Raw genomic sequence first — 144,179 nt, forward strand, 5'->3', positions numbered from 1 at the left:
CCTGTGACTGGCAACATCACATTATAAGGGTTCCAGATTGTGGGGAGGCTTCTAAATGCATTCAGTCAAACATGCTTGAAAGCCCCCTCTAAATCTTCCTACTGTGGACTGTTGCGGGTAGAGCAAGTGAGGGTGTTGTGGGCATAGCTGTCAATGTTTCCCTTTTTTAAAGGGGAATTCTCTTATTCTGAATAGGATTCCTCGCAAGAAAAGGGAAAAGTTGACAGCTATGGTTGTGGGCAGTGCAGCACATGGCCTATATGTACTTCCTGGCTTGATACATTAGTTGAATGCCTGGACAGGTGTCCTGAGTTACTGGAAACTCTGGACTGAGCCTTAATACAGAAATCATCATCTGCAGCCCCTGTTATCGGGTAAAAGCAAAAGGAGTTTTGGCTCCTGGCTTTATATTACATTACCTTTCTATGGATAGCATCATGCACAGAGATTCAGTGAGCAAGCTAGTGGGTGATTCACCCTCATTACTTTTTCTTTTGGTGCTCTGACACTGATGTATTTGGATCAATTAAAAGATTCATCTTGCAAAATGGGATCTTAGTTTCCTACTGATTTTGCATTTTTCCATTTGGCAGAAGCCAAGATCAATAATTGACTGTGCTTCTAGGCTTGACAAGTGTTTACTTCTGTGGCACTGCAACTGGATCCCTTCGGCTTTTCCATCCCTCTCACTTCCCGAAAAGGATAGATACATCACTGTGATCAGAAACTTCTACTGCTACCGATACCTCTTTATTTAGAACCCCGTGTGCTGGGAAAAATAAGACAGCTGGGCTTTAGGACCAAAATAGCTGTGTGACACAATGGTCCGTGTCCCTTTCCCCCTTTTCCTCTAAAAGAAAAACAGCCTTGGGAGACTGCATATAGAAACAAAAAAGTGGCAGGGAGTTGTTTCTTAATCATTTCTCCTACTGCTATTCATCTGCTAAAAATGAACCCCCAACTCATTTTTCTCTCCCTGTGAGGATCTTTCCCCCCCTTGGTGAAGAAGCAGCTGGAGTGAGGCAATACTGAGCAACAATTGGCAGGAAGAAAAAGGGGTTAGCAGGCCCTCCTCCATGACACTTCTACTCCCAGTAGCATCTTTCCGACACAGCTTTTCATGAAAAGGGGGGGGGGAGCAGGTAACTCTAGGCTCATCCAGACCACACTTTCCAGTGCAACCCTACAGAAGTTTGTTCAGAAGTATGTCCATTTGATTTTATAGAATTGTAGAATTGCAGAGTTGGAAGGGACCACTAGGATCAACCCCCTGCAATGCAAGAAGCTTTTGCCCGATGTGGGGCTGGAACCCACAACCCTGAGATTAAGAGTCTCAGGCTCTACCAATTGAGTTACTAGGCACAGGATTGAATTCAGCAGGAAAGGTCCCAATTTAAGGTGTTAGTATTTGCATCAGGGTCCCTTCCAACTCTACAATTGCATGATTCTATGATTCTATAGAAAGCTCTGATTGGCTTGGGACCCAATTACCTGAAAGAGTGCAATTCCCAGTACCAGCTGTCTCAGTCCCTATGACAGGCAGGTGTGGTCTTACTGGCAGTGCTGCTACTGGGGCTGCCCAGTGGCGCTGACCCATTGCAGGGCCTTTTCAGTGGTGGTTCCCCAGTTGTGGAATGCCTTCCCTAGGGACATACACCTGTCTCCATAATTATTAACTTTCAGGAGGATTTGAAAACATTCCTGTTTACCCAGGCATTTGGTGGCTGAAGCATACGGATCCTGGCAACCCTCAGATCATTGGATGGAATAATATTTTGAACTGCTTCTAGAACATTTTTAACTGTAGCTGCTTTCAGATGGTTTCAATTGTAATTGTTTATTGAACGTTGTAACTATTTTAGAAAGTTTTTGCTTTGGTTTTTTATTGTCCATTTCTGTTTGCTGCCCTAGAAGTCCTTCAGGAGAAAAGGTGGGATATAAATTCAGTAATAAATAAATGTGTGCCAACTGTTTTAAAAACTGGTTCAAACTAACAGGCTGCTTTTACTTTTTTTTTTTAGCTTGTCTGGATTTCACTTTGCACTTTGCACATGGTGGGTGACATGCTGTCTGAACTGATTCCTATGAGCAGAAAGAGCAACACGATACCCCCTCCACTCCAACTATATATTTTTACAGTGGCATTTTGCACTTCCTGCAGCTTCTGTGGTTTAGCCCTGGTGCCTTTATCCTGGTCTTCTAGGAGCATTAAATTGCCACCCTTCTGAACTCCCAGGGCAACCTTTGACCCTTACCCTAAGACGGCTTTAACAGCCCGGCCAGCAATAGCCCCACATAGTCAACGTTAACAATGGCAGCAACAAAGGAAGATTAGCAAGAAAAACAATTGCATTTAGAAAGGATGGGGGAATATGCACAGAACTGCCACTCGCTTTAAAACACAGGAATGCCATTTACTGCCCTTTGAGCCTGGCTGTCATCTGAGTCCTGCTGCTTTGAAACGCAAACCTAGACACACAGATTCACTATAAAGTTAGGAGAGGACAACATGCTTATAGAGAGAGAGTGAAAGTTCCGCGTTTTTTCTTTTCTTTTCTTTCTTTAATGTGATTTGTTGAACAACACTCGCGGGGAGTTTTCTTGCCCCAGCAGAAGGAAATGTTATTACACATGAACCTTTCAGCAAGCCAGGCAGAAGGACATGCGTGTGGATTAGATGCCAGGAGTTTGGCTGCCAGAGAAAGACGTTATTGTTGTGCCTTTCTCCTCCGCCCCTCGCTCCCACCCACCCCTCTCCGAGAGAATCTCTGAGGAACGGAACCGGAGAAAACACACACGGCTTGCAGGAGGGTCATTTGCATCCGAACCGGACTGCAGTGAGGAGGGAGAGGAAGAGGGGGAGGAAGAGTCCTGGAAGTTAAAACACACACAGGCAGGAGGAAGGTCAGGTGGAAACAGGTAAGCCCTGGGCAGGTGTCCTCTATCTGGGGATGGCCTACCCTAAACAAGAGAAAGGAGGGACTTCTTTCTTAACCTGAAGTCAGGTGGGACTTTCCCCTGTCTTATGGATCAACAGGTATTTTCTTTCTGGGTCTTCAAAGGCTGCTTTTTGTTTCGGTTGGTCATGCAAAAGTTCTGTCAAACAAACAAAGGAAAAGTGAAATAAAGAGGTGTTTAAAAATTCTGAGACTGTTTCCATGGCAGCAAAACTTGGGGAACCCCCTTTTTTCTCATATGCTGCACACATCCACATACATCTGGTATGTTTATAGCCTTTGCCAAAGCAAGTTGAGTGTTTCAGAAGTCTCACTGTCTGTAAGCTTGATTCATAATTAGAATTTTGTAAGGTATGGGGAGATAGGAGGTGAGTTTTATTTTCAGAGAGGAATATTAGGTTGTGGTTTCGTTTTTTCCTTCTAAGTGGCTTCTGTTAATTCTGCTCGCACCGCATGTGCAATTTGTAAACGGTTTTGGATAGAAAGGAGTTAAGAGCCCCTAATTAGTTTAATAAAGCAGATTCAATTCCTCTTCGCACTCTGATAGCTGAGAAAATCGTACGATGTTTATTTTTTCCTTGAGGGAATGAATACAAATTCTTTGCATTTCTGAGAATTTAGGGCTCTAGTTCAGGGCTGCTTTCTGTTTTGTCACAAAGAGGTGAATTTTGGAAGACAGAATCATTCTCCCACACTCAAAGACTCCTGTGGCACAATGGGTCAGTGCATCTGGCTGTTAACCAGAAGGTTGGTGGTTTGAGCCCACTCAGGAACAACTGTGGGCAGAATTCCTGCATTTCAAGGGGGTTGGACTAGATGACCCTCAGGGTCCCTTCCAACTCTAGAATTCTTTGATTCTATGACTTAGTCCCTAGTTCAATTCCATAAAAGTTTCGATACCTAAAGCGGAGAACACTTTAAAATGAGTGATATGATTTAAGAGACACTAACTGCAATCCCATAGACACTGATTTAGGAGTAAGTGCCATTGAACTCAATGGGATTTATGCTGAGTAGGCATATATAGGGTTGTGCCATAAGGCTTTAATCCTATGCATATACTTACGAGAGAGTAACCCCTTTGGGCAGAGTGGGTCTGAGCAAGCGTGTAGGTTTGCTCTGGTACACACCAGTATTTACAAACTGCATTTACTTGGAACGTCCCATTGATTTCAATAGGATTTTCTTCTAAGTGGATGCATGCAATCTCTAATAAGGTTACTTGTAGCACCATCCTATATTTGACTACTCACAAGTAAGCCCCACTAAGTTAAATGGAGTTTTCTCCCAGGTAAATGGATATAGGATTGCAGCATGAGTGTTAAGGTTATTCAGTTTCATATATATATATATATATATATATATATATATATATATACACACTGCATTAATGTTTTCCTAGGAAGCAACACACACCCCTGGTTCCCAAACACATATACATGGTTGTTGTTTTTTTAGATGATTAGTTCTTGTCTTTCAGTCAAAGAAATCTATCTGGCAGCCCATTTCAGTTGCTTATGCTTCCACAGATTTTGAGACAAATTCCTAACTATCTGTTCTCATGGAAGTGTGGGAGTCAGGAGAGAGAGAATAACTACTCCTGGCTTATTGAATATATAAGTTAGAACCATTCTTTGAATAAATAGGTTTGCAGGTACCTGGGACATGGGCTGCATACAACCCACACATTTAAAGCACATACCCCTCACCTGTAAAGAATATTCAGAACTGTAGTTTACCCTTCAGAGCACTGCAATTCCCAGCACCCTCAACAAACTACAATTTCCAGGATTCTTTGTGTGTATGAGCCAGGGGTGCTTTAAATGTGTGGTGTGTATGCATTTTATGTATGCAGTCCATCTTGCTGAGCCCCAGAGATTTGCTTAGGAACTTCAGCAGCCAGTCCACATTTATCCAGCATTTACCCATGGAAAAAAAGCCCACTAAAGCAGGCTTGGGGGGCACTCTTTGCAATGCCCCTTTCTTAGCCAGTAGCACCTCCATTCCTGGTGGGTTTAGGAAGTCATGTGCCTGCTGGGGGAAGGGCTATTTTCATGCAGGATGTGTACTGCGCGCGCGCACACACACACACACACACACAGTCTTTCCCTCTTGGAACAGAATCCAACTCATGTGATTTTTACCAGAGATTAGATGTTCAGAAGAGGAGGTTGGGAGCCTTCTCCACCACTATGAAAAAAGGGGGTGGGGATAGATGAGGCTGATATAGGAGCAGAACTTAAGCAATCAGGAAAGGGGCTTGGAATTGCACAGGCACTTCGCCTCTGGGGGAGAAGGGAGCTTTCAAGCAGCCGGGCTGAATTACCATCAATGCAAGCAAATCAGAAGTGCAGGATTTGGACTGCACTTTTGTTAGCTCTTTGGAAAGTCTTCCCTGTTCCTTGTGACTGGCAAAGAGCAACTGGAAAGAACTGGAGGTTCCAGGGAGATCTGAGGTTGCAAACATCAACGGCAAGCACGAAGGCACAATACAGGGAAGGCAAAAGTGTCGCCAGTAGCTGGTGTTACCAACCATACTGGTTAAGGGTGTGAACTGTGATCTGGGATGCCCATGTTCCAGATCTCATCCCAGCTACATTAGGCAGCTGTTATTTAGGGGGCTGGGCAACCAGTTCCAGCACTACCAGTGCCTGAAATGAATAAATGGAGGATCACTGTAGAGTTGGAAGGGACCCTGAGGATCATCTAGTCCAACCCCCTGGAATGCAGGTGCATGTAGCTGTGTTAAGAGGATCTGCTTTGTATGCAGGTGGTCCCAGGTTCAGTTCCCAGCATCCCAGTAGGCCTGGGAGAGATCCCTGGAGAGCCACTGCCAGTCAGTGTGACTCAGGTCAACATAATGCCCTCTGGATGTTGTTGAACTCCAACTCCCATCAGCCCAACCAGCATGGTCAGTGGTTAGGAATGATGGGAGCTGTAGTCCAGTAATGACTACCCTTGGTGTAGATACTGAGCTTGATGGACTAAAGATCAGACTTGGTATGAAGCAGTTTCTGATGTTCCTATCCAAGCTGCTTCAACCAAGAAGTTGGTGAAGACTAGGGCAGGATCTGTGGAGTCTGTATTCAGCAATGAGTTACTGGGAATATTATCTGGGCCAAAGGGACCTGTGTTTTTTCAGGAGACTCCCTGCACTCTCAAGTTGTGTGTGCTGCAGTGCCAGCCCACGTGGGCAGGAAATTCCCATCCCAAGACATGTCCTCTGGGCAGGCCTGTTGCAAAGACTGGGAGGCACAGTTCGCTTGATTTTTTTCTCATTTTATGCTGTGCAGTTGAATGGGGGAAAGACAAAGGAGAGGCATTTCACCATATTTTTGCACTCCGTCTGGGAATTGTATATACACCAAATAAATGCATGATGTTTGCATTTTATTGTGCTGCTTTTGAAATGTGGACTCGGGCAGATGGAAACATAAAATGAGCCCTAAGGGATGTAAAAGAGTGCAGGCATTTAGCAATGGGGTTTTTCTTTTTCTGTGTTGCAATATCACAGGAATTATCCAGCCAGTTGATTCCAGATGCTTTCTGTATGAGGCACACCCCATCTGCATGCAGGCGCAGAAAGCCTTCCCTGCAGACAAATGGCTGGGGTGGTCGAGGCTCCGTCCTTTAACCAGCCCACAAATAATTTGGAATGGTTAATGGTATGAAGGCTCCAGCCCAATACAAACACTCTCTTGCCTGGCTTTTCAGTCATTCCAGAGTCTGCGGAGAGAGATGGTCTGCAGCTTCACCTCTCTGGTCTTCAATGTCTTTTGGAGACAGCAGAAGAAAAGACTATTTTACTGAGGGTAAAGTTTCCTGCTTCTGTTTTAAGTTCAGGTACACCCAGCTTGGACTTCAATGCAGCTTCCAAGAGGCAGAGAGAACCAACATCTCACTCTGATAGGGAGAGGGGTAGGAAAGCTACCCAAAATATCCACAGTTGTCTCAATGGAATGGAAATTGATTATACACATTCGACAAGCATATGTGAATCTTCATGCTTTACTTAGGCTTTACAGCATGCTTGGTTTGTGCTTGAGTTAAATTTTTTCATACAGAGTTTGAATGTTTTTGTCACGGACTGGAAAAGAAGGATAATGACTCATATAAACACTGGAAAGAGAAAGAGGTATGAACAGAGAGTCAAGGCCTGAATGTTATGGCAAAAGTTCAGAATCCATGCTGTCTGAGTGAAGAGCTCCAGTTCCTGACTGCACTCTGCCTTCTAAGGACCAAAGTACATATGACAGCAGCAAATCCATGTGCTTCTATCTGGGTCTTTTCCAGTTACAGTGGTACCTTGGAAGTCGAACGGAATCCGTTCCAGAAGTCTGTTCAACTTCCAAAACATTCAGAAACCAATGCACAGCTTCCAATTGGCTGCAGGAAGCTCCTGCAGCCAATCGGAACCCACAGAAGCCGTGATGGATGTTCGGGTTCCAAAGAACGTTTGCAAACCGGAACACTCACTTCCAGGTGTGCGGCATTTGGGAGCCAAAATGTTCGAATTGCAAGGCGTTCGCCAACCAAGGTACGACTGTATATATAAAGTGGGGTTGGGGTTTGCTATTCAGGGGGTGAATAGATGCTGAGGCTCAGAGGGGCAGTAGCTCAGTGGTGCATCCCATACTGTGCATTCACAAAGTCCTATGTTCAATCCCTGGTCTCTCCAGATAGGACTAGGAAGAACTGAGTGTGAAACTCTCAGAGTAGACAGTACTGAGGAATAATGGTCTGACTCGCTAGTCCCTTCTGCATTATACACTTAAAGCAGTATGAGACCACTTTAAACAGTCATGGCTTTCTCCAAAGAATTCTGGAAAGTGTAGCTTCTAATGGCTGCTGAGAGGTGTTAGGAAATCTTTATTCCCCTCACAGAGCTACAATTCCCAGAGTCCTCTGGGGAAATGTATTGACTGATAAACCACTCAAAAAATGTAGCCATGCATGTGTGGTGGTGGGGAATAGGGGCCTCCTAATGACTCTAAGCATCATTAACAAACTGCAATCCCCAGGATTCTTTGGGGGAAGCCATGACTGTTTAAAGAGTCCCGTTCAAGGGAAGTCATAGTACTGCTCTATTCTGCCTTGGTCAGACCACACCTGGAATACTGTGCCCAGTTCTGAGTACCGCAGTTTAAGAAGTATAAGGTCAAGTTGGAATGTGTGCAGAGGAGAATGACCAAGTGTCTGGAAACCAAGCCCTATGCGGAATGGTTGAGGGAGTTGGGTATGCTTAGCCTGGAAAAGAGGAGAGTTACAGGAGGTATGATAGCCAACTTCAAATATCTAAAGGGCTATCACATGGAAGATGGAGCAAGCTTGTTTTCTCCTGCACTGGAGGGCAGCACCCGGACCAATGGCTTCAAGTTACAAGAGAGGAGTAAACATCAGCAACTTTCTTTCATTTAGAGCTGTTTGACAGTGGAACATACTCCTTTGGGAGGTTATGGACCCTCCTTGCTTGGAGGTTTTTAAGCAGAGGTTGGATGGTCATCTGCCATGGATGCTTCAGTTGAGCTTCCTGCATTGCAGGGGGTTGGACGAGATAACCTTTCCAACTCTACAGTTCTAACTGGTGGCTCTTACCTGTGGCAAGTAATTACTTATAGCTGATGCTCTGGCACCAAAATATTCAAATTTTTTGGATAAGGAGAAGTGAAGCAGTTTTATGTGTTTGTGTTGACCTGCCCCATGTCTTTTACCATGGAGTCTGTTCCACAGCCACTTTTCTGCCAGCTAGGTTCATTTACATTATTGGATGCCGGCTTTGGCTGTCTCTCACCTTCTTCTGATGTAGCACAAACACAACTGGAAAAGGCCCTTGACTGAGTCAGCGTGCACATCTCATATTCTAGCAGCTATTGTGTGTGCAGATGCATAGCTCTGTTCAGGTGACACATGCTGGCCCACCACCGCTGCTTCACGGCAGCATATATTTGAGTGGGCAGCAAGTGGCAACACAGTGTTGGAGGACAGAAGAGTGTGTGTCACACGGCTCGCTGCCCTCAGGTGTGGCGGAGGACGCTGTCCTGTCGCCAGTGCTGAAGTTAAAATTCAGCTGCCAGTCTGGTTGGCTTCTTTATGTGGGGTGCATGTGTGCCATCCTATCCTTTGCCTCAGACAGCAAAATGTCTTTGGAGTAGGTAGGCCTCAGGCTGCGTAAGCACCATACACTTAAAGGACATTCCAAGCACATTTTTCCTCTCAGGGAATTATGGGCACTGTATTTTGTTAAGCGTTGCTGGTATTTGTAACTCTGTGAGGGGTAAACTATGCAGAATTCTTTAAGGGGTGTGTGTGCTTGGAATGTGCTTTAAGGATTTAGGTCCACACTTCTGCTTCCCCTGTGCCTAGAAAGCATGGGTTCAAGCAATTTTCCAGTCCGAGTGGTTTGGCTTTTGCCCTGTGGCTTCCCCGGGAAAACCCACTCTTCAGTGCTAAATCAGAACAAAGCAATGTGTGGATTGGCCCTTTGTGTATTCACAACCTCCATTAAATCGAAGACAATGCAGCAGGAGGTTTTTGCTCACTCCTCACAGGCAAAGGTGTACACATATTAGAATAAAGGGCCATCATATTCTATTATGACACAAGAATGCCCCCTGGAAAGTCAAAAGCAGCAACCGTACTTGAATTATAAGGAAGGCAGGACAGAGCCTGGTAGACAACAACAGCCTCCTTGTCTTTTGTGACGGCCCTGTGAAAGCCCTTGTTTTTAAATATTGATCACTCCATAGTGAATTGTTTTTGGAGTAATCAAACGACAGCTTCCCTGGCACGTTGCAAGTGTCCTAAATTCACTTGCCTCAGCAAATCTGCTTGAGTGTCTAGTCTGGCAAGAAAGAAAGGAGTTTCTGCCAATTCACCTTCTCACTATCTGCTCTTCTGATGTTTGAGAATCTGTCAGTTGCTCAAACCCCAGTGTTAAAAGTTGACATGCAAAACATGTTAGTGTTCTTCATCCTACACCACACCTATGAGATAGTTTCTATAGGCCAAGCCTTGGGAAATAGCTACACCCATTGGCTGGAGGGGAAAGCCCAGTCTCTGCCTCCTCAGTTGTGGTAAGTTCACTCATCTTCCTTATCCATTCTGCACTGTATATACACAGTTCAAAAGGAGAGTTTCTCTGCCTACAAACTGTCAGTCTTTGGGACTTCCAAGGAGCTTTTCCTCACACTAGGCTTGCCATACATCAGGAAAATTTCTGACATGTCCTGGTTTTGGGGTGTAAAAATGGTGTCAGGAGGGAATTTTGCCAAACTGGCAAAATGTCAGGAAAAACTGGGTGCATAGCAACGCGATGGAAAAAGCAGCAGAAACAGCTCCGAAAGCTTGAAATTGCAGGTTTCAGGATTTTTTCTTTTTGAAATATGGCAACCCTACCTCACATCTAACATGGTGAGTTCATCTGCCAGATTGCTATATGTATGGCAAGAGAAATTATTCTTTTGCTTTCTCTTGTGTTGTGCATTTTTGCCTAAATCAGTGTTGCTCACTTCAATTCGCATCTGGTATCTTACCTAAAATAAAACATTTTCAGTCATATATTCTGGAGTTTGCCAAATGGATCAGCTCTGGAGTTTTGCCCCTTGCACATCTTACCTGCTTGGTTCAAGAGAAAAAGAATTTGAACTGCCTCTTGCAAGCCCTGTCTTTCTAGCTGTTCCTCATTAGCCAACATGGTTCCCCCATCCCTGACCACAGGACATGCTGCCTTAGGTTGGTAACATGGCAACATGTTGGCAGCCCCTGCATTGCCCTATAGTACACCTATGTCCACTCAACCATAGAAAAATATATTCCAGTTAATTGGAGAGAAAAGTTCTGTCTCCACTAACACAGAGGTTGGGATTGGGACTTGGGTCAAAGGCAGGGCAGATTTGCTACAGCCCCCTAGGCGATTGCTTTTAGAAATCTATGTGGAAGCCAATAATTAATTAAATTTTGGGAAGTCAGGGAGGGAGTCTTGTGGACTTCATTAAGTGCCTCACTACATATTCCCCCCAATGAGCTAAGAACTTGTCAAAAACTGCCACAAGAAGGAGAGAGTTTGTATCTTTGATTTTCACAGTGACCCGTATACATTGGTTGGAAAACACACTGGGGTCACGTCCTGACTCTCTCAAGACACACACAAAATAGGTCAAAGGGTTGTTCACATTTTCCCTACATGGCTGGCTTCTCCTTGCATGTTTTTAAAAATGGGGACTTAGGGTGACGCTGAGTGCAGAATCTAACTAAAATGATTTAAGAACCTATTTGAATATTTAGGCCACTTTCAGAATTTGAACACATCAGACATGTCCAGGTCATACAAACCAGCATCTTCTGAGAAACTTTAGAAGTTAGCTACTTTTCATAACAGACAAATACATCAAGCTAGCCATATAATTTTCAATTAAAATTATATCCCATAGAGTTAGGCCACAGATTGCCCCTTTCTGTGTGTACTGAGGGCCACTGTTTTCCAGACAGGGGGCTGGAAAGGTATGTTGCTGAACAAACAGACCTCAGGTTCAATCACATATGGTACATGTTACATACAAAACCAAAAAAAATATTAAAGGTAGACTATCTGTTTCTTACAGCATTCCTTTTTATGCTTTTATTAAAAGATTTTCTTGGGCAACCAAAGTACATACAACACCTCTGTTTCCAAATCATAGAGTCCTTCCTACAGGTTGGTTACATTCGGTGCGAGACATTCTCTTTTTTAAGACTCAAAGTTGTGGCCAGAGTTCTTGTTATACCTCCATAACATGCACAGTACAATCAACAAGGCCAAATAAAGTTGCCTTGGGGGATGGATTCAGCCCAGACTATCTCTGATTTAAACAGTGGGATTTAAGTATGATTTTCGCTGGATTTTGCTTAAAAATTGCTTTGTAGTGTACTTAGTTTGTTTATTTGCGGCCAGCTCATTCTTAATTTCACCATCCATCCTTTATAATTTGTGAGCTCAGCTCACAAATGTTATTTCAGGGTTGAGCTAGTAAATAAATGTGTATTATATTGTTGAAAGCCCGGCTACATAAATATAGAAATAAATGACACACTTACAGATTGCATCATCAGAAACTAAAAAGTTCTATGCTAATTCAAAGCAGATTGGCACTTCTTTTATGACTTTATAGGAAGCTCCTGAAATGCAGTGTTCACATTTTGCATGCATGGAGGTTTGTTCGCCTCCAGTGCCTCCAGATCTGAATTCATTTTTAGTTCTCCTTACAAGAAGCTTACATTAGTTCTTGTATCATATAAAAAAAGAAACTTTTGGGATAAAATCCAGAGGAGCAAAAGGAGGGACGTTAGAGTGAAAAGGCTGTGTTCTTACTAGAGGGAACTAGACTTACAGAAAAGATCATTTTGCTGAAATAGTTTTCTGAGACATTCATTTTCTTCCCATAATTCATATGCTATGTCCCTGCTGAGTCCACCGTTTTGTGTTGGAGTTAATGATTCCAAGCCCCAACTCCATTATAATGATGGGAAAAAGCAGGAACCAAAGAATTCTAGGGTTAAGATGAGACATATGGCAGCAAATACAGGGGGAGGGGAGGAGGCACAGAATCTCTTTATGGAAAGTGTCTGTAACTTAGATGCCCAGGAATGTTTTGAGACAGCTCAGCCAAAATATGTTAAAGGCGGCCAAGCTTCCCACTAATCCGGTATGCCAACAGCCCTGTAGTGCATGTTCCTTCCCTTTGCCCAAGTATCTTCCTCAGCCTCAGACAGACCTTGTGGTGTTGTGTGCATTTGAGGAGGGGGTGTCAGGTAGCAGTATTATTTGATGATGCAAATAGGGTGGCCACTTATGCACCACCAAAAACATAAGAAATGCATCTCTGAGAAAGAAGGCAAAAGAGGACACAGAATTGCATAAACTTTCAATTTGCTGATTTATATTTTGTAGATGCAAATTTAGAAATAGATGTCTTTGCACTCCCTTCCTACATCTGTTTATCACTGAACTGGACAGCAAAGAGAAGATCCTTCCAAACAGAGGATTGACAGCCCTTCAAATAGAGGACATGTGTAAAGTAGGAGACATGCCCATTCTCCAAATGAAGACACTGCCAGGCCATCATATGTATGTAAGAGAGGTTCCTAGGAAAGCATCTGCAATCACTGGAAAAAGCGTATGCAGGCCTGCTTACTGGCAGATCTCGCCATTTCCCAAAATATTTTCAGACCGATCTTTTTGACTTCTGACTCTGTCTACTGTTGGTCCTCAGTGTTTTCTTGTTAGCATAACACTGTTGACATTTCCTCACCGCAGACCAATTGGGAACTTGACAGCCATACAGCGCTGTTTGTTAATGGGGCAAGAGCTGTCTGATGGAGCCTGGCTGGTTGGCTGGCTGCATACATGATGTCAGTGGCAGCTGGACTCCTAGCTGTATGATGGACGGTTGATGAAATGAAACATGCTGAGGTTAGTAGACTGTAGAGAATCACAGCACAGGCGCAAAATATTCCATTTCTTAAAAACCGCAAGCCATATTTGAATGTGGAAAGTCTAATTTTTAGAAGCTTCCAAATGCTTTTGACAATCTAAAACCATTGTCCACCAATGGCTAATGATGCTAACACTAAGTTGGTGAAGCACCTTAAATAGGGCGGAGATTAGCATAACCCACTGCATAAGAAGATGGGGCTCCTGAACCTTTGATTGTTATGTTAGAATGGCAATTCCTGCAGGGACAGTTTTCTCACCCTTTTTGCTGTTCTGTGCAACCCTCAAAGCAGAGATGGGAAGCCTGTGCACACACACCTGATGTTGCTGGACTATAACTCCCACCATGCCTGACCATTGGACCATCCTGGCTGGAGCTGATGGGAGTTGGAGTCCAGCACCACCTGGAGGTCACAGTTTCCCCATAAATATATAGTAGCCCTATCTTACTTTGCATGGGCAGTCAAAGCATTTATAAAGCTGCATACATGAGAAGGGGAGAATTGTACCAATTGCCCAATGTCCTTGTTGTATCTGACCATACGTGTTGGAACTCACATCTGCACAGGGGCCTTACACAGACAGTCCAATACACTATGACTATGTTTGTGTGATTTTTTTACCCTTGAAAAATAAAGGGTAGGAATCCTGTGTTCAGAGCCTACATTCACTGGATATAGGCAGTGGCCAAACCTACGTGGAAGCTTGGCATGGTTAAGGATTGAGTTAAGAAGACACTTCACGACCATCCACATTAGGGTTCTATCTGCTTACAATATGGGGATATGTTTGCAGAGATTTTTGAATTTTCATTAGTGAAGTATCTTTAAAAATACCCAGGTTGATCCCATTATTAAAGCCAGTGCTTTTTTTCTTAAAAAATGTTTAGGGGTACTCTCATTTTCCTACTCATATTGAAATACTGCCCCTTAATGAGGCCAAACTTAGATTCAAAAAATGTTTAGGTGTATGCGTACCCCTGAGTCCCCCCAGAAAAAAAGCACTGATTAAAGCATATTCAAGAGAAACTCATTTCATGGTGGGGCAGCAGTATTGGACATGCATACTCTGCCCAGCCTCCATGCATTTGAGGCAACATCTAGCTAGTTTATGATGGAATATAAGCTATTTTAGCCATTTGCCAAGGCTTGGTGGCAGCTGATTCAGAATATACGCGGATCTCAGATGCCCTGTCAGCTAATTATTTTTAATGTGGAACCACAGAGGGAATTTGACTTGATACACTGTTATTATTATGTCCCCAATTAAACATAGGTACAGTATTGTTTTCTTACTATGTCAGCATTGAATACCAGATTTGTCCATATATGGCCTTTAAATGTCTGTATGTGGTTTAACGTCACCTTCTTTGCTTTAATTTAAGACCTGACAACTTTGCTAACATCAGTGAAGTTTTGAACATTATAGTGCTGGTATAATATTAGTAGAGCATCCTGGAAAAATACATTAAAATATATTTTATGTATTTTAAGATTATATTTAACCCCACTTTCCCAATTCTTCAGGCAGCTTATAAATCAGTAAAAGGCAAGAAAAATAAAGCCCAATTAAAACTAAGCATACTGTTAACCACACTAAAGTGACAATAAATACTAATTCAGCTGCAGCAAAGCCATAAGCAGCCCCAAAAGGAAAGCAGTTTGGCTGTTGGGGACAGTACATTCCAAGACTGGGACATGGGGGTCAGAGAGGTGATCAGTTTCTTCGGTGAACATGCCGGGGGGGGGGGGAACTGTTGTGGGAATGGACCACTAATGGACTCCATGTTTTATTGTTTCATATATTAATTGAAATATTTATATCCTGCCTTTCCAACTCACAATGAAAGCAGCGCCATAATTGAAGAACAATCACACTGTGACCTTACAAAGCAACAAAAACAGTACAGCAGCTGGTAATCAGCAGTATACTTTTCAGCAGTGAGATTTAGGAATGAGCCAAACTATAAGCATGCCAGAATAAAAAATGTGTTGGCCTGAAGCCCACAAAGAAAGGGAACAATGTGATCTTGTGGACTAGGGAGTTGTACAGCCTGGCTTTCACAATTCTCCTGTGTCTTCACCAAGATTTTTATCTATTTATTTATTTTTGCTGGGTATGTTGTTTCCAAAGACAATTCAAATCGTTGGTATTAAGCTATGAGTCTGTCATGGCTTCGGAACCAGGTACCTTAAGGACTGCTTTATGAGTACCAAGCTATATGGAAGTTAAGATCCTCCACCGAGTCCCTTCTCAGAATGCCACCGCTGTTGGCAACAAAGCGGGTGAGTGCCCCGAGTGTATAATTCCCTCACGGAGGAGTTCATCTGGCTGTCTTTAAGACACTGACAGACAAAGGTGGAGGCAGGGGGAGTGGTCTACCCCAGGCGCAATATGGGGGGGTGACATTGTATTTGCTCCCGCCCCCTGGGACGCTCAGTGCTTGCCGCACACCACCGGGATGCTCGCCACTCACTGCACACTTCCCAGAACATGCGCTGCTTGCCGTGCACCCCCTCCGGTACACACCGCGCCCCCCAAGGGCAGCTTCCATGCCCCCTGGGACGCGTGCCAGCCACGTCCCCGGATGTACACCACTCCTGGTGCCGGAGCAGGTAGCTCCGCCACTGCTTGAAGATGCCAGGTTAAGATATTTTTAGTACCTTGGGCAGGGGTAGGCCGGATGCGGCCCAATCGCCTTCTCAATCCGGCCCGTGGACGGTCCAGGAATCAGCATGTTTTTACATGAGTAGAATGTGTCCTATATTTAAAATGCATCTCTGGGTTATTTGTGGAGCATAGGAATTCGTTCGTCCCCCCTCCAAAAAAAATATAGTCCGGCCCACCACACGGCTGAAAAAGGTTGCTGACCCCTGCCCTTGGGCGTTTAAAATGAGATGAATTTATCAGCACTGAAGGGAAATGAAGCTATATTTTAGACTCTGTAACTATTTTTGGGTTCCATTTCACTTGGTTCTGGCACTGTGGTGATTTTAAAATGTGTTTTTGTTTTAATGGTGGGTTTTTTGGATGGAGATATATATATATATATATATATGAATGAATAGGAGCAGCCCACCCATGAGGCAAGGTGTCATGACCGCCTCAGACAGCAGAATCCACAGGGGCAGCTGATATGGCCTCCAAGGAATGCATCACTTGCTGATACTGTGGTGGCAACAGAAGCAGAAGCAGCTGCAGCGTGCTCCTTGGAGGTTGAATCTGCCACCTCCTCACCTTCCTAATACCATGTCTCTTCCTAATGTCGCATCTACAGCAGCCACATGGTGGATAGGAGACACTGCTAGTCTCCTTCTCCCACACCTGTTCGAGATGTAAATCTTTATTCCCCCTGATGTAGATCTTCACTCACTCCTTCTTCCCTGGCATGGAGACTGAACATTTTGTGGTCTGCCTCAGGTGCCAAAATGTCTTGAGCCAGTCCTGTATATGACTGTAAAATGAGCAGTTAAGGTGCACGACAACTGGCCCTTGTACATTGAGGTTACCAGTTTTTTTTTCAATAAATCCGGGGACGGAAGAAGAAGAAGGAAGTGTGCACATTTCCCCAACACGCTTTAGAAAATGTGCATATATTGATGTTATTATGTACACTTTCTGGTCATTATGCATAATCCCCAATTAGCCATTATCTGGGCTGTTTCTGCCCCACAGACTAATCTTATATGGTCCTCAACATATCCTCAGTCCAGTCTACTTTTCACCATTCTCAGTAGTTCTCCAGTCAGCTGAGCAGCGAAACAGGGATGGAATTGCAGGAAGAGGAAAGCTTAATATCTTCCCTGCCCCTTCCACCATATTGACAGAAATTGCTCCCCTACACTGCTATTAAGCTCAGGAAAATGTTGAATAGCAGCATAGGGTCAGTAATCATTGGAATCACAGGGGAGGGAAAATTAACTAGTTGAGAAAGGCTTGCCATGCAAAGAAAAAAGAGCTGGGAGAGAAAGAATGTGAAGTACCAGGTTCTCATGGGAAGGAAAGTGGAGGCAACACTGAATTCTCTGAGGAATCAACAGAAGCTGCTGCCAAGTAATAGGAATTGTTAATATTGATTCTGCTAAGCAGGGATGCTTTCACAAGAGCACTTGAAAAAATAATCTTGCACTAAGTGTGATTGCCCCCTGAAAGAGAAAGCAGCTCATGATTGTGAACTCTTCTGTGGCATCAGCCTGTAACCTTTTTCATGTAATAGTTTCTCTATACTAGGTATGGGGAAGCTGTGGCCCTCCAGATGCCACTGGCCACCAGTTCCCATCAACCCCAGCCATACATGGCCAATAGTCAGAAATGATGGCAGTAGAAGTTCAACAATAGCTGGAGGACCACCGTTTCCCCACCCCTGTTGCAGGAGGAGATGGTCCTTCAAGTAACCTAATCCCAGACTATTTGGTTTATTGATTTAAAGGTACTAACAAGCACTTTGAACTGGGTTCAGAAATGAACTGGTAGCCCGTGCAAATGGAACAGCAATGGAGTCAAATGGTGGGTGTGACTGTGTTCTGCACTGATTGCTTGTTTGCTTCAGAGACGAATCCACTGCAGGGACCTATAACAAAGCTCCAGTGGCCTCATTTGTCTTGCAAAAACGCCATGAAAAGTGGTGATGGCTAACACACCAGCAGGTGTGGAAATGCGGCTGTCTGAGAGAATTTGGAGGGGCGGGGACGGGGAGGAAGCAACTGTCAAGGGAATATTTCTAACTTCTCCTGTCCCTTTTATTCCTTATCCTATTCTTTGAAAAGGAAAAGGCATTGTCCAGGCATGGCTATTCGTAGCTTTATCTGTAGTTTGTCCCACAGTATGCTAAACACATGATGGGTGTGTGTACACACACACAAACTCCGGGAACCTTTTGTGTACTGGGCTGAATATTTCCAGCACTATCCCCAACTTTTGATGTATCGCATGGAACATTTCTGCACCATCACATTACATTTGCAACAACAGCGGTAGGAAATAAAGTAACACACTTGGAACAGTGGTATGTGAGAGGCTTCTAGGCTTACAGTGCCAGGTTGCTCTGTAAATCATTTTGACCTATGTCACTCGAGCAAGTAAGAAAACACAGGGCAAGTCTGTGTACTACTTCTTTTTTTAAGCCAATGTAATCAAGACTACAAGCTCTGTGTCAATCTAATGGCTTGTCTAAGAGAGAAGCAAGATGCTTTGTACACATTTTCACACACCATCCTGTAATCTTATGGAAGTGTCTCTCTGCTGAATTGACTTTAGGTTAGCTTTGACTGGTAATCTTCCTTCTTGCAGAAGCCTATCTGCTTAGCAAGTCTGTTCAAAGGCGGGTCAACTGCTGTCAAAATTTCAAAAATCCATTGTCACAGTACCATGTCTGGGTATTAGCATAAATGTGGCTTGTGATTAAAGGCCTATAACCCACTTTAGCTAAGTAGTTATATTGTTAATTTTCAGGGCTTACCTCTGCTTAAAAACCTCTAATTAAGGAGAGCTCACCATCTTCAAATGGAGTCCATTCCACTGTTGAATGGTTCTTACTGCCAAAAGTTCTTCCTAATGATGAGTCGTGATCTCCTTTTGCAACTTGAATCTATTGGGTCCTAGCCTCAGATCAGGAGAAAACAAGCTTGCTCCATCTTCCATGTGAGAGCCCTTTAGATATTTGAAGATGATTATCATACCTCCTCTCAATCTCCATTTTTCCAGGCTAAATATACCCATCTCCTTCAACCATTCCTCATAAGGCTTGGTTTCCAGACCCTTGATCATCTTGGTTGAGCTACTCTGCGCATGTTCCAGTTTGTTCATATCCTTGTTAAATTTGGGGGCCCAGAACTGGACCCAGCACTCCAGATTTGGTCTGACCAAGGCAGAACAGAGTGGGACTATGATTTCATTTTTAAGCCATATAGCTCTCAAATAAGCATGGCCTATGTTTTTCAGGGCTTTTATCTTTGTGCTTTTCTTTCTTTCTTTCTTGTCATCCACACTTCTGTTTGCCCCAATGCTTTCCCTTGGGAAAAGCTGCAGTTTAGCACTGAATTGGAACAAACGGCAATAAGGTTTCCACTGATTGCTACTTGTTCCAGTTTAACACCAAAGACCAGATTTTCTTTGGGAAAATGGCAGAACAAAGGCCAAATTGCTCAGACCTGTACCTAGAAAGCATGGAACAAGCGGAAAACCACTTGGAATCGTGTTTTCTAAGCACGGGACAAACGAAAGCATCAATGAGCCCTTTCTTTCGCTACTAGTATGATAATTTCTGGACTTAACATCTGACTTGTTGCCACTTCTGTGGCCTTTCATACCTGGAAGGTTACTCTTTTGGTAGCAAGTGTCATCCAGTGGGCCATATATGAGCTGTAATTCCACATACATGGAAAAGAAGCTAATGATATCCAAGTTCACTAGCAGCATCTTAAGCAATAAGGAACTTGATTATACAGCATGAGGCTAGAGAACTGAAAAGAGTCAGCCTGTAAGCATTTCTTTAGTACACCCAATAAAACACGACTGCCGGGCCTCGGCAAAAACGGACTCTTGCGAGCACTATTATAAGATAGAGTTAAGCCACACAGCCTTCATGTATCCGATTCTTCAGAAATCCCCTACAGCTCAGAACATTTCTCATATCTTGCTTCACTTACAAAGGCCGTGTTCCCAGATGTGGAGAAATTGAACATATTGGTAGGCTGCACAGCACAGCAAGCAGAGCAACCAATATGTGCATTGCTCTGCCACAGTGAAATTAATAGGACAGAATAAGTCTGCCTGCCTGTGTGGCACAGAGATGCACAACTCTGTTTATCTCTGTGGTTGCTCATTGTGTGCGGGTGTTAGTACAAATAAGAGGGGGAGTGTGGCATATGGGTCAGAGCAGGACAATTTGGGCCAATTGCCATGACTGGAATAGGCTCTGAATAGGCCCTTTTAATGGGTTGAAAGGTGTATACTTTAAAAACTAGAAATCTCTCTCTGTGCATGTTCAGTTAGGTTTGGGCAGCACCACATTTAGGTGCTGAGCTGAGGGGGCACAAAATTATGATGATGATATCACCTATATTTGTACAGGTCATACTGAGAAGGTCCATAAAAAGCAGCTGTACCAAAAATAATTATTGTGAAAATAAGGAATATTGGGGGGCACCCAATTCCCCCCCCCCTCAGGGCACCATATTACCAGAGTCTGGTCCTGGTTTGTGATTTGTCAGTTGATCCAAAAGAGCTGCATGGGGAGAGAGAGAGAGAGAGAGAGAGAGAGAGAGAGAGAGAGAGAGAGAGAGGGAGCGCTACCTGTGCATTTTAATGGAGATATTTCAGTTCCTAGAGTTACACCAGCTTGACTCAGTGTTTCCAGCGTGACCAATTGCAGAATACATTCTAATAGACCACAGTTAGGAGCTGCTCTGTTAGGTGAAATAAGCAGAAGGAGCTGCAAAATGCAACATGGTCCCCTGACTTTAAATCTTGTGATTGGATTTGTTTTCAAAAGTCAACAACTGGAGGGCCATGGGTCTCCTGGACCAAGTTTTAATATGATTCTGCAAAGGGACTCTGGACAAGTTTCCAAAACAAGCACAATGACTTGTCTATGGTTGCAAAGGAAGTTTGTGACAGAGTATGGGCCTGAAACCATTTCTTTTCTGCCCAAGGGAGAAGCTTGCTCCTGTTTTGCTGGTTGCTGTAGTTGAGAGCCTGACAGCACCCTTAAGACTATTTGGTACTGATTCATTGTCTTGTGAGTCAGCTTCCATATTAAGCATAGATCACTAAGGCGATATTTCCATTGAACGTGTTCCAAAGCTGCAATAAACCATTTTGGCAGGACTTCTAATGGCTCCAGTGCCCCTTGGCACCATTTGAGGCTCCTAAGTTAATTAGGCCCTGCTTGTGCATTTTTACAACTGAGAGAAAAAGTGTGGTGCAGATTTCAGTGCAGACGCTTGGTGGCAGTGCTGTTAAAATATCCATTTGTGCTGAAGTGGAACACTGTGGTTCAAAGCTGTCAGGATTTTTCCACGCTCAGTAGGAGGATGCCAGGAAACGAAGAAAGTAACCTCGCCCACCTCATCACACCCCAGCTAAGCAACTTTCCCTTTCCTCTCCATATGTTCTGACAATTTGCATTCACGTTTGCCAGATACATTGTGTTGGTGTATTCGCAACCTTGGAACCTCGGCGGCGTTGCTCCTGCATTGCTAAGGATTTAATAAGTTGACGGTTGCAAAATCACTTGGACCCAGCCATTTCCCTAGCATGGCTTTAATGATGACAACCACTGTGCCTGTTTGGATCTAACTGCCTTGTGCTTCGGGTTTTAAAGACCAGATGTCCAAAGTACTTCTCCCTTCTCTGTGTGTGTCACATTCTTTTAAAAATCTGGCCATAATTGGAGCTGTGTTTGGTATGCTGAAAAATCTGCCACTTACTTTGATGCCTAATGAGAACCAAGTCCTTAGGAAGCCTGATGGATGGAGTGACGGAAAGCATGGGAAAACTTAATTCCATAATTTGAGTATTATTTTCTTTTTATTGATGACATCCTATGTTCTCTGGGTGGCACAGCTAAATATGGCTAGGATACAATATGGAAAATAAAATAAATCACAATTACCGTTTGAGACACAGCCCAGCAGAGATTAAGCAACACAATTAAGCATGAATAAGTCCTTAAAAATTTAAAGGATACACTAATAAAAGTAGGATGGTGGTGGGTGTGCAATTGAATTCCAATCTTCAGTGCTACCACACAAAATAATTTGGACCCAGAATTAGATAGATCCCCAAATACTTATTAGGATATATCACAAGCAGAGAACAGGAGCGAGTAAATGAAGTCATCATGAGAATAATAAAAAGAATCATTGTGTATGTTGGCACCCTTTCTTTTCTAGTTCAGCTTTCCCATGCAAACAATTAGCTTTGTGCAAGATGCATGTTTGGAAGGATCAAAAGCTGTTGTGTTATTTTGCACAGGATTCAGACAGGGCAGGATGGGAAGTTAAAATGCCTCCCATCAAATGCTGCAAGCAATTAAAAAAAATTTTTTTTTTGAAGGAGCCACAGTCCAAATACATAGGTATGGGTGCATGATTCTTGTTTCCCTTCCTCACATGAAAAACAAAGAGACGGTAGACATTAGCTTTTCAGTAAGAAGACAGTGGTTCTCTGCACCTTTCTCAGCTGCTATCACACCTACAGGTTCTTTACAGCTTTCAAGGACATTGTTGTACAGGCTACAATTTGCTCACATTTCCTTCACAGCTGTGACCATGAGAAGCCCTCTTATTCCTCTGACACTCTTGAGAATAAGGGCCTTTCCAGACGGTTGTTTAAGAAGAGGATGCTATTCTTCAGTAAGATATTTATGCTAGACCTACTCTAGAAGTGGCTGTGTGGTGTCCCAGCTTCCATGCAATGAAGGGAAGGGCAGCCTTGTTGCAGAAGTTAGCGATGCTTATGCTTGCAAACAAGGTCGATGTGCTCTTTGTTTTCAAGATGAAGGATACACACACAATTGAAAGGATGGTGCTGAAAAAAGAAATGAGGTATTCTGAAAATGGAACTGGCTAGCAGGTGCTCCTCAGTTTTTTTAAAACATATACTTAAAAAGCTGTCACCATCATCAATAAAACAGCCATTTTTAAAATGTACAGAATGCTGTGGGATTGGGAGGAAAAGATACAATGAAGAACGTTGTATGTTTTACAGCATTGGCTGTCCATCTATAGAATTCATTAAAAGAGATATATAAATGTTATGTACTGAGTTGAATAGGATCCAAACTGCAGCAGTCTGATTGGTCCTAGAACAATAGGATCCAAAAGGCAGCAGTCTGATTGGTCCTAGAACAATAGGATTCAGAATGCAGCAGTCTGATTGGTCCTAGAACAATGCAGCAGTATGATTGGTTGGCAGGAACCACCCAATCATGCTCCAGATAGAAGTGAATCCACAACCTGATTGGCTTACAGTAGAATTCCGGAATTAGCCAATCATGTGCAGCCCATTGTGTAAATAATGTATATAAAGCAGATACTTTGAGGGGACATTCATTCATTCCTCCTCACCACTATGAGCTGAATAAAGAGCATGAAATCACTTTGCGACTCTGAGTATATTTCAATAAATAAAACAGGCCTAAACAATTTTCAACTGCAGGGTTTGTTGTGCAAATTGCTTCCTTTTGGTATCGTAAAAAGGAGATGAGATGGCAAGCTGTAAGCACATGATTTATGAAAAAGAAAAAACCAAGTTTATGTACTGCAATACGTATTCATGAGCTTAGGCGATGCCCTTGGTAAAGGCAGGTGCTCTCCCTTTTCCAGGGAACCCTCCTGTACTCAAGGCTGGAAGCCAGCTGTGCTGATGGCACGAGAGGCACTGATCCAAGGTTAGGTTGCCAGGCTGCAAGATGGGGATCACATTTATCTCTTTCTCTAATCCACAGCTGTGAAAAGAAAGCTATGAAAATTGAAGATATTGAGTGTAGTATTCAACTAAGTTGACCGATTTAACTTAATGAACATGACTGTGTTTAGGACTACAGGTTTCACTAGGTCTGCTCTGAGTGCAACTTAGTTGACTACCACCATAAAGCAGTACATCTAGTTCCCTAAAGTATGAGTCAAGGAACCAGAAAATGGAGCAAAAGAACCCCACACCTTAGCATTCTCTTCTAGTTTTGATGGCAAATATTCCTTGTTTGTTTATTGGCTGTATGCATGTTCTCCAAACATTTACTGAATATCCTAGGCATCCACATTTGATGTACAAATATTTGCAAGGTTTGACAGTTCTCTGTTGGCTGATGTGATCAGCATTTGATAGCATATTTTTTATTAATAATTTTTATTAGTTTTCATTTATAAAAATCCAATAAAAGCCACATTAATACAACACCAAATTATAATACAATTAAAAAAGCCAGTTATCCAATACCAAATTAAACTATTTTGAATGACTTCCCGTGTTCTGGATTTCAGGTAATGATGTTCTTATTTCGTCCTGCTCCAATACTTTTAGTTAGTCCAAATACAACAGTTCCGATCTTGAGCCTTTATTTTAACAGCCACTGATCTGATCTGATGGCTTTCATTCACATTTGATAGAATCTTACATGCATGAATTTTTTTTATATTGGCTGAGTCGTTTTATAACTGATGTGCATTTATTGTACTGCTGTATTGTAATACTAATTTTTGAAAGCCAGTTTGCCAGGACCTTGTCCTAAAAGGTGGAATATAGATAGGTCCATTAATTTCACTAGGTCTACTCTGAGCAGAACTCATTTAGTGATGACCCTTGGCCTTTTTCTTTACCACTAACAGCCAACTCCTTACCAGTCTTACCCTTCCTGGGTCTTTGTCCCTGGCTGGAATGTGCACTTGAACCCTGATAATGCCTCTTCATTGCCTGGCTGGAGGACAGAGCAGGGTGTATGTGTGTGTGGAAACCAGCCTCCAGCACAAATATAAGATTTACATGCATTGCTTTGCCCACTTTTGCCTCTGGCCCTGGATGCCACTGGCACGTGGCCCCCAGAAGGTGGGCCAGAAGAGAATGTGACTTTTGAGCTGAAGAAGGTTCTCTACCCCCGGTATACAGGATTGCAGAGCCGTAGTTGGGGGGGGCATTGTGCACTGGGTGCCACATCATGGGGGGCGGCGCTTACCATGGGGCCTGCAGTGTGCTCAAGCCATGCGTCCCTCCTGGGTGTGATGTGGTGGTTCAGGTGCCTGCAGGCTCCACACTGACTGAAACAGCAGTATGGGGCTTGCGTCTGCCCACCGCCTCCCCCTCAGCCACCCTACAGCTGAAGGGGAGGCGGCAGGCGGACTCCTTGGAGGCTCCGTGGCGTGTCCTGCTCCATTGCACCCCACTCCGTGGGCGGCTTGCCCCACCCCTAGGGTGTGCACGCTGCTCCAGGCACCTTAACAGCTAGCTATGCCACTGCAGGATTGCTCTGCCTGACCATAAAAAGTTGTGCACCAAATAAGCTATGTACTACTGGCCATTAAAGCACACACACACACTTCACTTTTGCACCTAAAGGTACTCTGGTCGGGGAAATCCAGTGCTGGAGAAAAGGATAGCAACACTAAGTTAATGTCCAATATGTATGTGTCATGGTCCTATTTTCGATGGTTTCTTCTTGTCTTCTAACAGGTGACTGTCTAGACCATGAAGGGGCTTGCCAGACTGATTTTCCCACTCATTCTTGTGCTGATTTGTGAGGTGAATGGACAGAGGCGCAAGCCTGGAAGAAAGCGTGCTACTCCTCCACCCTCTGAACCAGTTGAACCTACAGAATTGCCTCCACCTCTGCCACCTGGACCTCCCTCAGTTTTCCCAGACTGCCCTAGAGAATGTTTCTGCCCTCCAGATTTCCCTTCAGCCATTTACTGTGATAGCCGCAACCTGAGAAAAGTGCCCATTTTCCCACCCAGGGCCCATTATATCTACCTGCAGAATAACTTCATTGATGAGCTTCCTGAGGAGTCCTTCAAGAATGCCACAGAGCTGAGGTGGATTAATCTGGATAACAACCGCATCGCAAAGGTGAACAAGAAGGTGCTGGAAAAGTTGGAAAGCCTTATGTTCCTGTACATGGAGAAGAATCATCTTAGGGAAGTACCCAACAGTTTGCCTCCCAATCTGGAACAACTTCGGCTGAGCAGGAACCGGATCTCTAAGATCCCTGCTGGTGTATTCAACCACCTGAATCACCTTATCCTCTTAGACCTTCATCACAATGAGCTGAATGATGGAAACTTCAACAAAAATACTTTCAAGGGGCTCAAGAACCTCATGCAGCTCAACTTAGCTCACAACAGGCTACACAAGATGCCACCTTCAGTTCCCAATGCAATCCACCAGCTCTTCCTAGACGAGAATCAAATCGAAGACATCCCCAACAACTACTTCAAAGATTTCCCTAACTTGGCTTTTATTAGGCTTAACTACAATAAGCTCTCCGACAAAGGACTGCCCAAGAATTCCTTCAACCTCACTAACTTGCTGGTGTTGCACTTGGCATACAACAACCTCACCAACATCCCCTACATCAACTCCAAGCTGGAGCACCTCTACTTGAATAACAATTCCATTGAAAGTGAGTCAGCAGAGATCTGCAGTTGGCTAGGCCTACAGGAGAGCATGTGGCAGAACCAAGCCACCTAAGAATGGTCATCAAGGCCAGTCCAAGACATTTTGCTTCCTGAGATGAAGCAGCAAATGGTGCCCAAGTCAAGATATATAGTGCCCATACTTTTTATCTGAGGCAGAAAATCTAGCCAATGCTTTTGGGCCATACACTTTTGGGCAAAGCCCATGTCAGTTCATAGGACAGGTGTCATCCCACAGAATGCGCAAGCACAGTCATGGGAATAACAAAGCCCTTACTACCCCCAGATGTTTGTGCTGCTGCAGCTCCCACCACCTGCTGCCTTGATTGAAAACATCTGCAGGAGAGCAGGAATGCAGAATCCTTTCCAGAAATTCTAAGCAAGCAAAGGAAACAATAAGCTATGAAACAACCGGCCCAAGTGCTATTCTCCCCCCCCCCCCACACACACTTTGCTTTAAACTTTTGGCACTCTGGAAGAGCAGTGGGTTAGGCCAATGAAGCCAACTTATACAATGGGCTCCAAAGAAAGAAAATGTAGTTAAATTCTGAGTAACTTTATTCACATCTGGCAGCTCAAGGCAAAAACATTTCATTTGAACCAGGCTAGCTCATTGATGCAACATTTATGACTCCCGTGCTCAACAGAACACAGGCAGGATCTAAGACTAATGATTCTTGTGTTAAAATTACAAGTTTTTGTTTTAAATTCATAACTTAGATTCACACGCCTTGGAGTCTCTAGTCTAAGGTTATCCTAAGGTCACACTTTACATCTTTTATTAGCAAGTACAAAGGCTAGAGACCTACTTTTAGAAGCAGGGAAATGTGGAGCTCAGATTTAGGGGCTTCTTCTTCTTAACCCCACAGCATTCAAGTTGACACTTAGCTTGGATATCACCTAGAAAATGCAATGGGACTTGCCCCGTTTCAGGAGGCACTCCCAAACCTCTTAATCCCTTGGGGAGTTTTCTCAGGATTAAGACCTAAAGGGTTTTAAAATTTCTTTTGAACAGATAAGCATGTGTTTCACAGCATCAGTTGTTCCATCTGTGCAGTAAGGATAAAAGCATTTTGCACAGCAGGGATGTGATACTTGTGGGTGCAGATATTTTACTAAATGGTAATGGGGTCTCATTAGTGCTTCAGTTTGAGGGTACTAATTACTTCATTAGTTACTTTCAGTTAGAGATGCACTCCAGCAAAAGACATCACCACCCTTGCCCTTTGCTCTGCCTAGGTTGCTACATGAGGGAAAATATAATATAAGGAGAATCAACCTTTTGGGGACTGTGTAGGTGGTGTTCAACTAAGTTTACTCAGAGTAGAACCACAGAAATTAATGACAGGAAATAAATTTAAATGGGTCTACTGTGACTAAAATGTTATTGACTATCACCCAGTGGGTACGTTTTGAACTTTAAGGAATGGCCATGGGTGCCAGTCACAAAATGGCTGCCATCAGGATGTGGCATAACAAGAAATGGCTGCCACTCCTCAAAGAGCAGAAAAAGAGAAGCACTTTGCACCTCTCCTCTGCTCAAATTGGATAGGAAGGTAGGTGTCCAAGCATGACAGATAATGAAATGTTGGCATGTTTAACTGGCAATGTAAGAAAGGCTAAGCCAGTGCAGACAGGAACTGATTAGGAAGAGCCAACATCTCTCTTATGTTGTGGGGTTTTTTTAATGGGTTAGGTACAAAGGCCTTTTGCAGACACCATAGGAGGTGCTGGTGGGCACACTGGTGACCATGGGCACCAAGTTGGTGACCCCATCCTAGCCCTGCCCCCTGATATTCTCAAGATGACTGAAACAATAAAAGAAGAAATGGCATGGATATAATCCTTAGCTGGTGCCATGGCATGAAATATAAACTGTTTGCACTGAGATTCAAGTGCACATATGGTTCATGATTTAGCAACAGGAAGCAAATTCTGATTCATGAACTCTTATAATTAAGATTGCTGTTAATCATAATTGCAGTACTTATAATGTGCAATGCCTTGGAGCCAAGCATGGCTTTTTACCAACCTCTTTGCCTTACATCCTCAGCTGGTTCCCTTAAAAAGGTTTCCCCCCCCCCCCTCTCTCTGTTAATAATAGCTGCCACCCCTACCCTGGCTTCTCTAGGAAGGTGGAAATATATCAGCTTGCTTCTGTTATATATTTTTAAAGCCCTGGTATCTGGCTTTCAGAAGCATAAGCACAGGAAAGCAATTGATCAAATGAAGGCTTTGTTGTGCTATGAACAAGTTCCAAATCTGATGCAAGGTTTGCCCCATTGTTCATGTTGCATAGCTTAAAAAAAAAATGCTGGCTCAGGATGGGAGTTGGATGGGGACTGTGGCTTTACTGGTCTCTGCCATAGTCCTAATGAGAATTGGACCCCCCCCCCTCTCTCTCTCTCTCTCTCTCTCTCTCTCACTCACACACACACACACACACACACACACCATGAGTCTGATACTTGCAATGCCAACAACCCCCTGATCCTTTGTCTAACAGGCTTGTTGAAATCCCCAAGTAGAGTCAAAGGTGGTTTGTTGATATCTAAATCCCATGCCATTGACACAGAGGAGGAAAGAAGCATATGTAAACATAATTTTACCAACCACCACTACTACTACTCCAGGTTGGCTTTGCCTAAACATGGTACAAAAGAGTATTAGACTTTACTCTTACTCAGTACTTTCACCAGTGATGTGTGCCTTTGGATAACTGATCAGACTTCAGGGAAATGATATAAGGATGGTGGGGGCAGAGCCAATCAGGGCTAGGGATGAATGATATTGTAACCTAAATACAAGCAAATGTCTGCTAAGCAACAGTTAAATTAGCACCTAAAAACTGAGCCTTTTTAGAAAGGGTGTAGTAGTTGGCTACTTGATAACCAGCCTTCTGTATAGCCCTCTGAGCACTAGGGATTCAGGTATGGCAACACTTTGGGCCTCCAGATATTGCTAGATTACCATTTCCATTAGTCTTGATTGTCACACTGGCTGAGGCTGATGGAGTCTGGGAACATTTGGAGGAGCATAGGTTAGCGATCCCTGAATTACAGAATACTTAAGATTCTTTGAAGAATAGATCAAAGGAAGAGGTTGGATGTTTTCCTGCTTAAATAATGGCCTACTTTGTTGGTTAGGTTTTTTTAAAAAAAACAACAACAACTGTTTTCCTCCTTTAAATAATGTTAGCCAGTATTTATAAATCACAATCAGCAAAGGCCCAGTAACTTGTTTATTTTATCTTCATAACATCCCCAGTGAGGGAGCCATTTGAATAGTTTCATTTTACAATAATAATACAGATGAGAGTCTTCATTAGCCTGAGGCCATCTAGTGTTATGTTTGAGCAGGTCTTTGGAACCTAGAAGTGGAACAACACTGTTCTGTTGATATAATGCTGCTGCTGCTTATCATCACCATCTCAGTGGCACTGAATGTCTCTTACCAAAACGAACTTGAAGGGTATGCAAGATCCCCTGTAGAAATACATGCCTGTGTTGTTGGTATGGTAGGACTCAGATGGCAGAGGTGCATAGGAGGGCAGTGGGGGCCTCGGAGCAGAGTTCTGGGTCTTCCTAAGCCTCTTCCTTCTCTCTCTCCGCCTCCCCCCTTTTGTCTGGAATCAGAGCTGCTCAGTGACAAATGCAGACTGATTCCAAGGCTTAACCTGCAGAGAGACCCAGTGGCCAATTTGTCTTCCATATGGGAAACTGAGTGCAAGTTTCTCAGTTCTCTCCGTGTGGTTCACAACAAGCAAAACTTGTATTGCTTACCTAAATGCATCCCACCACTTTAGCAGTCAATAGTTATACATGAATGAAGTCACATATCCGTACCAAGCATTTAGTTACATCTTTACATTGGATCTGCTTTAAGATTGGAATGTACAGATTGCAATATTGTGTACTAGTCTGAATAGTACAGGGATGGCATGGATATCCAATATGCTAAACACCAAGCTGTGTTACATTAATCCCTCTTCAAAGCAGCCTTGAAATGTGACATTCACCCTTTTCTAACATTTTATATCTATGTGCATTTAAAGCTATGCTCACAACAGCATTGTTGCCAACCTCTTTTGAAAGATGTCTGTATCATTTATAAACTAGATTATACAGGCCTATGAAATGGGGGGAAGGTGATATGGGACTTGAGAAATGAACTGGGAAAGCCCTTGTTCAAAGCAGACAAGGAGGATTTCTCCAGATATTTCACAATGATGAATGGAAACATAGGTCTTAAAGCCAAAAGGGACCACTGCATAACCTTGGATTTTGAATTGACGATTGGTGGGAGACCAGAGGGTGAAAAGAGAAGTGCAGAATCAATTATCTTGACTCTCCTAACTTATTGCTGTGCTTTCTTTTCTCTGTTTAGAAATCAACGGGACCCAGATTTGCCCCAATTCTATGGTCGCTTTCAACGATCCGTCCTCAGATTTCGAAAACGTGCCCCGTCTTCGCTATCTGCGCCTGGATGGCAACCATCTGAAGCCACCGATTCCCTTGGACCTGATGATGTGCTTCCGACTCTTGCAATCTGTCGTGTTCTAAGCCTCGCAGCAATCGCCACTCCTCTGGGACTTTGGCTTTGCACAGTGACTTGATTTCAGTCTATGTTAGACATGGGGAATATATGTTATCATCCCTACCCTGACCTTGCTGCCCCAGTGCCTTCTCTTTACTGCTCCATTCTGCTGCCTCCTCCTCCTTCTGTTGCAGGAAACTCTCTACAGGTCTTGTTTTACACAGCATCTTACGGAGTCTCCGAGGAGAGTTCCACAGATTTCTCTTTGATATGTGTATTATCCACAGAAGTGCTAGAAGTCACTTCTTAAATACCAACTCCTTAATTTGTCTCAAAATTAGAGAAGAGATGCAGCATTTGTGTTGTACTCTTGCTGTCTAACACTTCAGAGTGAGTTATTTGCACCCACCCACCCCTAGCCAACAACATCAAGCTTATAAAAGAAGTTGGATTTGTTATTATTATCGAGACCAAAAAGAAGAAGAAGAGGAAGCAATTTCATTTAAATAGGAAAAATTTCCAAGTGCCATTTGTCTAATAAGGATGCTGGATCAAAAGGAAAGGGATATTCAAATTTATTTATAGATGACGGGCACTCATAAATACCATGGTAATAGGAACACCATACTGTGGCATGTGCTAATCAATAGATAAAAGTGCATAGTGGATTGTATTCTGTGGAGCCATGTGAAGTGCATTGTGGGCACAATGAAGAGTAACAAAGAACATATATTCCCCCCGTTTATGCTCTTATGGGATGATACGAGTGATGGTAGCAACATACTGTCAGTATGTTACCTGAGTTGCCAAACATAATGTGATCACTGAGATTCGGATGGTGGTACTTTAACAGCGCCATTTTAAAATGAGAATAATTGCTTGATTAATTACTCATTCTCTTCCCCACAGTATAATTCCACTTCAGTTCGCTACTGTGACACAAATGCAGTACCAGAGAGAAATTGCCAAAGGATAGAACGGTGTACCTGGAAAGGACAATCCCATTGCCATGATGATTTGAAGGATATGGCCATACCTTCTGGGTCATGTGTATGTGTTTGTGTGTGGGAGTCTTTTTGCATAAGAGGCTGCATATCAGAATGCTCTGTTGCCTCACTAACTTTCACACAATTTCCCTTTGCAATGTCTATACAGGACAGATGTCACAAAGGAAATTGTGCCTCCCCATCCTTCAGGCAATGTCCCCTTGAAGCTCTCAGGCATAATGTTGCTTTCCTTTCAGTAAAATTACTCAAAGAGGAGGAGCAACGGCATGCCAAAATACAGTTGAGAAAAGCTGTGGGAATGTGGAACTGAGCTAGCATGGACTATTCTCTTGGACTAGGAACAATAAACATACGGTATATTGTTATGTTAGAAACAACTAACAGATATTAATAGAGTCCCATATAGGTGAGTAGATACCCCTCCATTGTGTGTGTGTGTGTGGTTGTGTGTGTGGGGGGGTGCAGCAGGGTACCAGCGGCGAACCTTAGGCTCTCAAATTCCAGCGGCACCCTGTGAGATGCTAAAATTTGGTGCCCCCACCTTTTGCACTTTGTTATACAGCATTATTGTGGTGCCCCCTACAGTGTGGTGCCCAGTGGGGCCTAACCAGTCATACTAGCCTGAAATAGCTAATGCCTTGCTTGTGGGTAAGGACAGACAGACCCATTAAAGCCTAGTCTGTCCTAGTTCCAGAGGGGGCAAAGTCTATCCCATTCCATTTCTGGCTAGATTTTTAACTGGAAACCTGTAAGAAAAAAAATTGACCTGAGAACACACGCTTAAAAAGAGAGAAGTACTTGTGAAATGATTTGAGGGTTGTGTGCTGCCTCCATTACTCTCCCCAGGTCTCCTTAAAAACTTCTAAAAACAGGGTATCAGGTTGTCAAAGCCTGAGTGGCTTGCATTCTGGGCATCTTGCCACTACGTGTCATGAATGCACATAGATCAAGCCCCCTTGGGAGTGACAGGACAATACCATCTCATTGTTTTCGGGAGGAATTCTGTGGAAAAAGCATGGCCTCCCCAGTCCTTTTTTTCTGCTGTGCTGCAGTCTTTTTATCTTAGCTTGTCGTCTGAACTGGGACTCATGGCTAAGCGCTCTCCTCACTAACCACAAGCTGTAGCCAAAGCCTGTTACCCACCCTACTTTCTGGAGTAAGAACTGAGACTGAGAAATAGGGGCAACACAAGGATTTAAATTTAAGCTGCCCATATGCAATATTCCACACACCAGGCCCTACCAATAAGGTGAAAATTTAGGTGCTGGCCTCCTGCAGCCTAGGGCAGCTTCTGGCTTAATAGCCTCCTGAGTTAAAAGATAGGCTTTTAAATGTGATTTTGCAAGCACTTCCCATATGACAGTGGTTTTCAACCAGTGTGCACACTGGGGTGCCTTGAACGATGGCCAAGGGTGCAACGGGCAACACTAACCTCTGTCCCTCTTTCTTCCACTCCCTCTTCTGATGCCCTCTCTCATCTCTGCCTCCCCAAGGCTTGCACAGCTGTTTATTGCAGTAGCCTACAAGCTCCACAGGCGAATGGTGCCTTTGGGAGACACCTCTCTTTGGGGCCGGGGGGGGGGGGCGGCAGTGGCTGACCAGAAGTCTCCCAAGGAGAGGGGAGAGGAGGCTGAGGGAACAAGGGAGGGTGTTCAAAAAAGGGTGAAAGGTTGTCAGCTCTGCAGGCAAGGGGTGACATAACTGGGTTCCTGAGCCCCACAGTGGTGCGACATAAAGAATGTATTTGGTCAAGGGAGCCGTGGACTCAATAACGTTGAAAACCTCTGCCACATGGAAACATTCAGGGGCGCCAACTATAGGTGGTAGAAGGGGCTTTGACCCCCTCAATATTTGTGCGCAGGGGGCCAAGTCCCCCAATATTGAAGGGGCCACCATCCCTCGCTGATGATGGGAGAGCGCTGGCGTGCTGGGCAGGGGCAGCAGAGGCAGAGGGGGAAGATCACCCTCTGTGCTTCCCATATGCCCCTGCTGCTGGGAGAGCACTGCCACGCTAGGTGGAGGTGGGATGCATCATGTGACTCCAGGCCCCCTCAATGTCAGCACCCCTGGAAACATTACATGAGGATTAGACATCTATGTGCCTTTGTCCAGGGCTGTGTCCACAAACACAACTTTACTTGAAAACCCTAGGATTCTGTTCAGAGATCCATTCAAGAAATGTCACAGTCCCCAGGTAAGATTCCCATGCAGAGGTGCTTGCGTAATAATTTTTAAATGTCAATTGGTGAACATAAACATTACATCAGAAGGGGACCCCAGTGGATAAACAGGGCACAAGACTTTCCTATTCTGCTGACCTATATGAGTCACTTCCAACCCATGGAGCAGTTCTCTTCTCCTAATCACTTGACACCGACTGAGCTATGTTTGCTCAACTCACTTCCATGACTCAGGCCCCTTTTGATCCTCATGATTTGCTCTGCCCCAAGAGCCAGGTTCCACTCTGCACGCTCTCTAAATCCTTCTTTATAGCCAATCAAGTCTTTTTACAGCTTAGTGAAATGAAACTCAGTGGGGGTTTCTTGAAAGAAAATTAGGCTTTGGACCCTTGCATAACTTCTCCAGTTGAGATTCTTCAGTACATTTTCATATTTCAACCTCAGTTCCAAGAGCGCTAATGACTCTCCGGTGACTCAGAAAAGCTGATGATTTAGTTCACTGGCCATTCTCATGTTCTCTTCTCCTTTCACATTGGATTTGAAGATTTTGTTATGTGCTTCCCACTTACCTAAGCTGAAAGGCAATGACACAGGGTCTAGCTTTCTTTGGATGAGAGAGCACTGGAGACATAGTGTCTTTATAATAATTGAAGTATAAATATGCAAGCAGAGCACAACAGAAATAGAGACTTCTAGAGAAGGCCCTGCACCCTAAGGTGTTTCACCTTCAACCATCAAACAACTCCAGATTCTTCCACCGCCTTCCTGATCCTCTCTTACAATTCAGACTGAAAGACTTGAACATTGAGAAATATCTCCTGTCGTGATTTTTCCTGTAGTCCCTTTATCACTTCTGTTATACTTCACAAACCAGTATGAAGTCAACCATGCTAAATGTAAATGAAGCTCTGCAATCAGCAAAATACACAACCTACCCCCTTCTTTCTTTCTATCATCTATCATCTATCTATCTATCTATCATCTATCTATCTATCATCTATCTATCTATCTATCTATCTATCTATCTATCTATCTATCTACCATCTACCATCTTATCTCATCAATCTCTGCTCTTTCCAAACCACTGCTTGGGTGGAGCCTTAATCCAAATCCCTTGAAAACAGAGGACTCTGGATTTTGTCCGTAATGACCAAACAACCTCAGTCCACCGGACATCCCTCCGGATAAAACTCAGCATATCCCACTGGTACCCATGTTGGGGTTGGGCATGCTTGGGATCATTTATTTTAATGGAAATGCAGGCATGAAACTTGCTTTTAATTTAATCTATCTATCTATCTATAGGGCCATACTTGGCCTTTTGTTACACCAGTGTAAGCTAGCGTAACCCCGTTGATATTTGTTGAGTTACTCTGGATTTATGCTTGTAACATTTGGAACATGATCTGCTGGTTTCTTTTTATATCATATTAAATATGTTGTGTAAGTTTCAACTCAATGCTGTGGTAAACTTCATCTGCTAATTGCTGTTAAAAGTACAAAAAAAGAAGATCAGGCCATTTCTCCCTGATCAATTGGTGATCCTATTTCATATGATATCAGCTACAATGGGTACACACTGATTTGTTTTCAGGGGTTAGATGGTGTTGGGTATCTAATGAGTATCCATAGCTGTCAACGTTTCCCTTTTTTTTAAGGGAAATTCCCTTATTCTGAATAGGATTCCTCGCAAGAAAAGGGAAAAGTTGACAGCTATATGAGTATCCATTCTGATTTGTTTGTGGGAAGGCTAGATGATGTTGCATCAAAGCAAGGGTTAGCCACACTTATCAGTATATTTCCCAAGATTTTCCTTCTAATAAAAAGTCTCATGTTTTGGGGAAGTCGGCCTGTTTGCAAGATCTCCCAATCAACTTACACCTGAAGCTGGTATCTGACTGAATCACACCTGAAAATGGCCACAATGTGGAAGTGCCCCCAATGGATGGGTTCAGCAATAAACTGGTAACGGAAGCTCCCCCACCCTCCCCCAGTCTCCATATAAGCAGAGAAGCTTCATTTCCTTGATTTTTACATCTTGGCATGCTATTAAAGATGCAGGGTTGTTTTTTTAAAGCTACTACAACAATGTCATATAATTCCCTTTTAATTGCTTGGAAAGCCTGTACAATCATCCATGGGCAGGCTATATGCATTGAAACTAATCAATCGATCTATTAATTACATTCAGATTCTTCTTTGCTTTCTTTGACAGCTATTTCCAATTGTTTGGTCCAGACAGAGCACAGAATATTTGTCACAAAACAAACAAATTAAATTTAATTAAAACTAAAAGAAAATTCCTAATAATGCTGTCAAACTGATTTCATTTCTTATTATGTCATGTTTCTGCCCTCCCCCCACATAAGAAAAATGACCACAGCTGCCATAGAAGGCCAAAACAGTACTGTAGTACTATTTCTGAGAGGTTTTTATGCCTAGTTTCTGAGGATATATCAGTTCCAGGCTCACGTGTGAAATGACACAAGTTATATACCCTTCTCTCAAAGATGGATCTGATTGGCTTCAAATTACTCCCAGGAACCCTGTGCAAGTAAGAATATATCTATCATCTATACCTATACCTACACCTACATCTATATCTATATCTATATCTATATCTATATCTATATCTATATCTATATCTATATCTATATCTATATCTATATCTATATATCTATCTATCTATCATCTATCTATCTATCAATCATCTATCTATTTATCTATCTAATCTATATATCACCTGCCTTGCTTGGGCAGCAGAGCAATTTAATCCACTTTGATTGAGCAAGCCAAAATTATGTACTTGAATCCCTCCCACCACCACACAGACATACAATACTAGCATTTTGGAGGTCACCATGACCCTAAAAATAATCCTAAGAAGCCATTATTGCAAGTAAGAGATATAGTATTATTATTGGTGATGGTGGTAGTAGTAGTAGTAGTAGTATGCTTTAGTCAGGCACTAATATAATTTGAAATACAGTGGTACCTCGGTCTACGAACAGCCCTGTTAACGAACTATTCGGTGAATGAACTCCGCAAAACCGGAAGTAAGTGTTCCAGTTAGCAAACTTTGTCCTGGAAAATGGATGGAAACCAAACAGTGGAAGGGCAGTGGGAAGCCTCAGTAGGAAAAGTACATCTCGGTTTAAGAATGCTTTGGTTTAAGAACAGACTTCCGGAAGGAATTAAGTTCGTAAACCGAGGTACCACTGTATTTAGGAAGGTTCCCAGAAGCAGTGTTTGTCCCCAGGGTGTTCTGTGTGAGTTGAAATCATCCCCACACTACAGACCAGCTGCTAACTTTCCAAACCTACACACAATTGCAACAGAGTCTGAAATGTCACTCCCAGGCCTCCAGCATTTCATCCCAACAAGAAGACCAGCTTCTTGAAGAAAAGGTTTAACTGAGCATGTTTGCTCTCTGGTGGACTTTGTTAAGGTAGCCATGGGGGGTAAAATGGGAGGGGGTAGCCTGGTGACAGATGGGCTGAATAATCATCACCCTGATTGGCTGCCCTTTCAGCCTGCCCCTGCCCACCCCTCACATCTGCACAGTTGTGTTCCCTCCTCACTGCCACCACTCTCATTAAAAGCTTTTCAGTCCCATCACACTTGGTGCTACAGGAACACAGAGCCTCTTCTCTCAAGGCAAGCAAGCAGCGAAAGTGGTATGTATGTCAATAATTTGCTCCTCTTCCCCTTCCCTCTTCGTTGCTAACAAGCAGAGCTCAAGATCTTTCAGGCTTGGTTCAGAGAAGTTACAGGCATGAAAACTACCCAGGGATTGGGACTATTACACAAAGCATGAGTTTTTCCTGCAGTATGAGGCTCAAAAGCTGGCCATGATAGTCCCAGTGCTGGATATGATCAATGGAAGATCTGTGGGGAGTAATGACCACAGTCCTCACTTAAAGGCACCTTACTAGAATGTTCTCTTTTAGGGTTAAATTTACATGTGTCCGTATGTATGCATGGGGGGGGGGCAGAAATGGATGTTACAAACAGATTTCTACTCAGATATGTACATCCACCTATCAATTAAAGACTGTGTGTGTGTGTGTGAGAGAGAGAGAGAGAGAGAGAGAGCGAGAGAGCGCACCTCTGATAATGTTTTCATATTCTGGCGAGCTCTTCCAGATCCTAAAGGCCGTGTGTGCACACAGATGTGTGAGTACACCTATGCTAGGGCGCGGGTGCCACTCTGGTCTAAACCACTGAGCCTCTTGGGCTTGCCAATTAGAAGTTTGGTGGTTTGAATCCCCACAACGGGGTGAGCTCCCGTTGCTTTGTCCCAGCTCCTGCCAGCCTAGCAGTTCAAAAGCATGCCAGTGCAAGTAGATAAATAGGTACCACTGCAGCAGGCAGGTAAACAGCATTTCCATGTGCTCTGGTTTCCGTCACGGTGTTCTGTTGCACCAGAAGCAGTTTACTCATGCTGGCCACATGACCTGAAAAGCTGTTTGTGGACAAACGCCAACTCCCTCGGCCTAAAAACGAGATGAGCACCTCAACCCCATAGTCGCCTTTGACTGGACTTAACCGTCCAGTGGTGCTTTATCCTTTTTTTACCTACACATATGCATTCCTGTAGAATAGTCATGTGTGTGCCTATTTTATTATTTAAATACATTTAAATATCTATATACCACTTTCCTGCCTGATGGTCTACAAGGTGGTTCACTGAAGTAAACACTGCATTGCAAAAGTCTAAAGAACCACTATCCACGCAACCGCAAAGGCGATACAATGTAAGAAAGACAGCAGAAATTAACCAATAAAGTAGAAACTGTATAACAAATGTATAACCACAGCATATAAAAAACCATACCTTAAACAAAACCATCAGAAGCTGTGGCATTTGAATGGCATAAATGTCATTCATATCTGACAAATCGAAAGGGGGGGCGCATTCCATAAGGTTGGGAGCATCATCACGAAGAATGACCTTTCCCCTGTTGCTATCAGCCAAATCTCCAAAGTCAAGGGTGCCTAAAAAACAAGTTAGCTCTTCCAGATCCTAAAGGTTAGATTCAAATATCTGGGTCCCAAACCATTTAGGGATCTGAAGGTTAAAACCAGCATTTATAATTGTGCCTGAAACAAGTTTAAGTAAATGTAATAATCGAGGCTTCTTGTATGCTTCTGTGGGCGAGCTTCTGTGTCTGTTTGCAAGTATTGGACATATGTGATGCATTGCTGTGGGAACATATTTGAATTTGTGTGTATGTGTGCATGCACCTAGGCTTGTGTAAACACCATGTACATTGATGGTTCTATATATATAATCATTATTATTATTAATCATAAATACACAAACAGATGGAATAAATGCGTTGGCAAACACATTACGATCCAAAAATGGCTGCTGTCCAAGCACTGGCATCTTCCGAACAAAACAGATTCTTATTCCAAGAGAAGTTAATCGGTTTTAAATTCTGTCACTCAGTCTCTGTCTCTTCGTCACATTGTTCAGAGGGGAAACTTTGTACCAGACTCAGAATGCCTCAACCACTGTGGACCTCTTCCTTGTAGGTGGCCAAGGCTATGGGTTCTATTCCTGTTCTCTTAAAGGTTTTGGATCCTTTTTGTTTTGTTTTGCCAATTGGGAAGGAAGGTGGTGGCAGCCTGGTACCCTGGTCCTGAATGGGGTAACTGTGCCCCTGAAGGACCAGGTGCACAGCTGGGAGTCATTTTGGACTTGCAGCTGTCCATGGAGGCGCAGGTCAATTCTGTGTCCAGGGCAGCTGTTTACCCACTCCATCTGGTGCACAGGCTGAGACCCTATCTGCCCACGGACTGTCTTGCCAGAGTGGTGCATGATCTAGTTATCTTTCGCTTGGACTACTGCAATGTGCTCTATGTGGGGCTACCTTTGAAGGTGACCTGGAAACTACAACTATAATCCAGAATGTGGCAGCTAGACTGGTGACTGGGAGCGAGAGCACATAACACACCGGTCTTGAAAGATCTACATTGGCTCCCAGTACGTTTCCGAGCACAATTCAAAGTGTTGGTGCTGACCTTTAGAGCCCTAAACGGCCTCGGCCCAGTATACCTGAAGGAGCGTCTCCACCCCCATCGTTCAGCCCGGACACTGAGGTCCAGTGCCGAGAGCCTTCTGGCAGTTCCCTCGCTGCGAGAAGCCAAGTTACAGAGAAGCCAAGGGCCTTCTCAGTAGTGGCACCCGCCCTGTGGAACACCTTCCCACCAGATGTCAAAGAGAACAACAACTACCAGACTTTTAGAAGACATCTGAAGGCAGCCCTGTTTAGGGAAGCTTTTAATGTTTGATGGACTATTGTATTTTAATATTCTGTTGGAAGCCACCCAGAGTGGCTGGGAAACCCAGCCATATGGGCAGGGTATAAATAATAAATTAATAATAATAATAATAATAATAATAATAATAATAATATTGATAAGTTATTGCATCTCCTAGTCATGCCTTCATTCCCTCGGCTGTGAACTGAACCAAAAATAGCTTTCAACAGGGTTCATGCACTTGGCAATTTGGGAGCAAAAATGCAGGTTAAGACCTAAGGAAGAAGTATCCTCTTTATTGTCTGCAACTCACCAAGTTGCTAATGATGCCTCAGCATTCCCACTGGTGGCAGCGGAAGCTTTAACTCCCTCTTTCTGAAGCTTTGCCACCCTGGGTCTGAGCGTCCTTTTCTGCTGCAGTCAAATCTGGCTTGTGAGTAAGAGGTGAAGTTGCTCTGGGCCTCTCCGGCACGGCAAAGCAGTCAGGCATGAAAATGACTGAAAGGGGAAGGAGATTAATAATCCCCTCAGGGCTGGAAGCTTCAGCCATTTGTTCCCTGGCGCTGTGAACCTCCACTGCTTGTCCCCCCCCCCCCCCACTCCCCGCCGCCTGCAAGCTCTTTATGAAGCTTGTAGTGGAGCTCCTTTTGAAAGTGCCGCAGGGCAAGGTCAGGCGGTCTCTGAAAGCACTGGAAGGTATAGTAATAAGGAGCTAAAGTGGAGGCTTTGATGAGGAGTTGGAGCAGGAAAAAGCAGCAGCCAGATTACTGAGAAGGCAGAGTTGGAAAGGTGGTGCTAGGAAGAAAGGTCTAGTGAGCAGAAAACAATATTGAGGCTCCTTAGGATCTGACTCTGTTGCAGACAGTAGAGGCTGTTCCAGAAGGGCAAACCAACCTCAGTCTGCCCTCAGCCAACCCCTGCCTCAGAACATAAGAAGAGCCTACTAGATCAGCTCAATGACCCATGGTTTCATTTCTTTATCTTATTTTATTACACATATATCCCATATTTTTCTCCAAGGAGCTCAGTGTGGTGTACGTGGCTCCCTCACTCTCCATTTTATTTTTCCTCACTCTCCATTTTATTTTTCTCCAAGGAGCTCAGTGTGGTGTACGTGGCTCCCTCACTCTCCATTTTATCCCCACAACAGCCCTGTGAGGTAGGTTAAGCTGAGAGGAAGCGACTAGCCCAAGGTAGCCAGGCAGATTTGCCCTCCATTCTCAAAAAGGGACTCTGTAAGGGGAACCCAGTGTGAGGGTTTCACTGCAAACCTGAATTCTAGATTCATGGGGAACTAGGGTCTTGGTGGTGTTTTCTCAGTGGTGGAAGGAAAGCACTCAGTTTATGTTCAAAAGCTAGCTCCTTTCAATTTAATTTAGGTAGACCAACATGCCAAAGGGCATGGCAAAGAGTCTGTGTCAGAACAAGGAATGGTACTCGCCTCGTGCTGGCTTTCTTATGGTGCTCCTGCTCTTCTTGCTCCCCACTCAGGCACAGGATGCAGACTGCAGCCTTGGTGGGCATAATATCTGCCCTGGCTCTGGCTCTGGCTGTTCCACTGAAGGAAGATGGAAAGAAGAAGGAGAAGCACAGATCTGCCACTTATGACAGCCTGGATTTAGGCAACTATGACCTCAACCTGGACAACTATGGAGAGGTCATCGATCTCAGTAACTATGAAGAGAACTACGATTACGGGGACCTGGCATCAAAGGTACTATAGAATTGCCACTGAAATGTGAGATCTGTTATTCAGCAGATTGTTTGTCCTGCTCAGAATCACAGCTTTAAGTGCCTCCCAATAATTTAGCTGTCCCCAATATTCATACTCTGCCTTTCTAACAACCCACTAACTCTTGCCAGATGGTTGTGTATGTAGTGTACACATGCAAACTGGTGTATTCCGCTTGCAGAATTTGGATTACCCTTCGGCCAAATCACAATTCTGGGTGTACAGTGTGTCCACACTTATATGTAGACATAGTCACCCTGTGCAGAGGCATCAGCTTCTCAGGTTTTACCACCTTACCCCAGGAGCTCAACTGTCGGCAGCAATTTCAATTAGCTGTGCACCTGTCTTCTACTGTCTACCCAGTCAGAATTTGTTTTCTTCTCCCATACTTACATTGTTAGCTGCAATAGATTGTACTCTCTATAAATCCTTCACCAACGCAGTTCACCAACTGTTGGGGCAGTTCATAGGCAGCCATAAATATGCTTAAGGAGACCAAAGTCTTAAAGAGCAACTGCATGCCACTGCAATAGGAGTGGGGAGATCCAGATCAGGACCATAGTATGCTGGGAGGGGGACCTTCTCCTCCCCTGCCATGGCTCCAACCAAAGGGAGATTCCCTCCAATTGCAACCAAAAGCGGGATTCGGAGACTGCAGGAGAGGAGGGTTAAGATTTCAAATTCTCCACATGCCACTGTTCTGTTCCGATTCTGTCACCCTCTCCCCCTCTCATAACCACCTACGTTTACTAGTTAAAGCAACATATTAATGTAACTTATGATTTAGCCCTCAGAACCAAACTAAATGAGATGCCGTTTCTGCAATTAATTGAATGATTTGATTTTTTCATATAAAAAGGTACCCGATCCAGATTGAGGCCCCCGTATATGCAGGTAGGAGGTTTTAACCCTTTGTCCACCAACGCAACCTTAGTCTGGATTCCCCCCCCCCCAAATGCTATTTGCATTGGAAGAAAAATGTCCAGTCATGCAAATGAGAGCTTTTCTTCCCAATGCAAGTAGCAGACACAAATCTTGGTCAGAACTTCAGCAGGTGACAAAACGTTAAAGGCTCCCTCTCTGCCTACCCACTGCAACCAGGGTCCTGATCCAGATCAAGACCCCTGCATCCATACATAAAGAAATGTATTGCGATAATCAACTGGCCTCTAATATGGTGAACTGCAATTCCACAAGAAGGGTGACATTTCCTTTCAGCTGCTGGGAACATTAGACTATGTAACATTACCCCAGCAAGGGACACCTGAAGTGTTTGTGTGCAGAAGAAAAACATCATTATGTATGAATCGCCCCTAGAAGACCAACCTGGAAACTTCTGCCCTATGTATGACTCGGTTTCCCCCTCTGTAAAATGGACTCTGAGCATCTTAACTAATGCAATCACAAGACCCTTGCTTTACTTACAGATTGAGGTTGGCACCCTGCCTCCTCCTACCAAGAGCTTGGTGGGTCCTCTGAGCACAACAACTGGGGCAACTGAAATTCCACAAAAGAGCCCACCAACATCCACGGCTGCCAGGCCTCAGGGACCAGGCCTGTTTGGGTCCATAACAGATCAGGGTGAGTAAAACACCGGCACTCAAAACCATTAGTCTTTCTGCATGGAACAAAAACTAAGGATAAGGGTGGCATATGCTGCGCAGGAAATTTCAGCGTGAAGCAGCTGGTGAAATATTGCCCCAGTTGTAATGCTGGGGTCTCTTGAGGAATGTGAAGCATCTGTGTGTTTCTTCATATCTGTACAGGATGGGTTCCTCAATAGCTACAATTCATGACTGTTTGGAGTGCCATGTTAGGCTTAAGGCATCACACAATACCTGAAGGCCCAAGGAAGGGATGTTTTGTCACATCTGGGAATGAATGGCTCCTTTAATCTTTTGGGTCCTCACTGTGATGATAGCTTCCTTGTCTTTAGCTCAAAGGGGAGAAGTGATGGTTAAATAAGAAACAGTCTAAAAGCAACAGATCACTAAATATTAAAAGCTTATTGAAGTTGAACATCTAGTAATAAATAAATCACTAAACACCTGATCAGCTTTGCCTGCAAAGCCCTAAACAATCTGCATATATTCGGCAGCATCTTCTTCAGACTTGCTATTTAGCATCTACACGAAAACATCGAGTTGGGTTATCAGGAGTTTTGGAGTGCAGCTCTACTTCTCCTTCACATCTGCAGGTGTGGCAGTAGATGGGCTGGACCACTGTGTTGCCTCAGTGATTAACTAGATGAGAACCAGCAAACTGAAGCTCAATCCAGATAAGGCTGAGGCACTGTTATTGGGTGGTTCCCCAGACTGTTATTGGGTGGTTCCCCTTCCTCTTGATGGGGTTACATTCCCTCTGAAGGAGCAGGAACTCAGCTTGGGGGTCCTTCTGGGTCCTTTGCTGTTACTTGAAGCTCAAGTGGCCTTAGTGGCATGGAACACATTCTATCAATTTGGGCTGGTGGCTCAGCTGTGCCCCTATCTAGACAGGGATAGCCTAACATCTGTTATCTATGCTCTGGTAACCTTTAGGTTAGACTACTGCAACACATTATACATAGGGTTGCCTCTGAAGACAGTTCAGAAACTTCAGCTGGTGCAGAATTCAGCAGCCAGGTTGCTCACCGGGGCAAGATGGTTCAAGCATATTATACCAATTCTGGCCCAACTGCACTGTCTGCCAATTAGTTTCTGGGCCGAATTCAAAGTGTCAGTTTTTACCTAAGCCTTAAATGTCTCAGGGCCTCAATACTTCAAGGACTGCCTCTTCCCATAGGAATCTACCTGGGCCTTGTGGTCATCCTCTGAGGTCCTTCTTCATGTGCCTCCTCCATGAGAGGTCTGGAGGAGGCACACAAATGGACACAAGAATGGGCCTTTTCTGTGGTGGCTCCCCATTTGTGAAATGTTCTCCCCAGGGAGGCTCACCTGACTCCTTCATAACTGTGGGTGCTAGGCGAAAACTTTTCATTATAACCAAGTCTTTGGCTGATTAATATTCTGTGGCCTTTTAAATGTGTTTGTGGGACTATTGATTAGTTTTTGTTTTATTGTGTATTTTATTATGTATTTTGTGTTCTCATTTTGTATTTTTCTGTTGTGAACCTCCCTGTGATCTTCAGATGAAGGGTGCTATACCAATTTAATGAATAATATATTATGGTAATAAGCATCCTTCTTCCACCATAAAACAAAAAATTCTGTTCAAGTAAAGCTTGCTTTTTTCTTTTTTTCTTTTTAAGGGAATGGTGCTGCTAGTGTTGTATTTATCTCTGCTGCCAGCTTTTATATCTTGCCTGGTTTATTTTTGCATTCCTTTGTTGTCCTTATGTTGTTTTTTCAAACTGCATGCCTGTTTTGAGTATTTTAATTGATGAGAAAAGCAGCTCCCATTTCTTTTGATAAACAAACACACACTGTTGAACATTTAAAAGAGGCGCCTGATTCTTTTCACCTCATCCCCTCTCTGCCCTATGCCCATCCATCTAACAGATGGAAAGAAAGCAAAATTTGCTCTGCTTGTACATTCAAAAAGCAAGCAGGCTTGGGCTCCTTGTTTGAGACAAGAAAGAAGCTTGATAAAGGAGCTGCTCAGAAACAAACAGAAACGCCAGCAAAGCACCAAGACTTTAATGAGCAGCGACGCAGCGAAAATCGGACAGAGTAGCAATTAGATTAGTGACAATTAAAATCCTGTAGCGAGGGATAAATATCTTTATTCATTTTCTGCCACTCTGAACTGGGACAAATTAAGTAGTAGGCTGAGCGAAATTGTTGGCTTTCTGCTTTGAACTCCTCCACTAATAGATTTGGAGTCTGTTTAGTCCTCCGAATAGGAGGTTTTTTTTATTTTAAATACTCAAGCAGTTTTAATTGGTGCCTGGAATCTTGTCACTTTGACTCCGCAATGGGCTGTTGGCTCCAGACGTAACAGCAGCAATGATTTCCCAGCGCAAAAATAACTCCCATTTCCTTTCGGTTGGGTTTCTCTGAATATGAAAGGCCAAACAAAATTCCTGGGGTAACACCATAAGGTTAATAAGGCAATGTTGCACCCTTTGTATTGGATTTGGCCCAGGCTGATTCATTGCTAAGCAGCTATTTGGACTAGTGGTTTGTGATTCGTCTCTTTAATTGGAATTGACTCATTTGTTCCTCTTTTTTGCCTTTTAAAAGAACTTAGCACTCACTTGTGAACAGAGCCAACCTGATACCCCACATTTTCCATATCAGGACATCACAAAAACTCGGCCTGCTGTTTGGTCATCCTCTCACCTGATAGCAAAATGAGAATGGCAATTCCTTCTATCCCATGCCCACAGTTTTCAGAAAATATTTGAGTCTAGGAGAAATAGCAGATCTATCATTTATCTCTTACATTTCAATCTTACCCTTTCCTCAGGGAGCTCAATGCAGAATACAAGGTTCTGCCCCCTGTATTATCCTTACAACATACCTCTGAGGCAGCCTAGGTTGAGTAAGTGTGACTGAGCTCAAGGTTACCGGGTGAGGTGCATAGCAGAAACATGTATGCCAGCCTGAGCTCCTTTGGGGAAAGGTGGGGTATAAATATATACCAGTATACCTGAAGGAGCATCTCCACCTCCAGCATCTCCACCTCCGCCCAGACACTGAGGTCTAGCTCCAAGAGCCTTTTGGCAGTTCCCTCACTGTGAGAAGTGAGGTTACAAGGAACCAGGCAGAGGGCCTTCTCAGTGGTAGCGGTGAAATGCCCTCCCATCAGATGTTAAGGGAATGAACAGCTCTCTGACTTTATTGAAGACATCTGAAGGCAGCCCTGTATCAGGAAATTTTCAATGTGTGATGTTTTGCTGTGTTTTTATTATGTTGGAAGCCACTCAGAGTGGCTGGGGCAACCTAGTCAAATGGGGTGTAAGTAAGTAATAAGTTGTTGCTGCTGCTGCTGTTGCTGCTGTTGTTGTTTTTGTTGTAATAATACAAATATACATTTTGTTTGTTTTATTGCTATGGATGATGCAAATAAAGATTCATTCATTCATTCAATATACATAAATAATAAAATGAATGTCCAGCTATGTTATGGCTTTCAAAAGAGACAAATGTTTAACAAGGTTTTTCAAGTCATGGGTAGTCATGGACATACTGGAGAATTCTCAGGATCGGTTTAGCAAACAAAGGAACACAGTAAAATGCAACATCATTTCAATTAAAAAAGTAATACCAGAAACAATGCATGATGGGAAAGTATGATGTACAAATAGAAAAATGGAAAATGCATTTTTTTAAAAAAGTAACAATTCTGTCTCCAATTTCGATTTTTCCACTTGGAAACCAACTTTTTTATCCAATTTAAAAACCTCTTGAATTTGAGCATAGTGTAACCAATCTCGCACCTTATTTTTTAGTTTATCCTTACTCTGCAGTTTCCAGTTGTCTCCAATTTTTTCGATTATTTCCCAATATTTCGGCCAATAGGCCTCCATATTGGGTCTTTTTCGAGCCTTGGCCTCCACTGGTGATAGCCACCTCGGGGTTTTACTCTCTAATAAGTCCTTATATTTCATCCAGACTGCAAAAATTGATTTTCTGACAATATGATTTTTGAACAGTTTATGAACCTTAACCTTGTCGTACCATAGATATGCATGCCAACCAAAAGCATTATCAAACCCTTCCAGATCCAGGACATCAGTGTTTTCTAACAAAAACCAATCTTTCAACCAGCAGAAGGCTGCAGATTCATAATATAACCTCAAGTCCGGCAGGGCAAACCCTCCTCTTTCTTTCGAGTCAGTTAGTATTTTAAACTTTATTCGAGGCTTTTTGCCCTGCCAGACAAACCCAGATATATCCTTCTGCCATTTTTCAAAACATTCCACTCTGTCCACGATCTGTAGGGTCTGAAACAAAAATAACATTTTCGGCAATACATTCATCTTTATAGCTGCTATTCGACCCAACAAGGAAAGTTTCAATCTTGACCAAATTTCTAAGTCCTTCTTAATTTCCGACCAACATTTTTCATAATTGTCTTTAAATAAGTTCAAATTTTTGGAAGACAAATAGATCCCTAGGTATTTCACCTTTTTAACCACATTTAATTCTGTTTCTCTCTGAAACCCCTCTGTTTCTGTAGATGTCAAGTTTTTGGCCAAAACCTTAGTCTTTTGTTTGTTCAACTTAAATCCTGCAACCCGACCAAACTCATGAATAAGTTCTAAAACTCTTTTTGTACTGGGTTCTGGCTCCTGTAATGTCAAAACTAAGTCATCTGCAAAAGCTTTCAGTTTATATTGTTTCACTCCGACCTCTATCCCTTGTACCAACCGGTCCTCCCTAATCATGTTCAATAGCACCTCCAGGACTGAAATGAATAAAAGAGGGGATAGAGGGCACCCTTGTCGTGTCCCTTTTTCAATTTTAAATTCCTCCGTCACCACATTGTTCACTATTAATTTAGCTTTCTGTTCTGAATAGATTGCTTCTATTCCATTTTCAAACCCCCGTCCCACTCCCATCCCTTCCAAATTTTTCTTCATAAACTTCCAAGATATATTATCAAATGCTTTCTCCGCATCAATGAAGATTAAAACCGCCCTTGTGTTCCTATTGGTTTGCAATAGTTCCAAAATGTCAATGATGTTTCTGGTATTTCCATATAAATGTCTACCAGGGAGAAAGCCAGCTTGGTCCTTGTGAATTACTTCATTTAAGACCTTTTTAAGTCTGCTTGCTAAAATGTCTGCAAATATTTTGTAATCCACATTCAGGAGTGAGATGGGACGGTAGTTCTTAAGCTGGGTCTTTTCAGATTCTAGCTTGGGTATCAATGTGATGAATGCTTCTTTCCACGTTTCCGGTGCCCTCTTCCCCTCCATGATCTGGTTGCATACCTCCATCAAAGGCTGTGTCAAGTAGTCCTTCAAAGTCTTGTAGTATTTGGAGGTAAGCCCATCCGGGCCTGGAGATTTGCCAAGTTGCATATTCTGAATGGCACCTTCAATTTCCTGTTGAGTTATTTTACAATTCAAGATTGATCTTTTATCTTGGGTTATTTTTGGTAGTCCATTTATCCTTAAAAATTGATCTATCTCCAACTCTTTCTGAGGCCCTTGTGCATAAAGTTCTTTGAAGTATCTGTGGAAGCACTTCCTGATTTCTTCTGGTTTCTGAACCATTCTTCCTTCAATCTCTAGATTTGTCACTGTATTTAACTTTTGTCTTTTTTTCAGCTGCCAAGCTAGCAGCTTTCCACATTTGTTTGCTGATTCAAACGATCTTTGCTTCATCTGTTTGATTTTCCATTCGATCTCTTGATTTATCAGTTTAGAGTATTGTGCTTGATGGAATTTGATTTCTCTCAGCACTTCCTTTGACTTGGGATTGGTTCTCAGTTTCTTCTCACCTTGATATATTTTCTCCAATATTTTATCCTTCTTTCCATTCCAGAGCTTTTTCTTGATTGTATTTTGTTGTATCAGAAACCCTCTCATAACGGCTTTACTTGCGTCCCAGATCATTCTTTTTTCAACTGTAGTGTTCAGGTTGATTTCAAAATAGTCCTTTAACGTTTTTTGGGCCTTTTTCACAATCTCTTGATCTCTTAATAAGGTGTCATTCATTCTCCATCTGAAGGAACCGGTTTGGGTAAGTCTAAGTTCTAGTTTCAAAGCATTGTGGTCGGAGCATGTTTTTGGGCAGATTTCCACCTTTCTAGTCTTGGGTGCCAGCCCTCTAGATGTCCAGATTTGGTCGATCCTTGTCCATGACAGGTGGGCCTCAGAGAAGAAAGTTCCTTCTTTACCTAGGGGGTCTTTTGTCCTCCATATATCAATCAGATCCAAATTGTCAATCAGTTCAAAGAATGTTTTAGGCAGTCTGCCATCTGATGTTAAGTTTTGATTTTGAGACTTATCCATATGTGTAGATACCACTCCATTCATGTCTCCCATCATTATGATGTTGTTGTAGTCCATATAGTCCAACATGGTCTCATGCAGCTTCTTAAAAAATTCTGATTTCCCGTCATTTGGCGCATATATTCCTAATATCAAAATTTTTTCTCCTTGTGTCTGGATTTCAATCGCCAAGATTCTTCCTTGCTCATCTTTAAATACAAATTTTGGTGCCAGGCTCTCCTTGGCATATATCACCACGCCTCTTTTCTTAACCTTGTCTGATGAAATAAATTCTTGGCCTAGTCTTTTGTTAACTAAGACTTTTCTGTGAAGCCTGGTCACATGGGTTTCTTGTAAACAAATAATGTCCAATTGTTCTTTCTTCAATATGTGAAATATTTTCCTTCTTTTTTCCGGAGAATTTCCGCCATTTATATTCCAACTAAGTAGCTGCAGAGACATCCTGTACTGTTTTGTTACACCTAGAGTGGTGTATCTTCTGGTCCCGAGGGTGTAGGGCCTGCTCCGCCTCCAGGCGGAATCCCAGCTTGTGGTAGAGGACAAAGTGCTGCTGCTTCTTTTTGGAGATCTTCACCGTGATCGTGCAGGAACTTTTGTAAATCCTCTGGTGTTTTTATCTTTACCTTCTTCTGCTTGTAAGTAAATGATAACCCTTGTGGAAACTCCCACCTATAACGAATTGTGTTGATTCTCAGCAGTCTTGCCAGTTCTGAATAAGTGGTTCTCAAGTCCAATAACTGTTTTGGGATGTCTCGGTAAATTTCCACCCTTTTATCTTGTATCACCAATGTATTTGCGAAATGTAGGCCTAATATTTTGTCTCTCTCTTCCCTTGATCTCAAAATTATCAAACAATCTCTGGGTCTGTCCTTCCTTACCAATCTTCCCAGCCGAAAAGCTGACACTATTTTAAAGTCAGTTTCTTCCTTAATGCCCCAGAATTTTGAAAATTCTGTTGTCAAAAATCCAATTAAATCTTCTTGTTCAATTTCTGGGATTGCTCTTAATCTGAGGTTATTCTCACGATTTTTCAATTCCACCATCGAGAGGTAGGCTTGTTGTTCACCAATTTGTTTATGCAAAGGTTTAACTTCACCTCTAACTTCCTCGACCTCTTTTCTAGCTGCCGTTGCAATTTGAACAGCTTCCCCAGCCAAATTACGGTTTTCTTGTGTAGCTCCTTGCAATTTTTCAATTGCTTGTGTATGCTGGGAAACCTGATCTGTCAATTTCTGGATCGAAGATGTAGCTTGGTCAATTTTTGATGATTGGTTGTCAACCTTTTGATTTAAAGCTGCCAACTGCTCCAAGATTTGTTTCAGAACTCCCTCAGATGCTCCTGCTGCCATATCTTCCTCTGCTGGAATTTTAGACTTTTCGGCTTCTGCCTTTTGTACGCCCAGCACCGCTGGAACTGATGATCTGCGTCCCTGAGTCAAAGTTGTTTGTACAAGCTGTGCCTGCTTTTTTTCCTTTTCCTTCTCCTTAGCTTCCTTGGCTTTGGCTGCTCTTGTCTTTCCTGTACCACTCATCAGTCAATGTTCAAGGTCAAATTGTTATTGTCCCATGGGAAAGACAGATCCAATTTAAAAACAATCCAGTGAGAGAGAGTAAACATAAAAAGCTGTTCCCAGGCCTTATATTCCCAAAATCCTCTAGGGGGAGTACCACCAAAATTTCAAAAAGAAGAAGGCAACTTTTCCGCCATTAAAGTCCCCTGTATGTTAAAAAACAGAAATGCAATAGTCCCAAATGGTAATAAACAAGTCCTGCAGAGTACTTTAAACTTTTAACAAAGTTTCAAAAAGGTGCCTACAATTTGTATCCAGTCCAGCTTGTTAAAGCTCAAAAGCTCAAGGGTATCCATACGTCTGTAAAAGTTTGTAACAATTTGTAACAGTTCCGCAGTTAAACAGTTTCCCCTCCAGCAGCCCGACGATTTGGAATTTAGCTTTGAATGATCTTACTGGGGAGGATCGCTCCAATTTTCCTTTTAAAAAATTGCTCACAAATAAGTCTATCTTTTCTCGTTAACAGTCACTTCTGAAAGTGCATGAAAGTCCCTCTTTAAAACATCCCTTTTCAGCCGTTTTTCGCTTCTCTGATCCCTTGCTTTGATCTTGTAAGCAGCTCCGGGAGGCGGACTTCCTTTTTAACGTCTCCCGGTTACAGCCAAAATTTTTTTTCAAGAATTTACTGCCGAATTTAACGTCCTTACTCACGGGTTTGTTGTTTCAGTCGAATCTTTAAAGGAAGAAAGGTCGGCGCTCATCTGCAACAGCTGCGCGGCTTCACTCCCGCAGAAAGAGCGATGAACTCACAGCACCGCTACCCCTCTTTCACTCCGGAGCCCCTTACGGGGTTCCTTTCGCGATTTCGGGGTCGCTCCAGGTGCCCGCCGAGTCCCACGGCCACGAGTTCACTCTGCTCGTGGTTTTTCTTGATGGGTCGTCGCTGTGCCGCAGCGAAACGACCCTTTCCTGCGGAGCCCCTCTTCAGACTAGAAGAGGACCGCCATTACAGTTTCGCGCCGCCTCCGGAAGTCGTCGTGGCCTTCCAGATGTTATTGAACTCCATCTCCCTCTGAGCCCTTGCCATTATGGCCAATGCTTAGGAATGGTGGAAACTGTAGCTCAACCACTAGCAGCCCAAATGGCAAGGCAGAGCTACAGAGCCAGCCTCTTGACAATGGAGTAGCTCAGCTTACCTGGGCAGTGCTGGGGTGAGGCAGGGTGGCCAGGATGTGGATACCCCAGCTAGAGCACCCAACTTCCTCTACTAGTGTGTTTGTGCATCCACAATCACACCACCACCCTGGCCCATCCCAGTGTAATCCAGGTTAAACTGTAGCAGTGCTGGCCTCAGGAGAGCAGTTCTGTGGCTTTGTCCCACCACATATATCATTACTGGGTTCAGCAATGATTTCTCCATCTCTGTGAAGGGCCACTCCTAAACTCTTTCACTGATCAGGCCCACATTAACTAGCACTCTCTACCCTGTCTCTAGGTCTTCCCACCTGTTTGGTCTGTGTGTGCATCAGCACCTCTGTGTACTGTGATGACTCTGATCTAGAACACATCCCAACTCTGCCCTTGGAGACCACATATTTCTATGCCCGCTTCAACCACATCAGCAAGATTCAGGCCAGTGACTTCACCGGACTTGGTATGCTATGTTCCTTAGGGCTTCTGGTTACAGTTCTCACACTTGGGAGCTGCTTCACCCTGTCTAGGCAGCCTTATCTGTTACAAGAAAAGTCACCTGTGCAACTCTCTGCTCTTCCTCTCTACTCTCCTGAGGGTGAAATGGGAAATGTGTTTGCCATATGGTTGTCTCGGAAGTGGGTATCTGAATACCAGAGTCTGTTTTCACACTGGCTCTTATTTCATAATGCAGACTGAAAGAAGATTGGGTCCTTGCCAGATTGCAAGCCAAGAATCTGACCCAATCAGGCCCTGTTTTCATGACCACAAGGTGCATGGAAGCAGCAGTGGGAAAGGAATTTGGTTTTGGGTATGTGACCACAAATTCTGCAACGTGGTGAAAGACACATAGAGCTGGCACAGCATAGGCTAGATTTCTACAGGCTTTCCCTGTGGCTATCAAATGCTAAATGGATGTGTGAACAGGCTGAAAGTGTGCTGGAAAATGTGAATGGGATGAATCTGGGGAAAATCTGGGTTGCAGTGAACATGACATAATTGCTGCACTACTTGGAACGATATCCACCTTTATTATATGCTATCACAATGGATTCTGCAGTGATAACCATGAGTTGAGTTACTAGTCTGGGCATGTGATGAAGCAATCACACAAAGCCAGTTTCACTGTTCATCTGGACATAACCTGGTTACATTCATCCCAGCCTGGTGGGATTTGGGTGAACTCACCCTTTGATCCCCAAGTCCATTAACAACTGGGCAACCATTTTGAGTTCCGACCATACGTAAAACAAATAAAGATCTGGAATAGGATTCATATGAGCACCAAACTATTCTCTCTTGCACAGCCTGATGTTAATTTGACTCCTGTTGTATGTGATCTTTAGTGCACAAATTATGTGTATATGCGAAAGAAAACCTCAGGACTTTTGCTTGTTCTGCAGCCAGGTGCCAGAATATGTAAGGCACAAAGGCTTCCTCGTGTTCGTGGTTGCAGAGCATTAACCCCAAATAACTGTGGTCTAAAAGATTCTTTTTCTTAACAAATAAATATGCCAGGATCTGGAGATGGAAAAGACTGACCAATTTCTGCCAGGCACATACATTTGAGACCTTGTAATGCACTATTCTCAGCCAGTGGAAAGCCTCAAGAGGAATGTGGTTTTCACCTTTGAAGGTTTTGAGCCAGTACCAAAAGAAAAGGCTGGCATTTTGCTAGCATCTCACACTGTTTAATACCAGGGGAAACTGGTGGAAGAGAACATCACAAAGCCTGTCAGTTGTGCAGTTCCTGGGCTGTGCGTTGAAAGCAAGTTGTTTTGTGAGAAATCAGTGTCAGAACAGCTAATTTCATTTTGATTCTTTAAAAAAAGGAGAGGTCATATTCAATTCTGGTGCAACAGAACTTCCTCTTCTTCTCATGCCTTTTCCAGCCCCTTGTCTGTCCCCCCCCCCCCAATCAGCTTAGGGGAAATAGGGGTACTCTTAAGAGCAGATTTGTGGGGAGGAGAGGAAAAGAAGGCCTCATTGCACCAGTGGAAACTTGTTGGCATAGCACTGGATACAATCCTGTTACAATACCAGAGGGCTCAATATTTCAGTCCACCCCCATCAAAGCCCTAGAGAAAGACAAATACAGGCAGATGATGCAGAAATGGGCTCGCACAGGGGCTATCATCAATCATCGCATCACCAATGCGAAAGGGCATCCCAGTCTACTCTCACTCTCTTGGAAGGGATGTGTGGGCTCATTTAAAATAAGAAACACTATGGTAGTGATGCACATGAACTGATTTCCAAGTGATCACCTGTGATTGGGCTCCCAAAACTTTTTTTTTTCCACAGCAAAATTGAAACGAATTGACCTCACGAGCAACTTTATTTCCTGGGTGGATGAAGACGCTTTCAGGATGCTGCCTTCCTTGCAAGAGCTTGTCCTCCCTGAAAACCAATTGACTTCCCTGCCCGAGTTGCCCAGTTCCATTGTGCAGCTGGACGCCCGCTTTAATGCAATCCAGAGTGCAGGCATTCAACCGGAAGCCTTCAAGGTGAGCATCTCTCAAATGCTGCAAGGCCTAGATTAAGACCCCTTCCACTATTTGCTGGTCCTTTTTTGATTGTTCTCATTCCGTATTGGTAAGAGAAGGTTGTTCTACATGGATGTTCTGCATCATTTCACAAGTGTTTTGGGGTGGGGAGTGGGGACAGACAACGTGAGTGAAGCATTCACATGATCTAGGGTACAAAGTGATTGCCCCTGGTGTTGTGGACCTCTTAACGGACCTGAGCTATAGAGGCTGATCAATCTCGTTGATTGCAGCTACTTGCCATGTCACTGAGTCACTACAGCCCTACCTGGGATTCCGGAGAATTATCACCAGGTTTGAGCCCTGTCCTTGTGGTTTCTTGATTTGCTTTAGAACAGGAGTAAGCAACGTGGGGTCCTCCAGATGTTGTCCCAACTCCCATCAGCCCAAGACACCATAGCTGATTATTGGAGGTGATGTCTATCAATATCTGGAGAGCATCACTTTGGCTGCTCTTGCTTTAGACATTAACCATTGGTGATGAACCCAGCAGTGGAATTCTGGAAGGTCTGGGGATGGGGGCTCCCTTATTATTACCTTGAGGTCTCTGCATTTAACCTTTTGTCTATGTTTTATGTGAACAAACAAAAAAACACAATATAAAGCTGTAGAAAATCAATGCTCATTTGTACTACATCCTATGTAACAGATGTTTAGCAGGCTCCAAAGCACCCAAGACTTTTTGCCATCTGTTTGTTGAGCTTGTCTCTTGGCCTGGGTGCTTAAAGGTAAGAAGGCAGTCATTTCTATTCCAACCTGTATGGATTCATAAAAAATTATTCATAATTTTATTCATAAGAGTTTATTCATAAAAATCAGCATCATTTCTTTTCTGCTGCAGTTCATTCCCAGCATCTTGCTGTCTGTCTGCTTTTTTTTATAAGTTCTGTCATAATTATTGTTGCTATTATTGATTCCACACCTGAACTTGCTGATTGAGGCAGAGGTGGGACAGTGGTTAAATCCTATTAGGTTGGCTGGGTGCTTAGAGGTCTGCCAGAGAAAGCAGGATTTGAACACACACACACACACACCACCACAGCTCCTGAACAGGTAGATATGCAAACTGTAGCAATATCTGCTCCAATGGCTGCTTAGGATGGAATTCTCTGACATCCTTATGAGGAACCACAATTTGATGTAATATGTTGGGTTCCTCCTAACATCTGTGGAGGCCCAGCTTCCTGTTGGGTTAGATTTTTACCTCTGCACGAACCCTTAGCTGCTTTGTCCTGGATTTGAATCTGCTAGGGCCTACCTAGCCAAGCTGACTTCTTTTGAAATTTCACATTTCCATTGAAAATCCAGGGATGCCTCACTTGAACACTCAAGGAGGCAAAGGGCTGATGGGCCTTCTTCCTTCTCCTTTCAGGATCTGAAGAAGCTGGAGTTCCTTCATCTGTCTGACAACAAACTGGACTACATTCCCATGCTGCTGCCTGAGAGACTGAGGTCTTTGCATCTACAGGTGAGAGAGTGACGATGAACTCTTTAAATGAGAGAGAGAGAGAGAGGACACCAACAGCCAAAGCACAAGCCTCTGAGAGACTCAGTCATTTACCTTTCATTTCCTTTTGGATTACTGCTAAAAAGAAAGGAGCAGTTATAATGTGGGCTCATGCATTATCTTTGTCATTATTTCTCTAATTGCATGTGATCTGTACGTACTGATATTCTTTCCCTGTCTTGCAATTGCAATTGAACCCTAAATGGGGTCTCTTGCCAACCTCCATGACCAACGCCATGCCCCGCAAGAGACCTGGATGCATTCAATCAGACCCTAAGTGTTTTGAAGTCCAGGTTATAGTCCACCCTGGACTATACTGGTGAAGGTCCTTTCCAGTTAGCTATCATGCCCCCAAGGCTTGCTGATTGGTCTGTTTTGCCCATGGAGTCTCGGAATTCAGAACAAGGGAAAACTCTAATAACTTCAAGCCTCTTCTTGATCTCTGAGTGTTAGTGATTCCACCCCCCTCCTCCACCAGCCCCACCTGGTGATCGTCTTCCCTTCTCAATTTCCTTCCCTAGAACAACAACATCCAGACCATGCATGTGGACACATTCTGCGACAGCAGGGACCACAGCCACATCCGCCGGGCTCTGGAGGACATCCGCTTGGACGGCAACCCCATCAACCTGAGCCTCTTCCCCAGTGCTTATTTCTGCCTGCCTCGCCTGCCCACAGGCCGCTTCTACTGAATGGAGCAGCAACCATTCACCTCCAGCTGGCACCATAAGCCTAAGGGGAACAGATTTCAGGAGAAAGTGACCCTGGTATTAATTTCCCTGCCAGGCAGAAGTGATGCTGCTGGACTGCTCCCTTGGACTGCCTCCTCTTTCTCCCTTTTTCAACTTAGTCCTTCTCATTTACTTGAGTATATCTGGTGCTGGGCTGCATAAGCACCATTAATCCTTGATCTGCCAGTGCTGGGAAGAAGAATCAATGACTCTAGTGCTATTTTTAAAAAATTAAGCATTCACTCAGTACATCTCCTTCTCCTTTAATCCTAATGTGCAACTGTCAAGATACTTGCTAGAAAAGATTGACAGATCAATTGAGGTTCCTTTTCTGAGACTCCACCTTGCAATTTCCTTCCATGAAGCAGCTGCTCTATGCAGCTTTTTGACTTGGCATCCTATTCTAAAGCATCTTCTTCAAGATTCACAACTAGTCCAGTTCTGGATCCCTGGGTTGCTCTGTAGCTGACCTTCCATTCTAGATTCCCCACCACCACCACCAAACTCCCCCAGCCTGACACCACCACCTGCTGCTATTGTAGTTTGGGGACTTTTTGCACTTTTGCAGATGCCCCCTCTGGGTCCTGACCTTTCGACCCTCTTTATTCTGGCAGAGTATCTGCTGCATATTCATTGTGCTGCACAATAACACAGTCTTCTGTGCAAATCAGGGCCTCTCGTGGAGGATGCAGCTGGTGTGCTTCCAAGCCCACATGTAGGCTTGGACCAACACACAGGAGAATTTGTCTAAGGCTCAGATATTACAGAATCAGAATCAGGGTGTCTTTGTTGGTCTCAGGCACACCATCCTTCCCTTCTGGATTTGGGCCTGAAGGACCAAGGAAAAGGGGGGGGGATGCATGAAGGGTAAGTTGTAAGAAAGCACAGTTTGTAACATTGCACAACATTGTGGTTGATGGAGGGGCCCAGCTGTTAAGGTGTCGACCTTGACTTCTAATTTCCTGGTTTTGTTGAGTTTGAGTCAACTCAGAACTTAAACCAGCATATATATTTTTAATCCTTTAATTTTCCTGGTTTTTGAAAAGCAAATGTATTAAAATATTAGAGTCTCTTAAACATGAAAGTAGCTTTTTTGCAGGAATGATTTTTTTGAATGTAATTGTTAGTTCTCATTGTATGGCCGAAAAGGGTGTCTGTGGCTGTGGGAGTAGGAGGAGTTCTGTGGTTACATGAGGTGTGTGGTAGTAGAGCATGTATTGTACGGTTGTGTTGCGTTGCATGGTTGCAGGGCTGTGTGCTTGAGGGCTGTGTGAGTGATTGCTGTGGAGGATGATTGCAAGGAATGTGATTGTGTGGAATTGTGTCTTATCAGAAGGTTGCATTGTTGCAGTGGTGGGTGGGGCTACATGGTATGTCATTGATTGGTCAGTTGCAAAGTGTGTGTGGTTGTGTGATGTGTGTGAGTGTGTGTGGTGCTCACAACAGTTTCTCAAGTTTCCAAAAGTGCCCTGGGCCCCCAAAACATTGGTGCCTCCTTGTCACTATTATATTCCAAAACTAAAGAAATACTTACTGCACATGGAATCCATTAGGTGGCTCCCTCTTCAAACACTGTAATCCTGGCAAAATTCATGCTTCAAAATTCAATTTGTACAAACACCACCTTATTTCTCCAGTAGTTGCTGCCATAGATTTTAATGCGGGAGGAAAATATTAGTAGCTTTTGAACCCCTGTTGCATGCACGAACACACACTCAATCTGGATCAGGACCACAATGTGCCTAAAAGGTTAAAGCTGCATCTAAGCCATCTCCAGCTTTAAAAAACAACAGCTGCTTTTAAAGACACATATATGTTGTTCACATAACATGCAATTTGGCCCTAAATGTTTGATAATGGAGCAGGTCATAATTGCTTAGTGCTGTGAAGAAAACACTTGGCATGTGCTCAGATGCACTATGTGGTTGTGGCAGGCTACAGTGGAGGGAGAGTTAAGATCTGGTCCCATTGTGGTCAGGCAAAGTGATCAGGTCCATTGGCTCCTCTTCTCCCTGAACTGCTTCTATTCCAGCTGGATTATTGCAGGACTTCAAGAATGGGTGCCTGAATCTGCTTCTTTTCTGCCTCCTTTTACCCATTTTTATTGTGTCATGTAGACTGAAAGCTTCTTAGCTTGTTTTTAATTATGTTATCAACGTTGCTGTGGGAGGTTTTAATATGTTCTGGAGCCGTCTAAGTAATGGTATACGTGTGCAATCGTTTGATTAAAATAAAATACAAACTAAAGTGAAAATTAATTTTCTAAATACTTCTGATAGATTTCTGTTAACCTAATGAAAGTTAAAGGTTAAATCCTGGAGGGGTTGTAGCCAGGCCCATGCAAAGCAGGGAAGGGGGAGGGGGCATTGTGTACACTTGCCCCGGACCTCGGAGGGATAAGCTGGGTGGTGGGGGCCACCAGAGACTGCCAGCTTTTTTGTTTGAGTTTATAATTTTATTCTAACAAGACTCCTGCCCCCGGCCTCAGACAAGTTCTGCATGGCGTTGGTTTTAGCACTAAGTAAATGGTCCCATTAGTGCAAGGATTTCTGCCTGGCAAATGGAACTCCCCCCTCCCCCACCATAAATTTGTTTTTGGGGTTCCTAGGAACAAATTTGGGATGATAGGGCACACACAGGTGGAGGCAATCCTTGTGCTGATGGGACAATTGAGGTGAGGTCCCAAGATAATAAGTAGGTAGGCTGGGTCTACTCTTTAAAATAAAAAGGTGGTCCAATCCCTCAATTTCAAACCTGCATTGCAAAGTTTGCATTGCTATGAAACAGAATAAAAGTGGAAGCTCCAACACAATTTGAATGGTTTAGGTCAGAGGATCTGCGATACAGCATCCTGCTCCAGAAGCTACATTAAAATCCAGCCTGATAGATCTGTGGAGAAGTCATCTATTTCTTTAAAATTATGTATTAGAAGAATAAATTCAAAGATCACATTTGCCCATATGTTTGTGTGTTTTTTGTAACTTCTTCCTTAAGATCTTGTTCTTAAAGTTGAATAAATACATGGAAAGTCTGTTTCAAATAGACAGAAGCCTGAAGAAACATCAAGAAGCATTTGATTCGGCACCAACCTTCTGCTAAATTCAATTAGATGGAAATGATGTGGAGGAGAATATAATCCCTTTGCTTAAGTGCGCAGTCTCTAGGAAGCAAAAGAAGGAAGGGAAGGGGGGAACATTTCACTTTGTTTTTTCTTCTTCTCCTGCAGTGATTCTGCTCAACCAAAATCACACACTTCTCTGCCCCGAAAGCCCACAAGATCTGTTGGGTTTCTATGCAATTCTCATGCACAAAACACTGTTTAGTGTCTACAGCAGAGTGATAAGAAGTGCACATGGCTGTGTCATAATGCACATAGAAGGTGGGTCACCAGTGATTGTCTAAATCCATTTTATGTGAAGCAGCCAAACCTCATTAGTGAAATCTCCATTTAGCAGTCCCATTGTTTGGGCTGGAGAGGAGAGAGAGGTTAAGGATGCTGGAGGAGGAGGAGGAGGAAGAGGAGGAGGGGAGAGAGAGAAAGAGAGAGAGAGAGAGAGAGAGAGAGAGAGAGAGAGAACATTAAGGGGGTATTTAGAAGAACTGGCATGTATTCTGTTACTGGCATGGATTTACAGGGTGAGGGGTATCAGAGCTTGCCTTAAATCCCCAACTCCTCACTTTAAATTTCTTTCTACTCTCTCCTAGAAAAAAAAAAGCAATAGAAAGCAACAAATTCCCCAAGAATTTTTGTTTAATCTCCAGTGAAATAATTTTAAACACCTATTTCAGCACCATTCTTTGGACAGCGACACCCATCACTGTTGTCATTGTTAAAAAGTTTTATGGGGTCTCCCCCACCTCACTGCAATATTTGGGCCTACAAAGAAATGGAAAGTATTGCTCGCACAATGCAAGACAGAATTGAGTGCCTTTAAGAGAATCAGTATGCACTTTTCTTCCTTGAGCCACTAGATGGGGCAACAGAATGTTGTCAAAATACCCACCTCTGTAAACTGCTTTCTTAATCTCTGCTGTTAAGGGTTTTTATCTCCCTTCTGCTGCTGTTTTAATATTTAAACTGATTATCTAAATCAATGGGAATCGTGAGCTCCTGCCCTTCAGTTAACAGCATCGTCTATATCCTACTGGCTGGTTGCTGGGAAACACACACTTTGAATGGAACTTGTGCTAAAGGAAAAATAAAGAGGACGGACGGCCCCCGCCCCCAAGAAACCTAAAGCAAAATTGCTAGGAAGAAGCATTTCTGTAACAGTGGAGTTTCTCTCTTATTGGGAAAACCGTTTCTGTTGGGTGTTGGCGAAACTGGGTATTATGACTGAGGAGGCCTCCAGACTGTCACTCTCTTGTGGGAGGGATTCACCAATTAAAGTGAATTGATGGTCTCTGTCATCCTAGTGTAATATATCACTTTTTAAAAATAGACTTTTTAGGGCTGGGAAAGTGACAGGGAAATGCATTGAACAGTGCAGGATGAACAAATGTTGAACCAGATGATACACCCCACAATTTGTTCCCTATTCCTAATAACAATCCACTGGCCTTCAAAGTTTGCCCTTTCTAGAGGGGGAGCGGCAAGGCAGCAGGAGGTTGGCAGGGTGCAGATATACTGGACACCTGTGCAGAGCCTGAACATACAAGGAAGTACTTGTGTGCTGGATTTTCTCTGCAGACGACCACACACTCCATTCCTGCAGTTGTTGCAGGAATGGAGAAACTTTGGCTGCTGGACTACAACTCCCATCATTCACTGGCCATGGTGCCTGGGGCTGGTGGAAGTTGGAGTCCTACGCTATTCAGAGCGTTACAGCTTCCTCCATCCCTAACGTTACAGTCTGGTGCCTAAAGGGCTGTGTTTATGGAGCAACATTAGGAGAACTGAAACTCTAGAGCTTGGCCTAGTTTCTGGTGAGGGTGTGGCCCGGCTGAGCTGGTGCAGATATGTGCTTGGATATGGAAAAGAATCCAGGAGCAAAAAAGCAGCAGGTGATGAGAAGGAAAGGAATTGGCCTTGAGCATATGCAAGGGAACGGTAGCCATTTGCTGACTTGCCATGAGAGCAATTAGTCTACCAAATGGCCTCTCCCATGGGAAGGGAGAGAGGCTGACTCATGTGAGAAATTGCAAATTGAACTGGACAGAGCTCTGAGGAGACTCAGGGGAGCAATGCAGCATCAGCAAGGGATGGATGGGCACACTGTGTATTTGCATGGGGAAAGGAAGTACTTGCAAGGAAGAACACACATGGACACCCACGTCTCTCTCATACATATCTGCATGTATTCCTGCACTCAGAAGCAACGGATACAGAATGTAGACGAAGCAAACGATGCCCAAGCCCAGATCTATATATATATACAAAGGGGGATTTCTACATGGGTCTGGCTCTTTCTCCTGGTTTAATGCATAGCTGTCAATGTTTCCCTTTTTTAAAGGGAAATTCCCTTATTCCGAATAGGATCCCTCGCAAGAAAAGGGAAAAGTTGACAGCTATGGTTTAATGGCCGACTTCCAAAGCAGAGATTCAGAAATATTTTCTGGGTGGTGGGGAAGGGACAGGTATGAAATAGCAGGGGAGAAACCCATTCTAGTGCATCACTTATTATGGCCTTGTGGGTATAGCGGGAGGTGGGAGTGTGGATTTAAGGAGGTGAGAGGCATCTTTGCTGTGTTTCAGCCATGTCTGATCATTCCAGGATTTACCTTTGATTATCACGGGGCATAAAGAGAAACCAATGTTCTTTCTTGATGTTTAATATTGAATGTATCAAGACCTGAGATGAATCTCTGCTCACCTACAGTGAACACACCTTGCCCAGCATTTCAAATGGCACCCCTGACCAGGTGCCAGAGGGTGGTGCTGGTGATGCTGAAAGCTGGTGATGCTGGTGTTGAGCTGAAAGCATCCATTCCAAGAAACCCTGCACCCCAATATATCACAGCAGCTTTCCCTGACAAATGTCTGCACAAACATAGCCCCTCTGCGAATACCAAACAGAAAACAACCTCTGGCTCTTGGATAGATCCACAGAGTCTTCTTTGCTCTGTCCAGTGACGCTGCTCTTCTTTCTGCTTGAACAGCCCTGTGCTGCCTTCTTCCTGCCTGTGAGCTCCCTCCCCACTCCCCTCGTACTGCTCCGTATGCAGCGAGCACAGAGGCAGATGCACAGAGGACACGGGTTCTGCCTCGCTCACTCTTTCCATCCCAGGTGCTCTCTGTGTGCCCATAAACCATTCCTCCTCTCACATTCCATGCAACTCTCCTCTCCCTCGCTTTCTCTCAAGGTCACCTTCTGTGCCTGGGCTGGATTTTCATGTATCGATTGCTTGGCTCGCACAGCCACCATCGCAGTGAGCTTCCAGGGTCACGCCAGCTTGGCAGCCTGCTGCTCTCACAGAGAGATAATGACGTTCTCCATTCATGTGCCCCACACTGCCTGCCCCACTGCCTTCTCCCCCGCCCCCTGCTTCAAATATCAGAAAGCTCACAACATTGAGGGAGCCAAGGAGGAGCACCATTAATTTATTTTAGCTCCCCAGTCAGTCGACTTTTCTCTCCTGCACCCCACCACAAATTTATTTTCCTTACTGTATAGCCTGAAGAATTCTGGAAAGCTTGAAAGCTTGAACACCACTTTGAAACATTTTTGTTTGCCCAATGGGTGTTTTGGAATTATGTTAGAGTTGATGAGTAATGGGGGTTAGGAAAGTCCTTTTAGGCTGGACTATTTGGCAGTAGGCCATATTCAATCTTCAACAGACAGGAGAGTGGATTGTTTTAATACAACCTTCCCCAAGGGCAGTGGCTCAGTAGGAAAACCTCTGCTTTGCAGGCAGAAGGTCCCACTTTTGATCCCTGGCATCTCCAGGTAAAGCTGGGAAAAGATCCGCCTCTGAAATTCTGGGAAGCTGCTGCCAGTCAGAATCCTGAGCGAGGTGGACCAATGATCTGACTCAGTAGAAGGCAGCTTCCTATGACAGTGGATGGGTGTCCCATACTGCGTGCAGATGGCTGGCAGCTTTCCAAAGCTTTGGCAGACCTCAAGATTTCTATTTCTAACTCAGTGCCCTCCAGGGTGTTTTAGATCCCAACAACTCCCATCAGCCCCAGACATCATGGCCAATTGCCAAGGCTTGATAGGTACCAGGCTGGAGAAGGCTGCTTTAATGGGTAGCAGAGCACGAGTCAACAATGGGATGCTGTAGCCGAAAGGGTTGCTGCCATTTTTGGCTTCTGTTGCATAAAGACAATTCACTCATCCAACCAGCTTGCGTCTTTAAAAAACCCTACACCTGGAGAAAACAGCATGGAGATGAGGGTGGGGGGCGGGGAGACATCTACCTGCTCTCTGCCAAAAGGAGACGTCTGAAAGCACAGCAGTCAATAATCAGCCCCATCCACTCCTTTCTCTCCCAGTCTGAGCCTGGGTGAAACCAGCTAGAAATACTGACAAAATGAAAATCAGGAGAAAAGCTCTGCAGACTATAAGGTGCTTTTAAATCAAACACTGTGGCTGAGAAAGTCCAGGGCTGCCTATCTCCCTACTTGGTGGTGAGTTGAATAAAGCACTATTGACAACATTATTTACAGCCTTGACTGGCTGGTGGCTTATGGCAGCTATTTATATTTATGTGACAATGTGTGGAGTGTTATTACTGATGTCGATTGTGCAGCAAATGAGCAAAGAGTGTCTCACGTGCAAAGCAATGTAAGTACCTGTGTATATAAACTGAACAGGGTTTTGGTTTACCTCTGAAGAAAGTGTGGCTTTAACCTAATTATGTGTGTTCATATTCAGGGCATTTAATGCACCAGGCTTAAACTGATTCTTGCTTCAGTCACTTTCTAGTGCAAATGTAAAGAACAGAATTGGCCAGAAGGTTCATTTGCATTAGAAATGCCTCTCATCACTTCACCTTCTACAATGATTTTAAAATGAATAATGTCAAAAGGGGATCAGAAGTGATTTAAGCCTCACTTATGAAAAATGCTCGGTTTACATTTAAAGTTGAATTTATCAAATTTGCGTTTTCTGAAACAATACGAGAAACAAAATGCAGCCATCCCTCAACATTTGCACTTTTCCATATTTTGCAATTATCCAACCACTGCATGTTAGATAAAAGCATGCATAAAAAGGAATATATCCATGAACATAACACACAAAAATACATTATATTTGGAAAACTTGCGTGCAGAAATGTGTGCATTATTAGAAGAAATTACGGTAATGCTAAAATTCTGAGGAATTTTCATGAGGATTTTAAAAAAGAAAATCCACAAAATGCTGCAGAAATGTGGAGAAACGAACTTAAGAGTGGGAAAATGAGAGAGCTGAAACTGACAGATCCTTCCATCCCTACTCAAAGTTCTTCAGAATTAGAGCAACCATCTTGAATTGAGCCTCCTTTATCTGTGATCGTTTGAACCTTGAGGGTGTTCAGCTATTGTGAAACTCTGTGCAGAAGAATGAGACTTGTTTTACCAGTGCATGTGTCTAACACAGGTGAATGGACAAATCATGCACAGCTCATGCAACCCTTGGCATGATGTGTCCCCAAGGATGCAGTCAAAAGGGATGCAGTATGCAATCTAATACATCCATAGTTTCCCATAGTGAGGGAAGCAGCTGCAAACACACACACACACACACACACACACAGAGATCTTCAAGGAGACTTTACATGTTATATCGTCTGCAAAACTCTTAGTGGCAGAAGGAGCACCACATGGAAGTGGTTTTGGTCCTGTGGACATTGCATTCTAAAGGCCAAATCACAAACAAAACAATTTTCTTTTAGGAAACATAATGTGTGTGTCCCCAGGGGTGGGGAATGTAGGGGTGGGTCTAACATTTATGTCCTGCGCTTTGACCCCAATCCGTTGCACAGGCTGGAGATGATAGAGAGAAAATTTTGCAGAATCAGTTTTGGCCCACAAACTTCTTAAATTATCTGCATGTGTCAGGGGCTCAGGAGCAGGAGCACAGGGGAGAGAGGAAATGGAGAGCGAAGGGGAAGAATCCGAGGGCAGCGTAGGGGAGTATGACAGTGGCCCGAGAGATTCCATGAGCTTCTCCAGCGAATCAGAAGATTCCCAGAAGGGGGCGCCGATGGTCAGGGCAAGGGGGGTCCCAGGGGGAACGCACCAGAAACAAGGAGCCAGCGGGGAACCCCGAAGCAGCAGCGGGGGATCAGGACCAGTTTCCCCACCAGAGCGTAGTGGGGGGGAAGAGTCACATGTGTCAGGGCCAGCGTCTCCTCCAGCGGGGAGAGAAGGTGAGTCAGGGCTGACCACGCCTCCAACGGAGGGGAGGTCAGTTGCAGCTAGCCCCCCCAGAGGGGGAAGCAGTGACAGCAGCAGGACCGTTTCCTCCTGAAACGGTCAGGAGGAAAGTTGCTGGCTGGGCGCGCGTGCCAAGTTCAAATGTACAGGCGCGGGGGACAGCAGGAGACCCGGATGGGGAACCAGCTCCTAAAGCCCGCCGGAGGGAGGGGGAAGGCTCAGGGGATTCAGCGTCAGAAGAGTCTAGAAAGGGCGAGACCCCAACGGACAGGCGGAACCAGAGGCGGAAAGAACAGAGGAAGAGGTGGAGTAAGGCTAGAGTCTTAAACTGGTGTATGGGGGGAGGAGACTCAGACGGAGCATCAGCGGTCTAAAAGTTGAGACGTAGAGCTGCGCGCTGCGGCTCTGGAAGTGAAACTGAACTTCAATAAAGACTTTCGTATTTAACAACGAAGTGGCGTTGGTCCTTTGTGAGCTGGGACCTCGGGCAGCTCTGACAGCATGCATTACCTTAATTTACAGAAACAGTGTGGCATAGCAGTGAGAGTGTCAGATCAGGCCTGGTGAGACATGAGTTCAGGACGCTGTTCAGCCATGAAACTCACAGGACCCATCTCCATCTCTATGTGTTCTACTGCTCTTTTCCCCTTGTTAATTGGTTCATAGCTACTACAGCACCTTCTAGTACAGAAAACCGCTGTACAGTGGTACTTCAGGTTACAGACGCTTCCGGTTACGGACGCTTCAGGTTACAGACTCCACTAACCCATAAATAGCACTTCGGGTTAAGAACTTTACTTCAGGACGAGAACAGAAATTGCACAGCGGCAGTGCAGCAGCAGTGGGAGGCCCCATTAGCTCAGGTTAAAAAGTTTCAAGTTTCAGGTTAAGAACGGACCTCTAGAATGAATTAAGTTCTTAACCTGAGGTACCACTGTATATGTGCTCTCCAAACATGCTCCACTCTTACCTGTGGCACAGTTTTGCTGCATGTGGGTTGGCAGTCCTCCTCCAAACCATGAGGAAGGAGTGCCTTGAGTTAACTTCCTTCACAGGGTACTAAAGGTAGCACCATATTGCACTGAGTGATGTGGGAATGAAAACCATGGAGAGGGAGACCCCTTGTGTCAGAGAGCAGGGACTTTACAGTTTGCCAGGAAATGAGCTGACATGACCTCTGCAGAGTATAGAGGAAGGTTCTGCTTTTATTTTATGTAATGGAATTTGTATATCACTTTGCTGTAAATAAAACCTCTAAGTTCTTTACAAAAAATATAAAATATATGTTAGATTCGTCCAAGATAAAAACAATTTTTAAAAAATCAAAATATAGATAAAAATCAACAGATTGAAGAAATACACATTACAAACCAGAAGTGTGGATTAAAATGCATGTTAACTTCACATATCTGAATAAGCTTGCTTAAGCAGAAAAGCTTTTAGCAGGTGCCAAAAAGAGTACAGCAAAGGCCTGGGAGTTCAAGAGTGTAGGAGCTACCACTCTTACAAGCTACCACATCCTTACAAGCAAGGATCAAACTTTATGTGTCACCTGTAAAAGCGCCTGGGCCACAGATCAAAGTGGTGAAGTTAAAGTGTAAGCTGATTCTCCAAGTAAACTGGACAAATATATGAAAGATGGACCCCTCGTGTTTGGTTACTTCTAATATAAGTGTCAGGCTTCAGAGGACCCTACGGTAGGTTGCCAGGAATGAATAATGAATGAATAAGAAAGTACTTACCAATGTTGTTTGCAGGTGCTTTGAGGGTTGAAAGACAGGGATCAATAAATAAGTAAAATGCGGAACACATACCCCTGCAAAATGAATAACAAATGAATTTTGACTCCTGCTAAAGGTATATTGCTTTTTGGCAGAGTAACACCTGGGAAAGTGACTTCAGCTTAAGTCCCCTAAATATCTAAGATGAAAAGATCCAAACTCAACCCCCAAGGCTTTATCTTAAAAAACAACAACACCCCAAACTTCTTGTCCCAGTCTCCTGGTGTTCTCTGTTACCTTCTGGGTTTTTCGTCTCATGCACAGCCCTTGAAATGCAAAGGAAATAAATACCCGGTTGTCTCATTATGTTGTCCTCTCAAACCAGAAAAACCGGCCTGGCAGAGACCCCCTGGGATTCTTGCAGCAAAAGCGTGACTTGCAGCTGAGCCTGTAAATGGGAGAGGAGCACAGAGCATGTGTCAACAACATAGCTTGCTCTGGCTTCATCACTTTGTGTTTTTCCATGTTGCTTTGCAACCCACAGTGCCCAATAATCAATGCAATGGAGGTAGCAGCTGTAAGGGGCATTTTTCTGACTTGGACCCCAGAGGGCTCTCCTGGAGATCAGGCAGGGTTTCAGTTTATAGCACCTGCAACCTTCAAATAATCCATAAAGCCTCTGCTGAGAAGCAGAGAAATAAGCCGGAGAGGCAAACACAAGCAGCTATTGCGTGTGGCAATAGACAGGAGTCTGGCAGGTCGGTTTACATCACAAATCCCTGGGTACCACGAGATCTCATGGTTGTCATATCACTGGCTTCTCAAAATGTGCACCATCTTTCCTTAAAAATCCCCTGCTTGAGCTAAAATAGAACCTTAAGTTTCAACGTGCTTAAGCACCACACAAACAAGGAAGGTGGCATTGGATGCAGATTTCAACATCCGGAAATTTCATCTAAGATTTTTACTCTTAGATTTTTTAAAAAGCCAACCATTATACTAGTCTTTAAGAATGCACAAACATGCTTTAATCTTTATATGAAATGCACTGCATAGCACACAGCCTGTCCTTCTTGATGATTGCTCAAACAAAAATAAACTATATAAAAAGATGTATACAGATCACATAATTCTGTTTTTCTCAATGTTGAATTGTTATTTTTAGTGTGGGGGAATACACAAGCGACCAAAATATCACAATTACAAAACGGTTGTATGTGCTTGTCAAGTCCACATGAGGAAAGTGTGGCTGAATAGCAAATTTGATGGTTAGCCAGTTTTGTGTTTTTTTAAATGCTATTTCTTGGCTATTTCTGCCTCATGAAACACAGCAGTTTCTGCGTCACTCCCGAGAAAGGAACAGAAAGGATGATATGTTACAGTTTCTTCTGAATGTGGCCTCACAGAGTGTTGGTCTTAGAAACGAGAAACTGAGGAATGATGAGTGATCCTCAGTTGCCTCATTCACCTCAATGGGAGTTTGTATCAGCAGCAACAAGCAGCAGCACCACATCTCTTACACACGCTCATCCTTGCCCATATCTGCATGGGCAACTGTATTTTGTGTTTTTATATTGCAATTTTATGTTGTGAGCCACCCCAAGATCTACAGATGAAGAATGGCATACAAATTTAATAAATAATAATAATAGCTGTAAGCATTTCTTTTTTAAAACACTATATTAATTACAGCAGCCACGCGTAAGTGGAATTCTGGTTTATGTGCTGCTTTCTTCAAAATAACATGGCCAATTGGAGCCTGAGTACGATAGCATACAGTAGTACCTCGAGTTACCAACGATTCAGGTTACAAACTCTGCTAACCTGGAAGAGTTACCTCAAGTTGAGAACTTTGCCCCAGGAATAGAATGGAAATTGTGTGCCGGTGGTGCAGCAGCAGCAAGAGGCCCCATTAGCGAAAGCACGCCTCTAGTTAAGAACAGTTTCAGGTTAAGAACAGACCTCTGGGATGAATTAAGTTCATAACTAGAGGTGCCACTGTATAGGAAATGCAGCAAGAGGGCCTTGTAAAATGTACAAGATGGCCCTCGATGTTCTTTCTAGTCTGCCCCCAACAGATTAACCTCTGGGACAGAAATGCTGATTGGCTAAAACATATGGTTATTGCTACCTCTTGAGGATCTATTTGTTAAGGCAGGGATTTGATTTTCTAAGCTAGTTGCCTAGAGGCTCTGTTTTCTGATGGCTCGGTGCTTTCTTTTATTGTTGAGTTTTAAATGGATTGTGGAGCATCACTGGCACCCCCAACAAAATAACAGATGTAGAAACTGCACCCAGACTTTCCCACACAGTAACCTCTCCCCAATAAATTCATAGCAATCATCCACATACAAACCTGACTCTCCTGACTTCCCCCCAACCACACAGATAACACAGCTAATCCCCCGCCAACCATTTATTATTACAAAGCAAGTGTCTTCTTAGAGGTGAGGCTGAGGCAGCTCTCTGGATTCAGTCTGTGGGTTGGGGGCAAGTCAATTCACCACAGCTCTTTTTAGTCTGGTGGGGTGGGATCCATCCTTTTGAAAACATTGCAGCGTGGGCACCTTTAGTATATCCTGTGGCTTTATTCTTTTGATGTTGGTTTGAAACTTTTATATCTGAAAGTTTCTTTGAGACTTTTTTGTAGGAAGGGGTGAAAATGCAAGAACCGAAACATAGCCATCATTTTTTAATTCACACTTCTACAGATTTTACAATACAGTTCTCCAGCCCAGTAGTTCTGCATACCCTCCAACATTTCTCTGATGAAAATAGGGAAGAATAATAATAATAGCTTCCCGTCTGACTGGGTGGCCCCAGCAACTCTGGGCTGCTTCCAATATATATGAAAACATAATAAAACATTCAACATAAAAACCTTCCCTATACAGGGATGTCCTCTAAAGGTTGTATAGTTACTTATCTCCTTGGCTCGAGGGTCGCATAACTCCATACCCTCCAACATTTCTCCAATCAAAACAGGGATGTCCAAAGGAAAAGCAGGACATTCTATAACCAAATAAGAAACTGGGGCAGCTTCTGTAAATCCTGGACTGTCTCTACAAAATAGAGACACTGGGTCTGGTAATGTGTACAATAATGCATATACAGCACCAGGGGTCTGTGTTGGTGCATAAAAATGCAGATATTTGTGAAAATAACATATAAAAACATGCCAGGAGAAAATGTGTATATCACGAGAGATTTGCACTCAAATACTTCTGAATGTTAATAAAGACTTTTTTTTAAATGTGGAGACTGGAAAATCTTCTGATTTTGTTGACAAATTAAGAGAATGGATAAGGGGATTCTTTTGTCATTTCTAATATTTTTGCGTTTTTGCACTTGTAGTACGGTATTTGATTGTATTCGTGTTTTATCTATGATGTAATAAAACCAGTTAAAATTTAAAAATTAGAAAGACTGGGGAAATGAGAAAATGAAATAAACAGAAATTGATAGACTCACCCATTCCTACCCCACAGTGAGCTAATTTGGGTGACAATAACGCAGGGAATTCTATGTGTTTTTACTTGAAAACAAATATAAACCTTTCAGTGGGACAACTGACTTCCAGGAATGCATGCTGCCCACGACATTGCCCGTGACATTTGGTGCCTGCTTAGGCGTCTGCTTAAATCTCTCCTATCAAGATCAGTGGGACTTAAAAAGTGCTCAGCTTTGATTGGATTGTGCCTTTCCTTCTTTTCTTAATAGGATTAATTCTGCCTCTCTTGCAAGCTGTAGAAAAAAGATCAAACGTGGCTGCACTTTCATTAGTTAATGAATGAGAATTGCAGCCAGAACATGGCAGGGAACCGTTGAGCTCTGCCCCTGCCTTTTCCCACTTGCTGATGTGTATTAGGACATACCAACCTGCAAAGTGACAAGGTTTAGAGGCTTTCAGTCACTGCTGCTTATCACCATGACATCTTTTTGCTGCATAGGCATCAGGGCTGCAGCAATCCATCTCAGCGAGGCACATTGATAGTAATGCTGCCACCAAACTATGACATGGTCACAAAGGAGCCACATCCCCCTGCAGTTTCACAGTGCTGCTGGACAGGTTTAGTGACACGGTCATACATCAGGCCTTACACTTGAGGATCCCTGCAGGGTGAAATAGAGGGACAGGGAAGCAAATGATGGCTCCACCATTTCTCAGTCAGATGCAGTTCCATTCTTCGGTGCCAACCAGGCTAAATTGCACTCTGCTTGTGGCCAAGTACAGTCGTACCTTGGAAGTTGAATGGAATCCGTTCCGGAAGTCTGTTTGACTTCCAAAGCATTTGAAAACCAAAGCACGGCTTCTGATTGGCTGATTGGAAGAAAGATGTCATGTGGCTCCAGACTTGGGCTCACTAAGCTCTGGAAAGCTTCTAAACCAAACTATGGACTCAGCTATAGAGCTGCAAATAAAACATCTTAAATGTGTTATAAAGTACAATATACAACTGTGACACCAGATGGACATGGTGAGCTATGGTAAATTCAATATATTTTTCAAAACGTTTTTTAGAAAGCATTTTCACAGCATTTTTTGTATGTGTGTAGATTCCACCTATGGCATAAGGAAAGGCTTTTATTGCTATGTCTGCTCACTATCCTGCTAGTCCAGACTTCCCCAGCCTGGTGAAGTCACTCAACCACACTTTCAGGCATCCCATAGTTGCCTTAGAGGGTTGTTGTGAAGAATCTAGTTAGATAATGCATATAAAATTCTTGGAACCCTTGAAAGTATTGCATGAATGTTCAGTAGCAGTACAGCAAAATCAGACTTAAGTTAAAAGCAACCCTCTGTTTATGTTTATTCCACTCCAAGCCATTGAAGAACTTGGAGGGGAATAATGCTTAATTGGTATTTCTTCTGAGCAAATCAGACCAACAAAATTGCATTTGCAGCTAGGGAATTTTATGTGTTTCAGTGGCATCACTTGCCTGCAACAGCCACAGATTTCAACTCATTTTTTACTGTATGCATGCGACTCTTACTATCATGCTACAGCTTTAAGGATTTCTTATACTACTTAAAGGTTTGAGACTAAGCAAGTCTTTATGATCCCCCCCCGCCCCATCCTAGATGTCTGCTTTGACTAATGTAGAATTACGGGGACAGGCCCAGTGTTCTCTGTGGGTAGATCTAGTTGATATGAATTTTATGAAAAGGGTTCCCCAAAGGAGGGACAGTATGTAGGCTTTGAATAATTATCCCAAGTTCCAATTTGTGTAATTACCTTCCACCCACCTAATGTTCCTCAGGTGCTGTCAGCTGAAGCTAGCATGCTTGGCATCATTTATTCAAATCAGCATTGAATAATGGCTATATGCCACCCCAGAGATGTTTGCACTTCTGTAGGGACTAGGTAATTTATAAGAAGTATATTGGGAGAAATTCTAATTCTGAATTGCCATCACATGTCATATAATTGCATTTAAAATATTGAGAACCTGGCAATACTATGACTAATGGGTGGCCTGGGAGAAAGAGAGAGGCTCCCTCATCGCCCATTTTAATTCCTCTCTTCCATTATCCTCTCTTCGTACTTGGGATAAGATCCTTCATTTTTGAAAAATCAAGGAATTGTTATCTAAACCTTCATATCAGGCTGGGAGGAACCTTGGACAAAGGTCCCCATATCTTCCCATATCAGGCTGGGAGGAACCTTAATGACTTGAGTTCTTGGCACTATAGGGAACCAAAATAACGGGTTCCCCATTTCCTACCAAATCACTTTTACCGGTTTCTTTCCACAGCAGCAGATTGCACTATGTTTCTTTTCCATAGTTGGCATCCATGGAGAAATAGAAATTTAGAGGCCTGCCAAAGCTCTGAAAAACTGCCAGCCATGTGCCTGCAATATGGGACACCAGCCCATTGTCATAAGAAGCTGTTTTCAGTTGAGTCAGGCCATTGTTCCATCTAGCTCGGTATTGTCTACAGGAGCCTTGCTCAACCTACAGTCCTTGGATGTTGTTGGACTACAACTCCCATAATCCCTGAACACTGTTCCTGCTAGCTAGGAATGATGTGAATTGTAGCCCCACAACATCTGGAGAGAAAGGCTGGTCTACAATGTAAGGGTGAGGAGCCTCCTGCCCACAAGCCTAATAAGGCCAATTTGGCCTGCATAGGCATTTCCCCCCCAAACCATGCCCACCTGTTCCACACCTGATATTGTATGTGATATCAGGTGTGAGACCAGTAAGGACACAGCTCCAAGAGAATAATCTGAAGTTTAAAGTGAACTCCAGATTATTCCTCTGTTGGTGGGGTTTTCTGACAGTAAGGCCCAATTGAACTGGCTGTATGTCAGTGGCCCTGCAGCACTGTCAAGATCAGGTTTGGATCGGCAGGTTCTGATGCAGTGGGAGGGGGGAATGCATGACTGAATGGGGGGAACCTGGGTTGGAGGAGGGTCTTCCCTTTCCACCCTAACATTGGCTGCTTTGGAAGAGGAAGCAGAGATGGCAGTTCTCCCCTGCCCTGCATGCAGAAGGAAGAGCCTCAATGGAGGCTGTGGAGGGTTTGACCAACTATGGGGGAAGGTGAAGCCAGAGGTGGCAGTGACTAAACTGGAGCCCCACCAGGAGGGTGCAGTCTTGTTGCCTAAAACAAGACAATGCCTTCTCAGACTCACCCACCCTGAAGGAGTGCACATTTGCAATCCTGGCATTCCCTCAAGGTAAGCAAGCGTGTGCGCACCATGACTCATCTTTAAAGGTTTGGCAGGCAGGGTGTGGACACTTGTTGGGATATCTTTGTTGCTTCCATACAGTTATTGCCCTGCTCTTGAACTCCTGAACCGTACTCTTGAGCTTTGTTTCTGCTGCTGAGTCTGTAACATTATTTGCCTGAATAAAAGTCTCCATCTTACTTACAAGTCTCTGCTTCTGTGTTATGTGGTGTGAGCTCCCACCAGGAACATCTGAAATGGGACAGTGCTTTGTGAGCACTGACAGCCAGCTGATCGACAGTGCCTTGGCAAGCACCACCCATCACAACAATGCTTCGAAGTGCTGTTTCTTTTTGCCTGCAGTGATTTGATTTCAAATCATGCCAGCAAAGGGAAAGAGATCACCTGATGTCATTGTGATGTCAGGTGATTGACAGGTGGTTGTGAGCATGCTAGGTCTGTATATGCTATACTGACTGGCTCTCCAGGATTTCAGACAGAGGTCTCTCTCAGCCCTCAGTGGAGATGCCAGGAACCTTTTCTGTGTTTGCTCTGCCACTGAGGTACAATCCTGTCATCTCTGGCTTGAGAGAAAATGTTAGCAGGCACAACTTTTCAGCCCCCTCCAGAACTGTGATGTTACAAGCTGCTCTATCCATAATTCCTTGTTCTACATCTACCAAAAGTACAGGAACCCTAGTGTTGAACACTTAGCCATCCTTGATATAGTCCAAGCCTCCATCGTAGGCTGGGCTCCTGTCCCAGGACATGGTGTTCTTCAGCTGAGGCATCTCTGATAGGAGTTTGTCTAGCTTTCTTTGGCAAATGTCTTCGGAAAGAGAATCAATTAATTCCTGGCCAATTTGTTTCACTTCTGAATTACACTTAGAGTTTGGAAGTTCTTCTTAATGTTTCAGGGGGGCTTGGAATTGTGTGGAGACCAGTGCAAATGTTCCTCCACCCCACCCCCACAAACAACCCAGATTCCTTAGGCCTGTCTACTTCTGTTCACTGTGGATTCGTCATGATTCCAGACAAAGAGCCATATGCTGAAAAGGAAGCTCTTCTCGAATATTTGTCAAGGATTTTCAGGGACACCCATTACTATGAATTACACGTCTCCCCTTTGATCATAGCTGTTCGGTTAAGTTGGTGCTGAGAAGTCAGGAGTCCTTTGTCTTGTCCTCCTCCCTCCTCCCCATCCTTGGCAGTTGGAGAAATCAAGGGTTTTATGCCGCACGCTATGGACAGCTTTTCTAAACGTTGTCTCCGCCTGGTGCATGAGCTTACTCAAAGAGCCGATGAGTCTCTCCAGCACATTAGTAAACCCCCCACTCACACCCCAATGTCTTCTTCTTCTCCCCACACCCTCCTTTCATTCTCTTTGGTCTGATATGAATATTCATAGTGAGGTCCAATTCACAGATTTGCATCACGACACAAAAGCAGAGCGGCGTTTTTAGCCAACTAAATGAGTATTCCAATTTAATTTTCTAAAATTCATCTAAACCTTTCTCTGCCCCTTCCCCATTTCACCCTCGGGTGGTTGCTTGGCGCATATTTTTTTTGGTCACCCTTCCTCGGCATCAAAAAACATGAATTTTTGCTGACTCCCCCAGCTGACCCCTTCCTCTTTGGGGTTAATATGCCTGTCCGCAGTGCCCACATCAAAGCTCTCTCCCTGCCCTTGACCCCCTTGCTCATCATTCCCATTCCTAACAGAAAACGTCTCTCCACCATGGGAGATTCGAGTTAACGTGAAAGGCAAATGGATGCCTGCCAACCAAGAGTGTTTTATGGCAGAGCCTTGCTGGAGTCAGCACTAAATTCAAAGGATTCGTGGCCAACGTATCCCAGGGGAACCACTGCAGTGCCCTCCATTCTATGCCCTGCCAGAAGATCTCTCCCCCCCCCCGCCCCCCCAGACCAAAAGACAGATAGTTGGCTGGGAATGAAAAGCTCATTCTGGAGATGGGCTCATTGTGTTCGGAAGCACCCAGGAGAGGCAGGTGAATGGAGAGGGGCTGCAGATGGAGCAAGTGATAAAACACCTCTGCTGGACCAAGCGAGAAGTGGAGGAAATAGCTCCCAGGAGAGAAGAGGCAAGCTCTGCATCCAAATTACAGGATGTTGACTTCATCCAAAGAGAACAACCTGCCGCTGCAGGCATAAAGGGGCCATTCTGCATGAACAGAGCCAGATGCACTTACAAAATGACATAAATGCTATAAAATCCCAGGAAGAACCAGGAGGGTTATTACGGCTATAGGTTATGCAGCATCCCACCACCCAGTATTGAAAAACAGTCACTGAGGAGAGCTGGTGAGAAGAAGCTAGTGTGGCAAAGGTATATATGTCCCTTTCTGGGGCAAGCAATTATATATGAATATTGAGAATTAGAAGAACCAAATAGAGTATAATATTTCTGTCCCACTATAGAGAAACATAACAGAACAAGGAGTATAAGATGCTGCCTTATGCCATGGCACACTATTTGTCAATCAGTCCAGTATTGCCTACTCTGACAGTGGCTCTCCAGAGTCTTAGGCTCATGTCTTTCACCTGCAATGCCAAAGACTTACTTTTGTACCGGCATTTCTATGCACAAGTCCAAGCATTAAAGCTGACCATGGGTGGATTTTGCTTGTTTGTTTGCTTTTTGACCTGGTGCTCTCCCCAGGAAGACCCTTATTTTACCGCTGAATCAGAGCAAATAGCAATCAGATTTGGAGCAGGTTGCCATTTGCTCTGATTCAGCAGTAAAACATGGGTTTCCCTGGGGAAAGCACTGGGACAAAAAAATCACTCAGATACAGAGCTTTAAAGCCTCTTTAGGGAAGGTTTTTTTAATGTTTGAAGTTTTATTCTGTTTTTAGTATTCTGTTGGGAGCTGCCAGTGTGGTGTAGTGGTTAAGAGCGGTAGTCTCGTAATCTGGGGAACCGGGTTCGCGTCTCCGCTCCTCCACATGCAGCTGCTGGGTGACCTTGGGCCAGTCACACTTCTCTGAAGTCTCTCAGCCCCACTCACCTCACAGAGTGTTTGTTGTGGGGGAGGAAGGGAAAGGAGAATGTTAGCCGCTTTGAGACTCCTTAAAGGGAGTGAAAAGCGGGATATCAAATCCAAACTCTTCTTCTTCTTCTTCTGCCCAGAGTGGCTGGGGAAACCCAACCAGATGGGCGGTATATAAATAATAAAATTCTTCTTCTTCTTCTTCTTCTTCTTCTTCTTCTTCTTCTTCTTCTTCTTCTCCTCCTCCTCCTCCTCCTCCTCCTCCTCCTCCTCCTCCTCCTCCTCCTCCTTCTTCTTCTTCTTCTTCTTCTTCTTCTTCCTCTTCTTCTTACCTGGTAATGGGTAATGGGTTATCAGTGCTCTAAGTTAGCCACCCATACAGTAGACCATATCATCAGCCCCCACCCCCACAAAAAGGCTAGGGGGCTTGGGTCTGCCAGCCAGTCACATGCTTAAACGGCCACATCAATAAAACATGCATGAGAACATGTGCACACACACACAGATCCATTATTGTGCTTATGAATTAATGATCACTCAGAGGATCAATCCTGGCCAAACTGTGCACATGCTGTACTTATAATGAGCATTACCAGTGGGAGTGCAACAGATGCCGAGGATACATCGTGCAACAAAGATTCCATCCCCTTCTTTGCATTCGTTATTAGGGCTGCTTTCCCTCTGATGGCTGGTGCTGTCAAACAGGCTAAAGCGGTGCATGGGGAAGGAGGGGGAGGGAGCAATGTATATTATTGCTCTCCTGATTGTTCTCTGCCTCTTGGTTGCATCCCTGCTGCTGGAGAAGGCTTTCTCTCCCCAATCTGGGGTGCAAGCTATAAATACACACATGGGTAATTCTAACTGAATGCAGCAGCTCTCGAAACTGGCATGTGTCATTCTCCCTGCATTATCTCTGCAGTTAGATTGTTTCCTACAATTGCATAATAGCCTCTCGGTGACTCAGCAGTAAATGGGAAAGATGGAAAAAGCAGGGAAGGGGGGAGGTAGAAGGGGGAAAGAATGGCATCTCAAAGATGGAGGTGTGTGCACCAGTGTCAGATTCCTAGGCCTCCTTTTTATAGGAGTATTGTACTTCTCTGCTTACAGGCACGAACACACCTTGGCCATGGACATGTCAGCCTGCACCTGCCAGGGTGAAGTATTGCTCTGGAGGGCATGAGATATTGGTGTCTCTGAACCCTGGGCCCTTGCAATGCCCTGAGGAAGATATAAATGATGTGGAAATACAGACTGACCCACTAAAGCGGGACGCTCAGCACCTCTCTTCTCAACCTGGCTGTGTAGCACTTCCACCTTCCTCGGAGTCAGAAGATGAGCACCAAACAACATGTCCAGCTCATAAAAGTTGCCTCCTCATAAAACTCACCAACAGCAGAATCAGGAGAGAGCCTTTAAGACAACCCAGCCAGCTCTTCCAAAGAGGTGCAGTCAGCTACAATAGAGGCTTTGCCAGCCTCCTTAAGTTTCCAGCTGGCTTCACTTCTCTCTGTTAGGACAGTACAGGCACTATTGGCCTGATTCCTGTATAAAATGCCTTGCTTTTGTGGCAGCTTCCTCTCCCCAATAAGCCCGGCAGCCAGGTGGAAAAGGAGATTGAGGAGGGTTTGAACCGATAGGTGGGCAGTAGGCTCTTTGCACCCAGAGTTGCTACTATTCCTGTTCAGTAGGAAATAGTCTGCTATCTCACAAATAGTCTGGAAATAGTCTGTTATCTCACAAATGGTAAAGAAAAGTCCAGCACTGATTATGCTTTTGCAGAAAAATATTTCAGACATCCTAAGAACTTCAGATACTTCTTCATGAAAGAGATTTAGCATCAACCATCTAGATTTTAGTCAATAAATATGAATCCTAGGTTAGTTAGTTATTATTTAAAACATTCCTATACTCCTTTGGCTTTTTTAAAAAATAAAATACTTCCTAATACTATATTAGGTGTCTGCACCTAAAAATTTTATCCCTTCTTTTTTTAAAAAAGTTATACTATATTTTCCATAACTTATTATTATTTATTTATTATCGTTATTGAAATGTTATTGAAATGCTAGCAATATGTCATGAATTGAACTGTTATTTATAGATTGTTAATAAAATACCAGTGTGGATGCTATGTTACGTATCCCTGATTGCTGTTTTCATTTTGTATATTGTGGGCTACTTGTCTTGTGAGGAAGCGGCATATAAATTAAAGCCTAACAAGCTAATCAACAACAACAACAACAACAACATGTATCACAATAAACAGTAAGGATAAAAGCGATAAAAGAGCCTGACCAGCCATTTAAGAATTCAGCAGCAATAAATAACAAAACAGCAAGATCGTTGTTATAGTATCCTTTGAAGAATAAAATTAGCAAGACAGTGGTGAGAGCTGGTGGGGTGAGCTCCCTCCACCCCCACTCCCCTGCCATGTGCCCCCCACTGCATTAGCAAACGCTATGCCCCTGGCATGTGGCCCCCAGAAGTTTACCTAGAAGGGAAAGTGGCCCTTGGATTGAACAGCTTCCCCATCCCTGGCAGAGAAGAGGATGGTGAAGAAGAAGCAGTAGCTGAAGAAACAAAAAGCACAACACAATATACTGGAGAGAGAGAGAGAGAGAGAGAGAGAGAGAGAGAGAGAGAGAGGGACTATGTTTCTAGCAAGTGTTAAATATCATTAAAACTGCAATAGATATGAAACTAGGTGAATGGGTTTTTTTGGCTCAAGCCTAACAAAACAATGCCTACTGAATTCAAGCTAGCTTAGTGGTGTCGCCATGACAGATTATATTTAATAATAAAATGAGCGGAGGCAAGAACTAGATAAAGCATCCATCCACTGGGGCCGAGCAAAGCTTTTCCATTCAGGAGGGAAGCCGCAAAATGCTGTTCCCTTTTAGTCCAAACGATAGAATTTAGATCTTCCTGCTAAACCAAATAAGAAAAATTGGTGGTGATGTTCAAGTTGTTGGAGTTTTCTTTCCCTCCTATCTCAGGCTCTTTCTGATTTCCAGGCAAAGTGGAAAAACTGACTGAAATATCAGTCTCTCCAGAGGGTTAAATTTCCAGCAGCTCTACAGAAGGCTGTGACTTGGGGTCTGGTTCCTGCCCTTCGTATAGCATGGAGGTTAGCTGCATTTCACAGCAGGCTGTGGAATAAGTGGCTCTTTTCATTGCTCGGTTTTCCTGCTGGCATTTTATTTTTGATCTCTTTATTGTTCTTTTGTTCTGCCTCTCATTTGCTCAATGGTGACCCCCCTGGAACCAATAATAGCATGTTTCGGATGCCTGATTAAAAACACTGCAATGGAGTGCAATCAATAAGCATTGCAGGCTGAGGACATAATAAGTATAATAATCACCATTAGGGTAACGAGTAGGGAAAGTGAGAACGAGGCTGGTAATATTGTAATTATATTAATCTGCTTCGATCAGCTTCCACATCCGAGCTTTGTCTCTCCTTCCCCTCTGCTCTCCATGGAATACAATGGAAAGAGCATGGCATATAGATAGGTGGGGGGAAGAACAGGCTTCTCTCCTACACAATCCCTGTCACTCAGGACTGCACACAAGCACACTCACACATACACTCAAGTCACAGAATGTGCAAGCATAGTTCACCTGCAGCTCCATCCTCAACCCCTGGTCTAGAGACAGTTTGCATTACTCCCACACGACCAAAGGAACGCACGCACCAAGCACAATCCATACAGCCAAACACTCCCACGGAAAGCATATGCACATATACGTCTCCTGCTGAGCAAAGCAGACTGTCAGATAGAGCCTTGGAGAAACAAGCCCTGCCTGATGAGGCTGGGATGCCTAGAGGGTAGTATAGAAACATGCACACATAGACACAATATGGCCCACTCCCTCTAGTGCGCCAGCAGATAAGAAGCATCAAAGTCAACCTCTTTCCTCTCAAACGACGGTGCAGAGAAGCAAGAATTCAGGTGAGAGTGGCTCCGGTACATTTTTTTCGCAGCAGGAGCAACAATATCATGTTCCAGGGCACTGGTCTTCAACTGGTGGGCTGTGACCCACTACAGTGGTACCTCTGGTTAAGAACTTAATTCGTTCCAGAGGTCCATTCGTAACCTGAAACTGTTCTTAACCTGAGGTACCACTTTAGCAAACAGGGCCTCCCGCTGCCGCCGCGTGATTTCTGTTCTCATCCTGAGGTAAAGTTCTTAACCTGAGGTACTATTTCCGGGCTAGCGGAGTCTGTAAACTGAAGTGTTTGTAACCCGAAGCATTTGTAACCTGAGGTACCACTGTAATGGGTCATGGCCTGATCTAAGGTGGGTCTCAGCAGGAGCACCATAACCACGCACATCACCATGGACCTGTGTCTGGAAAGAGCAGGGCACGAGGGAAGTGTGGATGAGCCCCAAATTTTGACTAAGAAACAGTAAGAAGGGAAAACAGGGGCCTTGAAGTTTCCCATCAACAGTCAGCAACTTGACAGCAGCCTAAGCAGGCATACAGGTGATTTGGTCACTGCCTTCCCTGCCGTGGTATTATATATAGCACTTAAAAGTATTGCAAGTATTTCTAAAATTTGCATCATTGCATACACTTCAGCACATGCAAATCTGTTTCCTCTTTTTTTTTGTCAGTACCTAAGGGCAGTGCTCTTTTTCTGGGGGTACCTGCATCTTCCCACCCCCCATGTTGAAAGTGTGACACTTACTGTTACAACTTCATGGTGAGTACAGGCACCATTTTTCTTTTCTTTTCTTTTTTAAAAAAGCGCTGCCTAAGGGCCTGGCCCACCCTAAATGTATTGAGCTTCTGGGAGAGGACCGGTTCAAAAATTCAAATGATAAACAGACCCTTAAGGGCTGAACCTTGTCATTCATTTTTTAAAAGCCCACAGCTTCAGCAATGGCCGTAATCAAACCCCCGGTCACTTACCCTTGGCTTTGGAGGGTAGAACAAAACAAGCAAAATTGCTTTGGGCTTGGTGGCTGATTTCTTCTCTGTGGCCTGGATTTGAAATTTGGCCTTTAAGCATTACTCATCCCTCCCTGGATATTGGATCAATATCTCACTACCCTTCCATACAGTGAGTGCAGGGGGTAGGGCCAGGCCATTTTGATGGACCCAGAAGGAAGCCCATCCCCCTCTATGCTGTCTAAAATTAATGCACTTCAAGCATGTTTAAGCACAGAGAAATGTGGGGGCTTGGTTGGAGAACAGCGGGATTCCTGCCCTGTATATTAGCTTTCTAAAAGGGATTGTTTTTGGGATTATAGAGGGTGGGATGTAGACTACATGGACTAGCTGCCCAGGAAAAAATAGAATCAATATTTAATTCTGGCCACATTGATTTGCAGTTTGCACACTCCATCCATTTGCTTTGTTTCATGGCCTTAGATTAGAGAGTTCTGGCTCTTGGAGCAGCTGGCTGTTGGCATTAAATGACATCAAATGCACTGAAGGCAGAAGAATAGAGAAGCTGTCCTTAAATAGAAATAAAATGTAGGGTTGGGAAAGGAGAATAGACTATTAGAGGAAAGTACTTATACCTCTGGGATGGGATTGCTTTTAGGAACATAAATCTCACACATTCACCATGCTTACACTCCAGCTACTTCCCGGCCTCCACAAGACAAGGTTTCACTTGATGAACTTTCCGCTATGAAGCTGCAAGGTAAGCCTTTCACCAAGGAGAATTCAGCAAGAGGTTGGTGGATTAAGACCACCCACAGATCCATATGCCTGCTTCTAGATTTGATGGGTTTTTAAAAATACACTATAGATTTACCAACAGGGCAAATTTTAGGAGCATTGCATGAATAAATAAAAGTTCAGCATGAACTTTGAGGGCGAGGGTAGGTCTTTTGTCTGCAGTAATAGCTACTGCTGTAGTTACACACCCTGATTCATAAAACAAGAACCTTTGTTTCCAGGCAATGTTTTTTAAAATAATAAATAAATAAATAGCAAATGTAAAATACATATTACTTTTTTTGTATGCAGCCTGGGTGAACAAGGTTGTGGAGGCCAGGGATGTTTCAGCTTCCAAGAGCTAAGTTTCCCAGTAAGAAATAAGAAAGAAACTCTATATTTATTTGACCAACTAGTTTTTCAAACACCAGAAGAGAGCTTTCGGGCAATGAATTCTTTGTTCAGATTGTGGTGTTCAGAGCAGAAAAAGGGGGGAAATCATAGAAAGAATGAAGAGCAGAGCCAGCCTATTTTCTGGAAAGGGACCCAATAAGGGGCCCTCTTTGTGCCAGTCTGGAGGTCATTGGTGTCTTAAGGCATTCTGTAATATTTGTGTTTATTCACAAATATGCAGGTTGCACATAGTTGGAGGTTTGCAGCATTAATGCCTCACAAGACAGCCTAAAATCTTCCACAACTGCATCTGTCTCTGAGACGTGCTGCCTGCAGTATTGAGCCAGTCTGATGTCAGGGTTTGCCCACACTTTCTCTTGTCCCATGCCTAGGAAGCACGGGTCTGAGCAGTTTTCCACTTGACCCAGGGAAAACCCACTCTTTAGTGCTAAAGCAAATGTCATTCCGGAGAAAACCCAAATTGCTGTTTGCTCCTCTTAAGTTCTAAAGAGTGACTTTCCCTGAGGAAAACAACGGGACAAGAAGAAGTGTAGATAAGTTCTCAGGTGCCCTTCTGTTATAGCTGCACTTACTTGGACAAGTATGGACACATTGCTTAGGATAAATCATTGGTTTACAGCAATGTTTCCCACACTTGGGTCTTCAACTGTTTTTGGACCACAGATCCCATCATCCCTGACCACTGGTCCTGCTAGCTAGGGATGATGGGACTTGTAGTCCAAAAACAGCTGGAGACCCAAGTTTGGGAAACTGGTTTACAGGTATTGGCTGTAGACTTCCTCTAGGAATTCCAAATCTTTGGTTGGAGACTGGGTGGAGAGCATAATGGAATGGTCATTTCATCCCAACCAACCATTCATCTACAGAGGTTATCCTCTGTTCTCTGACCAAAAAGCAAGTGGAGCAGATCCTGTCTGTCTGTCTGTTTTTTAAAAAACAAGAGTTCTAAAAATCTCATGAGTAGTCACAACAGAATAAAATATGCAAAGGGCAGATTTATTCTGTTTATTAGTTCAAGTACTTCGCACAAAAGGAGGATGGAAGGGATTCATACATTTTTTTCTGAGGGTTAATAGTGCTGGTGATGAACTGCTCACTTTTACAGGTTGGAGCTGAGAATAACAAATGATATATGTCGGGTGAGAGAGAGATAATCAAGAAGGAACAGACCCAGATAATAGATCACAGAGGAAGCTTGCTGAGATCAATGACATAGCGGAGCACCAAAACGATATTGCAACAGCCCTGGAGAGAGCCATGTGTTGAGTCATCTGACAGTTCTCTTTTGTTTATTATTCAATATAGTTGTTGATTATCTCCACATGCCTGCAGAATCTCAGACGCTTGTTATGGAGAATATCATGAGATAATAGTGTATCCTCATACCAAAACCAAGAGAGTAACCAAACAGTCACGGTCTCTTAATGCCCTTGGGGAGAAAATTATTGGTGTATGTTGTTGGGGTGGGGTTGTTGTACTTACAAAGGTTAAATAAGATCAAATGGCTAGAAAATATAAGAAGCTACAATATGCTGAGTGAGACCATTGCTCCATCTAGCTCATAGCTCCATCTTGCCTGCTAGTTTTTCTCCAACATCTCAGGTAAGGGCATTTCCCAGCCCTGCCAGCTGAGGTCTTTTTAGCTCGAGGTTGAGCCCAGACTATGATCAGTCTAAAGCATATACAGTGGTACCTCGGGTTAAGAATGTAATTCATTCTGGAGGTCTGTTCTTAACCTGAAACTATTCTTAACCTGAGGTACCACTTTAGCTAATAGGGCCTCCCACTGCTGCCGCGCTGCCGCTGCATGATTTCTGTTCTCATCCTGAAGCAAAGTTCTTAACCTGAGGTACTATTTCTGGGTTAGCAGAGTCTGCAACCTGAAGTGTATGTAACCTGAGGTACCACTGTACTTTCTCTCCAAACTATGGGCCTGTCCCTAAACTGGACAAATCCAAATGAGAAACAACAACAACAAAAGATAGAATTCATCACATATGAAAGAAAATGGAAACATTCTCTCAAGAATCAAAGTGAATTCTATCTAGGGCTGGGATCAGTAACCTCCCAGCAGCAGCATCACTCCAATTTACTGGGAAGGAGAAGGAGGAGGCGGGTGGTTGTGGTGAGTTTGGGGCACCGGAGCCAATCCAGCACAACCCCCCATGCATATGCACAGCCCCGCCCTCACCACCACCTCACCCCTCCCACTAAGTGGCACCATCACTGTTGCTGGCAGGTGGTTGTTGGAGTTGCTCCCTATTGAGGGAGCTTCTCTTGTCTGGAATGCCACAGGTTCCTCATCCCTCCTCTAGAGCACACTGAAGGATCTTGGTCTACCTGTGCATATTCAAATGTTGGCAGGTGTACATACCCCTCTGTATGGGGTATGTACTCCATACAGTAACGATGTTTTAAGCGATGCAGTAACAGACGGAAGCAATTGGAGTTTGTTTTCCTCCTCCTGATCTTTCCTGCTTTTTTTTCCTTCTTCCTCTGGATTTTATTAAATTAACTCCCCCCCACACACACACACAATCTAAGGAGACCAGAGCAGCAAAAGTAATAACTCCAAAATGAGCTCTAAGTTTAAAAGCCTCATCTCACAAAACAGCAAGCCATATGTGACAGCCTCGGTGTGGAAATGGAGAAATATGACTTGACATATGGGCATCGGCTTGGGCTATTCAATTTCTCCAAGAAAAGCTCTTAGTTGTTTACTGAAACAACTTGGACGCTCCAAACTGAACTACAACCAGAACGGAAGGAAAGGAGTGGAGACAAAGCAAAAACATCTTGGTTATGCATTTCCTGTAGGGCAGCTCCTGCATCTTCATAATAAAATCCATTTCCACATCTGTCAGGAACTGAAAGATCCATTTTAGGAAAGCTTTGCAGTAGTAGCAATGGAGGGGAAACAGTACAAAAACATTACATTTCCCCCACCTTTTTGAACACTGGGTTCCCCAAGTGGCAGGTGGGATGCCTCTGGGGCTTCCCATTCAAAATGTACTTAAATCTCTTCCACTGAAATCAGCGTGATTGAACAGCTGGCTTGTACATAATGGCAATGACAAGTGTGAACCAGCACTCTGGGAAACGATGTGTAGGGAAGGAGGTTCCTGGTCTAAAGAGCAATAGATAACAATGGGCCTTGATTCAGGGTAAGCATAAAACCAGTTTTGCGGGGCAAACCTCTATTGAGATTAACTTTCTTTCTGCCCGAAACTACTATCTGATTTAAATGTCATGATAACTAAAAGTTATGTCAAAATGTGAGCATAGTTGTTGTTGCTGCTGTTTTAAAAAAACGAACCTGTTATGCTCATGGCTAGACATACTGAACCTAAAGAGAAGGCAGCAATCTTGGGAGGAGCGCCAAATGACCCAATTTCCTTTATATTGTTACAAATCCTAAATAATTCTTTAATTAAATGCTTCATTGCCCTTGCACGTGCCCAAGTGCTTAGGAGACAGAGCAGACAAGGAGAAAGAGAATGAGGATGGGGCAGAGGGGAGAAGAGAAGTCTGATCCACAGAGGGCCCTTTTCAAATCCTGGCGTTTCATAAAAGCCAGCTTGTCAGCTCTTCTAAATGGAAGGCTACAGTCACCAGCTGCTCTGTGAAGGAATGTAAGCTATAGCTCTATGCACACTTGGGGAACCTGTGGTCCTCCAGACATCATCCCTCACCCATTGACCATGCTGGCTGGGACTGATGGGGCAGAATCCCACAACATCTGGTGGACCACAAGTTCCCCATATCTCACTTAGAAGGAAGATCTACTGAATACAGTGGGACTCTGGCTGCAGGCACACCATGCTTTGAAAGCACATTATTTCCTCCAAAGAATCCTGGGAACTGTAATTTGTCAAGGGAGCTGGGAATCATAGCTCTGTGAAGGAGTAAACTACTTCCAATGTGTGTTGTGTACACAGCCTTACTCCCAAGTAAGTGTATAAGAGTCCAGCCTTAAATAATTAGAAAATAGAGTGCATGGCGCAAAATTGCAACTAGTCATGGTGGCTGTCCAACCTCCTTCAGGGCCATCCGAAGGTGTGTGTAAAGTAGGGCATTGACCCAGGGCCTCTGACCAGTTCTGCCACTTCCCACCTCCATCTCCATCCTTCCTAGGGGAAGGCAAGCAGGGAAGAGGAGGAGGAGGAAAACCTCACTGGCATGGCAGCCACTACTGCAGTGGCAAAGGGGGATGGAGGCAAGCTGAGAGTGAGGGAATGGCAGGAAAACCACAAGTAAGCTGGGGGGTGGGAGGAGTAGGGCCTCCATTGCCACCACCATCACCATGAAAAGAAGGAGGGGCAGCAGAGACAGGGAAGGAGATGGAGGCAGTTGGGAGACCCCACCCCCCAGGAACATGCCTGACCTCCTTTATGAGAGTCTGTTTACGTTGAGTACTTGGTACTGGGGAACACAAGTGGTAAGGGGTCATTATGGGCTTCCCATTAGTATCTAGTTGACCACTGTGAAAGCAAAGGACTAGATAGACTTTTGGTCTGATCTATCAAGGCCCTTCTTCTGTTCTTAATATCCTCCAGTTTATTCATTGATTTTTGAGCTCTTCATGTTCTGATCACTCAGTTCATTATACAGTGGTACCTCGGGTTACATATGCTTCAGGTTACATACGCTTTGGGTTACAGACTTCGCTTCAGGTTAAGAACAGTTTCAGGTTAAGAACAGACCTCCAGAACAAATTAAGTTCTTAGCCCAAGGTACCACTGTATAGTATCCGCCCTGTGTTTGTAGCATGCAGTCCTCACCTTTTCCCATTGAACTCAGAAGGAGATGGCATGCAGACTCAACCTCTGTACCTTGGCAGAATTTGGATAAATTTAACATTTCCTAGAATTGAGATAAGCAGTGGGGGGAGATTCACTTCCTAACTTTGTGAGTGTCTGGATGCTGTCAAAGGAGCATGGGCAGTTTTCTAAAAGTGGAAGGAATGGAAGCACTCAAAACTGTCTTTTATATTTGGGAAATACAATCAATGCCGTATTAAATATCTGGTACCATATTAAATATTGCGTCTCCTGGAGACCATATTAAATATCATGTCTCACTTGTCATGGCCATCTATTGAATATATGTGTAATTTAATTAGGGCAATACATCCATACTCAGAAACACAAGCACACTTCCTCGCATGCCCTGATTGTTGTTGTTGTTGCAGAATAATACTTTGGAGACCCTTGCTGCACCACTCCAATGCAAGATTGCTCATCTGGCCGTAAGGGCAAAGACCAGAAATGATACCATCCCTTCCTGCAGCAACAGTCAGTCTTTGTCCACTGCACACTCCTCCACTCCTGGGCAGCTGGTGTATGTAGCAGGATTATTTTTTTTTTCCTCTTTAGTGTAGAAGCAAACAGCACAACTGTCCCTCCTGCATATCTTTGTCCTGTTTCAACCAGGCTGTGGAAACTCACAAGGTCTGGAGAGAACCAGCTTGGAGCAAAACCAGCAGGAGTTTGGCTCAGCAGAGATCAGCTCCATTCTCATATCTCCAAGTAAGACCTAGTGATAGCCAGAGATCCACCCACAGCTGAAGTTTTAAGGGGGCAATATTCTGGAGCCATGGAGCTTTTGCCTTCTCTGATGGGATTTGGATTTGATATCCCACTTTATCACTACCCCAAGGAGTCTCAAAGCGGCTAACACTCTCCTTTCCCTTCCTCCCCCACAACAAACACTCTGTGAGGTGAGTGGGGCTGAGAGACTTCAGAGAAGTGTGACTGGCCCAAGGACACCCAGCAGCTGCATGTGGAGGAGCGGAGACGCGAACCCGGTTCACCAGATTACGAGTCTATCGCTCTTAACCACTACAGCACACACACAATGGGAACCTTGAGGATAGAAGAGGATGCTACTTAAGAGGGGTGATTCAGATCTCTGTTTCAAAATAAGTGAGCTGCTGTTCCCAGGTTTTAGATCTGGGTACTCATAGTTTTTTTCCCTCCGTGGAGGACAGGTCTGGGGTCAGTTTCTCCTTTTAGTTTGTGTCTGATTGATTCAGGACCTTCTGGGCTAATGCACCTGGCACAAGGCGGTGCTCAGATGGGTCAGAGTCATCATTAAAGAGTCCTGATGGCTAGGTTACAACATCCATTGCATGAGGTTGACGAAACACGGCACACATGGGGATATGATGCAAGGATACAAAGGGAGAAGGGTAGCAATATTTAAAAGGGAAATGTGCACAGTATAAAGCAGATGGAGGCATATCTCTTATTGCTGAGATGTCTAGCCTTTGCAAACTAGCCAGTCTTTCACAGTCCAATTATACTTTTGGAGCAGGATTCACCTGATGAGTCTTGTCAGTAGAAACAGTGCAAAATGACATCTGCTAGGGCAATGGGCTTCCCCCCCGCCATCTTCTCCGCTTGTGTGCCCCCAGCACACAAACACAAATTGGTTCTAGGGGTATCAAGAGAACACCCAGAACAGTGTGCAGGGAGGCAGATGGGGAACCATTTCATCTGAAATACTTGTGGAACCATCAGAAGATGCTGAATTCTTCTCTCTCTCTCTCTCTCTCTCTCTCTCTCCCCCCCCTAAATGTGCATATTTAGATGCTACTAAATACAAACAACTATTGGAAAGGGTCACTGTCACAACTTCTGTCCTCCTAAAATGGAACACACCAGTCCATGTTGCTGTAGATTGAAGGGGTTTAACTGTAGAGCATACCATTTCCTACTCACTTTAAAACAACAACAACCTTTTAAATCCCCCCTAAAGCATTTCCCTTTGAGTGAATGAGCAGTGAGATTGCTCAGTGGTAGAGCATGCAGAAGGTCCCAGGTTCAATCCCTGGTATCTCCAGTTAAAAAGATAAAAGTGATGGGAAAGATCCTGAGATCCTGGAGAGGTGCTGCTTATAGACAATGTTGGGCTGGACAGGCAGATAACCTGTCCTGGTATAAAGTGGTTTTCTTTGTTCCTCGAGGGAGTGAAGTCAGTATGCATTCCAAAGCAGCATGCAGCATCACAGCTGTCCAGTAGAGGGAGCAGAGGCACTACCTCCAGGTAGTTTTCAAAGGGATTTCCACATGTGTCAAAACACACCCTCAGGCAAAAGGTCTGTTTCTTGATTCCTCTTTAACATATATATTTTGATTCATCCAAAGCCCTGTTTTTCTCAACAAAAACAAGCCTTGGAAAATCCTGTTAAGCAACCTAATGCAGGAGTTAGAGTGAAGGGGAACCAAGGACCATTTTACCAACACCATTCCTGTAGAGAACAATCTCCTGTTTAAGTCGCTGAACACTGAAGGACTAATGGACTTGACCTGGAGTTCAAAGGCCCATTAGTCCCTAGTTTTCGAATCCTGAGGATCAATTTTGTTTTTTGTTAAGCCAAAATGGCTCCAAAACAGCTCCCTTAGACAGGTTGTCTCTGGACCTAAATTGTCTGAAAACCAGTAAGGCCCCTATGTCACTGGCAGATCTAGATATCTCTCCAGTCACATCAATACAATTCCTCTGGAGTAAGTAGTTTGAACACTGCCACTGAAACAACTTGGCTATCGTTCAATAAGATGTTTTAGGACAGTGTTCACAATGCAGTTAAGATATCCTTGATTTCCCTAAAGAGAACCCTTGAAAGAATCTGGTTAATCAACCCACTCTGGGATCTTCAAATATGTTACCTTTTTGCAGGTGAGAGGGAAATTACTGTGAGCACATAGAATCATAGAATTGTAGAGACTGAATTTTGTGGATTATTGAAAACGCTAGTGAATGACAATAACTAACAATGTTGACCCAGACGAACAATAAACTAGAGGATAACTGAGAAATGTTCAGTGATTAGGGCTGCAATCATACAAGGGTAAAATACAACGGGTGTTTTAGTTTGTGATGTTTATGAATGGTAACATCTTATTCCAGCATACAATGCACACGATACCTTGACCAATATTTGCAAAGAAAGAAAGAAAGAAAGAAAGAAAGAAAGAAAGAAAGAAGAGTGGAAAAGAAGTATAAAGCCATCAATGTCTATCACATTTTACAGAGTACAAGAGAGCAGGTCCCTGTCCCAAGGCACATGCAATCTAAAATTTGGTAAGAGGGGAAACAGCAGAGAAAGAGAGGAAGGGAAAGCTCTTTGTGCTTAGGCAGAGTTATAAATAAAAAGGCACTGCTATGTAGAGCTTTAAACTTTAAAGATCAGAATATAATAATTTAAAAAGAGCCCCGCTGGATCAGGCCAAAGGCCCATCAAGTCCAGCATCCTCTTGTCACAGTGGCCGACCAGTGACAAGCCCCTAAGCAGGACCTGAGTGCAACAGTCTTATCTTCACGTGATTCCGAGCAATGGGCGTTCAGTAACGTATTGCCTCCAACATCTTTTTTGAGGTGAGGCAACCAGAGCCGTGCACAGTATTGCAGATGCCTTCAAAGCATAGATTTGTATAATGGCATTATGATATGGCCAGCTTTACTTTCAGTCCCTTTCCTAAAGATTCCTAGTGTAGAATTCACCTTTTTTAACAGCTGCTGCACCCTGGGTCAATATGGCCATCAAGCTACCCACTGCAACGCCAAAATCTTGCTAAGAGTTATTCTCTGCCAGTTCACATCCTATGAGTGAATATGTGAAATTAGGATCCCCCACGCCCAATGTGCATCACTTTACATTTGCTTACGTTGATTTGTATTTGCCATTCTACTGCCCATCCACTCAGTTTGACGAGATTCTTTTGGAACTCCTCAAATCCAGTTTTTCTGTTTTTAACCAGCCAAAATTATTTGACATTGTCAGCAAACTTGTCTACCTCACTGCTCACCCCTATCTTTAGATGATCAATGAACAAGTTGAAGAGCACTGGTCCCGAGACTGATGCTTGGGGAACTCCAATTTCTGAACCCCTCCACTGAGAGAACTGTCCATTTATCCTTTCTCTCTGCTGCCTATTTCCTAACCAGCTGCTGGTCCATAAGAGGGTCTCTTCTCTTGTTCTGTGGCTGCTAAGCTCACACAGGAGTCTCGGGTGAGGTACTTTGTCAAGAATGTTTTAAAAGCCTATGTACACAATGTCAACTGGATCACTGCTATCCATTTGCTGAATATACATGTTTTCTTAAGCACTTTATTAACTGGAGATGAAGACAAGATGCAACATTTCAAAGCGTTTACTACAGTCCTCCAGCTATAACATGGAAGCCCAGCTTGTTTCTGCCTTTGCAACTGAAAATGACAGGTTCACACACTTGCTAATTGAATACTGGCTCAGCTGCTTATCTTGCTTCAAGGAGAACTGCTGCCCTTTTTTATTTTTTATTTTTTTAAAGTGCCACTTGATCATTAATGTTTTTATCTGGTCATTCATATTCATTTTGAAAGAAAGCATCCGTGGAAAACTGCTCCAGTGATGATCGCAAGTGGCCAGCCAATCTGCTTCACAAACTTGCAGTGGCTGTTGCTGTTGTTTTCAGACCTCCACCCTGGAAAGGGAAAAATGCATTCAGACATTGAATGAGTGCTTCCAGAGTGGCTCCGCTGCTTTGAAAACGTTACACCTGTCTTCACCATAAGTTTCAAACATATAACGAAGGTGCAGAGATGTTTTAATATTCCTGATTCTAGCTGTTGATATAGCATCATATTCAACTCTATTTTGCATTCCTTCCCCACAGCATGAAAAATGTCATCTTCAAAGACACTGTGTGCCAAAACATTTGCATTTTCTTGTCTGTGTGAGGCATCTTGGGAGTTTTCCAATGCATGTTTATGAAAATATTTGCAGCTGTATGACTTGCGATGCAGTCCACATTTTTCATCTCTTTCGAAGGCAGAAGAACCTCCACCTCTGGACTCCAGCATTACCAGTGTTAGGGATGATAAGAACTGTAGTCCTGCAGCTTGTGAAGGACTACAGGTTCTTTGCCCTGATACAGATAGATGTGCCCACTCAACCACATCGATCTGCAGAACTGGCACCATTACAGGTACCACGTCATGCTCATTCCATACTTGTAAGAAACCTTTTGGTGTGGCAGCACCTACACTTTAGAACTCCCTGCCTATTGACATCAGGCAGGCTCCCGTGTTGCACTCTTTTCACCACCTGCTTAAACGCAGACATTGGACTTCACCCCCAGAGGCACACTCCATTGTCTCTCAAGACAGACAGATGCCAACAACGGGCAATCCTATTCAGACATGTAGAAGCCGAGATTTAAAAACACCAGTCTCTTTAGCCTATTGTTGATTTCAAATGTCTTTTGACTGTTTTTAATCCCTGTTTTTACAGTCTTTGGTTGACATTATGTTTGCTGACTGGGAACAGTTGTGGACCACCGGTATGAAATTTACGGCATGTAATGCCTTAAGAGAGAATATTATGAAAATGATATACAGGTGGTACATGACACCAGTCAAGCTTGCAAAAATATATCATTTGCCCAATAATAAATGTTGGAAATGTAAAGAAAATGAAGGTACATTCTTTCACCTTTGGTGGACGTGCCCAAGGATTAAGGCTTTCTGGGAGATGATCTATAATGAAATGAAAAAGGTATTTAAATATACCTTTCTGAAGAAACCAGAGGCCTTTCTCCTGGGCATAGTCGGCCAATTGGTGCCAAAGAAGGACAGAACTTTCTTCATGTATGCAACAACAGCAGCAAGAATACTTATTGCAAAGTATTGGAAGACACAAGATTTACCCACCCTGGAAGAGTGGCAGATGAAGGTGTTGGACTATATGGAATTGGCGGAAATGACTGGCAGAATCCAAGACCTGGGAGAAGAGTTGGTGGAAGAAGATTGGAAGAAATTTAAAGACTATCTGCAGAAATACTGTAAAATCAATGAATGTTAAAATGATGTTGGATTGAAAATAAGTGGCATTAGCAACAAAGTTAATAAGAATATGCAAAAATGAATTGATAATGGATGAAAATATACAGTTAAAAAATGTTAAGATACAGAGTTAAGATAAATGAAAGAGGGTAAGGATTTGCTGACTTGATTATGTAAATGGGAATACAAAAAGGGGAGGTGTGAGGAGGTCAAAGAAACAAGCAAAGGAGTTTAAAGTTATGAAAAACGGATTTGTTTTTAAATTTTCCTTTTTTTGTCTTTTGTATGTTGTTTTTTTATTTTTATTTTTTCTTCTTTCATGTATTTTTGTATTCATGCTTTTGTAAAACTTTAATAAATATTTCTTTTAAAAAAAATACAGTTTGGTTGATAAGTTAAATACTTTATTTTTATATTTTTGTAAACTGCCTAGAGGTTTTGTTATGATCCAGTGTTAAATAAATAAAAATAAGAGTTCTAAAGAATTTTACAACTAATTAATTCTACATGTCCACAGGATCTTGGGGTTTGTTTCTCAAATAGTAATCTGGTATCTGCGCATCTCATGGCAAACTGCTTTTGAGACTGTGCAGACTATGAAAAGCAGTTTGCAAATATTTCATAGCTATCTATTGCTCAAAATGTTGAAAATCTAGGGATGGGTGAATCTGTTGATTTCAGTTCCTCTTAGTCACTCATTTTTCCACTCTTCAGGTCTCCATATTTCTACTTCAAATAAGTCCTAATGAAAATTCAGTAGCTTTTTAGCATGATTTGTAATATGCACACACCTGTGTATGAAATGTTGACTGATGCACACATTTTTGCAAAGCAGGTTTCCCTTATGTAATGCATTTTTGTATGCTGTTTCCACTAATATGTGGCATTTGATACACACTCAACCCTAGTATATGTGTTTTATACACATTACTTTGTTGGAGAACAACAAATATGTGTATATTATACACATTACTTTGTTGTTTCAGAAAGTTCAAACTGGGTAGGTTTCCTCGTAAATGCAAACTGAATCAAATTTATCCCTCATTTCTGTTAGAATCCCACTGGGCATGCTCAAACCTAAAGCAATTCTTTGGATCCCACATTTTCAATTATTCAAGCAACCCTATTTTAATATCCAAGTGATTTTTGATCTGTCAGCAGAATGGAGAGGGGAGAATTCTTGGCAATTTCCCACTTTGGAGCAGATTTGGGGAGTGGGGGCTGCACTGCCAATAATTCCTCAGGAATTTCTCAAGAATCGAGAGTCAGTGTTGTGTAGGGTTAAGGCATAGGACTAGGATCTGGGAGACCAGGGTTCAAATCCCTACTTGGCCATGAAGCTCACTATGTGACCTTCGGCCAGTCACTGCCTCTCAGCCTAACTTACCTCACAGGGTTATTGTGGTGGTTAAATGAAGAGGGGGAGAACCATATACACCACCTCAAGCTTCTTAGAGAAAAGGTGGGATATAAATTGCCTCCCTTCTCACTCCACCAATAGAGTCCTTCGATCAGAGAAGGGACACCAATTGTCCCACTCTAAACTCTGAATTAAGGGTGTGATCCAGTTTCCTTTTTGAAATCAAAAGTCAAATCACATTACCATTTGAGGATTTATTTTCACCTGCAGGAATTGTTTGCTTCATTTGAATTGATTGAATATGTGTAAAGCAGCAGTTGAATGTGTTCATGAGAAGCACAAATATAGGTGCAAGGAAGGGGTATATGAATCCACACTGAATCCATTGGTTTTGTGCTTATATTGGCTTCTTCACATAGCCTCCCCACCATCTGAACATTTAAGCTCTACACAGATTGAAAAAAAGAGGCTCCAGGACGGGAAACGTGAATTAGTGCTTAAGAAACTTGCCTGCCTAGGAAGTCTTAAATGGGACACACAACTGAACAGGAACCTCTGGGAACTGCGGAAGTTGTCTTCTAAACAACAGGCCGCCCTCCCTCATTTCCGAAGCATGTACCCATAAGTCTTTGGATTATCCGGCAGTCTGGCAAGCTCTCTCAATATTTGCATAGGTGACTATATAACTCATTAGCATTTTAATTAGGAGACTCAATAGAGCATTTTACTCCAAGTCCAAAAGTCACTCTGCCTTTGTGCAATAGTCCATCCAAAGGAAAACCTTTCCTTTAAAAGCCAAGTTGCACTCTATCATCTGTCACAGCAGGAAATGCCAGTGGGCAGAGCAATGAAACCCAGTTACAAGGAGCCCCAGGGTGCAGTCAGCCAGAATGTTCTGCTTCCATTGGATGGGAAAAAAAATGACCTCACAAAGAAGAATCCCCAGATTTCTCAATGAAGATAGTGAGTTATTGAGTGGAAATGATTTTCTCAGCAATGTTGGATTCAGAAGCTCCTTCCTTTGCACCCATTACATGCTTGAGTAGATATGCTACCACCAGCCAGAAAAAAATGGCATCCTGCTAGGAGAATAACTCAAGCTCACACATTCTCTTCCCATCTTCAACTATTTTTTGCTCGTGGAGAAACAGGGTTTTACTCAGATTGGTTAACTATGGTTTAAGAAAAAGTTAGGATCTGAAACCATAATTTGTTCCTTGCTTTCTCAGATTAGCCAGTTTAATCAACCACAGTTCCATGAGGTTGGGTGTCATGGGGAACTGTAGCTAGTTTCCAACAAGATGAAAAAGCTTTCAATCTCCTTCTCATAGATGTGAAAACGCAGGGGAAGGAGACACATTCAAGCCTCAGGCTTGCTATGACTTATTGTCACAGTGGGAAACCACCATTTTCTCTTGTTCTTGATTGGATAAATGTTGTGTTCAGGTGCAGTATGGCAAGACTGGATAGCTGAGGGCCAGGACCATGGAGAGCTCCTTTGTGAGGAAGATTAGCCAGGATACTAGACCCCTGGGCATTAGGGAACCTAGAAGTGTTGCTTCCTTACTGGTCTGGAGATAATCAAAGGTCTAAGGAGTCCTGATGTGTGGGTATAGCTTGGGGTTCTTCATTCAGAAATGTAGGTGGGTGCTTCAGAAAGGCTGTTGCAATTATTTACACCCCACCTTTCGAGATGCTAAACTTTCCAAGACAGCTTACAAGGAACATTAAAATACATTTGGAGAAAAAGACTATAATACGCAATGATCGACATATAAAAATTAATTAGGATCCTTCCTTTGGAGAAGTTGATGGTAGATGGCAGAGAGGAGGGTCCAGTTCCTAAAGCCTGCTGCATGCCTCATGTAGCCCCTGGGTGTGGCATAGTGGCAGAACAAAGCCCTCTGGGGCTGCAGGCAAGTGAGTGGAAGAGGCTGAGGGAGGGCTGAGTTCAAGAAAGGGGCTTCACTGCCACCTGAGGCTCCTCCTCCGTGGGTTTCTGATGGGGTTTCTGCTTCCAGTGTGATGTAGTGGTTGAGAGCGGTAGACTCGTAATCTGGTGAACCGGGTTCGCCTCCCCACTCCTCCACATGCAGCTGCTGGGTGACCTTGGGCTAGTCACACTTCTCTGAAGTCTCTCAGCCCCACTCACCTCACAGAGTGTTTGTTGTGGGGGAGGAAGGGAAAGGAGAATGTTAGCCGCTTTGAGACTCCTTGGGTAGTGATAAAGCAGGATATCAAATCCAAACTCCTCTTCTTCTACTCTTCTCCTGAGCTTCCCAAGTGTCTCCACCCTTGCAGATTTCACAGCTCTCTCTTGCTAAGAGGAATCTGGGTCCTGAGCTATGTCAGGTTTTGCACCGCACACAAACTGAATCAAAATCCTGTGGGCTTGGTCACTGTACTTTCCTGGAACTGTTACCTGACAGTTTTACCATTTAGAGCAAGAATTTTGGAGTCCTTCGTCTAATCCTATCAGAGGCAAGGTTATTGCTGACAGTTCCCGCATAGATTGCTCAGCGAGGAAGGGCAAAAGAGAAGTCGGGGAAAGGGTAGACAAAGAGAGGGAGAGGGAGACTGCAAATGAGCCACAGGGCTGCACTTACTATGTCTGAATGATTACGAGGGAAAAAAGCCTGCCCAGGATGACCCTCACCATCTGCTGGCAATCACAGCACAGGAGAGTAGGGCTGGAAAACCTGTGATTAATGACATCCCTGGGAGAGAACATTGCCCCCTGCGCACTCCGGAGGCTGGAAACATCTGCAGCCATGCCAGCAACTGGTTCTCTCATTGCAACACCCACTTCTGAAGGACGCTGGGGCGAGCTTGTTTGTGTGTACACACACATACAAAGGCTCACCTCTGAAAACTGGCAGCAAGCATGGTTGCTACTGCTGCTGCAGCTCTGAAGAAAGCGCTGTTCCTGGCAAGGATATGATTGCTGCTGTAAGAGGTCTTAGATATGTCACACCATTTTAGGCTGGCCCAGGCAGGCTAATTCTGGTCAAAGAAACCTAAAGGTGCTTAAATTATGAGGGGCTACACAGGTCACAGGTCAGGGACGCGGGTGGCGCTGTGGGTTAAACCACAGAGCCTAGGACTTGCCAATCAGAAGGTCGGCGGTTCAAATCCCCGGGTGAGCTCCCGTTCCTCGGTCCCAGTTCCAGCCAACCTAGCAGTTCGGAAGCATGTCAAAGTGCAAGTAGATAAATAGGTACCGCTCCGGTGGGAAGGTAAACGGCATTTCTGTGCACTGCTCTGGTTCACCAGAAGCGGCTTAGTTCATGCTGGCCACATGACCCGGAAGCTGTGCGCCAGCTCCCTCGGCCAGTAAAGCGAGATGAGCGCCGCAACCCCAGAGTCATCCGCGACTGGATCTAACAGTCAGGGGGCCCTTTACCTTTACACAGGTCATAAGCCAGCAAAGCAGGACTGTAGATATAGAAAAGGGATAGAGAAAATGGGTGCCTGCCAAATGTTGTTGGGTTCCAACGCCCATCAGCCCCAGAGAAATGGCTAGTTATTATGGGAGTTGTAGCCCAGCAATATCTGGAGGGCACCAAGTATCCCAGGCCTCAAAGTCTCCATTGCTTGAGTGAAGGAGTTAATTTTAAACAAAGTAAGAGCCAGGCGTCAAAACCTATACGGTAGGTGCATCTTCTCACCTGGTAAACTCAACTCAGATGGGTCTGGGCTGGCTGATGTTGATTAAAGCTGATTCAAGCACACATTCCATATCACATTTATAATGGGTTTTATTTCATTTATATCACATATTTCATAAGGAATTCAAGGTGGTGTACAAATTTAAAGGGCCCCCCAACCCATTTAAATTAAGCACCTTTTTAGCAGTCAACACTTCTGGGTCAAAAGGAAGCCTGATAACTTTCTCACTGCTAGTTCATACAAAGCTACAGAGAAGAAATACACCTACATTGGCCAGCAACCATCTAATTTCAAAATCATCTAGAAATCATCAGAAGTTCCAGAAAATTCTGAAAAGACTGAGGGAATCTATCCCTAAGTGAGTTGTATAAAGTGCAAAACAGAACACAGTACATTGTCTTCAATCTGTCCTGATCCTCATATACAAAAAGGTCATTTATTTTCCTGTTTAGAACTTTCCAGTCATTAGACTATGGAAACACAGCATCAGAATAATCATTAGTATTTATGTAGTTCCTTTTTCAAGGGCTCAGAGCATTTCACTTACATTATCTAAGCAATCATTGGTATAGTTGGAAGAGAAGTATACTGAAGTCAGTAATTCAGATTGTGTGTCATTCAAACATTAAAAAAAACATCTCTGTGAAGCAAACAGGGTATGACATCAGACTGGCTACATGAGAGAGGCACAAGCATGAAAATGATGGGGGTCATTGAAATTCTAACAGTGGGAGCCAGTGCTGCTGATAGGAATTACAGGCCGCAGAAGGCATGCAAGTAAATTAGTTAGGCCTCAGGTCTCCAGAATTGAAGAACTGATTCTGGATCCCAGAGATAAGGAGCAGGTTACAAAGGGCATCTGTCACTGGAGTAGAATTAGTATACATACATACCATGTTACCAGTCAGGCTATGAATACAAATCAGGCAGCCAGAAATATAAGGTGCTTAAACAAAGTGAACTACAAAAAGCTCAAGAAAACCAACAGCTTTTCCAAGCTGACAAGGAATTAGAGGTTATGGTAGGGTTACCAGATGTCCCCGGTTCCTGGGGACAGTCCCTGGCTTGCAAATCTGTCCCCGAACAAATTCCATCCCCAGAATGTCCCCAGATTTGCAGATCTGTCCCTGGGAAATGTGGCAGTGGCAGCCTCAGCAGTCTGGAGCTAGCCTGGTAGCACAGTTGGCTCTGGCTGGCTTCAGGAGCTACTCGCTGCTCGCTGCCGTGGCGCCCACCATTTTCCCTCACCTGAAGTCCCCATATGATGGGGGGGAATGGCGGGTGCCACAGCAGTGAGCAGCTCCTGAAGCCAGCCAGAGCCAACTGCACTACCAGGCTGGCTCTGGGCTGCTGACTGCCGCCGCCACTGCTGAAGGGGAACCGGGGACATCTGGCGGTACAGATCTCCTTCCCCCTTCCCCATTTGTTTTGACTGATTGGGGGAGGCTCGGGAGTCACGGGGGGGGGGCGTTGCCCAGTTTTTAAAAAACTCTGCACATTTATGTTTCACAGGGTGTGAAAGAAGGGCTTTGCACCTTTATACAATATGCATGTGTGCTTGGGTCCAGGGTCTTTTGCCTCACCATCCCCACTACTGACTCCCTGTTGCTACTCAGCTTCCAAAAAACAAAAAGTGTCCCCGGATTCATTGGAAAAAATCTGGTAACCATAGGTTATGGGGAGGGGGTGGATGTCACAAATTAACTCAGGATCTTGAGATGATGATTGGCCACTGGCTCCAGGTAACCAGTTTAGGAAATGTATCAGCCTATGACTTGTCCAACACTACAGAGTAAATCATCGTAGGCTCAGAGCCACAGTAACCAGAACAAAAGCCATCACTGAATCCCTGCTTTCTCCCTTTCAATACTTGCCTTCTGCTTAAATGTAGCCAGCTCCTTGAGAAAACACGTTCTTCATTAACTCTGCATGACTGGGAAATAAACCCACTGTGGGTGGGACCAAGATCAGAAGAGCTGAAGAGCCAAGAGGGAGAAGTGGGCTTCGTTCTCTCATTTATAGAAATCTGCCTACACGTTTTTCCCTCGGCATTTGTTTCCGACGTGGGCAACATTGGTGGTGTTCCTGCTATCTCACTGCTTGGCCTACACCCAGCTCAGCCTCAGATAGACTTGAATCTTTGTCTGTTTCTTGAGTTCAGAGCCAGTCCCTAAGGCTCACTCCAGCTTGTCTGCTGGCAGTAAAATTACTAGGTCCGCTTGGCCTGTTGAGCTCCTTATGTTCTGACTTCAAACAGTGCAGCATTAAATTGGAAGCAGGGTGTGGTGTGGGGGGTGTGTGGGTGTGTGTAAGGACAACATTATCATCCTCAAGCCAATGTGATGGAAATAAGGATTGCATCACACTATTCCCATGAGACTTGGCTAAGGACCAAGAAGCCTCTTGCACTTTTCCATCCACAAAGCTCCTGCTGCATGTTGTTCTCCTTTCCCAGCCAGATCCAGCTGCAACAACAATATCCTTTGTCAGAGATGGCAGCAGCCATTGGCAGTGAAAGGGCTTCTCCATAGCTCCATTAGACAAGAATGATCACATAGTAGGGCCAGTCACGTGCCTGTCATTACGATGGGTGGAGTGTGTACAAAGGGAGAGTTTGTGTTTTGTAAAGTCCCCTGGAGGATGCAGGGGACCTCCATGTGCTCTGCACATAGGCATAGCTTGCAGTTCTCCCTGTAGGGTTTCTGTTAGAAAGGGTCAGACTACCAAGCAATGGGGTAGAGGGCATGTCTTGTTCTCATCACTACAGTGCTCCTCAAACACTGTATTTTATTTTCTTCCTTGTTGGATTGAATGGCAACCAATCATTTATATGGAAGAACAAAGGGTGGGGGGAAATACGCCAATAAAGTGTGAACTGAACATGGCCACTGCTTCCACAGCTCTACCATGGAGCAGTTGTCTGAGTTGGAGGCACTGCTCACCAGGCAATCCAGTTCTACTTGGGTGGTTTTTCCCAGAGGGTGATGCTGGTGGAGTGCCCTTTGACTCCATGGTACCTTCAGTGTGGGGTTCCTCATGGTTCGATTTTATCCCCCCTGCTGTTTAACATGAAACCACTGAGTGGGGTCATCCAGAGTTTTGGAGTACTTTGTCGGCAATATGCTGATGACACACAGCTCTACTTCTCCTTAGCATCTGCAGGTGAGGCTGTGCACTTATTGCATTGCCTTGGAAATGGACAGGATGAGAGCCAACAAACTGAAGCTCAATCCAGATAAGACTGAGACATCATCATGATCATCATCATTATTCATTGAATTTATATACCACCCTATACCCGGAGGTCTCAGGGTGGTTCACAGAAAAGATCACAATATATAAAATCAAAATAAGAACAATAACAACACACACACACACCCCAAAAAAAACACCAGCCACATTTTAAAAGGGTATAGGATGTCAATCAGGTCAACGAAAGGCCTGGTTAAAAAAGGAATGTTTTTGCCTGGCGCCTGAAGGTGTATAATGAAGGGGCCAGGCAAACTACCCTGGGGAGAGAGCATTCCACAGACAGGGAGCCACTGCAGAGAAGGCCTGTTCTCGTGTTGCCACCTTCCGGACCTCTCGAGGAGGAGGCACACGAAGGAGGGCCTCAGAAGATGATCTCAGAGTCTGGGTAGGTTCATATGGAAAGAGACGGCCCTTGAGGTATTGCTAGTTAGTGGGCAGTTCACTAACATTGTTAGGGGGCAGTTCCCTAGACCAGATGGATGGGCGGTGGCTTGCTCTCGATGGCATTGTACTTCCTCTGAAGGAGCAGGTATGTAGTTTGTGGGTACTCCTGGATCCTTTGCTGTCACTTGAGCAGCTTCCATCCCACTGAATCAAAAGGGATATAAGCAAAGGAAATTGCACGTTTGCAGCCTAAGCCATCTTGCCTTCCTTCAGGAGGATGTTTAAGTTCAAATAATTGAACCCAGAAATGGCAAAGCCCCCACCCAAGCCAAGCTAATTTTCCAGTGCTTAAAGCAGAAGGCATTGTATTCTGCTTGAAATGAACCCTTTGCCCTTCATTTGCTCTCTAAGAAGAAGCAGATTTGTGACATGGAAAGCAGATAGTCACTGGAGCATTTTTTTGCTACTGTGGGAGGGGCTGTTTGGTGGGCAAAGAGCCCATTCTGTTTTGTCATGCGTGGCGCAAAGATGTCACCAATCCCCGACATCCCCCAGGGTCTCTGTATAACAGCTTGCGCCTGAAGCAGTCTCCATCCACTAGCATCTCATATTCTCTACAAGTTGGGACCTGGGGCAGTAGCATCTGTCTTTGCAGGAGAAAACTGCTGACACATGAACAGACACACACTGCAGGGAGGGAGAGGGGGAGGGGGAAGAGAGTGGAAAACTCAAGACAGAAATAAACAGCAATCGAGGAGCAGGAAATGCAAGGAAATATGTCCTGGAGGTTGTACAGACAATCGTGTATTCAGAGGAACAAATGTGCCCTTGTTTTCTTGTTGTTGCATGTGATACACAGGTTTGTTTGTTTTCTGTTACAACGTCATGTGCAGCAAACCAGTTTTGTGGGGGGGGGGGGGTTCGTGGCATTTCAGGATGTACCTGTTAAAATCTGATCCCACTCTCAAGAATTACATCTCAGGGGCATGTGCACACTACGTAATTATGTGCATTTAGTGTGGGATGAAGGTGCCTTTTTCGGGCACTGTACACATGACATCTTCCCTGTGTCATCCCTGTCCCACGCTATTTGTCGATTGAAAGTGCATTCTGCTAGAAAGTTATAATTTACAGTAATTCTCAAGCGCTCTCTGCACACATGTGTATACAGAGACCCTTCTTCCGGTCACCTGCTTCTTAGGACAGACTGTAACCTTCCCATGTTTACCTTGTCTAGGAATAAAAAAGCAAAAATAGGAAGCAGGACAGTAACTCAGCTGCCTATGTATACCAGTTTAAATCCTCTGTATATCAGTATATCAACACACCAATTTCTGACCCCTTCTTCTGAAAACCTGAAAAATATCTTTTTTGGGGGGGGTGTTGTTGGAAATATTATTTGAAGGGATGGGAATAGACAATACCGTTGCACACTAGTCTGAAAACATGCATACATGTGTGTACAGAAAACTTGCATGGGAGCTGCAACTGTGGATGATGTCATCGTGCAGAGGTACCGGTATATACAGTTGCAAACCTCTGTGTACTGTGGGGAAATGACCTCTGTGTATTTCAGAGGAGGCTACACGTGTACATGTGTACACGTGTACACGTGTTTTGTGCAACTAGAGAGGGACCACAGCTTAATGGTAGAGCAATGCTTTGCATTCCGAATATCCTTAGTTCAATCCCTGACATCTCCATTTTTAAAAAAGGAACAAGGAGCAGGTGGTGGGAAAGACCTCTGCCTTTAGGACCTGGGAGAGCTGCTGCAAGTCAATAGGGCTAGAGATGGACATTTGCCTGACCCGACAGAAGGCAGCTTCCTAGGTATCCTTTGAAAATTGACTGTGACATCACTGGTGATGAGATACAGTGGCTCTCCATGGCTCTGCAGAATGTGTGTGCATAAAATGCTTGTAATGTGCAAACATATTCCTTGCTCTGTAGCAGTGGCCCACTGTTCAAATAAATCTTTTGCTTAATTCCCGCCCCTCTCAAAGGATATATTCTTTCCTCTCTACTCTCCAGCACTAGAAAGCACATCCTGTGAGCATCCATCCAAAAAAAGGGGGGATTTTAAAAAGTCACTTCCAGGGAAGAAGGAAGAATCTTATGACTATCTTGCATGGGATAAAGCAATCATTCTGGAGAGGCGAAATAAGCCCACGCTGTGTCAAAAAAACCCAGTATCTTTGCGGATGCTTATCTTTATACTTCGGATTTTGCATTCGAGTCTGAAAAATTCAAGACCGTTTTCAAAAGTTGCTACTTGTTGTTTGGTCTTGAGCAAGCTGTAAAGTCAGGATATGCCCCTTATATTATTTGCAACCTCTTAGCATGATTGCGAATTTAAAAAACAAAACAAAACCAGAGTCCCAGGCTTTGGCACCAAAAAGCAAAAACCAGAGCCTGTGTTTGTGATTGCAAAAGGCCATTGCCCATGAATACCATCACCTGATCTGCATGCAGACAATGGCCTCTGAATGATATGCACATTTATTCTCACAGCTGGGGCTCTGTCTTCTGGAGGGGGAGGGGAGAGGAAACTACAGTGACCTTTAAGGCCCACACATTTAGTTTGTTTTTGAAAGCCTTGTCTGAAGGACAGAAAGGAAGGATGCTGCTGCCTTAGAAGAAGGTTCATGCAATTGCTTGGCAGGCAAGTTCCTTTAAGCTCAGCCTGGAGGGGGAAAAACAGCATTTTGAAGCTGAACCATAAACTTTTATTATATCATTCATTAGGGTATGGGCCTCAATGTCACAGGGAGTAGGTATAGAAAATCATCCCCCCCCAAAAAAAAATGTTATATAATTTATGGGCAGCTCCTTTCTGAGCTCACAAAAGGGGCTAGATGCTTCAAGGCTGACATTCTAGGATAGAATGCACAAGCGAATGGTGAGTAAAGTGCAGTCATCCCTGTACATGAGCCGAAAATCCCTGATGTACCCATTGCCTAGTTTTCTGAACCAAGCCTTCCACAAAAGAATTAAGAGGGGAGATATTTCAGTGGTTAGAAGAAAGAATTCCCTTTGGACATCAAGAAAGTCAAAGAAAAGATCAATAAGGCAGAGGGCTGTGTGCTTCTGGTATTACATTTTCCTCAGTTGCATTTTGAAAATATGTAAAGGGTTGCTAAAAAGGCTTAAGTCCTGTTATCAGAAGAGTTAATCTGGGGTTAACTAAGTGGGAGTAAGGGGTGGGTTGACACTTTCTGGCCATGTGCTCAAACTTCACCAATTTATCTGGCCCATCCTTACAGAGGTTTGCATACATGAGCTGAACCCATGTAGGGTAAAAGCAGGACTGAGTCAAGGTTTTGGGGGACATTGGACAAAGTGCCCTCTGGTGAGCCTTCTCCTCCATTGGTAGGCCCCAGTGGGTGTGCAACAGTGCACCAGGGCACACACCTGGGTCTAACTGCCATTTTAATTTCCCTTGATGCAGCAGCTCTCAGTGAATTATGGGAAATTAAAATGGCAATTAGATCTAGTCAGCTGACACTGCTTAGGGTGTGGCAATGTGATTTGGTTCTTTTAAAGAAGTGGGATCTAAGTCAAGCAGTGGGCCTATCGAGGCACTGGAGTCATTAGGTAAGTTCACTGGGTCTTGGGTTTCTGGTGAGCAGATCCACATCATCAAGATCCATATTAATACATATTAATACTAGCATCCTGGTTAAAGAAGACAAGACAAACTTTGTTAACGGTTCCTACATAGCAGGGGTTTATTCCACAGTAAAGCAGGACAGCCTGGGTTGGGTTAATGATATTTTCTGCTTCCTAACTCACTTTTTCTCTCATGGTTCTGAATTCTGCCTTCGGCTATGCAGAGGTGGACTGATTACCTTGCTTCTGTTTCATCTGAGCTTTCCACTCAACATCTTGTTGCACACCACCAGTCTTGGTTCCTGCAGTCCTTAGCTTCATGAAGTCTTTATGATATATGGTTTTAATTGCACATAAATACAGGCACAGCATAAGATGGAAGTGCTCACAGGATTAGCACTACAACAGGTGTCAAGACATAGCTTTGGATTCAGCAGAGAGGACAAATCAGACCTCTGTGTCTTTCCAACTCCAGATAAGGTCTGTTGTTCTCTTACAATCACCAATGGCATCTCTTCCAACCAGGGGGAGGACTGCCTTTGAGCCCCTTCTTGGAAACGACTTCAGCTTGCCATTTCTGTGTCAGGCAGCCAGTCACCTGTACTCTTTAGCCATGCAAATAACACATTGCAGATTTGGCTAGAGCCATTGGTTGAACAAAGACTCTCTTTCTATAGAATCCCATCTTCCAGGCATAAAGCCACCGGCTTGGAGAGAACACAAGATGACATCAAGATGAACCCCATCCCTATAATGATAGCTAGATATCTCTCTCTCTATATTTTCCAGAGGGGTGGTCATGTTGCTCCATCTCAAGAAAAACAACAAAGAATCATGTGGCACCTTCAAGCCTAACACGTTTATTATGACATAAGCTTCCGTGGCCTAGAGCCCACTTCATCAGATGTGTAGTGAATATAGGTGTTTCTGTATGTGTTTGTGCGTGGGTTTTTTTAAGCTGCAGACTTGTTCACTAATGACTGTTAGATGGAAACATACACATGCACCTCCTCCTGTGAAAGAGTAAGAAATGTTTTCCTTTCCTTTCTTTTTTGAAAGAAAATAAGCTTCAATCAGACCTTTGCAAAGAAGATGACCTTTGCTGTACTTCTTCACTGCTCACCCATGTCCACAGAGCTGTTTGTCTCTGACAGGTTTGCATTTATTCTGTACTCCATTCTCTCTCTCTCTCTCTCTCTCTCTCTCTCTCTCTCTCTCTCTCACACACACACACACACACACACACACACAGCACACAGGCAATTCTGCACACATCCTTTGAGGTAGCCTGGGATTAATAGAAATTCCTCCCAAAGCCCAGTCTTCATAATGGTCTCAGATGCTGAGGAAAGAAAGAAGGAAAGAAAGATTTCACAAGCAACCATGTTCAGTGACACTCCCTCCAGCTGTCCTTGCAAAATGCCCTCTTAATAACCCTTTTTTAAAAGCTCTGGTTGTTCTGCTGTGATTAACTGGCTTTTTTTCCAGTCACAAGGGCTAACTGAAGCAAAAGTTTCCATACCACGAAGAAGCAGAGTAATGAACTCTCCTAAGGAAGCTGGGCCCACTTTATATATATCTCCTGCCTCCCTGCCTCAGCAAAATAGCAGGTTTGAATTAGCGTGTTTTTAAGCAAGAGCAGATGCAGGCGTTTCTTGGGGCTAGGACTGAGCTAGCACAGCGTGGATGGCACAGCTACTTGAGGAGGAATATTTTGGACGGCAAAAAGCCTTTTTCTTTTGAACAGTTCATAAAGTGGGTTTTCCCCTTTCTTTCCTTCATAGCCCTGATATTTTCTGAGGTAGGGCTGGGCCCAGTTTTCACTTCTTCGTTCCAGCCAGCAGTGTCACCTTAAGCAATTTATGAGGACAATATTTTGAGTGCTCAAAGCTCTTGTAACTGGAGCTGAGTTTTTTACATGATATTTTTACATTTGTCCCAGGTGAAAGCTGGAGATGGGATAGGTCTGATATTGTTATGCAGTAGGTGTTTCTTGGCATCAATTGGTGGAATACTTATTGGTACTAAATAGCTGGCTGTGTGAAAATGTCTTTGATAAGTGTCTTTGATAAGTGGGGATGGGATGCCTCTTTTAACCCCTCTTTTATCATGGTAAGAAGGATTACATCATCAAGTATGGTATATCAGGTGCTTGTACACAATCCCCTTTTCTTCTTCCATCCTGGAGTTTCAAGTTTTTGGTTGCTTATAAGAATAAGAATAAGAATTTATTATTTATACCCCACTCATCTGGCTGGGTTTCCCCAGCCACTCTGGGCAGCTTCCAACAAAATATTTAAAATACAATGAAACATCAGACATTAAAAACTTCCCTAAACAGGGCTGGCTGCCTTCAGATGTCTTCTAAAAGTCAGATAGTTGTTTATTTCCTTGACATCTGATGGGAAGGCGTTCCGCAGGGAGGGCACCACTACCGAGAACGCCCTCTGCCTGGTTCCCTGTAACTTCGCTTCTTGCAGTGAGGGAACTGCCAGAAGGCCCTGAACGATGGGGGTGAAGAGATTAGCAGTCAAGGGCCTGAAGTTTCAGCCCAGTGTTCTCAATGCAGTATTCACAAGCTCATCTCCACTGCTGACACCAAGGGCAGTTGTTTGCTATAAGGCAGGCAAAGTTGCATCTTTTCTTTAAATAACTATTCAGCTGTTCTGAAAACTGCCAAACTTCATAAGCTCTCTTCACCATATAAAATGCGGATGGTCACAACAGACCAGTCCGAAAGGGAGGGGATACTGAAGATGGACAAATTGCCATATTTCCACAAATTTATTGTGGGTTGCATGGATGCAGTTGGACAAATGCAACATTTACTGAAATTTCTTGAGCAGATAGGGAAGAAGTGCATGTTTTATGGAAGCATACTTAGCCTGGATCTAGACACATAAAATAATCAATTCAGTTTTAAGCATTGTAAATTTAAGCAGGGAAAACAGGTAGAGAAAAACAGGACTCCACATCGCCACCTCGTAGCACAATGTTCTATACAGCACATATACAACACATATAAACTCTTTTTCTTTACCAATCTGAGTCCTTAGTTTGAGGACAGTGAGGGATGAAAGGGGAAAGAAAACGATAGGTGAATTGCATGCTGGTGGAGCAGACCTTAGATCATCTTTCCACATCTGATAATTGGGACCTGATTCCAGCTGACAATCCAATCTAACTCTAGATGAAATTTAGCAGGCAGTGTTATTCTTTTGCAATTGATTAGGTTTTAATCTCATAAGCAGGGGACATGCTCAGTGTTTGCACAGTTGCTTGGAAACATGTTGCTGAAAGCAGCTCCGTTACAGTTTAGATGGGAATGTGCCTGTTTTCTTCTAATAGAGAATGAAGGGGTTTTTGTACATAAAACCTATTCCTCAAGGCTTGCAGTTGGGCATGCTCTTTCATTGTGGTTGCACCTTCTCTCTGGTTCTGATACAATGCTTACTATAGAACAGGCCTTGGCAAAGCAGAATCATCTCTGAAGGGCAGCTCTTTGTTGTTGTTGTTGTTTAGTCGTTTAGTCGTGTCCGACTCTTCGTGACCCCATGGACCAGAGCACGCCAGGCACTCCTGTCTTCCACTGCCTCCTGCAGTTTGTTCAGACTCATGTTTGTAGCTTCGAAGACACTGTCCAACCATCTCGTCCTCTGTCGTCCCCTTCTCCTTGTGCCCTCCATCTTTCCCAACATCAGGGTCTTTTCCAGGGAGTCTTCTCTTCTCATGAGGTGGCCAAAGTATTGGAGCCTCAGCTTCAGGATCTGTCCTTCCAGTGAGCACTCAGGGCTGATTTCCTTCAGAATGGAGAGGTTTGATCTTCTTGCAGTCCATGGGACTCTCAAGAGTCTCCTCCAGCACCATAATTCAAAAGCATCAATTCTTCGGCGATCAGCCTTCTTTATGGTCCAGCTCTCACTTCCATACATCACTACTGGGAAAACCATAGCTTTAACTATACGGACCTTTGTTGGCAAGGTGATGTCTCTACTTTTTAAGATGCTGTCTAGGTTGGTCATTGCTTTCCTCCCAAGAAGCAGGCGTCTCTTAATTTCGTGGCTGCTGTCACCATCTGCAGTGATCATGGAGCCCAAGAAAGTAAAATCTCTCACTGCCTCCATTTCTTCCCCTTCTATTTGCCAGGAGGTGATGGGACCAGTGGCCATGATCTTCGTTTTTTTGATGTTGAGCTTCAGACCATATTTTGCGCTCTCCTCTTTCACCCTCAATAAAAGGTTCTTTAATTCCTCCTCACTTTCTGCCATCAAGGTTGTGTCATCTGCATATCTGAGGTTGTTGATATTTCTTCCAGCAATCTTAATTCCGGCTAGGGATTCATCCAGCCCAGCCTTTCGCATGATGAATTCTGCATATAAGTTAAATAACCAGGGAGACAATATACAGCCTTGTCGTACTCCTTTCCCAATTTTGAACCAATCAGTTGTTCCATATCCAGTTCTAACTTCTTGTCCCACATAGAGATTTCTCAGGAGACAGATGAGGTGATCAGGCACTCCCATTTCTTTAAGAACTTGCCATAGTTTGCTGTGGTCGACACAGTCAAAGGCTTTTGCATAGTCAATGAAGCAGAAGTAGATGTCTTTCTGGAACTCTCTAGCTTTCTCCATAATCCAGCGCATGTTTGCAATTTGGTCTCTGGTTCCTCTGCCTCTTCTAAATCCAGCTTGCACTTCTGGGAGTTCTCGGTCCACATACTGCTTGAGCCTTCCTTGTAGAATTTTAAGCATAACCTTGCTAGCATGTGAAATGAGTGCAATTGTGCGGTATTTGGAGCATTCTTTAGCACTGCCCTTCTTTGGGATTGGGATGTAGACTGATCTTCTCCAATCCTCTGGCCACTGCTGAGTTTTCCAAACTTGCTGGCATATTGAGTGTAGCACCTTAACAGCATCATCTTTTAAAATTTTAAATAGTTCAGCTGGAATACCATCACTTCCACTGGCCTTGTTATTTGCAGTGCTTTCTAAGGCCCATTTGACTTCACTCTCCAGGATGTCTGGCTCAAGCTCAGCAACCCCACTACCTGGGGTGTACGATACATCCATATCTTTCTGGTATAATTCCTCTGTGTATTCTTGCCACCTCTTCTTGATGTCTTCTGCTTCTGTTAGGTCCTTACCACTTTTGTCCTCTATTATGGCAATCTTTGAACGAAATGTTCCTTTCATATCTCCAATTTTCTTGAACAGATCTCTGGTTCTTCCCATTCTGTTGTTTTGCTCTATTTCTTTGCATTGCTCGTTTAAGTAGGCCTTCTTGTCTCTCCTTGCTATTTTTTGGAAATCTGCATTCAATTTCCTTTATCTTTCTCTATCTCCCTCGCATTTTGCTTGCCTTCTCTCCCCCGCTATTTGTAAGGCCTCATTGGACAGCCACTTTGCTTTCTTGCATTTCCTTTTCATTGGGATGGTTTTCGTTGCTGCCTCCTGTATAATGTTGCGAGCCTCCATCCATAGTTCTTCAGGCACTCTGTCTAGCAAATCTAAATCCTTAAACCTGTTCCTCACTTCCACTGTGTATTCATAAGGGATTTGATTTAGATTGTATCTTACTGGCCCAGTGGTTTTTCCTACTTTCTTCAGTTTAAGCTTGAATTTTGCTATAAGAAGCTGATGATCTGATCCACAGTCAGCTCCAGGTCTTGTTTTTGCTGACTGTATTGAGCTTCTCCATCTTTGGCTGCAGAGAATATAATCAATCTGATTTCGATGCTGCCCATCTGGTGATGTCCACGTGTAGAGTCGTCTCTTGTGTTGTTGGAAAAGCGTATTTGTGATGACCAGCTTGTTCTCTTGACAGAAGTCTATTAGCCTTTGCCCTGCTTCATTTTGCTCTCCAAGGCCAAACTTGCCAGTTGTTCCTTTTATCTCTTGATTCCCTACTTTAGCATTCCAATCCCCTATAATGAGAAGAACATCCTTCTTTGGTGTCACTTCTATAAGGTGTTGTAAGTCCTCATAGAATTGGTCAATTTCAGTTTCTTCAGCACCAGTAGTTGGTGCATAAACTTGGATTACTGTTATGTTAAAAGGTCTGCCTTGGATTCGTATCGAGATCATTCTATCATTTTTGAGATTGCATCCCAGTACTGCTTTCGCCACTCTTTTGTTGACTATGAGGGCCACTCCATTTCTTTTGCGGGTTTCTTGCCCACAGTAGTAGATATGATGGTCATCCGAACTGAATTCGCCCATTCCCGTCCACCAGCTTGTGGTGGACTTCAGGAGACAGAAGAGCAATATCCAGCCACTTTTGATTGATGGGGTCTGTGTGGAGAGGGTAACAACGTTCAGATTTTTGGGCATTGAATTACAAGAGGATCTGTCCTGGAGTGTCAACACAAGGGGGCTTGTGAAGAAGGCGCAGCAGAGGCTGTACTTTTTGAGAATTCTAAGGAAAAACCATCTTCCGCAGAAACTGCTGCTTGCCTTCTATCACTGTGCCATTGAGAGCGTGCTCACTTATGGCTTATGTGTGTGGTACGGAAGCTGTACTACCCAGGACAGGATGGGGTTGTGCAGAGTTGTTAAGGCAGCAGAGAACATTGTTGGCTGCCCACTTTCCACCTTAGAGCAGATTTATGCCACAAGGTGCCATAGGAAGGCACTGGACATAGTAAAAGATCCATCGCATCCTGGTCACTGTCTCTTCGAGCTCCTGCCGTCGGGACGGAGATACAGGACGATGAAGACAAGAACGAGCCGTCTTAAGAACAGCTTCTTCTCCAGAGCGATCTCAGCCCTGAATGGGAAGCCTGGACTTTGAAAGTCATCTAATCTTCCTTGCTGTACTATACTGTATTGTTTTAATTAGTGTTTTTATGGAGCAGTCAAGTAATTTCGTTGTCCCTGAGAGGGGGCAATGACAATAAAGATATTATTATTATTATTATTATTTAGTTCACTGATGCCCAGGATGTCAATATTTATTCTTGCCATCTCATTTTTGACCACATCCAACTTACCCAGGTTCATGGTTCTTACATTCCAGGTTCCTATGCAATATTTTTCTTTACAGCATTGGACTTTCCTTTCGCTTCCAGGCATATCCGCAACTGAACGTCCTTTCGGCTTTAGCCCAGCAGCTTCATCAGCTCTGGATCTACTTGTACTTGTCCTCCGCTCTTCCCCAGTAGCATGTTGGACGCCTTCCAACCTGAGGGGCTCATCTTCCAGCGTCATAACTTTTATATGCCTGTTGTCTTTGTCCATGGAGTTTTCTTGGCAGGGATTCTGGAGTGGCTTGCCGGTTCCTCCTCCAGGTGGATCACGTTTGGTCAAAACTCTCCACTATGACCTGTTCATCTTGGGTGCCCTGCTCGGCATAGTTCATAGCTTCTTTGAGTTCTTCAAGCCCCTTCGCCACGGCAAGGCAGTGATCCATGAAGGGGTGATCCATGAAGGGCAGCTCAGCTTCTATAAAATGTTCAGCTCTGGACTTCTCTGTTCTGAGTGTTGCTCAGGGCAGTATACGATGATATGATTTCTGTGAACCAGTCACATTCCTATTGGATAGTTCTGAAACAATGGTGGAATGTCTCTGTCTATCCCTGCAGTGACATTTGCCCCTAACCTAAAGATGGCAGCTAAGTAGCAGGTGGCCAGCACACACACCACATTTAAAAGCTGTCTTAGAGAAAACACCAATATTATCTATGAGGGGAAAGAATCAATGTGCCTTTATTAAAGGCAAGTCACACAACCAACTTTTTGGATTAAAACATAGACAGTTGGAGGGGGTGGATGCTAGACCAAGATTCTTGCTGATATTAGAACAGAAACTTTATTCTAATTCAGTATGACCCCCCTCTATGAAAGACTTTAAAATGCTGACTTCTAGAAACGAGAAGAATGCTTCATTATGTGACTAAGCAATTTGATGACAAACTTAGGTTTGGAAAGCAGTGCTTATGTGTTATCTACAAAAGTCATTATTTAGTCCAGTGCTGTTAAGGGTTTTCATGAATGACTTAAATGGAATAATAGACTGAGTATTTATCAGATTGGAGAATTGTACAAAATTGGGAAAGGCGGGAAACACTGGAGGGTAAGCTAAACATAAGAAATGATCTCCGTTCACTGGAAAGCCAAGAAGACAGTAGGCAAAACAATGACATGCAACGAAGCACAAGCAAAGCTCCCCACACAGGAAAGGACAAAATGCTCAGCTATAAAATGGAGGTTAGTGGGCTGCAGCACTTGCAAGGAAGATTTAGGGGGCTACGGTGGATTACAAACTGCACGTTAATCAACAATGTGATGTTGCAGCATAAAATGCCAACAGTGGTTTAGGTTGCAATAATAACTGGGACATAATTTTCAAGATTTGTGATGCAGTCGCCAGCTGTGTTTCATACAGGAGTGCATGCTATTTGGCTGGCTGATACCAGGAAGCAGCAGCCGCTGAGCAGGAGCAGATGGTCCAGCTGCTCACAGTTCATCATTGCCATGCGGTGCACAAGGAAGAGCTTCCACCAAATAGCAGGGATGGAGGTAGGTACATAAGGAACTCAGGACTGCAGATCAGGGCAGAAACGAAACAGGGCACTGGTTTCCCAAGATTGCATTTATCTTTGCATTTATGCTTCATGGAACTCAAGGTGGCATACGGATCTGCCCTTCTCCATTTCATCCTCACAACAATCCTATATGATAAGTATGGCTGAGAGATGCTGAGTAGCCCAAGATCAGCCAGTAGAATGATGGCTGAGTGGGTATTTGAACCATGGTCACCTAGGCGTTTGTCCGGCACTGTGATGGGGCAGTGGTGCTCACCTGACCTCCCAATAGCTGAGTTGTTGTGGACGGAGAGCAGCAAGGCAGTGGGGAAGTCAGTGTGGTGCAAACAATGGCAACTTCCACTTAAAAAAAAAGTAATAGATAAAGGACCCCTGGATGGTTAAGTCCAGTCAAACTTGACACAATGGTACCTCAGGTTAAGTACTTAATTCGTTCCGGAGGTCTGTTCTTAACCTGAAACTGTTCTTAATCTGAAGCACCACTTTAGCTAATGGGGCCTCGTGCTGCTGCCGTGCCACCAGAGCACGATTTCTGTTCTCATCCTGAAGCAAAGTTCTTAACCCAAGGTACTATTTCTGGGTTAGCAGAGTCTGTAACCTGAAGCGCCTGTAGCCTAAAGCATCTGTAACCCGAGGTACCACTGTATAAGGTTGCGACGCTCATCTCACTTTCAGGCCAAGGGAGCTGGCTTTTGTCCACAGACAGCTTTCCAGGTCATGTGGCCAGCATGACTAAACTGCTTCTGGTGCAACGGGACACCATGATGGAAACCAGAGCGCAAAGAAACAGTGTTTACCTTCCCGCCACAGTGGTACCTGTTTATCTACTTGCACTGGTATGCTTTCAAACTGCTAGGTTGGCAGGAGCTGGGATAGAGCAACGGAAGCTCACCCTGTTGCAGGGATTCCAACAGCTGTCCTTCCAATTGGCAAGCCCAAGAAGGTTCAGTGGTTTAGACCACAGCACCACCCACGCCCCACTATACCACAACTTCTACTATAACACACTGTCTCTACTTGCAGTGGACTTACAAGTGAACCTCCTTGTAGACTTATTGACTTTCTTGCTTTGAGACCTACTAGTAAAGTCTTATGCCCTAGAAGTGAAGCCCACTGTTAGCCTTTTTGTTGCACCTTCCCCATATGCACTTCTAGCATAATATTCCTGTAACTTATAGGCGGGTTTTCATTGCCATTTCAGAACCAGCAAACTAATGAATGGATGACTGAACTAAAATGGGGTATCGATGCCTAGATCTCTTATTTAGGCACGAGCCAATATGTTCCACAGTTTTAATCCCCTTATTCACTTCCAGGAAACTGGCAAAGGCTGCTAACCACTAAAGGCTTCTGGGATGGTGCTTCACATTCCAGACAGAGATTATGAGTAGTTTCTTGCGCAAGCCAGACAGAGATTATGAGTAGTTTCTTGCACTATTCATCAAAGGCCTGTGCTGCACATAAAGATCAGAATTGCATCACCCCCTTATGAGAAAATCCATTCAAGGCACTTTGTATAAATATAAAAGTGCAACTTAAAATAGTAGCAACAACCTTGGCATGGGGTGTGTTCCAATGATTTGTGATTAGTGTGGGTTAATGGGGTCTTTGGATGCATCTAAGTCATTAAAGTCCTCCCAGTCAGTCATTAATCCCCAGGAAATGCCCTGTGACTGGGATAATTGATACTTAATTAATTAAACCTCCCTACTCAGAGCATTGGGCCAGATCTTAAAGTCATTATGCTAGCCCATGATCCAAGTCATTCTGAAGCGAATAAAAAGGTTCCCCATGGTGGGTTTCAGGTTTGTGGGTAAGAAATCAGATCACTAATCCTTCTTATCTATGAGATTCTGCCTCAACAAGAGTTTAGTAAGAGGCACATAGGATGTGCTCAGTGGATCAAATGAAAAGTGCGGAAAATTAGGGGTGTGCAAAAGATTTGGACAGATCCCAAATCAAGAACCAAGTTGAGGTCACTTCAGATAAATTTGAGGCTTATATGAGCTAGAGCAAGATCTCTCCAAAGTGCCCTGAACCTTAAAAGTGCTTGTAAGCTTTGGAGCTCCCGTTGTTTAAAAAGAAATGCTACAGACTGCAAAAATTGAAACCTTTCTACCCAAGCTTGCCATACAAGGGAGCTGTTTTATGACTGACAGGTCTAGCATCTAATCAGAAGGGATTATTTCACTAGGGTTCTCCAATTATGGTGATTTGGAAAGGAAGTTTGAAGTAACATTTACCCCCCCCCCTTCCATTTAAAATGTCCACCATGTGATAAATGTATCCCTCCAGCTATCTTTCTAGAGACAGGAAAAACCCACATACTTTCCACTGACCCTCCCACAGCTGCCTTCTCAAGATTTCTTGTTAGAAAGAGAAATAAAAAGCAATTTATCAAAATAATGACTTTAATTTCAATGTGTCTTTGGTGATTTATTGACATGCAGTCCAGGATCATATTTCTGCTAAGCAAAAAATAGACGAATGGTGCTTAGTGTTAAGCTATTAGGAACTAACGGTTGGAAAGGGAGAGAGGAGGCCATCTTGAAAATCCCTGAATTTGGGAAAACAAAATTTAGTCGGTTCAGGTCATAAAAGCAAGCAAACCAAAGAAACAATTATTTCCTTGTTCTTCTTGCAGATGTAATGTGATGCTATCACGGGGAACGGTAACAATCCTGTTGCAAACATGGGATTTCTCATAAGCAAAGTTTCCAGTTCATTGCACCATCTGCTTTTTGTCCCTTTAACTGACAATATCACATCACACTGGCACAAGAATGTTCATATGCCAGCATACATGTTTTCCACAGGTATAGCACTTCCAGTGCAGTTGAAAGTAGGAGCACTATTTATCTATTTAAAGATATTTATAACCTCTCCTTAATTTGTACTGAAACAATCTTGTCTTGTCAAGCAAGTATAATTTAACAATGAGATTACTCTGTAATTAAAGAAAAAATTCTAAGCACTGGGCATTGCAAAATAGAAGGGTCTTTCAGGGGCAGTTAGTATATAAAACAAAATATGGCTATTATATTATATATTGTTGTTATTTTTTGCCTTCACCTGCCAAAGTGTCTCATGGGGGTGGGGAGTTCAGGCATCTGGAGAGTGTCTTGTCACAGAACTTTCTCAAAGTACACAAGCGAAAACTAGATGATGCATATGCTGTACAGATTAAAAGACATATGCCCATTAAATAAACAGTCCCAAGCTCACAAGAGGAGAAGAGCATACTGGGCTCTCTGTCCGTTCTCTTCCATACCTCCTGGGATGTCTGACAGCAACAGCACCCCCAGCCTAAGTGACAACTTTCTCTTTTGCAAACAGATAAATTGCTTGAACACCAGAACATTCTGCCTGTCACTTGTATTCTGAGTCCATCAAGTGTCAGGCTTCATCACAAACACAATATAAAATAAAACAATTAAATAAAAGACCAAAACCAATTTCCCGTAGGGGCATTGTCTAAAGACAATGAAGTGTACCTCTAGGAGTGAAATCAAGCTGATGGATTAGCAGCAACAAAGTGAGCTCCTTGGGGTGCAAACTTGGGCAGTGTGTATGGAGATCCTGGGTTGCCCAGACAACGACCCCCTCTTGGCCTCGCTCAGGACCTCAATACCTCAAGGACCACCACTCTCAATATGAACCTACCTGGACCCTGTGGTCATCCTCTGAGGCCCATCTTCGTGTGCCTCCTTCATGGGAGGTCCGGAGGGTGGCAACATGAGAATGGGTATTTTCTGCAGTGGCTCCTTGTTTGTGAAATACTCTCCCCAGGGAGATTCAGCTGGTGCCTTCATTATATATCTTTAGGTGCCAGGCGAAGATGTTGCTCTTTAACCAGGCCTTCTGATGCCCTTTTAAATGTGTTGTGGAAGGGGGGATTATTCGTTTGCTTTTGTTTGTATATTGATAGTGTGTGTGTGGTAATTTTATGTTGTGAACTGCCCTGAAATCTACAGGTATAGGGCGGTATACAAATGATGATGAGGATGATATCGAAAGGAAAGGAAAGCAATATATTTGGCACCAGCTTGGCTGCAGAAGTTGCCAGAAGAAGGCATACAAGGTACCATTCAACCATCTTAGAGACCCCACTCTGGATATGTGTAGGGTTTGCTCCTAAATATTTTCTTCTCCAAAATATATGCCACAAGGCAGTGGAGGTTTAGGATCTGGGTTGTCATTCTCCAATAGATTGACTACTTTCCCATCTGCCCCTCACTTTCCTGTGCAGCATATGCTGAAACTGCCTTTTTGACCATTGGACCCACTATTGATCTCATCTGCCAGAGCCTGTCTTCGCATGCAGGGGGAAGTGTCTAACTCACCGAGGGTTTGACACCCATTGGCTACCCTCACCTGGTTTAGCAGGCCAGTCGAGGCCTTTTCATGGGGTGTAGCCACTGGTGGGAAGTGGGTGCAGGGTAAGGACCAAAGGTAGAGAAATTCCCCCAGAAGGTACATAATGTGTCCCACACCAGAGGTACTACCCCTTCCTTAACATCCCATACATCCATCCATACAGTAAATTGGTTACAAAGCTATTATTCCTAGATTATGGGGTTCTCAGATTCCTTTGGCCCCCCTTCCTTTACTAGAATATTTGCTAATTTTCTCATGTCTGACTCCTGCAGGCACCAGAGCACAGGGAAGGCTTCCTGGATATGCTTGGCAAAAAGAGCTGTAGAGATAAATGGAGCCATAAAAATGAGAGTGATGTAGCAAATAAATCCCCCAAGTGCAACTGGGCAAGAGCTATTAAAACGTGCTGTGAAAGGTCACAACTTGTGTAGCTTTTCATACAGTCATAACTGACGATAGACAAATATTTTCTGGCTTAAATATTGTAAATCTATTTATGGAGCAATCACTGGGAGCCATTACTATCTTTTAGACTGGCACCACAGCTATTAAGAGGCTAGAAGTTGGGGAAACAGAAGAAGAAGTCTTCCAGTAAAATCCTGTCCTACCCAATGATTTGTGGAGAAGTACTGTCTAAGGCCACATTCACAACATACATTTAAAGCACTATGGCACCACTTTAAGCACTTGTGGCTTCCCCCAAAGAATTCTGGGAGCTGTAGTTTGTTAAGGAAGCTGACAGTGGCTCCCCTAACAGAGCTACAATTAGAAAATCATTATTTAAGGTATGGAATAGACACAAAGTATTGTTAGAATGCAAAACCCCGTGGTGGCTTTCACCACTGGAGGCTTTTGCAGTAAAAGAGAAAAACATGGGAAATGAATGGGCGACATATAGAGATTTGTTGGAAGAAGTGGATGGCAAATTAAAGTTGAAATCATTTGAAGAGTTGAGAGGAAAACTAAACTGACTGGTTGCAGCATCACCAATTGCAAGATGTTTTTAGAGAGGATTATAAAAGGAATGGATTTGGAAGTACTAAATCAAAAATTGAGACAAAATTGCTGAGCAGTAAAACAAAAATACTGTCAAAAATGTATAAGATATTATTAGAGTGGAATACAAAGGATGAAGAGGTAAAAAGTGTTATGATTAGATGGGCCCAGGATTTGGGACATAATATTGACTTTGAAAGGTGGGGAAAATTGTGGACAAAAACAATCAAATTTACTGTGTGTGTGTCACTTAAAGAGAACTTAATGAAGATGATGTATCACTGGTACATTACACCGACTAAATTAGCCAAACTGTATAGAAACCAAGATAAAAATTGTTGGAAATGTAAGGAGAAAGAGGGGAATTTCCTTCATATGTGGTGGACTTGCACTAAGGTAAAAGCATTCTGGGATATACGGTAATATACAATGAGTTGAAAAAGGGTTTTAAATATAATTTCAATAAAAAACCAGAGGCATTTTTGTTAGGGTTAATTGGTGAGGAAATTCAGAAAAAAAGATGTAAATTTGTTTATGTATGCCACAACGGCTGCGAGAATACTCCTGGTCCAGAAATGGAAGCAGCAGGAACTTCCCACATTGGAAGATTGGCAGATAAAGATGGTGGAGTATGTGGAGATGGCAAAGCTGACAGGGAAGATCCGTAATTGGTGAGATGAATTGTTTCAGAAGGACTGGAGCAAATTTATATTTTATATGAAAGAAAATTGTAAACATTTGAAAACGTTTGTAGGTTTGAATTGAAATGCTTTGTAATGTGAAAATAAGAAACCGATTTACATATAAGGAGGTAATTTTTATAAAAAAGAAAATTTAAAGTAAAAAAGTGGCCATAGAAATGTGAAAATTTATCAATAGATGTTTGGAAGTCAGAAAGAGAGAGGGAAGGAAGTCGGTGCTCTGTTTGAACAATGCTTTATGTTATAGATTTTTGTAATGAAATGTAATTAAATATGGAAAACTTAATAAAAATTATTTTTTTAAAAAATATCAGAGTGGTTCAACAACCAATCCCTCTTCGCAGGGGATTGTTTAAAGCAGGATGATGTGAACGTGGTCTTAGAAAGTACAAGGCTCCGTTCCAGTCAAATCTCAGCACCTCAGTACAATGTACGAATTCATTTTCTTTTACACTTTTCTTGGGTGGGAGTGTATTTATCACAGTAAGTCATACAATGCTTGATTTTCAGGATTCTTCCATATGTTGGGGCACTGGCTTGTGGACTAGAAAATACCAATTTCACAGAAGAGAAACTGGTGATGCTCAGAAACGCTCCCCTCCCCAATTAACTTATAGGGATAAACAGTTGCTCATACCCTGAAACTAATAAAACAGAAAAAAGCAGACACCACTCCCCATCTAAAGGGCACTGTGGTGTCCGAGGGTGTGGAGTACTGTGTTGGTGACTCTGGAATTACACATTCCTGCCTATGAGTTATCTAAGAAGTATTCAAGCTTTCTCTCTTTTTTAAAATTTTGCTTTATTAGTTCCAGCAACAACAAAACCAAACAATCAACAAAACAAAACAAAAACACTTTAGCACAATACATGTAAATACAATAATTTCCTAATACATATCTTCTATAATGATTTCAAGCTTTCTCTCTTCAGAGGACCCTTTACATATAAATGTGTTAGCTGTATGACTCACTGCCACAAAACCCCAACATATTGCAGGGGGGTGCTGGCCCTGATTGACTACAAATGCTCAGGACTGTAACCCAGAATGCACCTAGCACACCCCTGCAGTAACAGATTGTGGAGTAATCAGGGCGGACTTGGGTAATCTTTCATAATACGGTGCCCTGTGCAAGGCCAAAATTTGGTGCCTCCAAATGGATCTTCTCAGTTATGGATCTTCTCAATTTTGTGCCCCCTCAGCTTGGCACCCTTTGCAGGGTAACCACCCACACTGCCCTAAATTCAACGCTGGCAGTAAGTAATCTAGATAATGGAGCCCATTTAAATCAATGGTGAAGATGACACAGTGTCTTGCACTCTCTCCCAACACAGAGACTTCCTTGGCGCCTTAACATGAGGTTAAGACTTCTTCTATTTTTTTTAATTCTCTCAGACATTTTAATGGCTTGCACATTAAAAACCCTATTGGGAGGATGCCATATTTTATGACATTAGGACTGAAGTTTGCCTTTGCTGTTGGTAGTTGCTATTTTAATGTGTGTATTGTGCTCACTGTGCTATTTATTACAATTAATTGGCTTCTAGTACAGCTTATTACAGCTTTGTTTTAAATGGCACTGTAAGCCACTCTGGGACAAATATTACGAAGGGCAGTTAAGAAATACTTCAAATAAATAAATAAATAAGAGCAAAGTCAGCATATAACAGAATGGCAACTTGGATTTTGCTTTTCAGTTCTGCTGCTGATAAAACTCATAAGAGAAAAAGAAGAGCTCTGCTGGATCAGACCAAGGCCCATCTAGTCCAGCATCCTGCTCTCAGTGTGGTCAGCCAACTACAGGTGAGAGTCCCACAAGCTTCACCTGAGCACAGCACACTCTCCCCTACTTGTGATTCCCAGGAAGTGGTACCTAGAGATATACCTCTGCACCAGTGGCTACTAGCTAGTAACAGCTGGTGATGGCTACTAACCATTGATAGCCTTATGACCCTCCATGAATTTGTATAACTCCCCGTTAAAACCAGCCTGGTTGGTGTCTATCACTACATCCTGCGGCAGCGAACCCCACAGTTCCCACAAAATCTTGAGCCTGCATTTCAAATTGAGTTCTCCGAAAAAGGAGGCCCCAACGCAACTACTCTCTTTGAACTTCACCAAATTCCATGGTGCCGTTCCTACTTGCCGACTTACTTCCTACTTGATTTCATTCATCAGATTTCTCTGCACAGGAAATGTGTATAAAACGTCTTGAAAACTGTTGTGCTTCTTCGGCTAGCAGGGCCAGTCTTGTCAGCATCTCACTTTTAGGAAGTAAGCACCGACTACAACCTGCTCTGCTCTCTGGTTCCCATGGTAATATTCAAGGCAACTAGCCTCTGTTGACAGTACATTTATCATAGGCTCAAAGAAAAAGAAAAGGAGTCACAGCAGGGTTCTACAAAGAGTTACAAGTTGAATATTAACAAATTGTTTTCAATATTATCAGTTGCCCTCCTGCAGTCCTTCCCTCACACAATTATTATAGGAGCAAATGAAGATGCCTTTTACTGACTCAGGCCACTGGTCCATCAAGCATAGCATCATTTACATGGACCAAAAGTGGCTCTCCCAAGATTTTAGGCAGAAATCTCCCTAAGCCCAACCTGAAAATGCCAGAGAGTGAACCTGGGGCCTTCTGTATGCAAAGCAGATGCTCTACCACTGAGCCACAGACGTTTCTCTGACCCCATCCCTGCCATTGCTTCCCTATGCACTCATCTCCATTACTATCCATGCACTAAAGCAGGGGTAGGCAACCTAAGGCCCGTGGGCCAGATGCAGTCCAATCGCCTTCTCAGTACGGCCCGTGGATGGTCCAGGAATCAGTGTGTTTTTACGTAAGTAGAATGTGTCCTTTTATTTAAAATGCATCTCTGGGTTATTTGTGGGGCATAGGAATTCGTTCATTCCCCCCCCCAATATATAGTCCGGCCCACCACATGGTCAGAGGGACGGTGGACCGGCCCATGGCTGAAAAAGGTTGCTGACCCCTGCACTAAAGGGAAATGTGTCTAACATCCCCACATGATTTGGAATCCTGCGTGTTCAGGGTTCTAAATCATGCAGGAAGCCGATGCATATAGAACAGGCTCCCAACTTCGCACCTTGGTGCATGAATAGCAGGCGATAAAGATTGATGGGGGACATAATGCAGCCCCAGGTGGTGGCAATTGCATGAGCTGCTAATGCATCAATAGAGCTAGAAACACATAAGCAGATTTGCACATCTGATCTATACATTTAAAAAATGTGCTAGAAAGAAAAATGAAGTAGATTCATGTTTTTAAAAAGCAATTAATTGGTTAATTTATTTCATTTTTCACCTGTTCTCCTCCTCTAAGTTGGGCAATCAGCTGAAGTAAAAACCAATAAAATGTTTTAAATGTAGAGATAGAATTATGAGCTCCAAACCGCTAACTCTGTTCTTCTGTAAGTTATCAAAAATCACAAGTAATATCATTATTTGTAAAGGATTATATATATAAATGCAAAAAGAGTCCAGTTTTAGATAAGAGCTAGGCAAAGTTCTTAAAATGCATAGAGAAGTCTAACTTCAGATGAACATTGTATTCCTATCATCTGTGAGTCAGGCCAACTCGGCAGGCCAGGACCAGCCCAATATATTTTGCTGCCTGAGGCAAAGTAGCAAATGCCCCTCCAACACCCCCCCTTCCATTAATATCCATTAATATCCAAGGCCATCCAAGGTATGCTGCCCTGCAGAGGCAGAAAGTCCCACAAGCACCTCCTTTCACTCCCCTGGCACAAAAATACAACAATAATAATAATGCATTTGCTGCCTGCTCACGGCACCCAGATTCTGTTGCCTGAGGCAGCTGCCTTACTCTGATGGCTAGCCCTGCCCCAGGCTTTCCACCCCCTTTTATACTCCTGAGTCCTGACTTGTCAGCTGAGGCAAACTCAAGAACAGAAGCTTTCTCACTAAGTTTCTGTCACATCATCATTCAATGAGTATGACTCCCTCTCCCCTCCGAAAGGTAATTCTTTATAGGGTTGTATCATCATTTTTTCCTGGGTTTCTGTGACTTTAACAGCTTCATGACACACAATGATTCAATACATGAAGCTTTCCTTGCCGCTGCTTTTCTGTTTCTGTTTGTTATGCAGGTATTTAAATGCTCTGGGGATCTGTCAGAAGGAGAGAGAGGCAGCAACTCTCTTATCTATTAACACTATTTATTATTATTATTACTTATTATTCTAAATTTATATCCAAAAGGAGCCCAGGGTGGCAAACACACAGACGATAAACAATTCCAGGTACTGGGAAAGATCTCCATAGAATAGAATAGTTGGAAGGGACCCTGAGGATCATCTAGTCCAAACCCCTTCAATGCAGGTGTTATCAGCACCACCTCTAACCAACTGAGCTACCCAGATTATCTGTATAGTGGTACCTCGGGTTACATACGCTTCAGGTTACAGACTCCGCTAACCCAGAAATAGTACCTCGGGTTAAGAACTTTGCTTCAGGATGGGAACAGAAATCGTGCAGCGGTGGCAGGAGGCCCCATTAGCTAAAGTGGTGCTTCAGGTTAAGAACAGTTTCAGGTTAAGAACGGACCTCCAGAATGAATTAAGTTCTTAACCCAAGGTACCACTGTACTTAAAAGGCTTGTTGGGAGAGGAAGGTGACCAAAAAACCTAACAGGGTTAGCACATGTCAATATTCAGCATCGCCCTTGAGCCAGTGCCACCAACTGGACTCATGCACTTCAGCCCCGACTGGGCTAGGCGAGCTGGGTAGCACTTGCAGAGACCACCTTCTGCACAGGAACAGGTCAAAGTGCTGTGGACTCACAACTTAGAGCTGTGAGCACCGGATTCACTCCCACAAGAAGACAGTCGTTGCACAGCAGAGTATAGCAGAGTCTAGCAGAGCATAAACGACTCGGAGAGCAGCTCTGTAGAATATCTTCTTTATTCTATCTACAACTATTATACAACTATATACAGAGCCTAATGAGGTCTAAGCATAAATGAATGCTGCACTACACTGAGTGTCTGCAGCTGCTCTTAGCAGCAACCTTATCTCTACACACGATCTGTAACACTCAGTCTCTCTCTCTCTGACTGACTGACTGACTGACTGACTCTTTGATGTGGTGCTGGAGTGGAATAAGTAGAGAGCAGAACACGCCCCTCCTCTCTGGAGAATCAGCAGAGATCATCATGAGATTCTTGGATATGGGAGGGGTGAAATCTCCTCAGAATTCTACAACACTAAAGGCCCAATGCCTAGGTCATGCAGCGTGAACTTCCTGATAAGAAGGTATCTGCAGGAGGGCCTCATCTGCACAGCACAGTGGTTGATTGGATATACACTCTGGTCTTAGGATGTATAGCAATATAAGATATATATCCCTTGTTCTCTCCCCCCAACCCAGGCTTGCTTCTATCATTGCCCCTGCCACCAGTGTGAGAGATGCCTACAGCAACACAATATAACATCGGAACTTGAGTTGACAGGCAAGCAGCCTAGGAACTGAGGGAGGCAACGTCTGGTTGATAGTTCCTCATCAAGTCTGGGTTGTCCTCCTCTCCACTGTTCCTCTGGGTGGGCTTGCTATGGCAGGCACCTTGGTTTGATGGATTGAAATGGGATCCACAGGAGAAGAAAAAAACCACAGAAGCAGCTGTGTTATTAAAGAGCTGCCCTTGGCAGCGTTGAGGAGGGAGCCTGCCGTGCTGCACACGCATCCAGCTTCAATCGTGCTGATTTAAATGGGATCATCCAAAGGCTGCCAAATGGCTTGACAGAACTGTCTGTTGGTCTGTCTGCCTCCCTCCTTCCCCACCCCACCCCAGGTAATTTTTAGCAGCAAGAGAGGGGGGGTACACTCTGGTGACTCAGACGCTGTTTACTTCAGCCAAACCCTTCAGGGGCTACAGAAACAGCCTAGCGTCACCGCAGCAAAAATAAGCTTTCACAGGAAAGGCCTTGGGGTTTAGCGACACAGGATTAAAGGTTTGTTTGTTTGTTATACTTTATCATAATTACCCCCCTCCTTTCTAAGTAAAATTGATCAAGTAAGTGGTGCGAAAAAATAATTTACAATGAAGCAGTAAAACACAAAAGAAATAAATGCTTTATGTAGATAGCAGCAGCAAATACTTTGATTGATTGCCATTTCCTTTTCTAAAAATAAAAGTCCTGGTAAAGACCAAGGTTTTACTAGTCAGCAACTTAAGGCCTGCTGGGCCAAGCTGACATATCCAGCAATGCCTTTAGTATCCTGATAGCCATTGCTCCATTCCATTGCTCCAACATAGGTGGTGGTTCACCAAATGGATTGATGCTATTATTGCCCCTTCCAGTCATTACCAGGAATGTCTGGAAATCTTGAGCCTCTCCCCATGAGGAAGACAACCATGGTATCTAACCACTCCCCCCACGTTACAGTGGCATGTGGAGCTTTTTCCAGGTAGCCTCCATGAAACCACAAGAAGAGCCCTGAGGCTCATCCACATTAGTGCTTTCTGTTTGTTTGTTTTTTAAGCTGGTATTATCGCCTCTCACCTCCTTGCGATGCATGTGATGCTTACCCCTGCTTCTGTTGATACTGCTGCTTCTGACATTTTATGCTGAGATTTTTCAGACTGAGACAGTTATGGCATTTTGCTATGACCCTTCATCTCATGTGCCGTATTACTACTGATATCCCTAGGAGTGGCTTGGTTTCTGCAGAACTGGTTTGGCACCCTTCCCCCACTCCCCGCACCTTCCTCCCTCACCCCATCTTTGACCTAACAATGGCTCTGTGAGATGGAAATGTTATTCTCCATTTTATTCCAATCTAATGAATGGTCCTATAAATTTTTCTATGCTACTTCTCAACAGACACCTGTGGAATTGTGCATGTACATGCACAGCTCAAATATAAGTTTTTCATTTTAAAATATATGCTGCTCTCTATGCTGCTTCCTTAAGTGGATGCAGCATGTAGGCTGAACTGGTCGCCCTGCCCAGAAGGCATAGGAAATGAGGCATAATGTAGTTTGCCTCTCACAGAGTTACAGTTCCCAGAAAACCTTAACAAACTACCGTGCCCAAAATTCTTTGAGGGAAATAATGTTATTAGAATATGCTTTAAAGGCACAATGTGTACACTGCCTAACTCTCTTGTGTCCATCTTAGCTCCATTATGGGACTTGGGTTCTGTGAGGGGTTCATGTTGTGTGCCTTGGCTGGAGTTGGGTCCTTTAGGGGAACTATTGAGTCTACACATGTCTACTGAGACATGGGTTCAATGAGACTTACTCCCAGGTAGGTGCATATAAGATTGCTACCATAATCAACTTGCGATCCTCTGGGATGTGCAAAGAATTCTGGGGAAGTTTTTCACCATCCACCAGACTTTTGAGAGGTTGAGAAACAATGTAAACACTTTTGGCTATTTTTAACCTTCCCTGACACTGGCATGAAGATAGTGAGAAGTTAGCATGAAACTTAAAGGCTGGGGAGAGGATCAATATTTCCTTTTGTGCCAGGTGGAAACAATGAGAAAACTAACATTCATTCTCACCTTCCTTGAACCCACCTGAGGAATGAAATACAGATCTTCTATCCATATCCTTGGAGGACTCTGAAGGACTCAGATGAAAACGAACCAATCTCCGTCATCCACTGAACTCCCAGCAAGAAATGAGAGAATCCAATTCCCCAGTGATTGATAAAAGCTCAAGAGAAAAGCTGGGCATCCATCCGGCATAAATCAAGATATCAATATCCACCTCTCCTCCCCTGAGAAGCCTGTGATACAATAAGGGTCTCTCCCTTGGCTCTTTGTGTCTTAGGAATGTCAGAGGCAATGAGTTTCTATCATGTTGCTTTGTGACCATCTTGAGCACTCTCAGGGCTGGCCCAAGGCATTTTGCTACCTGACGCAGACTGGCAAATGGTGGCCTCCTTCAAATCATGATGAATAGTACCCAAGGCCAGTCACATTATTTTAGCACCTGAGGCAGAAAACCCACAAGAACCTCTCCCTCAACCTGGCAATAAAAGCACAATAATAATAAATTACATAAATGTGCTGCCCCTTCCTCCCTTGCACCCAAAAATAGCTGCCTGAGGTGGCCACCTCACTCTGTCTAATGGTAGGGCTGGCCTTGAGCGTTCAACACAAAGGAAGAATGATACTGACACTGCTGCTGAAGGGATGGTTTCTAGGGCCTGCCCAGCCTGAGGGAGAGTTTCTGGCAGAAAGGTGGAATATTAATGAAATATATCAGTTTAGTTATGCATGAGCACTTTGCTATAGGTACATACTGAACTATCTGTTCATGCTTAGATTCATCTTAGAATTTTAGTCTTCTGGAGAAGCAGCCTCCTGTTTGAGGCCTTATTTTAGTGTAAAGGGAAGAAAGCTTAGGTGGTTGTGAAGAGAAGTCAGCAAGTTCAATTAACTACTAATAAGCATCTCCTGATTATTTAATTAGCCCTGTTTTAGAGAATTCTCATTAAATATTTCCTTACTAGAGCTCCCTTAATGGAAGGAGCTACTTCTGCTTTCTCCAAAATAGAGGAAGAAATCTCAGGCAAAAGGAAGCCACGTTTGGAGATGGACATGGCAGATGGATGCTGTTCTCTTCTCAAAATGTGGGTTCCCATTGCTGCTGATGCTACTTACTTCCTGGCATTATATCCTGCTGCAGACCCAGCCCTCAGAAACCTGACAAATTTTGACAGGAGCTGTAAGCACTGATGGTATGCCACCAGTGTTGTTAACTCTTGTCAGAAATATTTACATGCCCAAGCCTCACAGTATGCTCTGTCACACCAAAATGAACCTTCTGCTGTGCTGTCAAACTTCTGGGAGCTGGTTTCAGCTTTAATAAGGTACAGGCAGAAGAGCTATGAAAGCCTTTAACGTAGTTTGACCAGTAGAAGCCTTCACATCAGGAGACTTTAAGAAGGAATGTGTGCATTGTAGTAATGAGGATTCTACAAGAGTTCTGAGCACCAGGAACCATTGATACTCATCTGCCCAGGTAGGGAAGAGCCCTGCTGCCTTTCGACACAAGCATCTCAAAATACCAAACCTGCTGCTCAGTAACACAGTTCCAGGATGCTGCTTCTCTGTAGCCAACATGGTCCTGATGAGTAACAGCAGCAACTCGGGGACTGAGGAGATGACTTGTGGTGTCACAATTTCCCCCAGCTCCCTTCTACAGCCTTTTCCAGAACCAAGGCACTGTTGATAATTTCAATTTTTGTGCCATAGCATATAAGGTATTTCCTGTTTATTAAGGATCACATTTCACTGCATAAGCCTTCTCTTCACATGTACAAGTGTTTGCATGAAAAAGTGTGCATTTGTTGATTTGTACAGCTCAGCTGTTTGTGTACACAGGTATTTATCTATTTGTCTAACTTGATTACGTTTGCATACCAGCCTTCATCCATAGATCTCAGGAAAGTTCACAACTTGATGAATGTATAGTGTGAATAGTCCTTGTGTGATCAGGGGACCAGTGATGAAGCATTGCATCCACATGATGAACTGGCAAGAACTGGAAACACTAAAACTAGGGTTGCCATATTTCAAAAAGTAAAAACCAGGGCATCCCAAAAGTTGTTGAGCTTTTTGTAGGAAAATTCGAAAAGCACAATTTTTTTTATTGATTTGCCTAAGATCCAGGACAAAGCACCACCTTTCGGAAATTCCCCCCAGATGTCGGTTCCTAGTAATGTCCAGGAAAATCCGGACGTATGGCAGCCCTAACTAAAACTATCCATTCAAAATCCCTTAAAACAGGAGTGTCTGGATGGTTCATTTTTAGAAGACGTATTCTGGTACAAAATTACCCTTAAAATATTGGACATAAGAAAAGTCTACTGGATCAGGCCAGTGGTCCATCTAGCCCAGCATCCTTTTCTCACAGTGGATGACCAAATGTCAGCAGGAAACCCACAAACTGGACCCAAACACAAGAGCAGCCTCCGCCATGTGTTTTCCAGCAACTTGTATTCAGAAGCATCACTGCCTCTGAAAAACCTAGAGGGCAGATAACATCAGCTTTTTCTGATTCCTTGTACAAGTGACAGCAGAAGCAACTTGAGAGACATTCATTTCACTCTTTGGCATATGACAGGCCTCTTGGATATAAAACACAGAGTTCCATTTTGTATCTTCTGAGTAATGACTGACAGGAGAAAGACACAGTCACTTGGCTGTCCCTGTACCTCATACACAATGTCCTTGGAATCTGGAATTCCATTTTTCTGTGGCTTGCTCTTGAAGATAGCCCTTGGGGCACTGAAGCCCTGGAGAAACAGGACCTGCCTGGCTTCAGATTAGGGCTCCGTCACGATAACCCGTGTTGATTCTGTATGAAGCTACTCTGTGTTCAAGGTTAATTCAAATCTTCCTTTAAAACAGCTCTCTCTAGAGGGGATTACAATTGTAAGCAACCCACCTTTTTCATGTTGTCTAGCTGTAATCCATTGTGCTTTGTTAGCAATGCACAGGAGAGGGACAACTAGAGTTAAGAAGGAGAAGTGTGATACACCACAAAAGGTCATGCTGGGTTTGCTAAATCCAACAAGAGGATGACATTTGGTGCAAAGTCTGGGTTACCAGACCCACTGAGCACCCACAGCTTTATTCTTCTGCAAGAATAGTAGTGTAAGTTCTACAGCTAACTAATAAATTATAGTTAAAGTTTAGTGAAATTAACTAAAACATATATGTAGTTTCTTGCATGTGCTGGCAGACAATATAGGGCTCCTCCAAGCAACCTGTTTATTCAGCATTCATCCTGATGTGCTTGCACAAAGCTTGTGCAAAGGTTAGACTATGCCTGGTCTTTACTGAGCATTTGTTCTGATGTGATCTATTTACAGGGCAGTTACTGTATATGTCTATGAGCATTCATCTTCTTGTTAGTCAGTTATTCACCCCACACTTTTCAGTGCATTTCCATATCACTTTCCGAACCCCAAAAATCTGGTTTTTTTTTTAAAGTAGATTTGCTATGCTAGGGTAACCGAGTTTCCCAGCAGAGTGTGGAAGGCTCTGTCTGTATGATACATTTAAAGCAGTATCATACCACTTTAAAGAGCCATGGCTTCCCTCACAGAATCCCTGGAACTGCAGTTCACAGAGTTCCATGGGAAGAGGGATTGATAGTTAAACGTCTCCAAGAACTGTAGCTATGTGAAGGGAACAGGAGTTTCCTAGCAACTCTCAGTATCCTTAACAAACTACACTCCCCAGTTTTCTTTGGGGGAAGTTGTGTCTATTTAAAGTGGCGTAATCCTGCTTTAAATATATAGTGCAGATATGGTCCTGAAGTTCTACTATGCATTTGAATCCCACCCACAAAATACTGACATTTCAGAGGCAGCCACAATGAATTTTCCAGGGTGTGTGTATGTGTGTGTGTTTGTTTGAACAACCACCACCTTGACTTCTTGCTTTTGAAGCGCATAGGCTGCACCAACATGGTTGCATTCTGTGGAGATAAGGGCTAAAAGGAAACAGAGCAGGATGAAGAGCAGAATATTCCTGGAATGGCATCATTTTCTCACCAGAGTCTATTTATTATCATGCCTGATTGAGTTAAATTCATCAAAGGATGAATCTTTTCTTTCACGACACATGCGAATTTCTAGGCTGGCTTTCTAAAATGCTACGCCCATGTTTTTGTCAAAATGGAAACAGGCATCAGCACAATCCAAGTCGAATGAAACATTGTGTGTTCTCGTCTTTCTTACAAAAGCAACTGGAGAAGATGCAGGAAAAGGCAGAATTTTGCTCAAACTCTGCTGCTAATAGGTTTGAGCAACTCAGCAATTACTGCTGATAAATGTTTTAAGGTTGCCATGGAAATGAGAGAGCCTGTCTAATCCTTGGGTTTCCTTTCTTCAAAGAGAGGAAACTTTCTGCTGCAATTGAGGGTTTGCCAACTCCTGTCATCCCCAGCCCGTATGGCCTGTGGTGGGCACATCTGAAGGGCACCATGTTGGCTACTCCTCTTTTAGTTAGAGTGGCTGTCAGTCAACATAGACAGTGCTGAGCTAGATGGACCAGTGATCCTACTCTGTATAGGACAGCTTTCTATGTTCCTGTGTTCTGCATGTGTCCCCGCCCTAGACCACAGGTAGCCCACCTGTGCTTTAGGCAGACAGCAGTCACAAGGATCAACTTGCTAGGCTTGCCTTTCCTTGCCTAAGCCAATGCATCTTCCCAGTCCCCACACTGGATTTATCTATGTGTATCAGAAGTTCAGTGCAACAAATCAGCTTTATAGAATTATCCCTTGATAATTCCCTTTCTTCCAAAGACCATAGGAGGGAGTTTTAGTCATGCAACCACCCCATGGCACACACTACTCTGGTTTCAATAAAGCTTACTCTCACACCTTCCACTGTGGACAACTAGAGATGACAACTGAAAGTGCCCCAGAAAACCCATTTGAACAGAGCTTGAGACACCGGGAGATACAGCAGGAAAAACACCTGCGAGGAACAGACGGAGCTAAAAATAAAACAAGATAAATAAATGATCAGCTCTTTAAAAATCTGGGATGCATTAGGAGCTAGGAATTCTAAGAGCTGTTTTGCATCATGCCGTGGCTGCTGAAGGGTTGGTGGAGAGGGGACATAGGAAGCTGACTATATACAGACTCTGACTGCTGATCCATCCAGCTCAGAACTGTGGCTGTCAGGTGCTCTCTACAGTTTCAGGCAGGAGCTTTCCCCAGCCCTGCTTGGAGACACCCAAGACTGGACCTGAGACTGTCTGCGCTGCAGTCCTTTCCCATTGCTGCAGTACAGTGGGGTAGTTGCCTGATATCTCAGCTATGCCAGCTTGAATTAAAAAAAATAATAATTCTTGATTCTTACCCATTCCCATTATGGCTGGTGTTTGGTCGGATTGCATCAAATTATTTGTTGTGTTTTAATATTTATTGTTTTATGTGTAAACAACCCTGGGGTGGTACAATGAAAGGCAGGAGATAAATAGATAGATAGATGATAGATGATAGATAGATAGATAGATAGATGATAGATATAGATAGATGATAGATAGATGATAGATATAGATAGATGATAGATAGATAGATGATAGATAGATAGATAGATAGATGATAGATAGATAGATAGATAGATAGATAGATGATAGATGATAGATAGATAGATAGATAGATAGATAGATGATATAGATGATAGATAGATGATAGATAGATAGATAGATAGATGATAGATGAAATGAACATGCTGCTGCACAGTAAAACAGCATAGCAATACCTATGCAAAGAGCAACGACGGGCGGTTCTGGATTTCAATGAGATATACACATTAAATCAGGAATGGGGAACCTTTTATAGGCTAAATGATATATCCCCATGTGGGCGTAGCTAGAGGCAAAAGTGGGTGGACTCTTGCCTTTGTTTAGTAGGCAACATTCAAGCCACACGCAGTTCAGAGGTTTCTACACAGAAATCTCTATCCAGGCAAGTAAGAGGCATGGTCAAAGTTCAAGGGCACAGTGCAGCCATGCAAAAGGACTCAGTGAGTGGTTTGGATCAGAGTCACTGAGAGATGTGGCATGGGAAGAGGGCTGCGGACTGGACCTAAGGTTCCCGCTCCCCTTTAAATGCTCTGCAAAATAATAAAAGAAACAGGGACCTCTAGCAGAAGCTACACTAAGAGGACCTCATTGCTGAGAAGAAGTAGACAATGCACTATACCATCACACAAGAGGCTGATCTGTTTAATTAGTGCTGGCTTTGAATGGCTCAATTAACAATCACTCCACCAATGTGAGTTCTGCAAGTAACACTTTCTGGCTTTGCAAAATCCTTTTGTACCTGAGATTTTTAGAGGTCCCAATTCAGGAGTCAAGGTGGGACCATACATTAAACTGTTCATGTGATAATGGCAGTATTTACAATCACCACAGATCAATAACCATCATGGATCATTGCTTCTTATTGTGTCAGGTAATTATGCAGCAGCAGAAGCCAGCCAGGGCATAGTGTGTTCACTGGCACTCATACTGAATGGGCACACTCACCTGACTCAGGGGAAGGCATCTTGAAATGATGCAGTAATTTCTACCTTTTGGTTTAAATCCTGTTACATAAGTTCTGAATCCATACTAGACTCCAGTGATCTGTCGTTATAACTTAAGCAAGCTGCTCAGCTCCCAATATCTTGCTCCAACTTGCTATCAAACCACCAGTCTCCATGCCCTTACAGTCTCCCATTCCCACCCATCAATCCATTCTTCCCCCTGTTCTTTGAAAACCTGTTTCCTTTACAACACATAAAATTTGCAAGAATACAATTGCCGTCAGTTGTACCATTCACTCCAATAATTGAATCTGAGTTTCCTTGGTGTAAAACTTTGCAGCTATAAAATTCATGCTTCCTGTTTATGAATGAGCATTAAAAATACTTTCTATTTTTTTTAAAGAAATATTTATTAAGATTTTACAAAGACAAATATACAAAAACACATAATAAAAGAACAAAAAAATAAAAACAAACATACAGAAAAAATAAGAAAAATTAAAAACAATTCTTTTTCATAACTTAAAACTCATTTGCTTGTTTCTTCGACTTCCTCACACCTCCCCTTCTTGTATTCCCATTTACATAATCAAATCAGCAAATCCTTACCCTCTTTCATTTATCTTATCTCTATAACTTAACATTTTATAACTCAGTATTTTCATCCATTATCAATTCATTTTTACATATTCTTATTAACTTTATTGCTAATACTACTTATTTCCAATCCAACCTCATTTTAACTATGTTTTTACCTATTTATAACCCTTTTTCCATATTCTTAAAGCATTACAGCTGGAAACCACTTAATTTCTATCCAACATAATTCTAACATTCATTAATTTTACAATATTTCTGTAGATAGTCTTTAAATTTCTTCCAATCCTCTTCCACCGACTCTTCTCCCTGATCTCGGATTCTGCCAGTCATTTCTGCCAATCCCATATAGTCCATCACCTTCATCTGCCATTCTTCCAAAGTGGGTAAATCTTGTGTCTTCCAATACTTTGCAATAAGTATTCTTGCTGCTGTTGTAGTGTACATAAAAAAAGTTCTGTCCTTCTTTGGCACCAGTTGGCCGACAATGCCCAGAAGGAAGGCCTCTGGTTTCTTCAGGAAGGTATATTTAAATACCTTTTTCATTTCATTATAGATCATTTCCCAGAAAGCCTTAGTCTTTGGGCACGTCCACCAAAGGTGAAAGAATGTACCTTCAGTTTCTTTACATTTCCAACATTTATTATCATTTATCGGGCAAATGATAAATTTTTGCAAGCTTGACTGGTGTCATGTACCACCTGTACATCATTTTCATAATATTCTCTCTTAAGGCATTACATGCCGTAAATTTCATACCTGTGGTCCACAACTGTTCCCAGTCAGCAAACATAATGTTATGTCCAACATCTTGTGCCCATTTAATCATAGCAGATTTCACCGTTTCATCCTGTGTATTCCATTTCAACAGCAAGTTATACATCCTTGACAAAATCTTAGTTTTGGGTTCTAACAGTTCTGTTTCTAATTTTGATTTTTCCACCTGGAAGCCAATTTTCTTGTCCAAATTATATGCCTCTATTATCTGATAGTAATGAAGCCAATCCCGCACTTTGTTTTTTAGTTTCTCAAAACTCTGCAGTTTTAGTCTATCTCCCTCTTGTTCCAAAATTTCCCAATATTTTGGCCATTTGGCCTCCATATTGAGCTTTTTCTGGGCTTTTGCTTCCATTGGTGACAGCCACCTTGGGGTTTTATTTTCCAATAAATCCTTATATCTTAAAAATACTTTCTAGGGCAGCTGTGAATGGACTCATGGGCATCATACAAAAGAATTGTGGGACTAAGACAAGGGCATCTCTTGCACCAGGTCAGAAATTCAGAAATGTAGTTTCGTGCAGCTGCCATGTGTCATTATTATTTGAATTATTGTTTTAAAGCATTTATATACTGCTCTCCATCCTATCTGGATTTCAGAGTGATGTACAATGAAAATTTACCCTCAATGAGCAAGCTAACTTTTCTTCAGCTTGTCCGTGAAGTCCATAGCCCAGTCCCACTTAGTGTTGGCTGCAAAAATCAATGCAGGGCAGCAGGGGAATAGTTATCTGTATCCGTCCAACCACTTTTGAAATAAAATGCAGGGATTCTGCTTGTTAGCTGATGGTTCTCAGTGCTGTGTCCTAATTGCTTGACAAATCTGCCTCCCGGGGAAGAACTATGTAGGTCCGTTTAACTCTCATCCCTGGAAAATTAGTAGCTGAAATGTCACTGGCACCAAGGATAAGAACATTAGTCCTAGCAAATATCACCATTTCCTAGACAACAAAGTAAGCTCAAGCCAAGTATCTCATCTGCTCTGATGCCAGTAGGGGACTTTGTACTTGAGATCAATAGGAGAGATAGATTTCCATTCTAACTTCACCATGTATATACTGTAGTCACTGAGGAAGAAGGATCTTGGTTACCAGGTGCATATACTAGTCACAGCATCACAGAACAGGAAGATATTGGTGGACCCAAAAGCCACCTGATCAGTGCTCATCATGGGGCCACCCCTATCTACTAGACACCCACTGAAAGATCTTGGTAATCCAGACCAATCTTTATGCCATAAAGAGTGAGCAGGTGTGTGTCACATTTAGGCTTCCCCATACTCCTAGAAAGCAGTATCTACTTCCAGCATGTGATTGATTATTTTGTTTTAATTTCAACTTCTTTTGCTGGCAAGGAGTAATCCACATTTTATGCCTTTTGGCTGCTTCTCAGAGGCATGTTCCAGGATTGCTTAGTTGCTAAGAGCCCATGCACAGGGCTCGTTCCAAAACACAAGGCAAGCGAGCTTATGGAGCTATGTGCTTACATTGTGTCCACTGCAAGCTTCACCAGCCCTAAAATGTCAGCCTAAAAAAGGATTACAAAGCAAATTGTTGCTTTCATTCTCCTAGCAATGCCCTCTTCTCAAAAGTTTCTCACCAGTGCAGCACAAATTGTTTGCTCATTGGCTGGGTTTCAGTAGTTGTTGCAGATGATCCTGCACTTACATTTTGGAAGGTTTCGTTTTTCAAATGCACAAGATTTCATGTTTTGTTTTTCCTTTTTTTGTCAAGTCATTCTCAAACCCCTCAGGCAGGCTCAGAGAGCATCCCCAATGGAAGGCACTGATAAAATACACACCTGCCTGTGTGTGGATATTTTTTTCCTCAATGTGCCAAGCAAGCAATTGTCCAGATTTTTCAAAGCAAATCTATGAAATTAACACATATCAAAGCAGCAGAGAGAAAACTAGTACCGCAGCTGATTTAGTAATGGTTCGGTAACATTCCTGATAGAGCTTCAATATTCAGGGTCAATTAACAATCAATCCCTCTTCCTAGGAACAGTTGAAACAATAATAATAATAATAATAATAATAATAATAATAATAATAATAATAATATTTATACCCCGCCCATCTGGCTGGGCTTCCCCAGACACTCTGGGCAGCTTCCAAAAAAAATATTAAAATACTGTAATACATCAAACATTAAAAGCTTCCCTAAACAGGGCTGCCTTCAGATGTCTTCTAAAAGTCTGGTAGTTGTTGTTCTCTTTGACATCTGGTGGGAGGGCATTCCACAGGGAGGGTGACACTACCGAGAGGGCCCTCTGCCTGGTTCCCTGTAACTTGGCTTCTCGCAGTGAGGGAACCGCCAGAAGGCCCTCGGTGCTGGACCTCAGTGTCCGGGTAGAACGATGCGGGTGGAGACGCTCCTTCAGATATACTGGACCAAGGCCGTTTAGGGCTTTACAGGTCAGCACCAACACTTTGAATTGTACTCGGGAACGTACTATATCCCTCTGAAGGGGAAAGGGTCTCATCACAACTTTCAGCACCCTTAACAAGACACTTCCCAGGATTCTTTGGGGGAAGTCAAGATTGTTTAAAGTGGTATGATACTGCTTTAAATGTACTGTGCAGATAGAGCCCAAGATCCATCAAAGACAGTGGGACACACTTCCCAGTAAGCAAACATATGATTGTGCTATAAGACGGCAAGGAAAGAGTGAGCAAGTGATGCTGTAGGCAACACTGACCCCTCCTCAAAATGACCTTCGAGGACATCTGTATTGACTTTGAATCAGTCCACAGAACAAGACAGAGGAAGATGCAGCAAAAGCAGTGTGGGAAGGAGCAGATTACATGAATTGGGAAAGCAGTGAGAGCAGAAATAAGACAAATGAAAATAAGATTTTACTTTGTTTCCATTAATTGTTATTTAATTTGTGTATTTAAGGGGGGAAAGCCACCCCTTACTGATTGACTTGTATTGTACGTGCTGCTACCGGCATCATTGATGCTCTCATACTTTGTCTTAAAATTATTTCTTACATGAAAAGCAAAAAATAGTCATGGGAGGGTGAATGCTCCATTTTATCTGTGGTACTCTCTGCAAAATTACAAGGTAATGATGCATGCATGAGCCTAGGCTTTTTCATTGTTCCTTTTATGTGGTTTTTTTTGTAAAAATTTTATTGGTTTTTACAATATTAACGACAAACAAAAACACAGAACAAACAAAACATAACAAACATAAATCATACCCTTATTGAAAATAACAGTTATTGACTTTGTAAAACGACTTCCTCGTTTCCCCTTAGTTGAATTTCATTGTATATCCTTATAACGGTTTTCCAAATCCCAATTTTGATTCCCTTTAAATTAAACATTAACATCTTTAATTCTTCTCCTTCTTGTATTAAACATATTATTTTATCAGTTAACATAAATACAATCCTAAGCCCATTAAGTATCTGGAAGCTATTTCCAGTTAGTTTGGCTTAACAAATTTAGCTAAATAATAATTAAATTTCTTCCATTCTTCGTGGTGTTCCTCCTGCTTCTGGTCGCGGACTCTTCCAGTTAGATCGGCTAGCTCCAAAAAATCCATCATGTTCATCTGCCATTCTTCTATTGTTGGTAATTCTTGAGTTTTCCACTTTTTGTTCCTTTTATGGTGTGAGTTACCAATTTCCTTGGAGGACCAGGTGGAAAACGGGCTGGTAGTTGACATGCTTTGTAAAATTAGGTGTTTGTTCTGCTGCTGATCTTCTTTAAGCCATATACAGCTGGTTCATATATAGAAGCATGCAGGCTCATGGTGGGAAGCAAGCAGAAGTGTAGTGTAGTGCTTAGACTAGAGTGTTGCACCTAGGAGACCTAGAGTTGGCAGGAATTGAACCTGGGACCTTCTGTACCTTCAGATGCTCTTCCTTTGAGCTACAGTCCTTCACGTAAGACCAGGCATAGGCAAACTCGGCCCTCCAGATGTTTTGGGACTACAACTCCCATCATCCCTAGCTAACAGGACCAGTGGGCAGGGATGGTGGGAGTTGTAGTCCCAAAACATCTGGAGGGCCGAGTTTGCCTATGCCTGGTTAAGACTGTAAGTTGCAGTCAAAAATATCTGAAGGGCACCAGGTTAGAGAAGGCCACTTAGAGGTGGTGCTAAAGGGTTAAGAACCACACATTCCTCAAACATTTCTTTTTGCTGGAGAGGCCTTGAAATACCTTTTGTTGTTATAGCCTATGCTCAGCTCAACACACCTGCCAGGAAGCATTTCTCAGTCTTGGAATTTAACCAACGCCTTGCAAAGCATGGAACTGGAGGCTGCATATATTCCTTGCCGCCATTCACGCATTGACTGATTGAAAGGGCATGCAGCTACCAAGAAATATTTCATTGCTTGTTCATCAAAAAAATATTCAACTACTCAAAGTCATAGGCTCAAAGCTTGAAGAAAGGGAAAGCAGAGCAATTGGGGAAGATGAGCCGCTGGGCCCAGAGATGTGGGGTTGGATGGTAAGGGGAAAGATAATTTTGCTTTGGAGAAGCTCGGGGCTGTAGAATTAGGTCATCCTGCACCTTCAGGTGGGGAGTCTTCCCACATGGCAAACCCACACATAAAGGCATCTGATCAGTGCTGATCATATCAAGAGTGGGTTCAAGGAGACAGGTCTTGTTTGTCCCAAGGATGGGTGAATCAAAAGGAATGGCAAATGAAGGCTGACGCCTCCTCTGCAGCAAGGCATGCCTTCCCCTGTGTGCCGCTCGCTGAATGATTGATGTGGGAGACTCCTCCGAGAGAAAGTTTCTAACCAAGAGAGGGAACAGGCACAGACGTTTAAGGCCTCCAGAGATGTGGAATTAATTTCAAAGTGAGGCGGAGGAAGAGCCTGCAAAGCCCCCTCTTCCTGGACGAGGAATATGATTTATAAATTAATTTTAAAAGCTCCTCCTGGACTGAAACGAGTTGTAGAAGATGACGGCCCCCGAGGTGCTAGGAAGAGCTACCTGATCTGCCACTGAAAGAGAATATCTTAGCTTGTCAGTGCTTCCAAGCCCTCTTTTATTTTGGTAAATCAGAGCCTTGTAAAACGAAATGAAAAGAGCTCGGCTGTTAAGTCCCCAACATTGCCTGACTTTGGAAGGAGAGAAGGAAGCATCTGCATCACACTGTGATGCTCTGAGTGCCAAGCACCCTCCTGCTGAATGAGGTATGTGCCCTTCCTGCCTTCCTGGCAACAGTTGGCAGGGCACAGCAAGGTGATCGTGCTTTAAAAATCACCCTTGCGCTTATTGTCGCCCATGAGGATGTCATGTTGCAAACACTGAGGCAGGCAAGGGAATGCTAGCAATGCTGAACGCCTGCCCTACTTTGTAAGGTTCATATAAGGTGGTTGTCTCTGTGGCAGATTGAAATGCAAAGATGCATTGAAAGCGACACTCCTTGCAGGTTTCTTCATATGCACTGCTTCCCTTGCCAAGCAGGAGTCTGGATCTGCGTTTCTCAAACACTGCTGCCCCCAACAAGCCTTTGAAACTTGAGGATATTGCCAGAACACATTGTAAGGCAGCACAGATCATGTAAAATGCAAAGTGGTTCCCCCCCCCCCATACAGTGCTTTCCTCATCGCTCCTTATTGACATATTCAATCATAGATTTTTTTTATCACCTGTTTTCGTTTCATGTTGTTTTATTTTTTTCTTATTTTTAAGCCTGTTTCCATTTTGCTCACCAGGGGCTATAACCAACCTGCTTGCTTTTGAAAATACTAATTAAGGCATTAAAACTGGAATGACAGCCACAGGTGAATTGGTCTCGGAAAAATCAGGGGGAAGAAAAAGGAACAGATGTTTGGTTCCCTTTTGGAAATGGGGGAAGTTAAGTTGTAGCACCGATCAGATGCGGCAGTTCTTCAGGATAGGCAATAAATGTTCAGATTTGCACATATAATGGTCTCTAGCAGGGCTGGGGAAACTATGGTGTTGTCAGGAGCTCGTCCTACACTCGAGTAGGGCCCTGGCAGAGACACATGCCCGACTGGCATGTTCTCTCCCTCCTGGTCGTTCGTTCGGGAGCTTCAAAAGCTTTCTTCAGCTCAAACATCACAGCGACCGATGCCAACAGACACCAGCACACTTAGGGATCCGCAGTCTTTGCAGCTTGCGTAACAGACCTCAGCAACTCAGCATTTTGGCTAATCTACTTTATTTACATATAAACAAACACAGAGCACTGCAACATGGCTCCCTCTCTCTCTAGCATCAGACAGCAAAGAGAAAAAGAACAAAGGACAATAGTCCCACTTCACAGAACATAATAACACAAACATCCTGTCTCCGTCACTTCCCACTCTGTGGAGTCAAAACATACACCGTCATGTGATAGACAAAAATCCCATGATTGCAATAATGGAGCAGAAATTCTAACAGGTCCTACATAGTTTGTTGGACTCCAGCTTCCCTCATTTCTAACTCTTGGCTATGCTGGAGGCAGCTGATGAACTACACTACACTACATTATGAGCAAAGGCAGTCCGCCTGGTATATGTAACAGCTGTTCAATTCTGCAGTTTGAATGGAGGGATGAGTCATCCAAAAAGATATTTCACAGCAGAATC

The 144,179-nt window shown here is 43.5% G+C and overlaps 2 protein-coding genes across 2 annotated transcripts; both read left to right on the forward strand.

The window, feature by feature from the left end:
- Positions 1–2,443: 2,443 nt before the first annotated feature.
- Positions 2,444–35,732, forward strand: PRELP (proline and arginine rich end leucine rich repeat protein). The gene is made up of 4 exons (XM_083618063.1): positions 2,444–2,919; positions 25,594–26,539; positions 30,939–35,236; positions 35,317–35,732. Exons 2-3 carry the CDS (start codon positions 25,609–25,611, stop codon positions 31,112–31,114), a joined length of 1,107 nt encoding a protein of 368 aa, XP_083474189.1. The 5' UTR covers positions 2,444–2,919; positions 25,594–25,608; the 3' UTR covers positions 31,115–35,236; positions 35,317–35,732.
- Positions 35,733–37,004: 1,272 nt separating this feature from the next.
- Positions 37,005–60,565, forward strand: OPTC (opticin). The gene is made up of 7 exons (XM_083618064.1): positions 37,005–37,952; positions 42,037–42,259; positions 43,705–43,858; positions 53,190–53,348; positions 55,190–55,392; positions 56,804–56,899; positions 57,460–60,565. The coding sequence occupies exons 2-7, from the start codon at positions 42,044–42,046 to the stop codon at positions 57,628–57,630; spliced, it is 999 nt and encodes a 332-aa protein (XP_083474190.1). The 5' UTR covers positions 37,005–37,952; positions 42,037–42,043; the 3' UTR covers positions 57,631–60,565.
- The last annotated feature ends 83,614 nt before the right edge of the window (positions 60,566–144,179 follow it).

This window comes from Podarcis filfolensis (assembly GCF_964270895.1).
Source record: "Podarcis filfolensis genome assembly, chromosome: 6".
Classification (NCBI taxonomy): domain Eukaryota; kingdom Metazoa; phylum Chordata; class Lepidosauria; order Squamata; family Lacertidae; genus Podarcis; species Podarcis filfolensis.

Coding starts and splice junctions, on each gene's coding strand:
- PRELP (XM_083618063.1), top strand. CDS start 25,609: ATGAAGGGGCTTGCCAGACTGATTTTCCCACTCATTCTTGTGCTGATT. Junction 26,540..30,938: donor GAATAACAATTCCATTGAAA/GTGAGTCAGCAG, acceptor TTCTCTGTTTAG/AAATCAACGGGACCCAGATT.
- OPTC (XM_083618064.1), top strand. CDS start 42,044: ATGCAGACTGCAGCCTTGGTGGGCATAATATCTGCCCTGGCTCTGGCT. Junction 53,349..55,189: donor CAGTGACTTCACCGGACTTG/GTATGCTATGTT, acceptor TTTTTTCCACAG/CAAAATTGAAACGAATTGAC. Junction 55,393..56,803: donor TTCAACCGGAAGCCTTCAAG/GTGAGCATCTCT, acceptor TTCTCCTTTCAG/GATCTGAAGAAGCTGGAGTT.